This window comes from Mobula hypostoma, chromosome 28 (genome assembly GCF_963921235.1).
Source record: "Mobula hypostoma chromosome 28, sMobHyp1.1, whole genome shotgun sequence".
Lineage (NCBI taxonomy): Eukaryota > Metazoa > Chordata > Chondrichthyes > Myliobatiformes > Myliobatidae > Mobula > Mobula hypostoma.
Window position 1 is genome coordinate 11,687,431 of NC_086124.1, and position 110,037 is coordinate 11,797,467.

Here is a 110,037-nt window from a genome sequence, read left to right on the forward strand (position 1 = left end):
TCTAACCACGGTTTTATAGATCTGTAACATTGCCGGCTGGTGGTGTAGTGGCATCAGCACCGGACTTTGGGGCGAGTGGTCCCTGGTTTGAATCCGGCCGGCTCTTTGTACACCTTCCATCTCTGCTGGGTTGAGTGCCAAGCTAGCTACTTGGCCTCGTAAAAGACAAAATGCTAAAGGTTGCCACCCAATGTGCTACAAGCAATAACAATGTTATTACCTTGCACCTTTTGGATTCTATAAGTTATGATCGTGTCCTTTCTCCTAGCCCCCATTTTACAGTCGGAACATGGCTGAGATGTACAACAACATCCTGCACAAAGCCCTGGTCCTAAAACCCAACGTGTCGAACTCTGCCCAGGATCTCCTCCAAGGTCTGCTGCAAAAGGACAAAGCACAGCGACTGGGGGCCAAGAATGACTTTGTGAGTACTGCCACTAAGGGTGTGTTTTGGAGAGGAGGGTGGGGAAGGGATGGAATCCAGTTGAAATGACAGGCCATTCATTGTATTTGAATAGCAAGTGCTGTTTTGCTAATGATGGAGCTTGGATTTTGTTGGTAAGGCAGCTGTTCATTGATTACTAATGGTTGCTTGTAAGCCTGAGGCCAAAAGAGGTTTGCTTTTCATTCAAAGTTCAAAGTAAATTTAGTATCAAAGTACATATATGTCTCCATATACAACCCTGAGATTCATTTTCTTACAGGCATACTCAATGAATACATTATAGAATAATAACCACAATAGAATCAATGAAAGACCACACCAACTTGGGTGTTCGACTAGTTGCAAATACAGAAACAAAGAAATAATATAAAGGATATTGAGAACATGAGATAAGAGTCCTTGAAAGTTGGTCCATAGGTTGTGGGAACATTTCAATGATGGGGCGAGTGGAGTTATCCCCTTTGGTTCAAGAGCCTGTTCCTGAACTTGGTGGTGTGAGTCCCGATGGTCCTGTACCACCTCCCTGACGGTGGCAGCAAGAAGAAAACGTCCTGGGGTGGTGGGGGTGTCCCTGATGATGGAATCATTCCAAAACAATTAGGATATTGAGTGGATTTTGACTCCAACTGATGGCTTTAAATTCCTTGCTTCCTATTACTGTTCTAACCCCTGTCTCTAGATCAGAGTGTGGACACTAGCACGGTAACATAATCACTAAATTGCCCCATTACTTTCAACTGCTGGGAAAATGCATTAATGTCGCTTTTCACTTTATCTTCAACCACTGAATTTTTAGCCCTGGGTGTGACTGTCCCAGTGTCAGTTATACACTCAGTGGCCATTTTATTAGGTACTGGAGTAAAGCCCAGTGTGGTTTTCTGCTCCTGCAGCCTATCCATTTTGGTCTTTGACATGTGCATTCAGAGATGCTCTTCTGCACACCACTCTTGTAACATGTGGCTGTTTGAGTTACTGTAGCCTTGTTGTTGGCTTGAAACAGTCAAGCCATTCTCCTCTGACTCTCTCTATTTTTTTTGCCCTCAGAGCTGCCATTCTCTGTAAACTCTAGAGCAGGATTCCTAACTTGCACACCCCCCCCCCCCCCGGTTAATGGTAGGGAACCCATGCTCTAGAAACTGAAAATCCCAGGATATCAGCAGTTTCTGAGATGCTCAAAGCACCCCATCTGGCACCAACAATCATTCCATGGTCATAGTCACTTAGATCACATTTCTACCCCGTTCTGATGTTTGGTCTGAACAACAGCTGAATCTCCTGACCATGCCTGCGTGCTTTTGTGCATTGAGTTGCTGCCACCTGATTGGTCAATTAGATATTTGCATTGACGAGCAGGTGTTCCTAATAAAAAGTGGCCACTGAGTGTATGCTCTGGACCTTGTTTCAATTTGCCAATTTCACCCGCTGTTCGAGGGCACTGTTTTTGCTGGAGCATAGTTCTGGTGTCAGAAACGAGCCTACTCCTATCTTGCTGAAGGGACAGTAGACAAGACTGTAATGAAGTTGTTTAACCATGAGGGCATCACAAAACCAGATACTGGAATTCAGTGGTTGCTGAATGGTGAGAAGAAGTTTCACCCCCATCAGTCTGTCTTTGCCTTTCCGAGGTCTGCTGACTAACTTGTGGGCAGCGTGTTAGAATAGCGGTTAGCATAATGCTGTTACAGCGCCAGCAATCCCACTGCTGTCTGCAAGGAGGTTGTGCTGTCTCCCCATCACTGTGTAGGTTTGAGGTTTCCTCCCAGTTCCAAACACTGTGAATTAGTAGGTCAGTTGGTTCCATGGTCAGCATGGACTCGTTGGGCAGAAGGGTCTGTTACTGTGCTGTATCTCTAAATAAAAAGTAAATAAACCTGCCAAGGTCCACTTCATATTTTTTTTCCGTAACTCTCTTAAATCTTCAATTCACAGTTGGAGCTGAAGTTCCATTCGTTCTTCTCAACAATTAACTGGGATGATCTCATGGCCAGGAAAATAACTCCTCCGTTTGTCCCTGCAGTGGTGAGTACTGGACACGTTATTCACTGGAATCTTTCAGAGGCTGGTTGAATAAAGGGATGATTTCTGTAATTGTGTGATTGTGGCTTTAAAGATGCTTCACTCCACTGGTGGTGTAGTTGTGCAGTGTAAGAGAAGCAAGGACCTTGACGGTATGTCAAGCTCCTCTTTATTAAGAGGCACCAAGTAAGTGAGAATTGCAGGATCTTGCTCATCCCACTAAAGATCCAAACGTCAAACAAGTATTTGTAAAGTTTAAAGGCAGACGAGCCTTAAACTTAATTGACCTAATCCATAAGCTGCTTGGTGTCCACATAGAACACTTATTTTTTTAATAAGTTCACTTTGAGTCTCTGTGCTGGCGTAGTGGCATCCGGATCAGAGATGCATTTGAATCTGTCCAGCCCCTTTCACGAGTTCTACTCGTTTTCCTTTCAGTGGCTGTGTGATTCCACATGCTTGTAGCCATGGGGCTGTACACTAATGATAGAGCCTTGGAACTTTCAGAAGAGACTGGAAAGTTCACTGTTATCTCAGTCGCTGCCATGCACTGTAAATTACTTTTTCCTAATGCTGTTCATGTCATAAATACATGTTGGTACTGATGCACATTTTATCGGAGCAGAATTAGGCTTAGGCCATTTGGCTTGAGTCTGCTCTGCCTTTTCATCTTGGCTGATCCGTTTTCCCTCTCAGCCCCAATCTCCTGCCTTCTCCCCATATCCCTTCATGCCCTGATTAATCAAGAATCTACCAACCTCTGCCTTAAATATGCCCAATGACTTGGCTTAGCCAGTGGCAACGAATTCTACCGATTTGCCACTCTCTGGCTGAAGAAATTCTTCCTCATTTCTGTTCTAAAAGGACCCCTGTCTATTCTGAGGCTGTGTCCTCTGGGTCTTAGACGTCCCCCACCACAAGAAACATCCACTCTATTGAGGCCTTTCAGCATTTGATAGGTTTCAATGAGGTCACACCTCATTCTTCAGAATTCCAGTGAGTAGAGGCCCAGATGCCCCTCCTATGTTAAGCCTTTCAATCCCAGAATCATTTTTGTGAACCTCCTTTGAACCCTCTCCAATGTCGGCACATCCTTTCTTGGGTAAGGGGCCCAAAACTGCTCACAATACTCCACAATAGTGAGGCTTCACCATTGCTTTATTAAACCTCACTATCTGTACTTTAATTTATTTTTATATAATTATAATATTTTTACTGTTGCATGTCATGACAGCACAGCAAATTCCTAAAATATGTAAATGTATGACACATAAAATTAACCCTTGGTTGTCGATGAGTCATCCACGGTGCAACCTGCTTTCTCAGAACTGCTTGAAGGCAATCAGTCTCATGGTGTGTAGTTTCCTGATAAGACCTGCTGCGTTATTTTATTCCTGGTATTGGGTGTGGCGTTTCTCAGTTTAACGGCTACCACTAAAGTGATAATCCTTCCAATGCATGTGCACTAAATTGTTATAGTGCTTCAATAGCAGAGACATCTGAGTTGGGGTGGGGGGGGGGGGGAGAAGATTTCCAGTCAGCAATTTCATTTACAATAAAGTTTTGGGCAATTTATGCCCTAGGCCAAGTTGAAAAATTGACGGTAGTTTGTTTTAATTTTCTTTCAGTCCGGACCCACCGACCTGCAACACTTTGACCCTGAATTTACACAGCAGCCAGTTCCGAACTCTGTGGCAAACTCCCCTGAAGATGTTCCGATTACCGCCAGCATGCGAGAGGCTGCCGAGGCGTTTCTTGGTTTCTCCTATGTGCCTCCTGTAGATACCTATCTATAATGCCAAGAAGTTTGGCACTTTAAGAAAATATGACGAGTGGCTGAGGTTCAAACCTGCACACTGTGCACCTTATTCTTCATGCACAAGTTGCCCCCCCCCCCCACCTGCCCCCTCATCTCTCTTCTAGGGACACATTCCTCTGGATGTTGTGTGAAGCACCTAACAGTCAAGATCAATGCCAAATGTCAATTTTTAATTTTCCTTCAGCTTTTTTGCTTTGCAGTAAAGTCTTGAGACAGACTTTCCAATCGTTAGGCAACCAAAATGCCTTCAGAGCCAGCCCTTGAGACAGGGAGCCGTCTTGGGCACTCCTCGCAATCTGTACCACTACCACGACTCCAGTTTCTAATGAGAAAGCCAGCTCATATACAAGTGGCTGAGGGGAAATGTTGTGATCTATGGCATGCAAAGCGACTGACGCTGCTACTTGTTGGGAGCGGCTGCAAGATATCAACTCTTCCATTACCTGAAATTGCCAAGATGCCACATTCCACGAAGGATCTGAACTATGATCTTAATGGTCGTGCAGTTGGGACCATTGGGAACATTAACCTCTTAACAGCAGAAGTAATGCTTTTGTGAACATTGAGCTGCTTTAGCAGAGTATGGACTGAAGATATTTTGTTTCTGTTCTAACTTGAGCTTTTCCCCACTAATCTTTCAATGTGAACCCTTAGCCCATGACTAGTTGTCGTCTCTACTTCAAAATGAAATGTACCAGTCCTTCAGCTAAGAGAATTGTTATTTATGAATCATTTAATGTTTGTATTTGATATTTGGATCCCAGTCTGATCAGGGGTATCAACAGCATGGCTGGAGGAAAAATACTTGATCAGATCAGAGTTGCTGGGTGAGTAGATTATTTATAAAAGCCATTTGGCTTTTAGGAGGAAGAAAAGACTTGTGGTTGCACATTTTTACCACAGCCAAAGCTTCTAAGTGGAACAGTGTTACATTTGGGTGAGGTAGGAAACCCTCCACATGGTACTGATTTTAAAAAGTAGGGGGAGAGAGAAGGAATGAAGTGGTTCCATCACAATCCATTAAAAAATGAGATTGCTGGAGATGAAGTTGAGGATCTGAGGAGTTACTTTTCCTCAGTGGAAGTGAACCAATTCCAGGCTATCTTCAGATATGCCAACTACTGTTTAAGCTATGAGATATTCAGTGCACAATGTTAATAACTGGATTGATATTTCTTTCACATTTGGAAGATATTTCTGTATCTACAAACATTTTAGATGTTTAAGGGGCATGGTACATATCTTAGATTTTTGAGAATTTATTTTTTTTAAGATCTCAGTTGTACTGAATTTGACAATGTACTGTATTTGCCACCTGCTGCTTCAGTAATGTTGCTAGTGTTAAAAACTGGAAGATGGATTTGGAATTATCGCTAGAATTTCACTAGTGTGCAGCTACGTTTGTGGCTGCCTGAATGATGTCAAGAGTCATCAGGAAAGGGGATTTTCACCTACTTAACATTAAACCTCAGTTAGAAATGTAGTCAGAGGATTAAATGTTTTAAGTAAGCCAGCAACCCTCCCTGCAATCTCCACATTAACTGTAGCATCCAACAGAAGCCTGTTGTCTGGTACTGGAGTGCCAACCAACTGTGTAGAAACCGTAAACCTATTCATGCATCAAAGTTCTTGTTCTAAATCAGAAATCAAACTTGAAGCCCATTTAGATTCGGTTTTCATGCATGGATTTGTGAAGACTTGCCTGACCTTGTGTTTAGAAAAAAATACTTAATACAAAAATGAATTGAGTTGTACTAATAAAATAAATCTGTAGTTATGTTGTGTATACATTTGCAGTGCAAGATCAGACCATCTGTTGGTGTTATTGACATAACTGCATCCTATTTCTAAATCAAGAAAATGTTGAATAAATAAAAATGCATATTTCCACAGTGAGTTTTTGATATAAGGTATCTTTCTTGTGAGCATCATTTTAAACTTGTGGACAATGTTTCTACATGTATGTTTGCCTCAAACAGCGAAGCATTGTAAATTTGAAGGAAAAGGCTGAGTGAATAGACAAATGGAATCCAATCCAAATAAGGTTGAGTACTGGGGCTGGGCAAATGAGGCAAGAGAATATTAGATAAGGTACTGAAGAGATCAGAGGAATCCTGGAGTGTTCTAGTAAGAAGTCAGCAAAGCAACTTGATAAAATGGCTGTTAGCAGATTAGGTCTAGAGGCACCTACATCTATGCAATGCACTGCCCATCAGCCTGTTACTTACGTTTCCAGAAGGATTGAGGCCACAGCCTTCATAAGCATACAAAAGCGTACAGCTAAAGACCAACAGGACAGCTTGATGGCTTTGCTGGCCAGTAGAAAAGAAATATTTTCAGTGCTATAATGAAGGAGCAGGCACACAGAACTATTCTGATGGTTCCTTTAGGATGTCGGTAATAAACGCGCAGACATTGACGAATTTTAGGGAAAAAAATATCATAGTGCACTGAGTGATCCCTCAGCACTATATCACAGCAAACATTCAACTGATCACAGACTTAAAATTCAATTGGTTTCATGATCTTGTGAATTCAATAGTGCATTTACATCTACAGCTGTATGCGTAGTTGGGCAGCTGTGCACAGCTCTCGGGGTGGGATCACTGGGGCTCATGTTCATTTTGCAATACCTTCCACATCTGTTCCTCAGTAAAGTGTGCCCAGGCACAGCAACCTGGTGGTCAACGCTATGCTTTACAGTACAGGGTTTAATTCTTGACATGTTCAAAGTTTATAGAAAGTTATTGCTGTTTCTGGACATGCCCCCTGCTTTATTAGCACCAGACTGGCTCATAAGAGAAATTGGCAAAAAAAAAGTAGGCGTGGTTGTGTTGCAGTTAACGTGATACTATTGTAGCTTGGGGTGTCAGAGTTCGGATTTTAATTCTAGAATGCTCTGTAAGCATGTTTGTACATTCCTTCCCGTGAACCGCATGGGGTTCCTTTCACAATCCAAGGGCCGTACCGGTTAGTAGGTTAATTGGTAGGTTAGTAGGTAAGTTGTCCTATGATCAGGCTAGAGTTCATTGCTGACGGCGCTGCTCAGTCAGTGGGCTGTAAGGGCCTGTTCCGAATAAAAATGCCTTGTTCCCATTGTTACCATCAGGAAGGAGGTACAGAAGCCTGAAGGCACACACTCAACGATTCAGGAACAGCTGTTTTCCCTCTGCCATCAGATTTCCGAATGGACATTGAACCTGTGAACACCAGCCTACTACATTTTTGTACTACTTAATTTAACTTTATATTTACAGTGATTCACTTTTTTAAATTGTATATTACACTGTGCCGTTGCCACATAACAAATTTCACAACACATACCAGTGATATTAAACCCGATTATCCATTCTAGTCATTTGCTTTATTTAGAATTATAATTAACTATTTGGCCACTTGGTGGTGCTGTTGTCACACCTGAAGAAGTAGTACTTAGAAAGTTCGGCACTTTAATGCAGCAACTTCCGTCAATGATTTTGGACAAAAATTATTGAAACGTTTTCAAACAAATTTCAAAAGATTGTGCTGCAGATTATCAGAAGCTTCAATGACTAAAATTGAAAATACAAATCTTGCTGGTGTTTTGACTATTTCTTCCCAGTGCGCCTTTTTTTTTACATATTTTTCCAATAAGAATGAAATTTGTTGGATTAGCATCATCCTTCCTCCTTGGATGGCCCTTGCATTGAAGAATAATTCACTTTCATTCCCATTCCACAGATAGGTGTCTAATGAAGCCAATTCAGGATGAATGGACCCTTCAGCCAGTGTGGCATAAGACATAGGAGCAGAATTGGGCCATTCAGCACATCGAGTCTGCTGAGTTATTATCCCCCTTGACTTTGATGCCTTGACTAATCAAGAACCTACCAACCTCCACTTTCAATATACCCAATGACGTGGCCTCCACAGCTGCTTGTGGCAATGATTTCCACAGACTCACTACCCTCTTGCTGAAGAAATTCATACTCAGGTTAAAGAAACTCCTTTTACCAGTCCTGAAGGAGGGTCTCAGCCCGAAATGTTAACTGTTTATTCATCTCCATAGATGCTGCCAGACCTGCTGAGTTCCTGTGTGTTGCTTTGGATTTCCAGCATCTGCAGATCTTCTAGTGTCTGCGCCCTCCTAATCTCTGTTCTAGAGGGACAACCTTGTATTCTGCAACTGTGCCCTGTGGCCCTAGACTCCCTCACTTTAGGAAACATCCTCTCCACATCGCTTTTATCAATATTCAATAGGTTTCAATGATATTCTACCTCCATTCTTTTAAATTTCAGCCAGTATAGGCCCAGAGAGCCAAAAAAAAGGGCTCATGTATTAACCCTTTCATTCCCAGACCCTTTCCAATGCCAGCATATCCTTTCTTGGATAAACAGTTCACAACAGTGCAGTCTGATGAATGCCTTACAAAGCCTCAGCATATCATCCTTTAATATTCTTGACCTCTTGAAATGAGTCTGTTGAACAGCTGGTGGCTTTGCTGACCAATAGAAAATGGAACCCTTTATGGAAGTGAAGGCAGAAGATTCATTTGATAGCTCTCTCAGGAAATGGGCATTGACAGGGCAGATGGCCTCCTATACTAGATGATTTTTTTTTTGGGTTCCTCAAAATACTTTAGGAATAGTCACTGTTTTTTCTGTGGATGAGGGGGTCAGGGATTGTTATTATCAATGTCTTTTCCTGCAGCAGGGGCGGGGGGGGGGAGACAGGGTCTGTGAGTTTTGTTTCTTTTTTGGGCTGTGGGGGAGGGAGTTGATGTCTTTTCTTTCATCAACTCCCATGGACTTTCTGTATTTCATGGCTATTTGGAGAAGACAAATATCAGAGTTGTATTGTATGTGCACACTTTGACAATAAAATGAAACCTCTGACCTTTGAAAATGAGGCTAAAGCAGAAATCCTTCTGCACGCTAAATCGCAGCAACCTTCTAACTGATCACACGCCTGACATGAAAGGTCATGTGAAATTAATGATGCACTTACATCAATAACTGACAATACTTTTCAGCTGTTCATGAGAATTACATTCTTACTTGCTCTACCAAACATCCCCCTCATGTACAAGTATTTGGCTGCTGTGCTCAGGGGGTGGGATCACTGTGGGGGATCACCTTGCAACACCTTTCTGCATCTGCTCAGTGAAGTGTGCCCAGGTCAAACACAAACACGTGATAAAAACTGGACCTATAGAGCTTATACAAGGTTATCATCCTGCTTCTGGACACATTCTCCTGCTTTCTTAGCACCCGAGCAGCCTCTAATAGGGGAAAGTGGCACCAAATACATATTCTTCAGCCAACTCATGAGAAAATGTTAAGACCAAAAATCTTCCCCAAACAGGAAATAACTGGAATGGGTAATAAACCGTTTAACTATTAAGCCCCTCCCGGCACTCATCCCTGCAAGTGGCCTAAGGACTACATCTGTCCTTTCGCCTCCTCCCTCACCTCCATTCAGGGCCCCAGGTAGTGCGTCCAGGTGAGGCAACATTTCACCTGCGAATCTGCTGGGATTGTCTATTGTGTCCGGAGCCCCAGATGCGGCCTCCTCTACATTGGCGAGACACGTCAAAAACTGGGGGACTGCTTCGTCACGCATCTCTGCTCTGTCCGCCACGAGTGGAACATCCCGGTAACAAAACGTTTTAATCGCGGTTCCTACTCCCGTTCCGACATGTCAGGCCATGCCCTCCTCCTGCGCCAGGAAGAGGCCACCCTCAAGGTGGAGGAACAACACCTAAGATTCTGCCTGGGAAGCCTCTAACCTGATGGCATGAATATCAATTTCCTTCCAGCAAAAAAATTCTACCCCCTACTCTATTCCCAACTCTGACCTTTTACCTCTTCTCACCTGGCTATCACTCCCCCAGGATCCCCTCCGCCTTCTCTTTGTCCTGTGGTCCACTCTCCTCTCTTATCAGATTCCTTCTTCTCCAGCCCTTTCCCACCCACCTATCACCTTCCAGCTATCCTGCTTCCACTGCCCCCAACTTCTTGTTCTTCCTCCTTCCTTCTTGGTCCTGATGAAGTGTCTCAGCCCAAAACATCGACTATCAATTTATTTCCATAGATGCTGCCTGACCTGTTGAGTTCCTCCAGCATTTTGTGTGTGTTTCTTTAAGATTGCCAGCATCTGCAGACTTTCTTGTGTTTATGATAAACTATTTGGCCAGTTGGTGGGGCTGTTGTCACACCTTATAAACGCTTCCACGTATCAGCTTGAAAACCGAATAAAGTGATTCTCCACTGTGATTTAGAGCGTGATCATTTGAAACTATTTAAGAAATAAAACATAAAAGATGCTGCTTTAGGATATCAGAATCAGGTTTATTATCACTGGCGTGTGACGTGAAATTTGTTAATTTAGCAACAGCAGTTCAATGCAATACATAATCTAGCAGAAAGAGAAAAAAATAAACAAAACATAATTATAAACAAGTAAATCAATTACATATATTGAATAGACTATTAAAAAATGTGCAAAAACAGAAGTACTGTATATTAAAAAAAGTGAGGTAGTGTCCAAAGCTTCAAAGTTCATTTAGGAATCAGATGGCAGAGGGGAAGAAGCTGTTCCTGAATCGCTGTGTGTGTGCCTTCAGGCTTCTGTAGTTGCTACCTGATGGTAACAGTGAGAAAAGGGCATGCCCTGGGTGCTGGAGGCCTTTAATAATGGACGCTGCCTTTCTGAGACACTGCTCCCTGAAGATGTCCTGGGTATTTTGTAGGCTAGTGCCCAAGATGGAGCTGACTAGATTTACAACCTTCTGTAGCTTCCTTTAATCCTGTGCAGTAGCCCCTCCATACCAGACAGTGATGCAGCCTGTCAGAATGCTCTCCACGGTACAACTATAGAAATTTTTGAGTGTACTTGTTGACGTGCCAAATCGCTTCAAACTCCTAATAAAGTATAGCCGCTGTCTTGCCTTCTTTATGACTACGTCAATATGCTGGGACCAGGTTAGATCCTCAGAGACTGATCGACTAAAATTGAAGACACGAGCCATTGCGGCTGATATGACTTGATAAATCGCACGGCTCTGCTTCGTTAGGAGTTTGGAATTTGCTGTGTCGCTAACGACCACAGCAAATTACTACTAGATGTGTTGTGGAGAATGTTCTGACTGTTTACATTGCTGTCTAGCATAGTGATGCCAATGCACAGGATGATCAGAGGTTTCGTGGTGTCATAGATTCAGCCAATTCCATCTTGACAACAAGCCTCCCCACCATTTCCAAATGGCAGTGCCTGAAGAAGGCAGCATCCATCATGAAAGATCCACACGCCATCTGGAACTTGCCCCCTTCACATTACTACCTGCATGAGGATTTCCAGCAGCTGTAGGATTGACACTCAAACGGTTTGGAAACATTTTCATCCTGTTTGCCAAGCGATTCCAAATAGTCCATGAGCTCATGGACACTAGCTCACGGTTCCTCTTTTGCACTAGTGACCGAATGTGTTACTAATTTACACTGCAAGTTATGTTGTTCCGCATGTACTGTTCTGGTGGCACAAAGCAACATATTTCATGACCTATGTCAGTGATAATGAAACCTGATTCTGAACTACAGCATTTGTTCCTCTGTAAAATGTGTCCAGGTCAAATACAAACATATAAGAAAAACACAGTCGAGCACCTCCCACTCCACCCATCAAAAGCAAATCTTCCAGGTGGCCAAATTTAAATTCCGATTCCCATTCTGACATGTCGGTCCACAGGACGGAGGAGCAACACTTTATATTCTTTCTGGTTAAAAAAAATCCCTCCCCCCTCCTCTTCTTCTATTCCTCACTCTGGCCTCTTACCTCTGTACACCTGCCTATCACCTCCCGCTGGTGCTCCTCCTATGGTCCACTCTCCTCTCCTATCATTCCTCTCTCTCCAGCCCTTGACCTTCCACAACCACCTGGTTTCACCTGTTACCTTTGTCACGTACCCCGTGACAGGGGTTAAGAAACCAGCAGAGATGGAAAACACTTTGGAGTCTCGTATTGCTAACAATAATATTTATTAATAACTACGCAATACAGTAATATAAATGTAGATAAATCAAACAGGTTAGCAATGATTGTATATAAAAGTAAGTTTGGAATATATATGTATGAAAAAAACCAAGCTTCTTTAAGTCTAGGGGTAAAAAGATACAGTGTTATGATGTTGAGTAAAGTTCAGTTCGTGGTATTTAGTTGAGTAGTGATGGAGATGGAGAGAGAGAGAGAGAGAGAGAGTGTGTGAGTGTGTGTGTGTATGTGTGAGTGAGTGAGTGAGTGAGTGAGTTGAGTCGAGTCTTCAGGTGAGCTGATACCGTCGATCTTCTCGTCGTCCTCCGAAATCCTTCACAAGTCACCGACTGTGACTTTAACAAGGGGGACCGGTTTTCCTGTGGTGGAGCTATCACCCCGGCAAGGGTGGACACATAGACAACTCCCCACCAGTCAACCCCTTCTTCACCGAAGGAATAGCAATTTGGATCGATCTGCCTGATTGATCCTCCAAAACCCACTTTTTCTGCGGGCACAACAATGCTCATTCAGTGTCCAGATCATGTGTCCTGAGGTCTGTATCATCTGACCTCCCATTTATTTCACCAGGCTGAGCATCACCTGCCATTCAAAGAGTCCCTCCTTCCTTTGTCTGTAAAGAAGTGCACAAGCAGGCAACCTGTCCTTGAAGAAATATCAACAACCTGCTGAAAATCCCATCATCGAGTGTCCATTAAATAACACCGCCTTCGGTCACCATAGCAACTTACGAGCTGCTCGGTGCTGTCTCCAACTTTAAACTCAGTAAAAATCCAAGGTTACTTCCAATGCCTTAAGGTGACAGTCCAACCATTAATCTTCGTCTCTCTCTCTCTTCCAAAAGCAACACATTGGTGGTAAATAACTCTGTCTCTCTCTCCTTTCCAAACAAACCATCAATGATAAATGTCTCTCTCCAAACAGTTAATAGGGGCACTCCTGGATCCCCTCACACCTTCTAGCTAGCCTCCTTCCCCTCCCCCTGCCTTCTCATTCCAACATTCCCCCCCCCCACCACCACCTTCCTTTCCAGTCCTGAAGACGGGTCTCGGTCCAAAGCGTCGACTGTTTATTCATTTCCATTGACACTGCCGCACTTGCCTCCAGCATTTTGTATGTATATATTTATTTATTGAGATATAGTATGGAATAGGCCACGCCATCCAGTAATCCCCCAATTTTTAATCCTAGCCTAATCACAGAACAAGTTACAATGACCAATTAACCTACCAACTGGTAGGACTTTAGACTGTGGGAGGAAACTCACACGGCCACGGGGAGAACATACAAACTCATTACTCCAACTATTTAAAACACTTTCAGACAGAAACCTAAGGATTCTGCTTCAGGATGTCAGAAGGTTGATTGACACAAATCTTGACGCTGTTTTAACCATTTTCCTCCTGCGTGCCTCCTATAAATTGGCTGCTTTCCCCAATAGCAGCAGCTACATAATTTATGGCCAAAAATCAACACCAGCTTGGCAGAGACTTCGGTTGAGTGAATGTCAAATTTAATTTTCTCCAATAGTTTTCCAAGATTCTAATGTGGATTTAGGGATCAGGTTCCAAACACTGAACTTTGAACATGAAAACATACCAAAGTAAATTTTATTATCAAAGCACATTCATGTTACCATATACAACCCCGAGATTCACTTTCTTGTGGGCATACTCAAAAAAATCTACAGAATAATAACTATAAAAGAATCAATGAAAGACCGTCCAACTTGGGCTTTCAACCAGAGCGCAGAAGACAACAAACTGTGCAAATACAAAAAGAAGAAATAATAGTAAATAAATAAATAAGAAATAAATATTAGGAACATGAGGTGAAGAGTCCTCGAAAGTGAGCCCATAGGATGTGGGAACATTTCAATGATGGTGCGAGTGAAGTTCAGTGAAGTTATCCCTTTTGGTTCAAGAACTTGATGGTTGAGGGGTAATAACTGTTCCTGAAACTGGTGGTGTGAGTCCTGAGGCTCCTGCTCCTTCTTCCTGATGGTAGAAACAAGAGAGCATGTCCTGGATAGTGGGGGTCCCTGATGATGGATGCTGCTTTCCTGCGACAGCTTTATCCATGATGGAGTGGGCCGTTATCCACTATTTTTTGTAGGACTTTCCGTTCAAGGGCATTACTGTTTCCATACCAAGCTGTGATGTACCAAGGATGTGAAAGGTGACATACAAATTAAATTGGATTAACATAATTCTTTCTACTTCTTAGTCAGTTCTTATGATCCAGGGTAATTCATTTCGATTGTGGTTCTACAGGTCCCTAGGAATCGGGGGATAATGACATACAAGCAAATTCTTCCGCAGATGCAGCATGTGGTGGATAACGGGACAGACGGTGGCTGTTTGCAAGGTGTCCCACTCCTTCTGCCACTAACACACTATCAATCACAATAAGTCGGTGATCACAACATCCAAGAAGTGTACACAGCCATCCAACAACTTGGATACAAGGCAACATGTAAGCAATGAAATTATAAATCTGTTTCTCACAGATTGATCAGGATGTAATGTCAGTTGCAGACAAAAGTTTCTCTTTCAGTGCACAAGATCATGAAACAGAAATTGGAATTGTTCTATTGTTGTCACATGTGCTGAGATACAGTGATAAGCTCACAAACGAGAAATTCTGCAGATGCTGGAAATTGGAAATCAAAGTAATACACACAGACAAAATCCTGGAGGAACTCAGCAGGCCAGGCAGTATCTATGGAAAAGAGTAAATAGTTGATATTTTGGGCCGAGACCCTGATCAGAGTCAGAATCAGGTTTAATATCACCGGCATATATTGTGAAATCTGTTAACTTAGTGGTAGCAGTACAATGCAATACATGGTAATAGAAAATGAATAAATACGTCAATTACAGTAAGTATAGATTTGCATATTAAATAATTAAATTAAAAATAGTGCAAAAACAGAAATGATAAAACAGTAGTGAGGTCTTTTTCATGGGTTCAATGTCCTTTTAGAAATTAGATGGTAGAGGGGAAGAAGCTGTTCCTGAATCACTGAGTGTGTGCCTTAAGGTTCTTGTACTTCCTTCCTGATGGTAACAATAAAAGGGCATTTCCTGGGTAATGGGAGGACCTTAATAATGGACGTCACCTTTCTGAGGCACCACTCTTTGAAGGTGTCTTGGATACTACTGAGGCGACTTACTACCGAAGATGGAGCTGACTAGTTTCACAACTTTCTGTTGCTTCCTGAAGGGTCTTGATCCGAAATTTCGACTGTTTACTCTTTTCCATAGGTGCTGCCTGGCCTGCTGAGTTCCTCCAGCCTTATATATGTGTGTGTGTGTGTGTGTGTGTGTGTATATGTGTTACAGTGAAAAGATGTCTTGCATTCTATCCTAACAGATCAACTCATTACACAGTGCATTTAACAAGCTAACACAAAACCAATGCAAATAAAGCATTAGTTACAGAAGAAAAAGCAGTGCCAGTAATTGACAAGACACAAGCTCATAATGAGGTAAATTGTAACATGAAGAGTCTAAGAAACCATACAAATAGTCTTATAACAGTGGGCAGAAGCTGTCTATGAGCCTGGTGGTATGTGCTTTCAGGATTTTGTATCTTTTCTGCTTGAGCACAAAAACAGAATACATCTGGTTTGATTATGCTGGCTGCTTTACTGAGGCGGCAAACAGTATTGACCAGTATTGATCCATAGAGGGGAGGCTGGTTCCCATGGTGTGCTGAGCTGTGTCCACAACTCTGTGACGACCAATTTAAAAGCAGCTTCATATTAGTGGCTCTGTGGACACCTCAACTTTGAACATTTCCACTACAATGGACCTTTAAACAGGAGAAATTCTGCTGGAAATCCAAAACCACACACACACAAAATGGAGGAACTCAGCAGGTCGAACAGTACCTATGAAAATGAATCATCAGTTGATGTTTCAGGCCGAGACCTTTTTTCAGGACTGGAAAGGAAGGGGGCAAATGCCAGAATAAAAAGGTGGGGAGGGGGGAAGGAAGGTAGTTGGAAGATGATAGGTGAAGCCAGGTGAATGTGAAAGGTCAAGGGGTAGAGAAGAAGGAATCTGATAGAAGAGGAGAGTGAACCATGGGAGAAGGGGACCCAACAGGTGAGAAGAGGTAAGAGGCCAAGAGTGGGAAGTGAAGAGGGGAGGGGGAAGGATTTTTTTTAAACCAGAGGGAGAAATCGATATTCATGCCATCAAGTTGGGGGCTACTTTATTGTTCGTTCTAATTCTGTTCTTTCTTCTAAAAATATGTATAATTTATGCTCTTCAGGGGAAATGCTCTTATCTGATGTTTTGTGCCTGTGATGCATCTGCAAGTATGTTTTTCATTGCATGTGAGCATACTGTGGAAGTATATTTGAAACTTTTGAGATTTTTTATGTATTTAATTTTGTAATGTGACAAAATGGAACCCTGTATAATCCAGAGTGCATTGTTATAAGCTAAGTGTGCACATGGCAAAAGGTATGTAATGTCCTGATCATTGTTCATTGCGTAACTACGGGGAGATTCATCTATTGCATGGCCTTAAGTACTGCAAGGAGCAGCTGACTCCCAGAACAGAAAACAGCCACAGAATAGCCTGAAAACTTATAAAAAACAAACTTTGTAAGCTATGTTACGTACCCCGTAACTGGGTTGCCAAACCAGCAGAAATGGATCACTCAGTTGGAGTCTGGATTACTAGAACTAAGAAAGTTTTATTAAAGAAACAAGCAACACAGTAATCGAAAGGATAATAAATGCAACAGTTCAGCAATGATAAACACACATGTGCACAGAATTAAGATAACAGCATCAATCAAGCTCTATCGTTGTCTAGGGGTAAATGACCAATTTCAAAGTGACACAAAGTTCAGTCCAATTTAGTTCAGTTCGCAGTAATCGTTGCCATGGCGATGGACAATGTGGGGGGAGGGAGAGAGAGAATGAGAACGACTGATCGCTCAGAACGGCTTCCACTCACAGACCGGCGATATTGCTCACAAGCAGCTTTCGGGCGGGTCCTTTGTGATGTCACCTGAGGTCACCGACTGTGACCCCCTCCTCCAGATGCGGTCAATCCTCTGCAGTGAACCCGGCACCCAAGCGAGGGTGGACACACACCGGGTTCCCGCTGATCGTACCTTTCCACCCTGTGCGTTTATGGCCCGGTACTTTCCACCGGCTTGTGAGAGGCGCACCGCTTCCAGGGTCTCGTTACCTCGGGTGTCGTGTGTGTCCTGCCTTAGCGAACCTGTCCCTTTTTATACCCCTGCTGGGGTATCGCCTGTCCATCACTTCAAACAGTTCAGGGTTCAAAGGGGGAGCCGCTCCAGACAGCTCTCTCTCCCGTCCCTTCATTACACATCTCCAGATCGCTTGTCCATCACTTCAAACAGTTCAGGGTTCAAAGGGGGAGCCGCTCTAGACAATACCCAGACCGATGGCTCCTTCATTAACATCTCCAAATGCTGCTTCATTGTGTGCCTTATCTCTCCCTCCCCTGAGGACAGGTGGCAGACCAACTGCTGATGCCACTGACGCTAGCCCAGGCCAGCAAACATCTTAATTTATGTGTATTCTCGTCACAGCTATAAATCAGAAGCAGCCTGCCATCCATGGAAATGTTTCTCCTTGCAAGTACTAAGCATGCCTTTGAACAGGTCTACACTGTTTTTTTGTTCTTTGTTATAAGACCTAGGGAAAGGTGCATGACAATACAAGTCTCTATCACAATACTCAATTTTGATAAACTTGACTGTGACTTGATTTTGATTTTTGACTTTGCAGGAGGGCTTCCTGCACTGGACAACTTTTAGGATTTTTTGCATATATATTTTACTCATGAGACCGACAGAGTCTACAGAACTAAGGCACTGACATCATGGACCACATCCGAATTACAGAAGAGGAAGTGCTTGCTGTCTTGAGGAAAACTATGGTAGAGTCGAGTCCCCAGCGCCTCACAAGCTGTACCCTCAGACCTTATGGGAGGCGAGTCAAAAATTTCTAATCAAGATGGCGTTAAGCTTGGGTCTCAATCGAGATGGTGGCCCAGATTTAGTGGTTTATAATAAGTTCATAAGATGGTGTTGAGGAAAGAAAAGGGAATTAGGGGTCAGGCTTAGGGACAAGGATGTGGAGGCATTAGAAGGCATACTCAGCATTCGAAGTTCAGCGACGTGGATGGGTGACAAAGGACATCAAGAGCCTAGGCATCTGTTCTGCGCTCAAAGTCCAGCGATGTGGACATGGGATGAAGGACACAGAGTCTAGCCCTCCACCGCACATTCGAAGGCCAGCGGAGTGAACGTGCGATGAAGGATATCTGTGGATGTTGTGCGGTTCCAGGTTGGTGGGCCCCGGTATCAGATGTCCATCTGAGCAGGCAAGAGAGCCGGACAGTCAACAAACCTCAAGTCTAGGCTCTCACCATGGGCTAGTTCTGGGGTCAACACCAAAAATTGATTGGAAGTCCAGAAATCAAAGCCCGATGTCCAAATCTTGGAGACCTGTGATGCAGTTGGAGGACTATCCATGCGACAGGTAGGAGGGAGGGAAGGGGCTTCACAAACAAAAGAAAATCTGCAGAGGCTGGAAATCCAAGCAATAAACACAAAAAGCTGGAGGAACTCAACAGGCCAGGCAGCATCTATGGAAAAGAGTACAGTCGATGTTTCGGGCCAAGACGCTTCATCAGGACTCCAGAAAAAAAAAAAATCAGAGTTAGAAGGTGGGGAGAGGGGAGGAAGAAACACAAGGTGATAGGTGAAATCGGGGTGGGGGTTGAAATAAAGAGCTGGGAAATTGATTGATGAAAGAGATACAGGACTGGAGAATGGGGAATCTGATGGAAGAGGGCAGAAAGGCCATGGAAGAAAAAAGGGGGAGGAACACTAGGGGGAGATGATGGGCAGTTAGGAAAAGAAGGTCAGTGAGGGAAATGGGAATGGGGAATGGAAAAAGTGGGGGGGAGGGGCGCTTTACCAGAGGTTCGAGAATCAGTTTGTTTGGCTGCTGTTATCTTCTGTGTTGTTCTACTGAGCATTGTGGTCATGCTATATTGGCACTGGAATGTGTAGCGACACTGGTGGGCTTCCACCAGCACATCCTGTGTTGATTGTTAATGTAATTGACGCATTTCACAGTACGTTTCCATGTATATGTGATAAATAAATCTGAAACTGAACCGGCCTCTGTTCCACTGACTGCCTGCCTTTCCCACTGCCTCACTCAAACAGCCAAGTAAGCAAAGATACCTCATGGCCTGGTCATTCTCTTTTCTTGGGAGATAAAAAAAAAAGTTGAGAATCTGTACCAGCAGCTCATCTTACTGGTGTAAGCTTCTATCCTACTGGTGTAAAACTTGAACAGACCTCTTCCAGTGGTTACTTGAAAAACAAACCAGAACCGCTAAGAGACTGAGTGAGGGAGTTAACACTGTGTGACTTGCTTCCAAAAAATCTGAGTTCCAAGTTCAAGTATTTTTGATCCTTTATTACAAAACCAGCAAAGATAGAAACATAGAAACAGAAAATCTACAGCACAATACAGGCCCTTCGGCCCACAATGCTGTGCTGAACATGTACTTACTTTAAAAATTACCTATGTTACCCACAGCCCTCTAAGCTCCATGTACCTGTCCAGGAGTCTCTTAAAAGATCCTATCGTATCCACCTCCACCACCGTTGCTGGCAGCCCATTCCACGCACTCACCACTCTCTGCGTAAAAAACTTACCTCTGTACCTACTTCCAAGCATCTTAAAACTGTGCCCTCTCGTGTTAGCCATTTCAGCCCCAGGAAAAAGCCTCTGACTCTCCACATGATCAATGCCTCTCATCATCTTATACACCTCTATCAGGTCACCTCTCATCCTCCATCGCTCCAAGGAGAAAAAGCCAAGTTCACTCAACCTATTCTCATAAGGCATGCTCCCCAATCCAGGCAACATTCTTGTAAATCTCCTCCGTACCCTTTCGATAGTTTCCACATCCTTCCTGTAGTGAGGTGATCAGAACTGAGCACAGTACTCCATGTGGGGTCTGACCAGGGTCCTATATAGCTCTAACAATACCTCTCAGCTCTTGAACTCAATCCCACAGTTGATGAAGGACAATACACCAGATGCCTTCTTAACCACAGAGTCAACCTGCGCAGCAGCTTTGAGTGTCCTATGGACTCGGACCCCAAGATTCCCCTGATCCTCCACACTGCCAACAGTCTTACCATTAATACTATATTCTGCCATCATATTTGACCACTTTTCTAGAATCTGTCTTCCTATCTGCTACTCGATGTCCCTGTTACTATTGGGTGGTCTATAAAAAACACCTAGTAGAGTTATTGATCCCTTCCTGTTTCTAACTTCCACCCAAAGATTCAGCAGACAATCCCATGAATTCCTCCTTTTCTGCAGCCATGACACTATCTCTGATCAGCGGTGCCATGCCCCCACCTCTTTTGCCTCCCTCCCTGTCCTTTCTGAAACATCTAAAGTGTGGCACTGTAAGTAACCATTCCTGCCCCTGAGCCATCCAAGTCTCTGTAATGGCCACATCATAGCTCCAAGTACTGATCCACACTCTAAGCTCATCTACTTTGTTCATGATGCTTCTTACATTAAAATAGACACATCTCAAACCATCGGTCTGAGCGTGTCCCTTCTCTATCACCTGCCTATTCTCCCTCTCGCACTGTCTCCAAGCTTTCTCCATATGTGAGCCAACCGCCCCTTCCTCCTTCTCTTCAGTTCCCACCCCACAACAATCTTAGTTTAAACTCTTCCCCAATAGCCTTAGCAAACCTCCCTGCCAGGATATCGGTCCCCCTCGGATTCAAGTGCAACCCATCCTTTTTGTACAGGTCACGCCTGCTGCAAAAGAGGTCCCAATGATCCAGAAATCTGAATCCCTGCCCCCTGCTCCAATCCCTTAGCCACACATTTATCCTCCACTCTCTCTCCTCCTATACTCAATGTTGCATGGCACAGGCAGTAATCCCAAAATTACTACCTTTGTGGTCCTGCTTCTCAACTTCCTTCCTAACTCCCTGTAGTCTATTTTCAGGACCTCCTCCCTAATATGTACCACAACCTCTGGCTGTTCGCCTTCCCACTTCAGGATATCGTGGATGCAATCAAGCACATCCCAGACCCTGGCACGTGGGAGGCAAAATCTGCGTTTCTTCCCTGCATCCACAGAATTGCCTGTCTGACCTCCTAACTAGAGAGTCCCCTACTACTGCTGCCTTCTTCCTTTCCCTCACCTTCTGAGCCACAGGGCCAGACACTGTGCCAGAGGCGCGGCCACTGTTGCTTCCCCCGGGTAGGCTGTTCCTCCCCCCCTCCCCCCCGCAGTACTCAAACAGGAGTACTTATTGTTAAGGAGGACAGCCACGGGATACTCTCTAGTACCTGACTCCTGCCCTTCACTGTTACCCACTTATCTGTCTCCCGAGGTCCCGGTGTGACTACTTGCCTACAGCTCTGTCTATCACCTCCTCACTTTCCCTGACTAGACGAAGGTCGTCGAGCTGCATCTCCAGTTCCCTAACCTGGTCTCTAAGGAGCCTCAGCTCAGCGTACTTGGTGCAGATGTGGTCATCCAGGAGGCTGGGAGTCTTCTGGACTTCCCACATCGGACACCCAGTACAGAACACCCACCTCACAGACTTACTTCCTGTTTCTATTCCTCACAGGTAACTTACCTCGCGTCGACATGTAATCGCTGAAGCCCTACCACTCTGCCTCAGATCACTCCAGCGTCTCCCTTTTATGCCTGAACCTTCCCTGCTATTTAACTCACGATTGGTGCTCTGGTTATAGCCGCTGATAGGCCATGTACAATGGACTTAACGCTCTCAAAGCTCCCTTTTTAAATAACCGCCACCAACCTGCGAGAAATTCCTCTTGGTAAAGCTCTATTGACACCGCTTTTAGGCCATGTACAACGGATTAACGCTCTCGAAGTGTTATCTATACGCGATAATCTAGTATAGGGATAAAAAAAATTAACAAAACTAACATAGCTAAAGTGAGATAAGTGAAACAAGCGAAGTTAACATAACCAAATTAGCAGTCCACAAAAAAAAATCCATTCCCTGGCTGTCTCTCTCTCTCTCTAAAACTAATGGTACAAAGGGTTAATACGTGACTATACTTATTTGCTTCTACCACATCCCAACCCATGTGACAGATTACTGTAACCCACAATAAAAACACACAATACAGAAAATAGGTACATGGCTCCTAAACCTCTCATAGAATAAAAAAATAAACTTGCTATTTTATTCTACCTCAACATGTGTCTTGGCACTTCTGACAACAATAAGCCAATTGCCAGCTACCAATATTTGTCAGTAGTTATTTCGGCTGTACATCAGTTATTTATTTTTAGTGTCCATGGTTTTATCGTGCACTCTATTAAATTTGTTTGAATGTTTACCCACTCTTGCTGACACATCTCCTCAAATCCTTTCCTGAGCCTTTTAATTCACTTAAGGGATCTCAATGTCACAGTAGTTAGTGCACATCAGTAATCTTTCCTTTAACTGGGTGACCCTGCTGAGGTACGTTGTCTCATTAGTATTGAGGACGTTGGAGCTGCATTTTGGGGCAGCACGGTAGTGTGGTGGTTAGCACAATGCTTCACAGTACCAGATACCCAGGTTCAATTCCCGCTGCTCTCTGTAAGGTGTTCGTTCTTCTCTTGACCATGTGGGTTTCCTCCGGGTGCTCTGGTTTCCTCCCAGTCCAAAAAAGTACCAGTTGGTAGGTTAATTGGTCATTGTAGATTGTCCTGCGATTAGGCTAGGATTAAATCAGGGAATTACTGGTTTGAAGGGCCAGGACCTATTCTGTGCTGTATTTCAATAAATAAAATTTGCTTTCCAATTGCATCTGGCCCGATGGGTGTCCGTGGCCGTGTCCTTAGATCAGCTGATGGCGGTGTTTACAGATGTTATCCTCTCTCTGTTTCACTGAGGTTCCTATCCGCTTCAAGAGGACCACTATCAACCTGATAGATAGCACACCTTAATGACGACTGCCCAGTGGTTCTGACATCTACCATCATTAAGATGCTGGTCATGACTTACATTAACTCCAGGCTCCCAGATAACCTCAACCTACTGCAATTTCCCTGCTGTGGAAACAGATCTATGGTGGATAGCATCTCCCTGGCCCCTACACTCATCTCTTGAGTATGTGGACAGTAAAGACACCCGTGTTAGATTATTGTTTATTGACTACAGCTCTGCCTTCAATACTACAACTCCAAGCAAACTCATCATCTCTGAGACCTAGGAGTCAACACATCACTCTGTAGCTCAATCTTCAACATTCAACAGACTACAATCAGTAAGGATAAGCACGCCTTACTTCAATTACTCTAAACACTGGTGCATCACAAGATTGTATCTTCAGCCCCCTACTCTATTCCCTTTACATTCTTGATTGAGTGACTAGATTCCACTCTAACTCCAAAATGTGGGGTCCACAGACCAGTCAGTTAATGGTCCATGATATTAAAAAAAAGGTTGGATACCTCTGACCTACAAATTTGCAGGTGATATCACACAGTGGGCTGTATCTCAAATAACAATGAGTCAAGAATACGAGACAGAGAGACAGAAAGACAGAGAGAGAGAGAGAGAGACAGAGACAGAGACAAGATGACAACAACATCAGCAAAACAAAATGAGGTGGTTACTGACTTCAGGAAGGGGAACAGAGCAGAGGTCAAGCGTTTCAATCACCAATAGCCTGTCCTGATCCAAACATGTAGATGCCATGGCCAGGAAAGCCTCTACTTCCAACACCTACTCTACTCACAATGCCTCTACCTCCTCAGGAAGCTAAAGAAAATCTGGCACGTCACCGTCAACCCTCAGCAATGCAGAACAAAGTATCATGGCTTGGCTTGGCATGGCAATTACTCTGCCTGTGACTGCAAGTAATTAGAGTTGTGGACATTAGTGCATCATAGAAACCAGCCTCTCCTCCGTGAACTCCGTCTATATTTCTTGCTGCCTATGTAATGCAGCCAGCATAATCAAAGACCCCTCCCCGGATATTCTCTCTTCTCCATCTCCCATCCGACAGAAGATAAAAATATCTGAAAGCATGTTCTACCAGGCTCAAGGACAGCTCCTACTCCACTGTTGCAAGAATATTGAATGGTTCCTTTGTATAATAAGATGGACTGTTGACTTCACAATCTAACTTGTTATGACCTTGCACCTTATTGTTTAATCTGCACTGCATTTTCTCTGTAGCTGTTACACTTTAATCTGCATTCTCAAGGCTCATTTATTATCAAAGGATACAACTCTGAAATTATTCTTCTTCAGATAGCCACAAAACCAAAACAAGAGCAGCAGCATGATCATCAGCCCCCAAATTCCTCCTCCCCATAGAAAAAAAATGAAACAGGCATGTCAACCCCCAAATCCTCCTCTCCCACACACACAAAAGAATGAGAAAGATTGAGCGAAAAAGACAGAATATTAAAAAAATCCATAAGACTGAAAAAAGTCTTTAGTCCAAGTCCATATCCAAAATGCAGAAAACACAGGTAACATTTTCAGGGCACAGCTGCAGGCCCTTCCCTCACTGGCAGCAGAGCGATCCCACCAGTGATCAAAAAGTAGACAGCCAGTGCTCACCTCCCACATTCACCCCGGTGTTTCAATCTCCCTCGTTGCTTTAATTGGCAAACAATGGAAGCTTTAATTCTATTATTGTTTTATCTTGTACTACCTCAATGCAGTGTGCAATACCATTATATTTCAGAAACTGGTGGGGAAACTGTCCTTGCTCGGTCTCAACACCTCCCTCTGTAACTGGATCCTGGACTTCTTAATAGAAAGGCTACAATCAGTCCATGTGGGCAGCAATCTCTCTAGCTCCATAACACTGAGCACCGGCTGTGTGTTCAGCCTGTTGCTGTTCATACTATTAACGTATGACTGTGTCGCAGGATTTAGCTCAAACAATATCAAGTTTGTAGATGGCACAACCGTGGTTGGCCTCATCAATGATGATGAATCAGAGTCCAGAGAGGAAGTGGAGTGGCTGGTGGACCTTTGTGAGAACAACCACCCAAGTCTGAACATGGAGAAGACCAAGGAAATCATTGTTGACTTTAGGCAGGTGCAGATGAACAATCCACCTCTAAGAATACAATCCTCCCCCGTAGAAAGAGTTAAATGCACCAAGTTCCTGGGCATTCACGTCATGGATGACCTTGCCTGGTCCCCTAATATCACCTCCCTGAACAAGAAGGCACAACGCCTCCACTTCCTCAGGAGATTAAGGAGAGCGAGGCTCCTTCCCACACCCCCCAACACCCCTATTTTAATTGCATTTTATAGGAGCACCATTGATAGTGTCCTGACAAGCTGGATCTCACCTGGTACGGAAGCAGCAGAGCACTGGACCAGAAGTCCCTACAAAGGACCCTGAGAACAGCCAAGAGGATCATAGGGGTCTCCCTACTATCCATTGAGGACACTTATCAGAGCACTGCGTGCACAGGGCCCTTAGCATTACTAAGGATCCCACCCATCCACCCAGCGTCCTCTTCGACTTTCTCCCATCAGGCAGGAGACTCCGATGTATAACAACAAAGAAAGGCCAAGATGGCTTCTGAACTCCCTGCCACATCACATTCAGAGTGTCACTGGATAATTTGTACTGTTCCCTACAATACTTAATTTATGCACTGTACTTATTTATCTATTGTATTTCATTTGTAGATACAATTCTTACTTTCCTAAGTTATTGTGTGTTATATGTACTACTATGCTTTACATCCTGGTCTGGAGAAAAATCTCATTTGACAGTGTACATGTATATAGTCAAATGACAATAAACTTGACTCATGAATTGATCTGTATTAACAGTATGCAAGACAAGCCTTTCACTCGTGACGATATTAATCAGTTCTAAATTCCAATTGTTAAAAATTAAGCAGAAATTAAAAGATTTAATCCTTGCCTACAGCAGGCTAATGATTTACTTATACTATAAAAATTTAATGCAACCGAGATTTCAAATGCAATGATGGTTTTAAAAATGACACACAGCTGGTCCAGAAGGACCAAGTTTAGCCAAGGTCCTCTAATCTCAAAATCTGACTGTCTCTGCTTCCACAGTAAGTCCTGCCCCAATTTCTCAATCTCAGCTCTTCACTGAAGCTGACCAGAGCCCTCAAGCACAAGATCTGCCTTGCCTGCGTCCCAATAGTTCTGAGTTACAGCACCCACTTCCTTCTTGAGCAAAAACACATACAGTTGCAAGAAAAAGTTTGCAAAGCCTTTGAAATTACCTGGTTTTCTGCATTAATTACTCATAAAATGTGGTCTGATCTTCATCTAAGTCACAATAATAGGCAAACACAATCTGCCTAGACTAATAACATACAAACAATTGTACTTCTTCTTGTCAATACTGAGTACACTATTTAAACAATCACAGTCTAGGTTCAAAAAAGTATGAGAACCTCTGGGGTAATGTTACTCCTCTGGAGTAATGCCTTCTACAAAAGCTATTTGGAGTTGGGTGTTCTAATCAATGAGATGAGATTGGAGGTATGGGTTGTAGAGGTGCCCTGCTCTATAAAAAAGACATACAAAGTCAGAGCCTGCTGTTCTCAAGAAAAATCTGTTTATGTGCACCATGCCACGATCAAAACAACTTTCAGAGGACTTTAAAAGAATTGTAGAGATGCATGAAGTTGGAAAAGGCTAAAAAAGCATTTTTAAAGACCTGAGTGTTCATCAGTCCACAGTAAGAAAATTGTCTGCAAATGGAGGAAACTTAGTACTGTTGCTACTCTGCCTAGGAGTGGGCATCCTGCAAAGATCACACCAAGAGCACAATGGGCAATGCTGAAGGAGATGAAAATGAACCCAAGGGTAACAGCAAAAGAACTGCAGAAATCTGTAGAATTTGCTAAAATCTCTGCTATGTCCACTATATAAAAAAAACTAAACAAGAATGGTGTTCATGGAAGAACAGCAGCGACGAGACCATTAGCATCCCAAAAAAACACTGCTATACGCCTCAAGTTTGCAGAAGTCCACCTGGATGTTCCACAACACTTCTGGGACAACGTCTGTGGACAGGTGAGACAAAAGTTGAACTTTTGGCAGGAACGAACACTGTTATCTTTGGAAAAAAAAGGGCACTGCACACCAACATCGAAACCTCATCCCAAATGTGCAGCATGGTGGAAGGAGCATCATGGTTTGGGGCTGCTTTGCTACCTCACGGCCTGGACAGCTTGCAATCGTCGAGGGAACAATGAATTCAAAATTGTATCAGGACATTTTAAAGGAGAATGTCAGGATAGCAGTCTGTCACCTGAAGCTTAATAGAAGCTGGATGATGCAACGAGACAATGATAAGAAACACAAGAGTAAATCAACAAATAAATAAAATAAATAAAGGCATCCGTTAGCCTTGCGAGACCATGGATCTGCGCCTGGAAAGTCTTCACTCTCCAGGGCGCAGGCCTGGGCAAGGTTGTATGGAAGACCAGCAGTTGCCCATGCTGCAAGTCTCCCCTCTCCACGACACCAATGTTGTCCAAGGGAAGGGCTAGGGCCGATACAGCTTGGCACCAGTGTCGTTGCAGGGCAATGTGTGATTAAGTGCTTTGCTCATGGACACAACATGCTCCCTCGGCTGGGGCTCGAACTCACGACCTTCAGGTAGCTAGTCCAATGCCTTAACCATTTGGCCACGTGCCACAAATAACAACAGAATGGTTTAAAAAGAAGAAAATTGGAGTTTTGGAACGGTCAAGTCAGAGTCCAGACCTTAACCCAATTGAGATGCCGTGGCATGACCTGAAAAGGGCTGTTCATGCAAGGTATCCCAGAAATACTAATGAACTGAAACGTTTTTTTTCTAAAATGGGGAAATGGTCTAAAATTCCTCCTCACCATTGTGCAAGTCCGATCAGCAGCTACAGGAACCATTTGGTGGGGCTTACTGCTGGTAAAGAAGTTTCTACCGGATATTAAATACAAGGGTTCACATACATTTTCCAGCCTGGACTGTGAATGATTAAACAATGTGTTCAGTAAAGACATGAAAAGTACAATTTGTTTGTCAATTTGTTATTAGTTTGTCTATAATTGTGACTTAGAAGATGATCAGACCACATTTTATGAATAATTGATGCAGAAAATCAGGTAACTGCAAAGGGTTCACAAACTTTTTCCTGCAAATGTACAAACCCCATTTCCAGAAAAGTGGGGATATTTTCCAAAATGCAATAAAAACAAAAATCTGTGATATGTTAATTCACGTGAACTTTTATTTAACTGACAAAAATACAAAGAAAAGATTTTCAATAGTTTTACTGAACAACTTATTTGTGTAAATATACACAAATTTAGAATTTGATGGCTGCAACACACTCAACAAAAGTTGGGACAGAGTTAAAATCAGATTGAAAAGTGCACTGAAAAGTCATGCTACTGTGACAATTATAGCCACCTGGGCTCGGGTGTACTTCGGAAAACCATTGTCACTCAACACAGTCCGTCGCTGCATCCAGAAATGCAACTTGAAACTGTATTACGCAAGGAGGAAGCTATACATCAACTCTATGCAGAAACACCGGAGAGTTCTCTGGGCCCGAGCTCATCTCAGATGGACCGAAAGACTGTGGTCAGATGAGTCCACATTTCAGCTAGTTTTCGGAAAAAACGGGCGTCGAGTTCTCCATGCCAAAGATGAAAACAACCATCCAGATTGTTATCAGTGAAAGATGCAAAAGCCAGCACCTGTTATGGTATGGGGGTGCATCAGTGCCCACGGCATGGGTGAGTTGCATGTATGTGAAGGTACCATTGACTCTGAGGTGTATATTAGGATTTTAGAGAGACATATGTTGCCATCAAGGCGACGCCTCTTCCCGCGACGTCCATGCTTATTTCAGCAGGACAATGCCAGACCACATTCTGCATGGGCTACAACAGCGTGGCTTTGTAGACACAGAGTGCATGTGCTTGACTGGCCTGTTGCCAGTCCAGATCTATCTCCTATTGAAAATGTATGGCGCATCATGAAGAGGAGAATCAGACAACAGAGACAACAAACTGTTGAGCAGCTGAAGTCTTATATCAAGCAAGAATGGACAAAATTTCCAATTGCAAATCTACTACAATTAGTATCCTCAGTTCCAAAATGATTAAAAAGTGTTATTAAAAGGAAAGGTGATGTAACACAATGGTAAACATGCCTCTGTCCCAACTTTTGTTGACTGTGTTGCAGCCATCAAATTCTAAATTTGTGTATGTTTACAAAATACAATTAAGTTGGTCAGTAAAACTATTGAAAATCTTTCCTTTGTACTTTTGTCAGTTAAATAAAGGTTCACGTGAATTAACATATCATAGATTTTTGTTTTTATCGCATTTTGGAAAATATCCAAACTTTTCTGGAAATGGGGTTTGTACATTTTAAATAGAGAGATAACTCTATCTCATCAACCTGATATCAGTGGTAAATAATATTCAAGATTCTGTATATTGGTAGTCACACTAGTCACAGAATCTTAATCAAATTTTCACGACATATGCCAGTGATCTTAAACCTGATTCTGACGAGAACATCCCCTATTGATTCATTATCTATGCTTTTGATTCACACCCTACATCCTTTTAATTATTATGTTTAATGGCTTATCGCTTATGAATCCTCTGCATCTTTTAAAATCCCGATTGTTAAAAAAATGCATTTTCTCTGCAAAAAAAGGTGACATTTATTAAGGAAAATATTCAAAAGTACAAATGCAATAAAAATATTTAAGCAGGGCAACTCAGGGAAAGACGATCTTGGCATAAAATTGTTCTACAATATTTGTGAAACGTTGGTTTTGCTTTTCCTTCTCCTGACAGATGTATTATCAGCTGCAAAACTTGCTGTGAGCTATTGCAACAAACACAAAATGCTTGAGGAACTCAGCAGGCCAGGCATCATCTGTGGAAATGAAAGTTTTGGGCTGAGATCCTTCATTAGGACCAGTCACCAGTCCTGTTTACACTTTTCTATAGATGCTGCCTGGCCTGCTGAGTTCCTGCAGCATCTTGTGTGTGTGTGTGTGTGTGTGTGATTTCTATTGCTGTGGACTACCAGACTCCGCAGATTTTCTCGCTGCCGTGATCTATTGGTTTTTGCCGCTCTCCAAGAGTTTTTAATCAATGTAGCTGCCAGCCTCAAATCATAAGCCATCAACCAAAAAGTTCTCCCACCAGGTTCTCCCACTGATGCTGCCTGCTGAATTCCGCTTTTACTTCAGATTTCTATCCGCTGAAACTTCGTTTTCCCCTTCAAGTACTAAAATAGCTTACCTGGTTGTTTGTAGGCGTGTTGCTATGTGCAATTTGTTTGTTGTGTCTCTAATATTGGAACAATGAACCACGGTGCGAAGGAAGGTTTTAGTTGGAGGGGGGGGAGGAAAATAGCTTGGGCATTGTGGAAAAGGGGCTTTTAAGGATGCAGTGGTCTAGCTGCAGCTGAGTTTTTCCTTGGCGGGAAGGCATTCGGTTTGAACAGCGAGCCTCCCCTTCCCCTCATGCGAGGACCGACCGGAAATCCCGGCTTGCAGCGCAACGCTACCATGGCGGCCAGCGACGTTCAATCACTGAGGCAAACGGCGGGATGAGGTTGGAATCGAGGGCAGATTGTCTGTGTGTTCGCCTTCTCGGACTCCAGTCCTTCGCGCGGCCCGGCACTCCCCGCCTCCCCTCCTTCCGTGCGATTGCTGAGGCGCTGAGCGCGGCTGGAGAGCGTTTCTGCGTCCGCCTGTGCGACCAGGCTCGATGGGGCAGTAAGGACACGGGCCGCGAGTGTGCCCCTGCCAAATAGTGAGTCTCCACGGCCGCCTAGGCCAGGACGGGGTGTCACGCCTGCGCACTAGCTGACAAGCGGCACTTCCTGCTAAATCGTGAACCACTCTACAGTGACTGAGAATAAAGCTGTCTTCTCCTGCCGCCCATCAACATTTCTATAATTAAGAAAACTTTAGCTAATGAGTTCCCCGCTCTCGTTTGCTCTTAATGTGAATACTGGTACGTCGAATTTCTCATTTCTAAACTTTTTAATGAAAATAAGGCATTGATTTATTTTCAATTGTTAAAGAACTTTTATACGTACCTGTCTGCTATTGTTGATAAATTGTTCTGTTGATTTTATTGCACTTTATGGATTGAGAAAATTAAAATGTTGGGATAAAAACATAGATTTTCCCCCTTGGATTTCAACCTTGCTGGCTTAAGATCCAATATTAATTATTGGTACAGCTTCCTGTTTACCAGCCTTATCATTCCTTAAAATATTGATATATTTTTGTGAATTTCCAGAATTTTTATTCTTATCTCTGTATTTCATAAATCCCTATTCCTATAACAATTTCCCAGTAATTGCATTTTTCCACTAATTTAAGAATTTTTAAATTTATGTTTATCTTTCTACTAACAGACCCATTAATATTTGTACTTATATAGTATAGAAATGGGCCTCTTTTACTGGCAGTGCATTCCAGATATCAACAATATAGTGTAGTGAAAAATTAACCCCAAAATTTCCCCTTTAAAATTCCTTTCTCTCACCTGAAGACTATAACACAGAACACAGCACAAGGTGTTCAGCTCACAAAGTTTATTTTATTTTTTTATTTATTGAGATACAGTGTGGAATTGGCCCTTCAAGCCACACTGACCAGCAATTCCCTGATTTAAGCTAAGCCTAGGGGAAGTGAGAGGCAGGTGAGAAGAGATACGAGGTCAGAGTGGGGAACAGAAGAAGAGTGAAGGGGGAGGGAATTTTTTTTACCGGCAGGAGAAATCTATATTCATGCCATCAGGTTGGCGGGCTACCAAGATGGAATATAAGATGTTGTACCTCCATCCTGAAGGTGGCCTCATTGTGGCAAAAGAGGAGGCCATGGTCTGATATGTCAGAATGGGAATGGGGATAGGAATTAAAATGGTTGGGCACTGGGAAGTTCCGCTTTTAGCGGATTGAGCGGAGGTGCTTGATAAAGCGGTCCCCCGATTTATGTCGGGTCTCACCAATGTAGAGGAGGCCATATCGGGAGCAACGGATACAACAGACAACCCCAGCAGATTTGTAGGTGAAGTGGAGGAGGTTAAGGTGTGTTTGGTGGTAGGAGCACCTTGAAGATGGCTGCAGTTGCAGAGAATGATGTATTGAATGTGGAGGGTCATGGGGTGGTAGGGGAGAACAAGAGGAACTCTAGCGGGACAGCGGGAAGATGGAGTGAGTGCGGATGTCCGGGAAATGGGGGTGATGTGGGTGAGGGCAACATCAGCGGTGGAGGAAGGGAAACCCCATTCTTTGAAGAAGGGGGACATTTCTCCCAGAGAGGAAAGCCTCATCCTGGGAACAGGTGCGGCAGAGTTGAAGGAACAGAAAAAAGCAAATAGTATTTCTACAGGAGACGAGGTGGGAAGAGGTATAGTCAAGACAACTGTGGTAATCAGGAGGTTTATGAAAGATGTTGATGGTTTTTTTTGCTCCAGAGATGAAGACAGAGAAATTGAGAAAGGGGAGAGAGGTGTCAGAAACGGACAGAGTGAATTTAAGAGCAGACTGAAAGTTGGAAGCAAGTTTGTTGAAATTGACCAGCTCAGCATGGGTGCTTTGAAGCAGCATGCATCAGGTCATCAATGTAGTGCAGGAAGAGTTGGGAAGCATTACCAGGGAAGGTGTAGGATAGCTTATATGCATGGATTGATTGTGTGAACCATAAAGTGACACTAGGCACAGGAATGTCTGTACGTAAGGTGACTGAGAGGAAGTGATAAAGTGGCAGTGGTTGTGGAGGGGTGAATTAGTGGGTGGAGGTTTTGATCATCCTTACTGCTGGGGAAAATAAATGTTTTTGAGTCTGGTGGTCCTGGCATCCAGCTTGTACAGCTAGAGATGCTCTCTACTGCGCATCTGTAGAATGAGCTGAGTATAGATGTACGTAGTCCAGCTCACTTCAGCCTCCTCACAAAGCAGGGGTGTAGGTGAGCTTTTTGGATCGTGTATAATGTCTTCTGGGACCATGAGGGACTGTGCGAGACGTGCACTCCCAGAGGTTTCCACTGCTGTGCTACCAATGTAAAGAGGGCTGTGAGTGGTGCAAGTTCTCCTGAAGTCGATAACCACCTCCTTTGTCTTGTTAACATTGAGGAAAAGGTTATTTGCATGCCACCAGGTCCTGAGCTCTTCCAGCTCCTCTGTGAGGGCTGTCTCATTATTGTTGGTGATGATCCTCAGCGCCATCGTGTCATCGGCAAACTTGACACTGTGATTACTTACAAGAGTAAATCTGCAGATGCTGGAAATCCAAGCGACACACACACAATGCTGGAGAAACTCAGCAGGCCAGGCAGCATCTATAGAAAAAAGTACAGTCGATGTTTTGGGCTGAACCTTTTGGCAGGACCAGAGAAAAGAAGATGAGTAGATTTAAAAGGCGAGGGAGGGGAGAGAGACACACACAAGATGAGAGGTGAAACTGGGAGGTGGGGGGTGAAGTAAAGAGCTGGGAAGTTAAATGGTGAAAGTGATACTGGTCTGGAGAATAGGGAATCTGATAGAAGGGGACAGAAGGCCATGGAAGAAAGAAAAACGGGGAGGAGCACCAGAGGGAGGCAATGGGCAGGCAAAGAGAAATGATGAGAGAGGGATGGGAATGTGATTACTTGGCTATTTATAATTGGTCTCCTATAATGGCCATTTTTAATCTACTTTGAAAGAATAGTTCACTCCAGCTTCTTAAGTTCTGTGCTGTAATTTTCAAAAGGAACATTGTGACTGTACATTTTCCTCATACTTCCCTAAAATTGGACGCATATCAGTCGAAATCAGAATCAGGTTTAATGTCACTGTTGTGAAATTTGTCGTTGAAGGATAAATTAAAGGAATGAACACATGCATTGCAAGTTTGCAAAAAACTATATCCAGAAAAACTTAAGCCATGAGTATACAGCGTAGGAAAAGGACCTTTGACCCCAACTTTTCCATGGCAACCGAAGCGTCTAGCTGAGCTGGGCCCATTTGCATTTGTTTGGCCCATATCTCTCCAAGCTTTTCCTATCCATATTACCTGTTCAGATGTCTTTCAAACATTGCAATTGTACGTGTCTCTAACAGTTTTTCTGGCAGTTCATACTGTCCATCCTCGGTGTAGGAAAAAAAATTGCCCTCCACCCCGTTCCTTTTTAAGTCTTTCCCTTTGAACCGTAAATCTATGCACTTTACTTCTAGGTTCCCCTGCTAGAGGGGGAGTAAAGACGGTGGCCATAAACACGAGATTCTGCAGATGCTGGCAGACCAGAGCAGCACGCACAAAATGCTGGAGGAACTCAGCAGGTCATTTGTAGACAAGATTAAACGGTCAACGTTTCAGGCTGAGACCCTTGTGAAGTCCCATCAGGATCCTGATGAAAAGTCTCAGCCGAAACACCGACTGTTTATTCATTTTCATAAAGGAGGTGACCATTCACTTTATCTATGCACCTTAATGCTTCCATAATGTCACATTCCAGTGAAAACATCCAGAGACAATCCTGTCTCTACTTATAACTTAGTCAAGTCTCAGCAACGTCCTTTTGAATCTTTTCTGCACCCACTCTAGCTTAATGACATCCTTCTACCAGGATGTACACAGTGTGTCAAATGCTGTCTTCCCAACATGGTGTTCAAGCTGTCTTACTCGGTTCGCTCACCAATGAAGGAAAGTGTTGTCAAATGCTGCCTCCACCACACTGTCCATTTGCTTTGCCATTTTTAGGGAACCGTGTACTGAAACCTTACGGTTTCTCTGCTCTACAATACTCTTTATGGCCCTGCCATTTATTATGCAAGCCCTGCCCTGGTTTATCTTCCCATTTGCTATGCTAGTGTTTTCAGTCTGGTGGAAATAACTCGGAAAATGTGTAGCTCATGTGTTTGATGGCTGGGTTGAGCTGTTCTCCGATCTTGGCAATCCACTTGTAAGCATTTCATCGCCATACGAGAAGGCAGTGCACCTTTCAATTGTGGGTCCCTCCATATGTTTGGCTTTTATGTACTTATCAGTTGATTGGTCATCAACAATCGTGACATAGGGAGGGGGCTTGTCACTGGGTGCATGGCCAACTCTGGAATTTTGCCCACATTGGGGTCTAAGTGGGATCAAGGTCTACATATCTGTTTATAGAGTTGTTTGTGGGAAACCACGCTTCTAGGAATTCTCTTGCGTACCACATGTTCACTTGCACCAGCACTTTCACTGATGCCCAGTCAATTTGGGCCCCTCTTGATCTTCATGGGGTTGGTCATGGCCCTTTACAGCCAGTTGATGTCCATGGAGCCTCGTAGATAGTTCTCTTCCAGTTTGGCCAATCTAACATTTGCTGTAGTCCGCGAATTGGATTTTGTGGACCACCTTGGTCTTGTCCAATAGCTTGGTTCGTTCTTTTGGTCTGCAGAATACTCTTCCCTAACATAGCTGTCGGTTGATGTGTGACTGAAATTCTACGTTCTTGGAGCAGTCGGGCTGTCATTTCCAAGATATTTCGAATGTATGGAAGGACAACCTGTCTTGTTGGTGCGTTGTCGACCTCATAGGCATCTTCGCATGAAGTTATGTGGGTATCCATTTTGTGCGAATACTTAGAAGAGATATTTCTCCTCTGTATGCTTTAGCTCCGCCATGCTAGAGGATAAGACCATTGGACAAGACCAATGCATGGACTGCAGCAAATATTACGTCAACCAAACAGAGAGAAAACTATCCACACGGATCCATGAACAGGTTGAAAGGCCGAGACAGAGTAGATGTGGAAGGGATGTTTCTCATGGTGGGGGAGTCTAGGACAAGAAGGCACTGCCTCGGGATAGAGGGGCGTCCATTCAAAACTGAGATGCGGAGAAATTTCTTTAGCCAGATGGTGGTGAATTTGTGGAATTTGTTACCACGGGCATCTGTGGAGGCCAGGTAGTTGGGTGTAAAGTCAAGGCACAAGCAGATACACAGTTTGCACGATAATTCCTCGAGGCGTGGTTTTCCGCAAGCAATTCTATAAGCAGGCTAGTGGACCTCAATCCCATTTATAAACCAATCTGGGCAAAATTCCAGACAGCGCACAGAGTTTGCCACGCAACCAATCAGTGACGAGACCCCCTCCCTACATCATAATCGGGTTTCTGTAACGACAACCAATCAGCTGATTGATAAGTATATAAAGGCCAAGCACTTGGAGGACACACAAGTAAATGGCGCACTGATGATGTCTCTTTGTATAGTGATGAAACGTTTGCAAATGGATTACCAAGATCAGAGAAAGACTCAACCCAACCATTTTCAGTCTGTCCTTTTAAAATGAGTGGGATACAGCGCGGAATTGATTGGAAATAATTTGGAAGATGTATAGCTTGGGTGGTTGATGGTTGGGTTGAATTGTTCTCTGATCGTGGCAATTTACTTGCAAACATTTCATCACCATGTGAGGAGACACCATTGTGCTGTTGATAGTGGTGTGTCCTCCGAACGCATGGCCTTTATATACTTTTCAATCAGCATTGGATGTCATTTCAGAAACTCAATTGTGATGTGGGGAGCAAATCTCGTCACTGACTGGCTGTTTGGCGAACTTTGTGTGTCGTGGTCTGGAATTTCAGCCACATTAGCTCATAAATAGGATCGAAGTCTACGTGTTTGTTACAGAATTGTTTGCGGAGAACCCTGCTTCTAGGAATTCTCCTGTATGCTGCATGCTTGCTTGCACCATAACTTACACTGATGCCAGTCAAATTTGTGCCCCTCTCGATCCTCATGGGTAGAGACAAGGGCATGCAAGAGAATCAATCAGCTATTGAAAAGTATTTAAAGGCCAAGCATTTGGAGGATACACTGCAGTTAACAGTGTACTGATGACGTCTTTTCGCATGGTGATGAAATGTTTGCAAGTAAATTAAAGAGACTTGTGTCAGTAAAAATACTGCTCGGGAGGAGTTGGGGCTTGTTTGAGTCGAAGATGATTAAATGCCCCAAAAACAATGCTGGGCCTGTCAGTAACAAAACCAGCATTAAAATGTCACCACCACAAGTATTGCATGTTTTGACATACAGTTCGTAGATTTTTACTCCCCCACATTGAATAACTAGGTCCGGTTCCGTCCACCTAAACCAGGTGCACGGTTGGATTCATCCAAGGACCAGTCCGATTTGGGAACGTCGAGTACGGGCCGGAACAGGCCCAGAGCGAAACTCTGCGGCAGGACCCGGGTCCTCGTGCAGGGAGCAACCCGGTGCTTGGACAATTTAAACACCGGGCCAGGTGGACTGAAAAGGCAGGGTGTTGGGACCAGAGGAGAGGGTTGAGCCAGTCCTGCTCCGGAACATTTTACTCTGCTCTCCTCGCTGCTGAGGCTGTGTCGTTCCCTGGCTGCTCTGGGCTTCGTGTCCATGAGCTTTGCAGCGGTTTGCCCTACTGTGTGATGAACTGAGATTGAGGCTATGGGCCTACTCCGGGCTTCGGGTTTATGGACTCGCTTTTGTTCTGAATGCTGGTGCTTGCTGTATTGTTTGCATGATTTGTTTTTTTTTTCCCCTCTCTCTGAGTATTGGGTGTTGATCTTATTTCAATTGGGTTCCTTCAGGTTTCTTGCTTTGTGGCTGCCTGTAAGCAGATGAATCTCAAAGTTGTATAATTTATACATACTTTGATAATAAATGCACTTTGAACTTTAGTTCCTAGTGAACATTGCCTGCTGTAGTAGAGCTTGGGTTTTAAATGAAATATGGTGGCATCCGTTAGTCTGCGAGACAGTGGATTTCTAGGGCGCAGGCCTGGGCAAGGTTGTATGGAAGACCAGCAGTTGCCCATGCTGCAAGTTTCCCCTCTCCACGACACCAATGTTGTCCAAGGGAAGGGCAAGGGCCGATACAGCTTGGCACTAGAGTCGTCGCAGGAGTTGCCAGAACACGGCTGAAGGCAACTCGGACTGCTTTAGGGACTCCAGTTCCGGATTTGTCCTCAGGGTTTACTCCCGAAGCCTTTCCCATGAGTGGGTATGGCCACAAGGCAGCGGAGGTCTGAAATCAGAGTTCTCCCTCTCTTAGATGGACTGCCTTCGCAGGCTGACGAGCTCCATCTACTCTGAGCACTGGTTTTAAGGCCCCAGGACCCGCCTTCGCCCCTTCTCCTGTCAGTAGAAACAGTTCCGCTGGGCTTAGAAGCTAAGCCACACGAGAAGGCCAGGAGTTGGACTTGGTTGTCAGAGGCTATTTGAGGTGCATGCCATGAGGAGCACTTTTATGTAGTGGGAGCTTGTCCCCACTACCACTCCTCGGCTTGACAACCTTGGAACCCAAGTGAATAACAAGATTAATTTAAATAAGGATCTACATTGCCTAGAAGAGGGCTGGCATACTGTTCATGAAATCTTTGTGCTTATTTGTAAGAAAGTAGAAGACCAACAGTGGAAAGGTCAAAATAGAATGTTGGTGTGAGGTAGGAGTGAAAGAGGAGTTATTACCGTGAGATGAAGGCCAAATTCACGCACTTATTTTTATTCATTAGGCTGTTGTAAGATGTGACCTTTTTGAAAATCGGTGTTCATTGTGAATCCAGTGTTCATAAATGTTGCAGAGATCCTGTTCACACAGTAATCATATAAATTTAACTGTAGCCTCTGCTTATTAAGGGTGTGGTGTAACTTAGCAGCTGATCATAAACAGGAGAAAAAGTCTAGAGATGCTGGAAATTCAGAGCAACACACACAAAATGCTGGAAGAACTCAGCAGGTCAGGCAACATCTATGGAAATGAATTGGTAGCTTCAGTACTTGGCCAGGTACACCATCTGGGCCAGATGCTTTCTGTGGATTCACCTCCCTGAAGGATGCTCCCGTGTCACACTCAGACTGCGATCCTAGGTTCATTGGTGACAGTCAGGGTTCGTGAATGTGCTTCTATGTTTTGTCGGTCAAAGTGGGCATAAAAGGCATTGAAACCTCAAACAAGAGGAATTTTGCAGATGCTGGAAATTCAAGCAACACACATCAAAGTTGCTGGTGAACGCAGCAGGCCAGGCAGCATCTCTAGGAAGAGGTACAGTCGACGTTTCAGGCCGAGACCCTTCGTCAGGACTAACTGAAGGCTCTTACTAACTCTTCCTTCAGTTAGTCCAGACGAAGGGCCGCGGCCTGAAACATCGACCATACCTCTTCCTAGAGATGCTGCCTGGCCTGCTGCATTCACCAGCAACTTTGCTGTGTGTTGCTGGGAGTAAAACCTCATTGTTATTGTATGTTGCTTGGTTTTGCTTTGTAGGAGGCAATGGCATTGAAGCCCAGGTCTTGTTCTTTGTGTTAGTAATTGGGATTGAAAGATATTGAAAAAATGCAGGCATCCTGTCACGTTTCTCACCAATGGTGCTGAAAAGATTGTGTATAGAATGGACCTTATCTATAACATGATTCAAGGAGTACAAAGAATCACTGGTTCATAACACTTGTAGCCTTTCCATTAAGTATGCATTAAGACCTAATCATTGGATGTTCTATTATTCTGTCTGGCACCCTACAGAAATATGGTATTTGCCAAATAATGATTTTAAAAGCTACACACCTGATCAATGCATTTTGGCGGAATAGGATAGGTTACTGTGAGATGATGGTATTTTTTCAGAATCAGGTTCAATATTACTGGCATGTGTTGTGAAATTTGTTGTCTTTGCGGCAGCAGTACAATGCAATGCATAATATTAGAGAAAAAACGGTAATTACTGAAAATATATACATATATATTAAATAGGTAAATTCAATAAGTAGTGCAAAAATAGAAATTAAAAAGTAATGAAATAGTGCTCATGGCTTCAATGTCCGTTCAGAAATTGGGTGGCAGAGGAGGAAGATGCTGTTCCTGAATCGTTGAGTGTGTGTCTTCAGGCTTCTGTACCTCCTTCCTGATGGTAACAATGAGAACAAGGCATTACCTGGGTGGTGGGGGGTCTTTAATGATGGATTCAGTGACATTCTGCAGGCTGAAGCCAATACTTCCAGCTATCCAATCACAACCAAGAGAAAATCTACAGATACTGGAAATCCAAGCAACATACAAAATGCTAGAGGAACTCAGCAGGCCAGGCAGATATACCTCTTTCGAATTACTCTTGTTGCAATCTGCAGCATGTAATTTCCCTTTAAGCCCAGGTTGTTGTCTTTTGCACACTGGTCGAACGCCCAAGTTGGTGTGGTCTTTCATTGATTCTGTTATGGTTATTATCCTATGTATTTATTGAGTATATCCGCAAGACAATGAATTTCAGTGTTGTATTTGGTGACATATACGTACTTTGAATTTTGAACAAAGGAATTAATGTATCTGTAAAAGCTAGCAATAATATTGTCATCCTACAAAGCAAGAAATGGAATTGGAGCTAAGATCAAAATTCATGCTGGGGAGCGGTGATGGAATTTTGGGGAAGCTGTTAGTGGCAATGAATTTGTAATGGTAGAATAATATGCGCTAATGATTGAAGTAGTATAAAAAAGCTCTTTTTGTTTCGCACACCAAGTGCATTGTTTTCATGCTGGTGATATCATTAGAAAAGTGACTGCATGCAGTGAATTTGTTCACTGCCTAGGTTCGTCAGTATCTAAACACTTGTGGTAGGCTTTATTTTAAAATTAAATTAAAAGGTCCTATTTCAGGATAGAAAGCAAAAGGATTCCTAAGGAATGGATTTATCTGATTGAAAAATACAAAATTATACACACTGAAATTTCAGTTCTCATAAATAGTGATCGTATGATTTAGGGGATAGGTTGCTTCAGGGTAATGCAATTGTTTCTCTGCTCCAGACACCTTGGTTTAATTCTGATCTTCAGTGTTGTCTGTGCGGGGTTTGCCGATATTTTTTTTCTCTCCTGTGGGTGTGTGAATTTTCCTTGGATACTCCAGTTCATTCCCATGTTCCCAAGATGTGCAGGTGGAATAAGTAAGTGTTGTAAGTTACCCTTATTGTAAGTGTCTAGTCACGCAGGGGTTCCCAACCTTTTTTATGCCATGGACTAATACAAGGAGTCCATGGATCCCAGGCTGGGAGAAATCCAGGCAGATGTTATAGAATTATAGAGTCATATGGCATGGAATAATCCCTTCAACCAAGAAACATATCTACCTGAGCTGGACCTATTTGACTGCTTTGGCCCATATCCCTCTAAGCCTTTCCTGTCTATGTACTTGTCCAAATGTCTTTTAAACATTTTAATTGTACTTTCTACCACCTCAATTCAAAGTTCAAAGTAAATCTATTATCAGAGAACATGTACAGAATCCTGAGATTCATTTTCTGCAGGCATTCACAGTAAATACAAAAATACAAATAATATTAATAAATAAGCGATAAATATCGAGATCATGAAATGAAGAGTCCTTGAAAGTGAGTCCATAGGTTGTGGTAACAGCTCATTACTGGGGTGAGTGTGAAGTTATCTCCTCACGCTCAAGAGTCTGATGGTTGAGGGGCAATAATTGTTCCTGAACTTGGTGGTGTGGTTCCTGGGGCTCCTGTACCTCCTTCTTGATGGCAGCAGTGACAAGAGAGCATGGCCTGTGTGGTGAGGGCTCTTAATAATGGATGCTGCTTTCCTGTGACAATGCTCCATGCAGATGGGCTCAGTGGTAGGGAGGGCTTTACCTGTGACAGACTGGGCTGTGTCCACATTGGTGCTTCGATACCAGGTCATGTGAAACAACCAGTCAATATACTCTCCACTGTACACCTATAGAAGTTTGTGAAACTTAGATGATGGCTGCAAACTTCTAAGAAAGTAGAGGTTCTGCCGTGCTCTCTTTGCAATGGCGCCTAGGTGCTGGATCCGGGGCAGATCCTCTGAAATGATAACACCGAGGAATTTAAAGATGCTGACCCCCTTCACCTCTGATCCCCGATGAAGACTGGCTCACAATCCTCTGGTTTCCTCCTTCTGTAGATAATAGTCAGCTCCTTGGACTTGCTGATGTTGAGTGAGAGATTGTTGTTGTGGCATCACCCAACTGGATTTTCAGTCTCCCTCATATATGCTGATTGGTCACCACCTTGGATTCGGCCAATATAAAGTGAGTAGAGTAAGAGGCTAAGCACACAGCCTTGTGGTGCACCTGTGTCGATGGAGACTGTGGAGGAGATGCTGTTGCCAATCCGAACTGACTGAGGTCTGCAAGTGAGGAAATCGAGGATCCAATTGTACAAAGAAAAGTCTTAGTTTTAGTTTTGAGGGGATAGTGGTATTGAATGCTGAGCTCTAGTTAATAAAGAACATCGGAACATATGCCCTCAACCTTATCCAGATATTCCAGGGTTGAGTGGAAACCCAATGAAATGGCATCTGTTGTTGACCTGTTCCAACAATAGGCAAATTGGAGTGGATCCAAGTTGCTCCTCATCACCAACCTCTCAAAACACTTCGTCACAGTGGGTTTAAATGCTACTGGACAATACTGACTGAGGCACTGGTATAATTGAAGTCTTGAAGCAGGATAGTACCTGGGGTTTCCAAAGTAAGAGGTTAAAAATTTCAATGACCACTCCAGCCAGTTGATCAGCTCAGATCTTTAGTACCTTGTCTGGGCCAGATGCTTTCTGTGGGTACACCCTCCTAAAGGATACTCCCATGTCAGCCTTAGAGACTGAAATCACAGGGTCGTCAGAGGCCTTGGGAAATTTGTGACGATCCCTCCATATTTTGACCGTCAAAGTGAACATAGAAAGCATTGAGCTCATCTGGGAGTGTAACCTCGTCACCTGTGCCCCTTAGTCTCACCCTGTAGGAGGTGACTCTATGATCATCTGAGAAATATTTTTGCCTCACAATTTTTTTAAAAAAGGGTTATTTTTAGCTTTTTTTAAATAAGTTTTTTTTACAGATTGGAACTTGGATTGACCAAAATTTGAGAACATGGAGACAGACAATTTTTCAATGGCGTTATATTCTTAAAAGTATACAGGCCTTTCCCAAGTTCTAAACACCTGACTTATAGACAGTTGTGCTTTACAAACAAGGGCTGATAAGTGTTAAATTCAAATGAGAATCAGTCTTAGAAAATTTGTTTATATCTAACCTCCCCGTAGCAATTGGGCTCATTGTCTCTTAAACATGGGCTTCTCATCTCACAGCGGGAGCCACTTAAAAGATGGTTTGCAAGCTGACTTGTGCAATGAAACTTTGTTAAGCTATGTAGCTCTGCTGAACATTGATTTCAAGCCCATTGAAAACCAGCCTTTGAGTTTGGGACATCTGAGGGGAAAAAATTGAAATTAACAACCTTCTTGGCTTGTCTGCTCCATTTTACGATTTCAAGTCTGTTTATTAACAAAATCTCTTTGGTAGAAAAGGTGTCAAGATAAATTTTAATTGAGTGTATTTTTTAATGATGGTTAAGGCTATAAATCAAAATTTGAGTTTGGCTAACCTCTCCTTATAACTCAGGCCCTCAAGTCCTGGCAGTATCTTTATAAATCTTCTCCACGCTCTTTCCAACTTAATGATGCCTTGCCTATAAAAGAGCAACCAAAACTTTACACGGTATTCCAGGCGTAGTCTCACCAACAGCTTGTACAACTGCGACATAATATCAAGTCGTTTATTGTCATTTATCTATATACATGTATATAACCATATAATGTATATAGAAACTTGATGTTTCTTCGAACCAGGGTATAAAGCACAGTAATACACATAACACCACAATAACTTATCAAGGTGAGGATAAAATCTACAGAATGATCACACATAAGTAACAAACTAAAGTGCATTAATATTAAATATTGTACAGTAGAAAACAGATCAGCCAGTGACACTTTGAGTGCGATGGAGCAGGGAGTTCAGAAGCCTAATAGCCCCAGGGAAGAAACTGTTCCCCATACTGGCCGTTCCTTATGCATCGGAGTCTCCTGCCTGATGGTAGAAAGTCAAAGAGGAGGCTGGATGGATGGGTGGGATCCGTGATAATACTAAGGGCCCTACATACATAGCGCTCCTGATAAATGACCCCAGTGGTGATCCTCTCAGCTGTTCTCACAGTCCTTTGTAGGGATTTCTGGTACAGTGCTCAACTGCTGCCATACCAGATAGAGATGCAACTTGTCAAGATGCTGTCAATGGTGCTCCTGTAAAATTCATTTAAGATGGGAGTGGGGGCCTCGATTGCCTGCATCTCCTTAGGAAGTGGAGGTGCTGCTGTGCCTTCTAAACTCAGTGCCCTGACTGATGAAGGCCAGTGTGTCTGATCCCTTCTTCACAACTCTCTCTACCTGGGTTGACTTTTAGGGAACAATGTACTTGCTTCCCTGGGTCCTTCTGTTCAATCACATTACACGGGCCTGATAGAGTAAAACTATGATAAACCACTATCCAAACATTCAGGTTGGAGGAACAACACCTTATATTCCATCTGGGTAGCCTCCAACCTGATGGCATGAACGTTGACTTCTCTAACTTCCGCTAATGCCCCACCTCCCCCTCGTACCCCATCCGTTATTTATTTATATACACACATTCTCTCTCTCTCTCTCTCTCTCCTTTTTCTCCCTCTGTCCCTCGGACTATACCCCTTGCCCATCCTCTAGGTTCACCCCCCGTCCGCCTTTCTCCCCAGACCTCCTGTCCCATGATCCTCTCATATCCCCTTTTGCCAATCACCTGTCCAGCTCTCGGCTCCATCCCTCCCCCTCCTGTCTTCTCCTATCATTTCAGATCTCCCCCTCCCCCTCCCACTTTCAAATCTCTTACTAGCCCTTCTTTCAGTTAGTCCTGATGAAGGGTCTCGGCCCGATATGTCGACTGTACCTCTTCCTAGAGATGCTGCCTGGCCTGCTGCATGCACCAGCAACTTTGATGTATGTTGCTTGAATTTCCAGCATCTGCAGAATTCCTCGTGTTTGTGTATCCAAGCATTCTGATGGTTTGACTGTGAATTTAAAGCGTGTCTGAGTATTAATATACATTTGTAATAAAATCTAATAATCTGCAGCACTTCACATGTGAATCCATCAGGGTTGCTCACTGTATCCCATGCCTCTGTTGTGACCTCCTCTACCTCAGTGAGACCTGACACATATTGGGGGATCGCTTTGTCAAGCACCTTCGCTCTGTCCACCATAACAGCCAGGATCTCCCGAGGGCAGCCATTTTAATTGCTCTTCATGCTCCCTTATTCTTCCCATTCCCATGTGCCTGTCCATGGCTGCCTCTACAATCACACTGAGGACAGATGCAGATTGGAGGAACAACACATCATATTCCATCATGGCGTCAGCATCGATTTTTCTAACTCCTGGTAACCATTTTCCTCTGCTCCCCCTCCACTTTTGCTTTCCCTTTCCCCTCTTACCCCATTTACCCCTTCTCGTTTTCCTCCCCTTCCCTCATGAGGCCTGCCAATCACTTCACACTTCTCTGGTTTCCAACCTCCTCCTTTAACTCTTTGACTCTTCACCTATCTCCTCCCAGCATCTCACATCATTCCCTCCCCCCCCCCCAACTTTCTACCTCCCACACCTCACCTGGATTTACCTCGTGCTCCTCCCCTTCCTCACTCTTTGATCCTGGCTTCTGTCCTCTTTCTTGGCCTGAAATGTTGGTTGTTCACTTCCTTCGTTGTTGCTGCTTAGACTTCCTGAGTTCCTCTAGAGTGTGTGTACTGGTATTGCTCCAGATTTCCAGGATCTTTTACCTACCTCTCCTGAATCCAATAATCTGTAAAGTCTGTTGCAGAGTAACATAGTTTTGATGTAGCTGGCAAAATCTAGGCAAATCAACGACTGAGGAAAAATGAAGTTAATTATTTAAAGAAGAAGAGGGAGTTGTATGACATGTATAGGAAACAGGGAGTAAATAAGGTGCTTGAGGAGTATAAGGAGTGCAAGAAAAGAAATCAGGAGGGCTAAAAGAAGACATGAGGTTGCCTTGGCAATCAAAGTGAAGGATAATCCAAAGAGCTTTTACAGGTATATTAAGAGCAAAAGGATTGTAAGGGATAAAATTGGTCCTCTTGAAGATCAGAGTGGTCGGCTATGTGCGGAACCAAAGGAAATGGGGAAGATCTTAAATAGGTTTTTTGCGTCTATATTTACTAAGGAAACTGGCATGAAGTCTATGGTGTTAAGGGAAATAAGTAGTGAGATCATGGAATATGTACAGATTGAAAAAGAGGAGGTGCTTGCTGTCTTGAGGAAAATTAAAGTGGATAAATCCCCGGGACCTGACAGGGTGTTCTCTCGGACCTTGAAGGAGACTAGTGTTGAAATTGCAGGGGCACTGGCAGAAATATTTAAAATGTCGCTGTCTACAGGTGAGGTGCCGCAGGATTGGAGAGTGGCTTATGTTGTTCCATTGTTTAAAAAATGATCGAAAAGTAACCCGGGAAATTATAGGCTGGTAAGTTTAACGTCGGTAGTAGGTAAGTTATTAGAGGGAGTACTAAGAGACAGAATCTACAAGCATTTGGATAGACAGGGACTTATTAGGGAGAGTCAACATGGCTTTGTGCGTGGTAGGTCATGTTTGACCAATCTATTGGAGTTTTTTGACGAGGTTACCAGGAAAGTGGATGAAGGGAAGGCAGTGGATATTGTCTACATGGACTTCAGTAAGGCCTTTGACAAGGTCCCGCATGGGAGGTTAGTTAGGAAAATTCAGTCGCTAGGTATACATGGAGAGGTGGTAAATTGGATTAGACATTGGCTCAATGGTAGAAGCCAAAGAGTGGTGGTAGAGAATTGCTCCTCCGAGTGGAGGCCTGTGACTAGTGGTGTGCCACAGGGATCAGTGCTGGGTCCATTGTTATTTGTCATCTATATCAATGATCTGGATGATAATGTGGTAAATTGGATCAGCAAATTTGCTGATGATACAAAGATTGGAGGTGTAGTAGACAGTGAGGAAGGTTTCCAGAGCCTGCAGAGGGTCTTGGACCAGCTGGAAAAATGGGCTGAAAAGTGGCAGATGGAGTTTAATACAGATAAGTGTGAGGTATTGCACGTTGGAAGGACAAACCAAGGTAGAACATACAGGGTTAATGGTAAGGCACTGAGGAGTGCAGTAGAACAGAAGGATCTGGAAATACAGATACAAAATTCCCTAAAAGTGGCGTCACAGGTAGATAGGGTTGTAAAGAGAGCTTTTGGTACATTGGCCTTTATTAATCAAAGTACTGAGTTTAAGAGCTGGAATGTTATGATGAGGTTGTATAAGGCATTGATGAGGCCGCATCTGGAGTATTGTGTTCAGTTTTGGTCACCAAATTACAGGAAGGATATAAATAAGGTTGAAAGAGTGCAGAGAAGGTTTACAAGGATGTTGCCGGGACTTGAGAAACTCAGTTACAGAGAAAGGTTGAATAGGTTAGGACTTTATTCCCTGCGTAGAAGAATGAGGGGAGATTTGATAGAGGTATATAAAATTATGATGGGTATAGATAGAGTGAATGCAAGAAGGCTTTTTCCACTGAGGCAAGGGGAGAAAAAAACCAGAGGACATGGGTTAAGGGTGAGGGGGGAAAAGTTTAAAGGGAACATTGGGGGGGGGGCTTCTTCACACAGAGAGTGGTGGGAGTATGGAATGAGCTGCCAGACGTGGTGGTAAATGTGGGTTCTTTTTTAACATTTAAGAATAAATTGGACAGATACATGGATGGGAGGTGTATGGAGGGATATGGTCCGTGTGCAGGTCAGTGGGACTAGGCAGAAAATGGTTCGGCACAGCCAAGAAGGGCCAGAAGGCCTGTTTCTGTGCTGTAGTTTTTCTATGGTTTCTATTTAAGTACAGTCGTAGAGTCATTTCTCTGTACATCACAGAAACAGGCCCTCTGGAATTGAAGTTGAACTTGCATGCACCACTTGCACTGGCAGCTCGTTCTTCACTCAGAGGGTCATGAGAGTTGCCGCTCAGGTTCCCGTTAACTTTTCACCTTTCACCCTTTACCCATGATCTTTGGTTGTAGTTGCGGCCAGCCTCAGTGGAAAAAGCCTGCTTGTATTTACCCTTCTGTTTTATTGGTTTAAAGCAAAGCTAAATCATGAACATTCTCTTTTCATTTGTTTTCAAAATGGTTAAGAAACATCTGTATAAAAATGGGAGTTATCATAGGATGTTGTGTACATCAGAAATGTTTTCTATTCACAGTTGCTATGTACAATGCAAGCTAAAAAAAATCTCAATGTAATGTACAGGTTTATATTGATTAAACTTAATAAACACGTTGAAATAGAGAATGGGCAGAGAGGAGTTCTAAAATATCTCAGGATTTTATTTGAGACAGCTTCTGTTTTCTTGACCAGTAAGTATATTTAATCCCACATCTTTACAGGAAGAATTAAGGTTTCAGCTTTCAGCTAGAATGGGTAAAAGAGTGGCAGCGGGAGTGCAGCAAGGGTACGTGTAATTGAAAGAGCAAGAAAGAGATGTAAAACAAAGGAAAAAAAAATGTGAGTAGGAAAGAGACAGCACCGGCTTCAGGAAGAAAGAAAAGGCTTTGAGATGCAGGAGTAGTGGTTTAAGGAGGGCAAGTTACCTCTGTTTATTTCCGTCCCTGTCTGCAGCCTGCAATTTAGCTGGCTACTCCTGCAGTGTTGATCAGTGTCAAAAAAAAGCCAAAGTAAATCCACTGCGATTCAGTGTTGTAAAAGAATAAAACATGAAAACTTCCAAGGGGTGGGGGGGGGTGAATACTTCTTATAGGCACTGTACATTTCTACAAGGGGGAGCATTCACCGTGGCATCAAGAACTTCAAAGTCACATATTAGGAGCACCCAAATGCTCTGTGTAAGCATCAGAAAGAGCTCACCCACAAGCTGGTACAACCCTGCTGTGTCAGACACCATCTGGAATATTTGTGGGTCCCCATATTAGTGTCATTTGCCACCTTGGAATTGGCCTTTTTGTTAAAACTGGTACGTAACTGAAACGCTTTGAATTTTTCCTTTTATTTTTCTCTGTCGTTAAATATGCTTTTAGTTAATTTTTAATTTAGCTTCATTGTGGTAGTTCTTAAAAAACACAGCTAAGACTAAGTTAAAACCTGTTGAAAGAGCATAAAAACGCATAAATAAGAAACGTTGCCTGCATGTATTTCAACACTTTCTGGTTTTATTCTTGCCTGGACGTTCCTGGACGTTGATTATTGTAATGATCCAGTACTGGCAACATCGTCATGAATCTCCTTTGCACATCCTTGTGTTGTAGTATTCTTTCTGTAGCACAGAGACCAGAAATGCATGCAGTAGCTCACCTCCTCCCCCACCCCATCCCACTTTCCGCAGGGATCACTCCCTCCACTATTCCCTTGTCCGTTCGTCCTTCCCAGTAATCTCCTGTCGAGGCACTTATTCCTGCAAGCAGTCTAAATGCTATACTTGCTCGTTTACCTCCTCCCTCACCTCCATTTAGGGCCCAAAGCAGTCCTTCCAGGTGAGGCAACACTTCACTTGCGAATCTGCTCGGGACATCTATTGTATCCAGTGCTCCTGATGTGGCCTCATATACCGTTGGTGAAACCCATTGTAAATTGGGGGGGATTACTTCCTCGAGCACCCCCACACCACCCATAGGTGGGACTTGTTGGTGGCCAAACACTTTAATTCCCATTTCCATTCCTGTTCCACCGTGTTGGTCCATGGCTGCCTCTTGTGCCAGGATGAGGCCACCCTCAGGGTGGAGGAGCAAAACCTTGTATTCCGTCTGGGTAGCCTCCAACCTGATGGCATGAATATCGAATTCTCCTTCCAGTAAACAACTCCCCTCCGCCCCCCCCCCGACTTTCTCTATTCCCATTCTGATCTTTTTACTTCTCAACTGCCTATTACCACCTCCTGGGTCCTTTCCTCCTTCTCTTTCTTCTGTGGTCCACTCTCCTGTCCTACCAGATTCCTTCTTCTCCAGCCCTTACTCACCCACCTGACTTCACCTAATACTCTTCCAGCTAGCTTCTAACCCTCCCCCAACCCTGCACTTTTTATTCTGGCATCTTCCCCCTTCCTTCTCAGTTCTGAAGAGGGGTCTTGGCCCAAAACGTTGGCAGTGTATTCTTTTCCATAAATGCTGCCTGACCTGCTGAGTTCCTCCAGCATTTATTGTGTGTTGCTGCACTACTTAAGTTATGGCTCGACCACTGTTTAATATAGATCTTCATAACCTTGAACACTAGAGGGAATTTGCTAATATACCTTCTCAGCCACCTTTTCTAACTCTCTTGGGAGTTTGGAATGACACTTCAAAAAGTTCCTTTATACTACTTTTTCACCATCCATCATATACTCCCTTGCTTTGGTTTTCCCTCTGCCATATATGACCATAAGATCATAAAACATAGGAGCAGAATAAGGCCTTTCAGCCCATCGAGTCTGCTCTGCTATTTCATCCATGGTTGATCCATTTCCCTCTCAGCCCCAACCTCCTGCCTTCTCCCTGTATCCTTTCATGCCTCGACTAATCAAGAATCTATCAACCTTTCCCTTAGATATACCCAATGACTTGGCTTCCACAGTCGCCTGTGGCAACGAATTCCACAGATTCACCACCCTCTGGTTAAAGAAGTTCGTCCTCACCTCCGTTCTGAAAGGACACCCCTCTAATCTGAGGCTGTGTCCTCTGGTCTTAGACTCCCCCACTGTAGGAAACATCCTCTCCACATCCACTCTTTCGAGGTGTCATTTTCCTTTCATCAACTCAGCCAGTTTTGGTACCTTAGGAGTAATTGATAAACCACGCAGCCACTGAACCTTTTGTTATTCCATTTGGTTGCCATTGTTTTATATGAGACTTGTCAAGTGGCTTCTGAAAGTTTCAAAAAATAGTACCAACTTCCTACTTTCATGTGACTCTCTTACATATTAAAAGAGGAGAGGGGGAGAAGATACTCTGGATATATGTGATTATTTGGTGGGGATTCTTTCCACAAAAAATTGAAGATAACTATCTGTACTTCAGTTTTTTTTTGCCTTGTCTCACAGAGAATGTTTTATTAATGTAGATTCATTTGAATTCACAGGAGTTTCCAGCTGACATGTATTCAGTGAATTAGCTATTATGGCCCTGTGATTAACTTGATATCGGATGAGGCAAATTGTGTATCTTGACCTTGATTCTGGGGAAATGTTTAGAATTGGACTTGCACATGGCAGTTGACCTTGTTATTTCAGTTCTTGCAGTTTGTTTATAGAATGTGTAATGCTTTGTAATTGGTTAAATGATCTTTCCAGGCTTAACCTTAAAGCAGACTCCATTTTTTCATTCTGTGCATTAATATTGGCTTCTCCCATGTAATTTGATAATGAACTAAATCTGTAGTTTGCTCCTTCTGTTACAGATAATCTGTGATGACAATACATAAGGCTCGTGATTTTCTGACAAACCTCATCTTTGAAGAAAAAGTCGTGTCACTGTCTTGAGCTGTGAAGGGGAGGAAAACACAGGTGCTCAACTTTAATGGAAGGTCCACGGGGCTCGCAGGAACAGCCTGTAAGTGTCTACATAAGCAATTACTTGACAGACGTTTCAATATGTGTTTTGTTAAACTGAGGATCGCTCAGGGACCCAGTTTATAGTTCATTTATTGGATACTACTGTTTCAGCAGACACTCACACAACTTCAAAGGAAACAGACTGCAGATGCTGGAATCCGAAGCAATGAACAAGCTGTGGAAGAACTCAGTGGGTCAAGCAGCATCTGTGGGAGGAAAGAAATTATCGACATTTTGTGTCAGAGCCCCGCATGAGGCCTGTTGCAGAGTTTCAACCCAAAACGTTAAGAATTCCTATCCTCCAATAGGTGGTGCTTGACCTGCTGAGCTCTTCGACAGATTGCTTGTTGCACATAATTTCGAAGTCTCTTTTAGCTGTCGATACAATAATGTAAGATAACGGATACGCTCGTTCTTATCTCCTCTGCCTCTCTTTGATCTCCTTCCCCTTTTTCCCATTTTGGGTGAGTGTGTGATTAATTAACAAAGTTAAAATTTACTATGTAGAAGACAGTGAAATCTTTATTGGCAATCCATCAATATAATGCCAGGGACAGAAAACAGTGGCTCTGAAGAATGAACCAGAGCTATCGTGATTATTGACCTAAACAAAGGCTATTGAAAGTACAGGAAATGCAAACAGCCAGTTACTCCATGATCCTCGAAATCTATTAGAATAAAAAAAAAATCACAGGTCATTCAACCCATGCTTGGACTGATGCTCCACTTAAGCCTCTCTCATTCTGCCTTTTTTAACAGTCAGCAAGGGCGGAGACCAACAGCTCACTGTTTCAGTGCCACATCTTATAGTTGAGAGATCAGATCCTCATCACTCTGGTTAAAAAGTTTGTTCTGAAATTTGTTCAATTCTTAAAGTGATTGTATTATATTCATGACATTGGTTTATAACACATTAGCGGCTAGATGGTGAGCAGTAGGAGGGTGAGAGGAGTTGGAGCAGATGAGATTAAGTTGCTGCTTGTGTGTGAGAGGGGCAAGTGGTGGCTTTGGGGTTTAATGTTTTCTGTCATTCATTCTCTGGGTTTTTTTCTCTCTGTTTCGTGGATGTCTGTGAAGAGTAAGAATTTCAGGCTGTATATTGTATACATTCTCTGATTAGTAAATTGAACCAATGATTGCAGATGACTCAAAGCAGGATGGCAGTGTGAAATGTGAGGAGGATGTTATGAGAATGCAGGGTGACTTGGACAGGTTGGGTGAGTGGGCAGATGCATGGCAGATGCAGTTTAATGTTGATAAATGTGAGGTTATCCACTTTGGTGGCAAGAACAGGAAGGCAGATTACTATCTGAATGGTGTCAAGTTAGGAAAAGGGGAAGTACAACGAGATCTAGGTGACCTTGTTCATCAGTCACTGAAAGTAAGCATGCAGGTACTGCAGGCAGTGAAGAAAGCTAATGGCATGTTGGCCTTCGTAACAAGGGGAGTTTAGTATAGGAGCAAAGAGGTCCTTCTGCAGTTGTACAGGGCCCTGGTGAGACCACACCTGGAGTATTGTGTACAGTTTTGGTCTCCAAATTTGAGGAAGGACATTTTAGCTATTGAGGGAGTGCAGCGTAGGTTCACAAGGTTAATTCCTGTGATGGTGGGACTGTCATATTTTGAAAGATTGGAGTGACTGGGCTTGTATACGCTGGAATTTAGAAGGATGAGAGGGGATCTGATTGAAACATATAAGATTATTAAGGGATTGGACACGCTGGAGGCAGGAAGCATGTTCCCGCTGAGGGGTGAGTCCAGAACCAGAGGCCATAGTGTATGAATAAGGGGTAGGCCATTTAGACTGGAGTTGAGGAAAAACTTTTTCACCCGGAGAGTGGTGGATATGTGGAATGCTCTGCCCCAGAAGGCAGTGGAGGCCAAGTCTCTGGATGTTTTCAAGAAAGAGATGGATAGAGCTCTTAAAGATAGCGGAATCAAAGGTTATGGGGATAAGGCAGGAACTAGATACTGATTGTGGATGATCAGCCATGATCACAGTGAATGGCGGTGCTGGCTCGAAGGGCCGAATAACCTACTCCTGCACCTATTACTGAGGATGTTCTACGAGTCTGTGGTGGCCAGTGCGATCATGTTTGCTGTTGTGTGCTGGGGCAGCAGACTGAGGGTAGCAGACACCAACAGAATCAACAAAATCATTTGTAAGGCCAGTGATGTTGTGGGGATGGAACTGGACTCTCTGACGGTGGTGACTGAAAAGAGGATGCTGTCCAAGTTGGATGCCATCTTGGACAATGTCTCCCATCCACTACATAATGTACTGGTTGGGCACAGGAGTACATTCAGCCAGAGACTCATTCCACCGAGACGCAACACAGAGCGTCATAGGAAGTCATTCCTGCCTGTGGCCATCAAACTTTACAACTCCTCCCTTGGAGGGTCAGACACCCTGAGCCAATAGACTGGTCCTGGACTTATTTTATAATTTACTGGCATAATTTACATATTGCTATTTAATTGTTTATGGTTTTATCACTATTTAATTATTTAAGGTGCAACTGAAATGAAAACCAATTTCCCTCGGGATCAATAAAGTATGACTATGACTATTGTTTATTGTCTATTAAAAAGGCTGGAAACATGGAATGCAAACATCCTTTTCACTGTATCTTGGTACGGTTGACAATAAGCTAATTACAAGTGATGGGGAATATAATCTGTGACTTTTAGCACATGTAAATTTTGATGACCACTATTTATTGTGTTCACTTTTCATTTTTTGAAGGTAAAAAAAATACGCCATGATTTGGACACAACGGATGAGCAAAGATTAAGGTTGGTGTGTATGTAAAGTAAATGATTTAATTCATGTATGTTGGTTAGCACGACGCTTTACAGTACAGGCGACCGGGGCTGAATTCCCGCCGCTGCCTGTAAGGAGTTTGTACGTTCTCGCGGCGACCACGTGGGTTTCCTCCGGGTGCTCCGGTTTCCTCCCACTGTCCAAGGAGATACCAGTTAGTAGGGTAACTGGTCATTGTAAATTCTCCTGTGATTAGACTAGGATTAAATTGAGGGATTGCTGGGCAGCGCGGCTCAAAGGGTCAGAAGGGCCTGTTCCACACTGTATATCAATAAATGAATAAATAAATAAATACTGCAGAACAAGTGAGTGAAGCTGGTTAGCTTGCCTTCACCCAGTTAATTGGCCAATTGTAAATATTTTGTTTCTTAGTGAATCAGCAAGTGTGGTCTCTATTCTGCTATATGTGGAAGACCAAGTTTTAAGTAACCCAATTTGATGCAAGATGGTGTTCCCACTTCAGAATCAAAAGGCTTTGATCCTAGTAAGCAAGTTTAGAATTGCATTTGTTGAACTAATAAAAGACATTGTTACAGGAACTGCCTAGACTGTGTGAAAGAAGTGGGTTGCATTGCCTGCTGTTAAAAATGAAGAGGGGTTTAGTGAAAATACTCATAACTTTTTAATTATCCAAAACCAAAAGGATCAAGATGTTATTACTAAGTGATGTAGATTCTATGAGGTGCTGGTTCCAATGTATGAAACTACGTATATGTATATATATGTCTGGGAGAGGGATGGTCATTCACAAACAGTCCTTTTACCATTAGGGTTATATCTTTATTTATTCCAAATCTGTAGCATACTATGCCTTGGCATGTCAAGTGCTTATCCAGATGCTGCTTAAACAATGCGAGAATACCTGCCTCCACCACTTTCTCAGGCAGTGTGTTCCAGATTTCAGCCTCTCGAGCATGGGGGGAAAATAACCTTCTTTGGTGCCCACTAAATATCTTATTACTTGAATTCAACTTCTGCCTTCTGGTTTTAGACAACGTTGTCATGAGGCAAAGTTTAGAGTCATAGTCATATGTTTAAAAAAGACGGTACAGCACAGAAACAGGCCCTTCGGCCCATCTATCCATGCTGAACTATTTAAACTGACTCATCCCATGGATCTGCACCGGAACCATAGCTCTTCAGACCCCTACCATCCATGTACCTAACCAAGCTTCTCTTAGATGTTGAAATTGAGCTCGCATGCACCATTTACGCAGGCAGCTCATTTCACCCTCTCACGACCCTCTGAGTGAAGTTTCCCCTTATGTTCCCCTTAAACTTTTCACCTTTCACCCTTAACCCATGACCTCTGGTTTTACTCTCATCCAATCTCAGTGGAAAAAAGCCTGCTTGCATTTGCTCTATCTATACCGCTCATAATTTTGTATACCTCTATCAAATCTCCCCTCAATCTTCTATGTTCCAAGGAATAAAGTCCCAACCTACTCAATCTTTCCTTATAACTCAGGTCCTCCAGTCCCGGCAACATCCTTGTAAATTTTCTCTCTACTCCTTCAACCTTATTTACATATTTCCTGTCGGCAAGATATTTTCTTAGTATCTACCCTATGCCCCTCATAATTCTGTATACCCCCAACTTGTTGCCCCCACCCCCAACTTCATCTGTTCCAAGTAAAACAGTCCTAATCTATCTGACTCTCCACCTAGCTGAACATTCTGTCCCAGGCAATGCCTTGGTGAATCCTCTCTAAGCTCTGTCCATTAAAATAATGCCCTTTACATAGTGTGCACATAAATTTCCAGCTGTGCCCTACCAAAGCATTTATAAAGTTGTGCCAAGGTCTACCTGTTCTTATATTTTATGCCTTGGTTAATGAAGTTAAGCACCTTGTATATGTTCATCACCAACCTGTTCACATGTTACCACCTTCAGGAATCTTTAGGCTTGTACACCAAGGTCCCTTTGATCTCTCAGTCCTCCCTGCTGTTCATAGTACATGGTCTAAGTCCTTATTAGTGCAACCCCCACCCCAAAATATATCACCTCACTTTATTTATCATTTCTTTTTCAATAAGCCTGCTAAGTAGCTTGTTTGTCTTCAAATTCAAGTTTATGGTCATTCAAACATACATGAATACAGCCAAGCAAAACAGCATTACTTCAGGGCCAAGGTGCAAAACACAGTACCAACAGTCATTCACAGCACAAGGCACATATGGCACATATAAGTTAGCAAGCACATATTAAGATATCAGTAAAATACATGCACACTAAAAATATAATCCAAGACCCCAAGTCCATGAATGTTACAGCAGTCTGCAGTTGAACACAATATAGCTTGTCTTCTGCCAAGCAAACATTGGGGGGCAGCTCTGACTCGAGCTTGGATGCCACGCCACACCGCCTCTGGTGGAGCGCATCAACTCCGCCTCTCTCCTGGGTGGCCACAGACAGGTGAAACACGGCTTGAGTCCCAGTCCTAGCTACAACTCAGGCCACCCAGCTCCCCTGCTGTCCGCCCCTGCCATTCGCCAATAAATTGGTGAATATGACTTGCAACATTCTGCATTAACAATGTGAAACAGGGTCTTGCAATCACAAGAAAAGTGACTAAAACGACCACTCACTGTTAGACTGACCACTGCATTGTGCACCACTCCCCCGACAACTCTTAACACAGGCACCAAGTCCAGCTCCTTCAGTTTCTTCACCAATGCGCAACTCGCTGATGGGGTAGACTTGCAGTACTTATAAGTTTTCAGTGTTCTGCAGTGTCTTGCGATCGTAAAAAATATGTTTAAAAAAGATGGTAACACCTTTGGATGACCCTGCGGAAGCAGCTGCAATTGAATGGCTGCCATCTTATATATTGAAGTTCTGTAGACTGATGTATTGAATATATGTACTTACAGCTATAACTGGCATTAACTTACAAACAACATTTAAATAAACATTTTGTTTATGTAAGTATTTGACACAAAATTTATAGTGAGAATTGGTATAGGTTACGTTAATTGCTGACTAAATTAGAAAATGCAGGAAATGGTCAGCAGGTGTAACAGATCTGTGGAAGGAGAAAAAGGTTACATTTCAGGTCAATGACTTACTGAGTATTTCCAGTATTTTCTGCTTTAATCTCAGGTTGCCAGGACCCACTCTTTCAGCATATTGATTGCTCGAGATCTAATTAATATTGTTACTAAATTGTTCCTTAGCAGAGGAAGAGATCAGACAGAATTTTCACAATTGTTCTTTGTTAAAAGAAAATAGTTGTTAAAGAGGTGGTTCTTAATTATATCCCAGAGTTAGAACGGTAAAGATGAAGAAAAAGGAAAGTTCCCAAGGATAAAAATTTTTCTTGTTTTTCTTCAGATCTAGGGAGCTGCAGAACTTTATGGGTCTGCCAAGTCAAACCAATAGAAACGATAAGCAAAAGTTTGAGGATGGTAGTCAAGCTGTTAATTTAACCGTGCTGAATGAAGCAGAAGGTGAGTTGAACTCCTGCCTACCAAGAGTTTTGGATGACTACCTGTTTAATTTTTGTGAAGGCCTGTATCTCTCTGTTCATTTTCAGCAGGGATCCTGATAACTACCCTGTTTTTCTCTCGCACTGCATCCTTCAAAACAAAGACCAAATATTTGCAAAGTATAGAAATGGGCCCTTCACTATGTCATCTGCACTAATTCCATTAATGCCCATCTACACTGATTCCATTATTACTTTTCACTGCACCTTGCAGATAGCAACCATACTGTGTGTTTACTGTGCCTATGAAAAGTATTCAGTCCCCCCCCCCCATTGGGAGTTTTCATGTTTTATTGTTTTACAACATTGAATCACAGTGCATTTAATTTGGCTTTTTTGACACTGATCAACAGAAAAAGACTCTCGTGTCAAAGTGAAAACCGATCTCTACGAAGTGATCTAAATTAATTACAAATATAAAACACCAAAATAATTGATTGCATTAAGTATTCACCCCCATATATGACACACCAAATCATCATTGGTGTAGCCAATTGGTTTTAGAAGTCACATAATTAGTTAAATGTGTGCAGTCAAGGTGTTTCAATTGACTGTAGTAAAAATGCACCTGGATCTGGAAGGTCCAACTGCTGGTGAGTCAGTATCCTGGCAAAAACTACACCATGAAGACAAAAGAACACTCCAAGCAACTCCATGAAAAGGTTTTTGGAAGCACAAATCAGGAGATGGATACAAAAAATTTCCAAGTCACTGAATATCCCTTGGTGTACAGTTGTCAATCATCAAAAAATGGGAAACAATATGACACAGCTGTAAATCTGCCTAGAGTAAGGTGTCCTCGAAAACGGAATGACTATGCAAGAAGAGGACTAGTGTGGGAGGCCACCAAGAGACCTATGACAACTCTGGAGGAGCTAGAAGCTTCAGTGGCTGAGCTAGGAGTGATTGTGCATATAACAACTGTTGACCGGGTGCTTTACCAGTTGCAGCTTTATGGGAGAGTGGCAAAGAGAAAGCCACTGTTGGGGGGGTGGGGGGGGGGGAAATCACATGCCTATGACCTGGAAACCAAAGTGGAGATTTTTGACCATCAGACTAAATGCTATACAAGAGAAAATCAGCAGATGCTGGAAATCCGAGCAACACACCCAACGTGCTGGAGGAACTCAGCAGGCCAGGCAGCATCTATGGAAAAGAGTACAGTTGACATTTCGGGCTGAAATCCTTTGGCAGGACTGGAGGAAAAAAGTTGAGTAGATTTAGTAAGAGTAGGAGTAGAAAAGCCTCCTCCCCCCCTTTTCTTTCTTCCATGGCCTTCTGTCTCTTTCACCAATCAACCTCTCAGCTCTTTATTTCATCCCTCCCCCTCCAGGTTTCACCTATCACCTTGTGTTTCTCTCTTCCCTCCCTCCACCTTTTAAATCTACTCCTCAGCTTTTATCCTCCAGTCTTGCCGACCTTTTTCCATAGATGCTGCCTGGCAGACTAAACGCTATGTTTGGTGTAAGCCAAACGCCGCACATCATCAAAAACACACCATCCCTACTGTGAAGCATGGTGGTGGCTGCATCGTGCTGTGGGGATGCTTCACTGCAGCAGGCTCTGGGAGGCTTGTGCAAGTAGAGGGTAAAATGAATGCATCAGAATACAGGGAAATCCTGGAGGAAAACCTAATGCAGTCTGTAAGAGAACTGCGACTTGGGAGAAGATTTGTTTTCCAGCAGTACAATCACCCCAAGCATAAAGCCAAAGTTACACAGGAATGGCTTACAAACAATAAAGTTAATGCCCTGGAGTGGCCAAGTCAGAGTCCAGACCTCAATCCAATTGAGAATTTGTGGCTGGACTTGAAAAGGGCTGTTCGCTCATTATCCCCATGAAATCTGACAGAGTTTGAATAGCTTTGTAAAGAAGAATGGGTGAAAATTGCAGTGTCCAGATGTGCAAAGCTGATAAAGACCTATCCACACAGACTCAAGGCTGTGCATCTACTAAATACTAACTTGAAGGTGGTGATAAATTATGCAATCAATTATTTTGTGTTTAATATCTACTAAATTTACACCAATTTGTAGAAATTTGTTTTCACTTTGTCACGAAAGAGTCTTTTCTGTTGTTCAGTGTCAAAAAAGCCAAATTAAATCCACTGTAATTCAATGTTGTAAAGCAATAAAACACGAAAACTTCCAAGGGTGATGAATACTTTTTATAGGCATTGCATATTTTAAAAATTTCTCCTCAGATCTTCTTTAAAATTGCTTTCTCCCAACCTTTGCCCTCTTATTTCTGGCTGTCTACATTATCAATTCATCTTGCCTATCTCTGTCAAGACCCCTCATCCAAAGTAAGTAAGCCCAGTCTACCCCCTTATGTCCTGAAGAAGGTATAGGCGCCTCAGGACTTACACCACCAGGTTCAGGAACAGTTATTACCCCTCAAGCATCATAACTTCACTCAGCTTCACTTCAGAATCAGAATTAGGTTTAATATCACCAGCATGTGTTGTGAAATTTGTTAACTTTGCAGCAGTAGTACAATATAATACATAATAATATAGAAAGAAAAAAAAATATATAATATGTAAATGTAAGATCTCTGAAGACCTAACCTGGTCCCAACATATCGAGCAACACACATCAAAGTTGCTGGTGAACACAGCAGGCCAGGCAGCATCTCTAGGAAGAGATGCAATCGATGTTTCAGGCGGAGACCCTTCGTCAGGACTAACTGAAGGAAGAGTTAGTAAGAGATTTCGACATATCGATGCAGTTATAAAGAAGGCAAGACAGCGAGTATACTTCATTAGGAGTTTGAAGAGATTTGGTATGTCAACAGATACACTTAAAAACGTCTATAGATGTACCATGGAGAGCATTCTGACAGGCTGCATCACCATCTGGTATGGGGGGTAGGGGGTGGTGGTCTACTGCACAGGACCAAAAGAAGCTGCAGAAGGTTGTAAATTAAATTTAGTCAGCTCCATCTTGGGTACTAGCCTGCAAAGTACCCAGGACATCTTCAAGGAGCAGTGTCTCAGAAAGGCAGCGTCATAAAGGACCTCCAGCACCCAGGACATGCCCTTTTCTCACTGTTACCATCAGGTAGGAGGTATAGAAGCCTGAAGGCACACACTCAGCGATTCAGGAACAGCTTCTTCCCCTCTGCCATCCGATTCCTAAATGGACATTGAACCTTTGAATACTACCTCACTTTTTAAATATATTATTTCTGTTTTTTGCACGATTTTTAATCTGTTCAATATACGTATACTGTAATTGATTTACTTATTTTTTTTTCTTCTTCTATATAATGTATTGAACTGCGCTGCTAAGTTAACTAATTTTATGACACATGCCAGTGATAATAAACCTGATTCTGATTCTAATTCTGAATCAACTACAGTAAGTGTGTGTGTGTGTGTGTGTGTGTGTGTGTGTGTGTGTGTGTATGTATATATGTGTGTATATATATATGTGTGTGTGTATATATATATATAAAATACACACACACACAATTACTGCAGTTGATTCAGAATTACTATATTTATCTGCAGTGTCCTACCACTTCCTGTGTATGCCCTTTCTCATATGATGTCCTAAATGCAAATCAATGAAATAGCAGTGACTCAAACAAATGGACAGTACATATCAGTAATTAAACATGACAGTCCTGATGAAGGGTTCCGGCCCGAAACGTCAACCGATCTTTTCCACGGATGCTGCCCGACCTGTTGAGTTCCTCCAGCGTGTTGTGAGTGTTGATTAAACATGTAAATATTCTCCCCGTATGAATATTTCTGCATCTTGAGCTACAGTGCTTTTTTTTTGTTCACATGATGTAGGTTTCCCTCTCAAGGCTGACGCAAAGTGTCCATTTCAATTTAGTTTTAAATTGAAGAGATAGTTTAATATGAACTTTATTGTTGGGTCTGGAGTGACAAATAGATCAGACTCAGAGATGGCAACTTCTTTCCCTTGGTTAGCATTCCCAAGCCAGATGAATACCGAAACCATCTGCGAATGTCAAAGTGACAATTACTGATGCGAGTTTTTCCAAAGATTCAAAGTACATTTATTATCAAATAATGTGTGCAGTATACAACCCTGAGATTCATCTTCCCATGGACAGCCACGAAACATAGAAAACCATGGAACCCATTCAAAGCAAGACATCAAACCCACCAGCCCGCAACATGCAAAAAAAACAACTGCACAAACAGCAAAAAAAAAACAAGCAAACACCACAGAATATTAAACGCAAAACCTTAGAGTCCAGGGATATTCATTTGAGCTCAGCTTTATTATTTGAATTTAAACAAGACCTTCAATTTTCCCTATTATAGCTTCACCCACTATTGACTTAAGAGAATCCAGTTTTTGTCTACCCTCTAGTTTTACGTATTTTTAATCATCTTCCGCTTAGTTTTGTTCACCCCTACAAGCTTGATTTGTACACTTATCCTTTTGTTTTCCAACTCTTTCTGCCCAATGGATTAAAACTTCTTGCATTCATGTTAAACATCACATTTCCCATCACATTCTACACTGACCATTGCCATCCATTGATGCTTTCCCATTTTTATGGAGTATTTCTTTATGTGAGAACTGATATTATATGTCAGAATGAAAAACTTCCATTTCTCTGAACCAGAGATTATTTTGAATAATTTGTGTTTTCCATGTAGTTAAAAGTGAAGTGGTTCAAGGCAGTGAATCTGAGGCTGCAACAGAAGACAGATCTGCTGATGCATATCCGGGCTCAGGTAGGATCTTTGTATTTACGTTGTCTAAAATTGTTGTTTTATGAAAGAAAATAAAACTATTGTTGAAGATCAGTTTTAAAAAAGTGAGAAGCACTTGCGGTCAAGTTTGTTTCCTTGAAATTTAGACTTGCTACAGTACTGTACAAAAGTCTTAAGCACCATGGCTATATATAAAACTTTTTTTTTATATTTGTCAATATGGAGTGGGGAGCGGGTTTGTAAATCTGGCGGGAGCAAAGGATGTTGAGAATGGTGAGGGTGGAGCGCCACGGGAGGGGTGTGGGACGGGGAGAAGGAATGTTGGGGCAGGGGAGTTGGCACACTCAGCCCTGAGACACCGGGCAGGGTCATTTGATTCCAAACAATTGGTTTATTGATCGTTACAAAATGTCTCTCTGGTGCTTCCCGCTCCCTCCCCATTTAGCCAGTCAAGATTCCCATCTCCCAAGTGCAGAGAAGTAGCAACGAGTAAATCTGTGCAAGTGAACACAGGCAATATTAGTTACATTAGAAGACCTGAAAGGGGAAAAAATTGGTATAGTTTGACAGAGACATTTTGGTAAATGCTTGATGGGTAAGTTTTGGCAACATCTTTTAAAAGATGTAGCCAAGACTTGGTCCTCGCTAAAGCATTTAAAACCTGGGATGATCACGTGAAGTTGAGAGGCACAACTGTTATGTGATGGGAGTTGCCACTGGACTGGCCAAGCGCCACCAAGCTTTGCCATCCTGTTCTCTAGTTTTGTCCCAATGGAGCTAGTTCAGAACTGAAACAGGAAAGGTATTTTCTGGAGGAGGTTTGCAGTAGAGTTTGTACAGTAATTTAAGTTTGCCTGGTTAGCATTGATCATGCACGATGATAAAGAATGAGTTTTGTAGAATGAACTTTACGAATAATCCCACTGGGAGCAGCCAGGGTAGTAACAGGGCTTGGTTTGAGAGAATGTAACCGTTGCTGGAAGCTGAAACACTTGTTTCACTTCCATTCTTAAAGCCTTGAAAAGCAGAATGCCATGCATTTGATATTGGCAATGTCTGTCAATTTATATTGCCTGTATTCATTATAGCTTTTATTTACTGTCTTTCGCATGATAAAGAATCCCCAAATATCCACGATATAAAACAAAATTTGATTTGAATCTTATGCTGTTAGGACAGTTGACTAAAACCTTGACCGAAGAGGCTGATGTTTCAAAAATGTCCGAGAGGAAAACAAGGTTAAGGGATTTCAGAAAAGAATTATAAAAATTAGTAATTCTAATCAGCTGAGTACATGGTGCCAGTGGTAGAGCATATGAGGCCAGAAATACAGGAACAATAGTGTTTTTTAAATGACTGTCTTACTGCCCATTATGCTGTTGGCAGTTAGGGCAGCAATGAAGGTCCTCCGTCTCTGACAGTGTTCAGGGCTTCCTTCATCATGTTCAGTAGCTTCCTCTCGGCTTTCACTTCTGTCAGTCATGAAGTCCAGGTGGAGACTTGGGAATACCATCGCACTCAGATGTAGAAGGATTCATCTTTGCTGTTTCCTTAACAATTTTGTTTTACCAGTCAGGGTTATTAACCCTGAGCTGAACCACAGAACCTGGGGGACCTGTGGACCACTCTTAGTCTGGCCTCTACCCTTTGACCTGTTTGGCATGGGTGACCCTACCAAGAGCCCAAGCCTAAAGCCCTGACTCCCAGCCAGTATAGCTCTCCAGGTCATTGAGGCACACAAAGGCCGTAGCTCCACTATCAGCTGAATAAGTCTGAAAAACAATTACAAGATCATCAAATTTTTTTTGTAGCAGCTTTAACCACAAAAGATGCAGCACTTGTCCTTGTCTGAGGGGGAAAAATAGCTGGAGTGGAACTTAAATGCTGCCGTTGATCAGTGTGGTCCGTTTCTCCAGCGCGCTGAGCTCCACTGTGCTCTTATCAAATGTCGAAAATCCATTTCATAGTGAGATTGCTTTCCTTTGCATTTCTTAGCTCTTCGTTCATAGGAAAGATGTTGTAATTTTCTTTATTGATAACGGCAATGAATGGTGATACAGCAAAACTAATAATCTCCCGCCCTTGGAACTTTGATAGTGTTGGACAATAGAGTTACCAGACTATGTTACTCCCATTAACTCGCAAACCCACTTGTTATCTTATTTCACAGATTATGCAGTAGTATAATAAATTTTCCAATAAACCCAGTGTACTTAAATGGAGTAGGAAATACACAATTAACTGGTGGGCTGAATGGTCCTGTTTCTATGCGGTATGATTCTATGACACAGTCTGAACCTTGGCTCCAGCCACAAACCTACCCATGCCCTAGTGTTCTAACCCCGTCTATTGTTTGCACCCCCTTTCCCCCTCCACAGCTGAAAGCTATTTTTCAGTTAAATCCTCTTCAGATGTTTTTATTTTTTAAAACTTGACATTTTCGAGATAAAATACATTGTTAAATTGATTTAGTGTTGTGTATCCGGGCTGCGGTGTGCTGGTCGTTAACATGGATTTGTCTTGTACTGTCGTATAAGCAAGTCCTGGGCTTGTAAACACTGGCTTTAAACTTGGGTTATGCTGAATCACTGTTGGCAATGCCAAGGAATTCGCCTCTCCGATCCTGACCATGGGTCGGAGACGCCTTTTGTTTTATTGGGAATTAGAATTCAGGACATTGAACAGTACAGGCCCTTCGGCCCACAATGGTATGCTGACCTTTTAACGTGCTCCAAGATCAATCTTTCCAGATAGCCCTCCATTCTTCTTTCATCCATGTGTTTGTGAGAGTTTCTTAAATGGTTCTAATGTAACGGCGGTGGAGCCGGATACAATAGGGTCTTTTAAGAGATTCCTGGATAGGTATGTGGGGCTTAGGAAAATAGAGGGCTATGGGTAAACAGTGGTAATTTCTAAAGTAAGTACATGTTCGACAGAGAACTGTGGGCCGAAGGGTCTGTGTTGTGCTGTAGGTTTTCTATGTATGTATCTGCCGCTACCGCCACCCCAGCAATGTGTTTCATGCACTTAGCACTCGCTGTATGAAAAAAGCACTATCTCTGACATCTTCCCTATATTTTCCTCCATTCACCTGAAAACTATGTCCCCTCGTATTAACACTCTGGGGGAAAAAGGCATTGAGTGTCCACTCTATCTATGACTGTTATCATCTTATACACCTCTATCAAGTCACTTCTCATCCTCCGTCACCCTAAAGAGCTCACTCTGCCTTTCCTCATGAGACGTGCTCTGAAATCCAGGCAGCTTCCTGGTGCATCTTCACATCCACGTCCTTCCTACAGTGAGGCGAACAGAAATTGAACACAATACTCTTAACTGTTGTCTAATCAGAGTTTTATAGAGCTGCAACATTGTCTCACGGCTGTTGAACTCAATCCCTGACCAACGAAAGCCAACATGTTCTTGACCAGATTGTGATAAGGAGCGTTACAATTTTTGTTCTACTTACTTTAACCTTAATTTTCTTGGTAGTTTGTATTTCTGGTTAATTTTATTTTTATAAGCTTTGTTTTGTAAGAATATATATTGCAGTTGTATTAATTTTTAAATTAGACATTTTAAAAAAATATTTTAATACAGTTCTCATAGATGTTGACAGGAGATGAAGATTATCCCCCATTTTGTCTCCTGCCTCCAGCGGTGAGAAGAATTTTGGTAGTGAATTGCCTCACACCTCACCACACTCTGCTGGGCTCCTTCCAGATATGGAAGGTCAGCTCGGTTTGTTTCTCTGTAAGCCATGCAGATTATACAGTGAACTAGAACCAAGACGATTGGACCCTCAGAAGGTTTGACAAGTGGTTTTGAGTTTCAAAAGCATTTACCTTTCATTTAGCAATATAGTAATGTGGTTCCATATTTCTAGCACTGACTCCAGATAACTAAAATGAATAACTTCTGCTTTTTACAGTTATAACTTGCACGGGTTATAATCCACGGGTACCAAATCAAGACAGTGCCGTGTTATTTCCTACGAAGTAAGTTTCAGCTTAAGTTGCAGTGTTAACTTGAAATTACTAAGGATTTTCATTATTCAAAAATTTCAAATGATGGCCAGCTACAACATATATAATATTTTCTAGAAAAAAATGGAAGACCAATCAACTTAAGTCTCCTTTCCATGCCCCTTCCTCCTGGTTGCTCTTAAATAACTTTATTCTATTGTAATTCACTCCATAAGATTTTATTTTTTTTTATTATTTTTCACTAGATATAACCCTGAGTGCAAAATTTCTGAAGTTGATAAAATTAAACATTTCTGCTGCTCTGTCTAGAATAATATTTACAAAAGCTTATTGAAAATTATGTTACTTGTTTTTGCAAACACGAAGAAATCTGCAGATGCTGGAATTTCAAGCAACACACATAAAAGTTGCTGGTGAACACAGCAGGTCAGGCAGCATCTGTAGGAAGAGGTACAGTCGACGTTTTGGGCCGAGACCCTTCGTCAGGAGTAACTGAAAGAAGAGCTAGTAAGAGATTTCAAAGGGGGAGGGGGAGATCCGAAGTGATAGGAGAAGACAGGAGGGGGAGGGATGGAGCCAAGAGCTGGGCAGGTGATTGGCAAAAGGGATATGAGAGGATCATGGGACAGGAGGCCCAGGGAAAAAGAAAAGGGGGAGGGTCCTCTCATATCCCTTTTGCCAATCACCTGCCCAGCTCTTGGCTCCATCCCTCCCCCTCCTGTCTTCTCCTATCACTTCGGATCTCCCCTTCCCCCTCTCAAATCTCTTACTAGCTCTTCTTTCAGTTAGTCCTGACGAAGGGTCTCGACCTGAAATGTCGACTGTACCTCTTCCTAGACATGCTGCCTGGCCTGCTGCGTTCACCAGCAACTTTTATGTGTATTTATTTGTTTTTGTTTCAATTTTCCTCCTTTCTACTCCGCTGTCACTATATAATGTGAAAGGGAAATGATGGAAGAGCGCAGTGTAGCTTTATTCGTTCAGCAGGCACTCTAGGTACTAAGTGTTGCCATCAGCAAACAAGAAACAGCCTCCCCTAACTCCTTTCAAATCATTGTCGGGGACATTCAATCAGGCTTGTTTGAAGAAATCTCTACTTATCATCAACATATAACCTGCCTCACCAGGGGTGCCAACGCACTCGACCACTGCTCTACTACAATCTGGAATGCCTCGATCACATTTCAGGAAATCTGATCACTTCATTGTCCTCTTCCTACCTGCATACCAGCAGATTCTAAAGAACAAAGCTCCAGAAATGAGGACGACAAAGAGGCGGTTGCAGGAGGGAGAGGAGCAGCTGCAGGATTGCTTTGAATTGGTGGGCATCGACTCATCAGCAGATCTGAACGAATACACCACGGTTGTCACGGACTTCACAAAAACCGGCATAAACAAGTGTGTCCCCACAAAATCAGTCAGAGTTTTCCCCACCCAGAAGTCCTGAATGAACCATGAGATCCGCATCTGCTGAGGGCCAGATCAGTTGCATTCAGGTCTGGCGACCGAGTAGAGTACAACAGGTCCAAGTACAATCTCCAGAAAGCTTCTCACATGCAAGGTGGCAATTCTGGACTGAGCTTGAATCTCTGAATGATGCTCGTTAGCTGTGGCAGAGGTTGAATTATTATCATGTCCAGTGACAACAAGGCTTCACTCCCAGATGAGCTTGACGCTTTTCATGCTTGCTTTGACCATCGAATCATGAACAAGCTCCTACAGCCCCCGATATCCCCATGATTTCCGTCACTGTGGCTGACGTGAGAGCATCCTTCAAGAGAGTTAGCCCACAGAAAGCACCTGGCCCAGACTGGGTACCTGTCCAAGGACTAAAGGCCTGTGCTGATCAACTGGCTGGAGTGTTCACCGCTATCTTTAACCTCTCACTTTGGCAATCTTAGGTACCGACCTGCTTCAAGCAACCTTCAGTTATATTGGTGCCTCAATGACTATCGTCCAGAAACACTTGGATCCACTGTGATGAAGTGTCTTGAGAGGCTGGTGATGAAGCATATCAACTCCTGTCTGAGAAGCGACTGGGATCCACTCCATTTTGCCTGCCATCACAATAGGTCCACAGCAGATGCCATCTCACTGGCTCTTCACTCAGCCCTGGAACACCTGGATAGTGAAGATGCATACATCAGGATGCTCTTCATTAACTACAGCTTGGCATTCAATACTATCATCCCCTCAAAACTAGTCAATAATTTTAAAAACCTTGGCGTCAATACCTCTTTGTCCAACTGGATGTCCTCACTTGTAGACCCTAGTCAGCACAGACTGGCAATAAAGTCTATTCCACAATCTTCATCAGCACAGGTGCACCACAATACTGTGTGCTTATCCCCTGTTTTACTCACTTTATACTTATGACTGTGTAGCTAAGCACAGTTCCAATGCTATATTTAAAACTGATGACGACACCACTGTTGTTGGCCGAATCAAAGGAATTGTCAAATCAGCTTATGGGAGGGAAATTGGAAATCTTGCTGAGTGTTGCCAGCAAAAACTTCTTACTCAATGTCAGCAAGTCCAAGGAGATGATTAGTGAGTTCAGGAGGAGGAAACTGAAGGTCCATGAGCCAGTCAATATTGGGGGGGGTTCAAAAGTGGAGAGGGTCAGTGACTTTAAATTTCTTCATGTTACCGTTTCAGAGGATCTTTCCACGATCCAGCACACAAATACCATTACAAAGAAAGCACAGCTGCGCCTTTATGTTCTTAGAAGTTTGCGAAGATTCGGCATGCAATCTAAGACTTTGACAATCTTCTCTAGGTGTGTGGTGGCCAGTATATTGATTGGTTGCATCATGGCCTGGTATGGAAACACCAATGCCCTTAAATGGAAAATCCTATAAAAAGTAGTGGATACGACCCAGTCCCTGATCGGTAAAGCCCTCCCCACCATTGAGCGCATCTACACGGTGCGCTGTCGCAGGAAAGCAGCATCCATCATCAAGGACTTCCACCACCCAGGACATGCTCTCTTCTCGCTGCTGCCATCAGGAAGAAGATACAGGAGCCTCAGGACTCACACCACCAGGTTCAAGAACAGTTATTACCCCTCAACCATCAGGCTCTTGAACCAGAGGGGATAACTTGACTCAACTTCTCACCTCATCACTGAATTGTTCCCACAGTCTACAGTCTCACTTTCAAGGAATCTTCATCTCATGTTCTTGATATTTATTATTATTTTATTATTATTCATGTTTCTTTTAGTACTTGCCCAGTTTGTTGTCGTTTGGTTGGTGACAGTCATTCTTTGATCCTGTTATCTTTCGTGTATTTACTGTGAATGCCTGCAAGAAAATGAATCTCAGGGTTGTATATGGTGACATTTATGTGCTTTGATAATAAATTTGCTTTAAACTTTGTACTTTATTCTTTTGTATTTTCTGCATGAACTTTCCCAATTACTTGGGTTATAATATTTCTGAATGTTTTTGGATTGTGTACTCGGTTTACAAAGTGCACACAGTTACTTGGCTGTGCAAATGCCACTGCATCTTGCTAGCTGACGACCTTACCACCAACACGTAATGGGCAGCAGGTGAATGGAATGCCACTTCTTGCAGGTTCTCCTGCTGCAAACCACCCTGACTTGGAAATATATTACCATTCCTATATTTCCACTGGGTCTAAGTCTAGGAACACCTTTCCCAACAACAATGTGGAAATTGCCTTCATCAAAGAACTGCTCACATACTTAAGCCGATCTGAGATATAGGCTGCTGACAGGAGCTCACCAAAGTCCTTGGTCCTTGGCCAGTCCCTCAAACTGTCCCCCGGTGTAGCTCATCCTCGAAGATCTCTTCTCTCCCAAGGATGAGATCTCAGGATCTTCCTTTGGTGTTTCTGTGGCACTGGGTTTTACAGGATGGGGTTGCTGGCCCCTTGCCCATCCCTCCTTTCACAGCTGGGTCTGGGATTGTCCATGGCGGAGTTAACAGAAACTACAATGGTTCAAAACAGTGGCTCACCACCATTTTCACAAAGACATTTAGTTATGGCCAGCAATGCCTGCATCCCGAACAAAGAATAAATATCATTTTCCATCTAAATGGGATTGTAGAGGTAGTGCTTGTTCATAATGTCTTTGGAAATTATTTGAACCCCCAAAGAGAGCATTTTAATATTTAGTGTTTGTTGAAATAGTTTCTGTAATGGCTTTTAGTATTTTGTAGGCATGTACAATCTTAACTTTATATGCTTTTACATCATTGGCAAGAAATAAATTCATTCTTAGTTCAGTTCCTCAGCAAATATTTCAAAAGGATTAATAATTTTCTAGTACTCGTTATGCTGTTTATTCTGCAATTATTGCTTATGAATTTGCCAAACTATTGACACATAGAGTTTTAATTAAAGGCAGTTCTAAGTCTCTTTAATCTTACTTAAAACAAATATGCAGAGAGTTAAAGGTTATTGGTATTTCATCAATCTCTCATCTTTTTAGGCCATATCCACACCTTTTCTCTCCACCAATAGTGCAAGCTTCTTACATAGGAGAGGCTCGGTACTCAGCAGTGCAGCAGTCAGCATCTTACCCTGCGTATTCCCAGTCAAGTCAGCCTTACGGACTACCTCCATTTGGTAAGGGGACTCTCCACCCTTTTCATGTCTGGAAAATAAATTAAAATATTCTCTAATATGCTTCCTTTATTTGCTTAAATTAAATATTTCCAAACAAATCTAGAAAGCTGTTCATAAATGTTTCATTCTACAACATACATCTTAGCAATGATATAATCTATTTGAATTAAAGCCTGAACAAAATATTTTGAAGTATTGGGACAGGTGAATAAAGCAGCTTAAAATGGGGGGAGGGATATCGGGCTTCGTATGTAGTGTTGTCGACTTCTGAACCTGCAAGCACATTTGCTCCCCACTGGAATATAAAACCCAGTTCCAGGCACCATTGATAGGTGGTTGTGGTTAGCATAACGTTTAACGGTACCAGCGACCCAGGTTCAATTCCCGCCACTGCCTGTAAGGAGTTTGTACGTTCTCCCCGTGACTGCATGGGTTTCCTCCAGGTGCTCCGGTTTCCTCCCACAGTCCAAAGACGCATCGATTGATAGGTTAAGACCATAAGACATAATAACAGAATTAGGCCATTTGGCCCATCGAGTCTACTCCGCCATTCAATCATGGCTGATCCTTTATTTCCCTTCTCAGCTCCGCAATTGGTTGTTGTAAATTGTCCTGTGATTAGGCTGAAACAGGGGTAGGCAACCTTAAGCACAAATGATTTTCTAGCATGCTTTATTCATTAATTTGAGGCAAAACATAACTAGATGTATTTAAACGGATAATTCCCATATATCAAGTTTTTTATGGCATTTATCTGGCTCACTGTCCACTCATTAATACGCGATCCGGCCCACAGAGCCAAAGGGGTTGCAGACCCCTGGGCTAGAATTAAATCGGGGGTTGCTGGGTGGCATGGTTCGAAGGGCCAGAAGGGCCTATTCGGCACTCCCTATGTCAATAAAATTTTTTAAAATATATTTGGAAGGATGTGAAAGCCATTTGAAGGGAATTGAGGAGATTGAATCAGAAGTAGATCGTTCAGCTTCTTGTATTTTTCCACCTTTCAAAATATATTCATGGATGATCTACTAACTCAGTGGCATTTTTCATGCACTGAGCTTGTATCTCCTGAGTCCCAGGTTATCACAAATAAAACTGTGGTAAATCTGGTAGGCTGGACGATATTTGGTAATTGAATTTCCGCAGTTTTCTTGTGTAGTGAGTTTCAAAGGTTTACTATCCTCTGGGTGGAACAGGTTTGTCATCCACTCATTCTTCTTTGCTCTAAATGGGTTCATTCTATTACACCTCTGACTGCATTGCAGGAGTCAATCTGGTAGGCTGGTTTATTGAGTATTGATAATGGCTGGGGTCACCTGTCTTGTAAAATAACTGCCCAGAAGAAGGCGATGGCAAACCACTTCTGTAGGAGAAATTTGCCAAGAGCAATCATGGTCATGGAAAGACCAAGATCGCCCGAATCGTACAACAAGGCACATAACGATGATGAAACTGTTTTAAGACAAAGGACAAGCCGTCTACACAGTATTATGGGTGCAACTTCACCAAGACTGTATGTAATGACAAGCAAGGCATCTGTATTCTGCCATTCAAGTCAGCTTACAACAAGGGCTTCTTGTTTTGTCTTCGTGTTAATTTTATAATTCGAGCACACAATCACAAAGGCCCCTCTGAACACCAACACGTTTTGGCGGCTTGCCATTTAAAAAATACTATACCTTTCAATTTTCCTGTCAAAGTGACTTTTTTCCTGCACTGTATTCTATCTACCACCATATCCTAAGTCTGTAGCTCCCTGAAGTATCAACAGCCCAATTGCCATCTCCTTCGGTATCACTGACAAATTTGGATCTGTTATACTAAGTTTCTTTCATCCACGTTATTGATAAGGGTTCGCTCTGGGGCCCCAGCTGCTCATAACCCCAGAGGCACCATTTTGGTCATAGCCTCCCAACCTGAAAATGAGGTGTGTTTTATTGTTGACTGATCTTTGATCTAGGCCGGTATACTACCCCCATTATTGCACATTGTGATTTTATTTGATAAACTCTTATACGGCTGCTTAACAAAGAGCTTCTGAAAGTCCAACCACACTAACACACAAAATGCTGGGGGAACTCAACAGTTCAGGCAGCCTCTATGGAGGGAAATGGGCAGTTGATGTTTTGGGTTGATAGCCTTTATCTGGACTGTTTGGTAAGCCCTAGTAACAGTTTCGAGCTGGAAAATCATTAACTTCAGATTGAATTGTGTTTTAAGTAGATCAGAATCAGTTTTAGTATCACCGTCATACGTCGTGAGATTTGTTAACTTTGCGGCAGCAGTACAATGCAGAGCGTAATAATAGAAAAAAACTGAATTACAGTAAGTGTGTGTGTGTGTGTGTACACACACGCACAGGAAAAATAGAAATAAAAAACAGTGAGGTAATGTTCATGGGTTCATTATCCATTCGGAAATTGGATGGCAGAATGGAAGAAGCTGTACCTGAATTGTTGACTTCAGGTCTCTGAACCTCCTTCCTGATGGTAGCAATGAGCAGAGGCCACGTCCTGGGTAATGGAGGTTCTTAATGAAGGACGCTGTCTTTTTGAGGCATTATTCCTTGAAGATGTCCTGGATGCTATGGAGGTTAGCACCCATGGTAGAGCTGATTAAGTTTACAACTCTCTGCAGCTTTTTTCGATCCTGTGCAGTATCCCCCGCCGCCACCATACTGGACTCTGGTGCAACCAGTTAGAGTGATCTCCACAGTACAGCGAGTGTTTTTGGTGCCATACCAAATCTCCTCAAACTCCTGATGAAATATAGCCACTGTCATGCCTTTTTTGCAAACACTTCGATATGTTTGGTTTAGGTACAGACTATGATTTTTTGATATACTGTAGTAGGAATGGTGTGCAATCAAGAAGGCTGAAATTCTCTCATTAATGTTATAAAGCCTCCATAATTTAGCTTAGGCCTTGAATATTTATACCAACATCTCTTCAATTTGTCTTTTATTTTGTGAAGTGGTTAAGTGTGTAATGCATATTTGTGTTAATTATTTTAATCTTAGATGCATTGTGGCCTGGTGTGAAGACAGAAGATGGATCACACAGTCACCCTGGATACCTCAGTTACAGTACAGGATTTAGCTCAGACCAAACCAGTCCAGCATACTATACATACCCTGTTCAAGGTAGAAGTACAAAGCTTACCTTGTTATTAATTATGTCTTTCCACATCTCTCTGCTGTAACGACGCATTTGGTAGACTCTTCAATAGCATTTAACGTGTGATTCTATACTTCCCCAATCCACTGCCAACTTGCACCATGAATGTTCTGACTCTGCATTAACAATGGTATTATGCCTAAAGTCTCTGCATAAAAGGATTATGTACAGTAAATGTGTATGCTACCATGTTTCACAATTTAGGCATTTTTACTGTGTAAAAGGTTCTAAATGTTAGTAATATTTCTGATTAATTACAGTAAAATTGATCATCACACTTTGATGGAAACAGACATAAGTATTTTCCAGGCTATTTGATGTTACTCTTAATGATACTACAAAAGAATTCACATATTGTACAATAATGTAATGAATTTTCTCGTGAACCAGTGAGATGAAATCTAGTAGAAAACACAGTCCTGTATGCTTCTGCTTGCCTGTTTTCAGTTTGTCAGCTGAAACAGGCAAGCACTCCAGGGTATCGTTTCCAGCTTCAAACCTGCCATGTTTCTAATCCAGGTGTCCCCAGCTGCAACCCTGAATCCATCCAGACCCATAAGTGAGCCAGATGCTAAACCATCAGGATTTCTGAAAAAAATCAGTATACTGAGCTATCAGAGTTTTATTGTAATAGTCTTTAAATCTATAAGATACCGTGCACAGTAAAGACCTACTAATCTGGCATGCTCATGATATTGGCTGTGCTGGGTTGCAGATGTTCCAGACTATTAGATATTATAACTGGCTGGTGGTGTAGAGGCATCAGCACCAGACTTTGAGGCAAATGGCCCAGGGTTCGAATCCAGACGGCTCCTTGCATGCTTTCCATCCGTGCTAGGTTGAATGTTAAGCTAGCAACTTGGCCTCGTAAAAACAGACAAATGCTAAGGAAAATCACAAGGTGCCACTCGATGCACTACAAGGCGCGGAAAGCGGAAAAGAACTAATTAGATATCAACGCTCCTTGAATCTGCTATTTTTAAATCAATTGGCTAAGTTGAAAGGCAGACAACAGGAATTCTGCAGATGCTGGAAATTCAAGCAACACACATAAAAGTTGCTAGTGAACACAGCAGGCCAGGCAGCATCTCTAGGAAGAGGTACAGTCGACGTTTCAGGCCGAGACCCTGACGAAGGGTCTCGGCCTGAAACGTCCACTGTACCTCTTCCTAGAGATGCTGCCTGGCCTGCTGCGTTCACCAGCAACTTGGAAGTTGAAAGGCAGTGTGGGAATGGGCTCTGTTGAGTGAAAAGGAGCACAGGACACATCACTTGCTGAGCGAATACCTTCTGAATTTCTGAATAACAGATAGCCGATTATCAGTTTTACTGTAGCACGTCTGTGTTTGAAGTTGCTTTAATTTTCCTTTCCATCAGGTGCAGGATTCCCAAGAACTAGTATTTATTCTGGTGGCACTGTTGTTGCCAATGTAGCAACTCCCAGCAGTTCTAATCAGGTACACCATGTCTTCTTGTTCCAGTTTTAGTTTCGGAATTTTATCTTGAGCTACGCTAAAAACAAAACAAAAAATTGCCTCTCTTTGTTTTCATTTACCTAGGAGTATCATTCCTACACATCGCTTGGGCAAAACCAATATGTGCCATATTTTCAGAGTTCAAATTATGCGTCGACCGTGACTTCAAACCCTCAACCTGCCAGCACCACAACTGTCACCTACCAACTGCAAAAAACAGAAGCAGCCGTTTCTAATTCCAAAGATGAGAATTTTCAATCGGGTAATATCATAATATCATTCTTTTCAAAAAGATTAATGTCTACAGTACTAATCTGCAGCTATATTCCTTTACATTTAATGTGCCCTCTGCGTAAAATTCCTTGGCAAACTTAACTTTCAACATTTCAAGGTCTGGGGAGGTAGGATGTTCAACCTTGGACTAACTTCAAATTAACTAAGATTTTAAAAAAACAGCCTTTATTCCTCCCAAAAAAACTTAAAGGTTGCAGTTAAGGAGATTGGGGTTGAGAGGGAAAATGGATCAGCCACGATGAAATGCCAGAGCAGACTCGATGGGCCAAACAGCGTAATTCTGCTCCTATATAAGATGCATAAAAAATAGCAATTTTCATTACATTTAGCAATCTTCTTCCTACTGAAGCCTATGAGTACATGGAAGCATCTTTGAAGTTAGTCCTTACTGAAGTTTTGCCTAGTCCGAACTGAAGTTTGAACAGTTTTAAGACCATAAGACATACGAATAGAATTGGGCCATTCAGCCCATTGAGTCTGCTCCGCCATTCAATCATGGCTGATTTATTATCCCTCTCAACCCCATTCTCCGGTCTTCTCTCCATAACTTTTGATGCCCTTACTAAATAAACACCCATCAACCTCCACTTTAAATATACCCAATCACTTGGCCTCCACAGCCATATGTATGTTGAAGTGAATTCCACAGATTCACCAATTCACCACCCTATGGCTAAAAAATTCCTTGTCATCTCTGTTCTAAAGGGATGTGAGGAATTCTGTGGTTGTACTCTCTGGTCCCAGACTCTCCCACTAATGGAAACTTCCTCTCCGCTGTCAGCTTTATCTAGACCTTTCAATATTTGGTAAGTTTCAACGAGGATCCCCCCCCCCCGCCCCCCGTTCTTCTAAACTCCAGTGAGTACAGGCCCAGAGTCATCAAACGTTCCTCATAGAAACATAGAAAATAGGTGCAGGAGTAGGCCATTCGGCCCTTCGAGCCTGCACCGCCATTTATTATGATCGTGGCTGATCCTCCAACTCAGAACCCCGCCCCAGCCTTCCCTCCATACCCCCTGACCCCCGTAGCCACAAGGGCCATATCTAACTCCCTCTTAAATATAGCCAATGAACTGGCCTCAACTGTTTCCTGTGGCAGAGAATTCCACAGATTCACCACTCTCTGTGTGAAGAAGTTTTTCCTAATCTCGGTCCTAAAAGGCTTCCCCTCTATCCTCAAACTGTGGCCCCTCGTTCTGGACTTCCCCAACATCGGGAACAATCTTCCTGCATCTAGCCTGTCCAATCCCTTTAGGATCTATACGTTTCAATCAGATCCCCCCTCAATCTTCTAAATTCCAACGAGTACAAGCCCAATTCATCCAGTCTTTCTTCATATGAAAGTCCTGCCATCCCAGGAATCAATCTGGTGAACCTTCTTTGTACTCCCTCTATGGCAAGGATGTCTTTCCTCAGATTAGGGGACCAAAACTGCACACAATACTCTAGGTGTGGTCTCACCAAGGCCTTGTACAACTGCAGTAGTACCTCCCTGCTCCTGTACTCGAATCGTCTCGCTATAAATGCCAGCATACCGTTCGCCTTTTTCACCGCCTGCTGTACCTGCATGCCCACTTTCAATGACTGGTGTATAATGACACCCAGGTCTCGTCGCACCTCCCCTTTTCCTAATCGGCCACTATTCAGATAATAATCTGTTTTCCTATTTTTGCCACCAAAGTGGATAACTTCACATTTATCCACATTAAATTGCATCTGCCATGAATTTGCCCACTCACCCAACCTATCCAAGTCACCCTGCATCCTCTTAGCATCCTCCTCACTGCTAACACTGCCACCCAGCTTCGTGTCATCCGCAAACTTGGAGATGCTGCATTTAATTCCCTCATCCAAGTCATTAATATATATTGTAAACAACTGGGGTCCCAGCACTGAGCCTTGCGGTACCCCACTAGTCACCGCCTGCCATTCTGAAAAGGTCCCGTTTATTCCCACTCTTTGCTTCCTGTCTGCTAACCAATTCTCCACCCACACCATACCTTACCCCCAATACCGTGTGCTTTAAGTTTGCACACTAATCTCCTGTGTGGGACCTTGTCAAAAGCCTTTTGAAAATCCAAATATACCACATCCACTGGTTCTCCCCTATCCACTCTACTAGTTACATCCTCAAAAAATTCTATGAGATTCGTCAGACATGATTTTCCTTTCACAAATCCATGCTGACTTTGTCCGATCATTTCACCGCTTTCCAAATGTGCTGTTATCACATCCTCGATAACTGACTCCAGCAGTTTCCCCACCACCGACGTTAGGCTAACCGGTCTATAATTCCCCGGTTTCTCTCTCCCTCCTTTTTTAAAAAGTGGAGTTACATTAGCCACCCTCCAATCCTCAGGAACTAGTCCAGAATCTAACGAGTTTTGAAAAATTATCACTAATGCATCCACTATTTCTTGGGCTACTTCCTTAAGCACTCTAGGATGCAGACCATCTGGCCCTGGGGATTTATCTGCCTTCAATCCCTTCAATTTACCTAACACCACTTCCCTACTAACATGTATTTCACTCAGTTCCTCCATCCCACTGGACCCTCTGTCCCCTACTATTACTGGAAGATTATTTATGTCCTCCTTAGTGAAGACAGAACCAAAGTAATTATTCAATTGGTCTGCCATGTCCTTGCTCCCCATAATCAATTCACCTGTTTCTGTCTGCAGTGGACCTACATTTGTCTTTACCAGTCTTTTCCTTTTTACATATCTATAAAAGCTTTTACAGTCCGTTTTTATGTTCCCTGCCAGTTTTCTCTCATAATCTTTTTTCCCCTTCCTAATTAAGCCCTTTGTCCTCCTCTGCTGAACTCTGAATTTCTCCCAGTCTTCAGGTGAGCCACTTTCTCTGGCTAATTTGTATGCTACTTCTTTGGAATTGATACTATCCCTAATTTCTCTTGTCAGCCACGGGTGCACTACCTTCCTTGATTTATTCTTTTGCCAAACTGGGATGAACAATTGTTGTAGTTCATCTATGCAACCTTTAAATGCTTGCCATTGCATATCCACCGTCAATCCTTTAAGTGTCATTTGCCAGTCTATCTTAGCTAATTCACGTCTCATACCTTCAAAGTTACCTTTAAGTTCAGAACCTTTGTTTCCCAACGTATGGGTTGTCTCATACGTTAACCCTTTCATTCTCAGGATCATTCTCATAAACCTCTTCTGGGCCCTTATCCTTTCAGCACATCCTTTCTTAGATATGAGTTCTAAAACCACTCACAATACTCCAAATGTGATCTGACCAATGCCTTATAAAGCCTCAGCACGAAAGAAACAAAAATCACCTTCACTATTTGGATTCTTCCGGGTACCAATATCAGTTTTATTTTTGTGAGGGCTTTTAAGCTTTTTGACTTGTAGAAAGTGGTAGTTTTTCCATATTTGGAGTCAGTCAGCATGGAAACAGGCCCTTCAGAGTCCTTGGCAACCATTATGCACTAATCCCATTTTATTCTGCCCATGTTCGTATCAACTCTTGATGGCAAATGCAATGTTGGCTTTTATTTCAAGGAGAATAGAATATAAAAGCAAGGAGCTAATACTGAAGCTTTATAAGACACTGGTCAGACCACACTTGGCATATTGTCAACAGTTTTGGGCCCCTTCTCCATCCTGATCAAAAAGGTGTAACAGCGCCTTTAATTCCTGCGGAGCATCAAGAAAGCTCACCTCTGTCCCAGGATACTGACGGAATTTTACTGCTGTACCATTGAGAGCATACTCACCAACTGCATCTCAGTGTGGTATGGCAATTGTCCCGTATCGGACCACAGAGCACTCCAGCGAGTGGTGAAAACTGCCCAGCAGATTATTGGCACCCAATTGCCCACCATTGAGAACATCTACCATAAACACTGCCTGGGCAGGGTGAAAAGCATTATCAGGGATGCATCTCACCCTAACCATGGACTTTTTAACTCTCCTTCCATCCAGTAGGCACTACAAGAGCCTCTGCTCCCGCACCAGCAGGCACAGGAAGAGCTTCTTCCCTGAGGCTGTGACCCTGCTGAACCTCACATCACTGCGCTAAGCAGTATTGCATCCATATTGTACTGTCTCAGTACTTTTATATTTGTGTGCTGTAGCACTTACTTTTTATTCACAGTACTATTCTTTGCATTTCTGGTCAGATGCTAACTGCATTTCATTGGCTTTGTATCTGTACTTGGCACAATGACAATAAAGTTGAATCTAATCTTATCAGAAAGAGCTCCTCATTGGAGAGGAGGTTCACAAGGATGATTCTGGGAATGAAGGGGTTAACATATGAGGAGAGTTTGGCAACTTTGGGCCTGTCCTCACTGGAATTTAGAAGAATGCAGGGGATCTCATTGAAACCTACCAAATGTTGAAAGGACTGGATAAGGTGGATGAGGAGAGGATGTTTCCTCTGGTGGGGTATCCAGAACTAGAGGGCACAGCCTCAAAATCAAGGGATGACCTTTTAGAATAGAAGTAAGGAGGGATTTTTTTTAGCCAAAGAGTGGTGAATCTGTGGAATGCTCTGCCGCAGACTGCAGTGGAGACCAAGTTTGTGTGTATATTTAAAGCAGAAGTTGGTAGATTCCTGATTGGTCAGGGAATCAAGGGATATGGTGAGAAGGCAGGTGTATGGGGTTGGATGGGATCTGAGATCAGCCATGATGAAATGACAGAGCAGACTCAATGGGCTGAATGGCCTAATTCTGCTCCTGAGTCTTATGATCTTACAGTCTCTTTTCATATTCCACCCGGGAAAAATCCAAATAGTGAAGATGATCTTGGTTTCTTTCATGCTGAGGCTTTGAAAGGCATGCTATTTTCATGGTTAAAATTTACAGTTCCAAGGTAATCAAACCTGAGAGAATGTATTTCCATGCAAGTATCTATTTTTCACAGGATTAATGTCATTAAACTTTTATATTGAACAGTTTGACTATTTTGTCATGACGGATAGGGCTTATAGTAAAAATAGAATTCCATAATCCTTTTTGCTGGATCAAGAACATTACAATTATTTTTGCAGATGTGAATGCAATGAGATTTATCAGACCATTGACTAGTAACTTCCTCAAAACAGTCTCCAGGTTTACAGCATTGTATTAATATGTATAAAATCTCCCCTATAAATAAGCCAAATGTAATCTTGCATGATTACAGTCAAGGTTTCTCTGTCATGCTGCAGGAGAGTTTTCTATGTTTCAGTGAGATTACAAATTAATGTTGCACATTTGTTGTGATAAGAAACTCCTCGAAGGGCACATGGATGATAGCAAAATGAAGGTTTATGTAAGAGGGAAGGGTTAGATTGAACTTGGAGTAGGTTAGAGGGTCGGCACAACATTGTGGGCTGAAGGGTCTGGACTCTGCTGTAATGTTCTATGTTCTATTAAATGATTTGTTGTTGTTTTGCGGATGGTATGGCATTTTTTACTGGGGTAAAATATAAAAGCAAAAATGTAGTGTTGAGACTTTATAAAGCACTGGTGAGGCCTCATGGAGTATTGTGAGCAGGTTTGGGACCCTTATCGTAGAAAGGATGTACTGAAACTGGAGAGGGTTCTAAGGAGGTTCACAAAAATGCTTCCAGAATCGAATGGCTTATCATATAAAGAGTGTCTGATGGCTCTGGGGCTGTATTCTCTGGAATTCAGAAGAATGAGGAGTGAACTCATTGAAACCTATCGAATGGTGAAAGGCAAACACGAGGAAATCTGCAGATGCTGGAATTTCAAGCAACACACATAAAAGTTGCTGGTGAACGCAGCAGTCCAGGCACCCTTCCTTGATAGGGTGGATGTGGAGAGAATTAATTGCCACAGGCAGCTGTAGATGCCAAGTCTTTAAGTATATTTAAGGCAGAGGTCAATAGATTCTTGATTAGTCAGGGCATGAAGGGATACCAGGGGGGTGGGTGAGGCAGGAGATTGGGACTAAGAGGAAAATTGGATCAGCCATGACAAAATGGTGGACCAGACTAGAAGGGCCAAACGGCCTACTTCTGCTCCTGTATCTTATGGTCTTCTACATTTATGGAAAACCAATCCAATTATTTTTTACAAATGCTTAGCTTTGAACAGGACTGAGTAAAGCTGGTATTAAAAAAAAATGCAGGAGAGCTTTGAAAGCCAACAACCAGGATTTTACACTAGTATAAAATTAAAATTGGCAGACTTGAAGGACTTGTATTTGTTTAAAGATATTGTCATTTAACATTGATTATTCTTCAGGAGTTTCTGCTGCAGAGCAAACTCTGTCAACCACAGTAATAAAGGAGCTTAAGGAACAATCCCAAAAAAATCCAAGCGGAAAGTCCCGGGGGAAAGGAAAGAAAAGTTGTTCATCCCCACCACCTGATAATAAACTGGAGGTAAGTCCAGCTTTTCACTAACCTTTTGAAGAGAAAGGGAGCTGGAGATGCTAATAGTGGCAAGCCAACTATTTTTGGGGAACTAAAATAATTTCATAAGAAGCAAAACTCTTAGAGGAAAGATAAGCAGTTGTTTCCTGATGAGCTTGCTTCAGTAAGCAGATTTACCAGTTTGGGAGCTGAGAGGCCGAGAGAAAGTTGTATTGCAACATTGGGTACAGTTTAGCATAAGGTCACCCACAAGTGGCAGGGGCTGGATGAAATTCAAAGTTCAAAGTAAATTTTATCATCAAAGTACATGTATGTCACCACGTACAACCCTAAGATTCACTTTCCTGTGGGCATACTCATCAAATCTGTAGAATAGTAACTATAAACAGGATCAATGAAGGAGCAAGAGCATAGAAGACAACAAACTGAGCAATAAATTATGAGCACATGAAATAACAGGATAAAGAGTCCTTAAAGTGCACAGAGAAAATGCTGGAGGAACCTATAGCATGTATGGAAAATAGTACTGTCAACTTTTCGAGCCAAGGCCCTTCAGTAGGACTGCAGAAAAAAAGATGAGGAGTAGATTTAAAAGGTGGGAGAGGGGAGGGAGGAAGGAAACACAAGGTGATGGGTGAAACCAGAAGAGGGGGAGGGGGTGAAGTAAAGAGCTGGGAAGTTGATTGGTGAAAGAGATACAGGGCTGGAGAAAGGGGAGTCCGATAGGAGAGGACAGAAGGCCACGAAAGAAAGGAAAGGGTGGAAGGAGCACCAGAGGGATGCAATGGACAGGCAAGGAGACAAGGAAATGGGTAATGGTGACGGGGGGAGCATTACTAGAAGTTCAAGAGATCGATGTTCATAAAGCGCGATTATTGCTTATGGAAACATGTCAATAGATAGGCAAGGGAGTGTAGTTATCTATCCCCTTTTGTTAAAGAGCCTGATGGTTGAGGGGTGGTAACTGTTCTTGAACCTGGTGGTGCAAGTCCTGAGGGTCTTGTCTCTTCTTCCTGATGGCAGCAGCGATAAGAGAGCATGGCCTGGGTGGTGTGTATCTCTGACGGATGCTGCTTTCCTGCGACAGCATTTCATGTAGATGTGCTCAGCTGAAACATGCTACTTCCATTTTAACACAATCCCAACTACTGGGTCTTCTACATAGATGTTTGGATCTGTCTCTATGTTGAAGCTGAAGTGGAGGAGTTGTCCCAGTGTAGCTTTTCCTTGCAGTGCATTGTGCTGCAAGAGTCACATTCTAAAGTAAGACATAAACCAGAATTTGTAAACTTGATCAGAAATTGTTTCCATTTCTAACATTGAATAATGGTGATCAAGAGTAATGGTAAGGAGTGTTAACAAAATTGCTGTCTTCAGAATAATAGATATTTCACACAGACAGCTTTAGAAACTGTAGTATGGCAGCTTATCTCAGATGCACATAGGAAAATATATAATTATTTATGTACTCTTTTGCAGCGTGTATTTGTTTGGGATTTGGATGAAACCATTATCGTCTTTCATTCGTTGCTAACTGGGTCGTACGCACAAAGATTTGGAAAGGTAGGAAACGACTAAGCTGTGTGGTGTGAAGCTGGTTCAGCAGTTAATTACAGTCACATCAGCACTTAAAACAAAATGGAGGAACTCAGCAGGCTAGGCTGCATCTGTGGAAGGGAGTAAACAGTCGACATTTCAGGCCAACACCTTTCATCAGGACTGGAAAGGAAGGGGACATGTCAGAAGGTAGGGGGAGGGGAGGCATTTACTTCCAGTAATTGCTTTCCCCTTCAACATTTCCCATTCTTGTCTGCTGCTCCTCCCACTTCCCTTTCTTCCATGGTCTTCTGTCCTCTCCTATCAGATTCCTCCTTCTCCAGCCCTTTATCTCTCTCTCTCCAATCAACTTCCCAGCTCCCTACTTCAGCCCTTCTCCCTTCCCCAGTTTCACCTATCATCTACCACTTTGTACTTCTTCCTCCCCTCCCCCCACCTCCCTACTCTGATTTCTCCCCTTCCTTTCCAGTCCCGATGAAGGATCTCGGCCCGAAACGTCAAATGTTTACTCTTTTCCGTAGATGCTCCCTGGCCTGAGTCCCTCCAGCTTTTTATGTGCGTTGCTTTGGATTTCTAGCCTATGCAGACTTTCCCGTGTTTGTGATTTTGGCATAATATCCTGGGCCGAAAGACCTGCTCCAGTGCTATGCTGTTCTGTTGATGCTGCAACCTTGTGGAATACATCTCATTAATACCTCCTGTTTTCCAGTTATGCTTTACCTACAGTCCCAATAAGACATTGTAATTTCCCATATGTAAATTTTTCTGTGTTTTTGATCCCTAGCTTTGTGGCCGAGAGCACTCTTGTCCTTGTTTGATACCATATGAATCTTGCAGCGACGATAACTGGAGACTGATCAAAAACAAAGTTTAATTTTTCTTTCCTGACTCATTTCAGAATCTCCTTCCAGAACTAGAGGAGCTAACATTACTATTATTAAAACGTAATCCCAGTTTATATTATTGGTTAATTTACAGGATCCTGCGTCAGCTTTGACCTTAGGGTTGCGGATGGAGGAAATGATCTTCAATCTTGCTGACACTCACTTATTCTTCAATGATTTAGAGGTAATGGATATTGGATAACCGCATAATATTAATGTGTCGGAAATACTTGTGTTGCAGTCTCTTTGTTTTTTGCTTTGAGATTGAATATGCCTTGATCTTCTATTCTCTTTGCAATTGGAATTGGTTAATGATAGATTCCAATTAATGTTCTAAAGGTCAAAGGTTCATTTATTATCAAAGTATGTATACAACTCTGAGATTCATCTTCTCCAGGTAGCCATGAAACGAAGAAAACCATAGAAGTCATTCAAAGAGAAACAGCAAACCCACCCACCCCACTGACACCAAAAAAAAGAACGGCAATTATTCAGAACGATCATTGACCCCCAACCACCCTCCCCCACTTAGTTTGTGTTTGTTTCTACACTCCTGTTCAGTGTTTTGAAGTCAGATATGGATTGCTTTTATACTGGCATCAAAACAGAATTTGGGGGAAGGATATTGTATTCAAGAAAAGTCTTAATTAGTGATCAATTCAGGTCAAATTTCGTCGGTTTGTTAGGCTTTTAGTAAATTGTGAAAATTAGACACCTTAGTTTGATACATTCACTCTTTATCTTGCTTATTCAATAGGAGTGTGACCAAGTTCATGTGGAGGACGTTGCAGCTGATGACAACGGACAAGATTTAACGTAATACATTTAAACTTTTTTTTGCATTTTAGTTCAAAGTGTTTTGTTTGCTTATTTATGACTACACAAGATTAATTTCTACACAGGATTAATAACTGAGTTAGATTTTGAACATTTTCCACTACTTAATTTTTTTTTAAATTCTGAACTACATTACTTCACATGCAAAAGGTAAAAAGTCCAGCCTCTCCTGTAAATGCTGTTGAGGCTGGGATCAAAATGCAAATTTAAAAACTTGAAATAGGTTTCTATTAACGCAAGGCTGTCCAGTGTTACTCAGATTCGTGAAAGGACTTAAAGTACAGATCAGATGTGAGCTAAATGATTGCTGGACCAGATTTGAAGAACTAAATGGCTGATTCCTCTACTATTGTACAGATGTGCAGATGTAGCTATGATGTACTTTTACACTTGTAATTGTTAAATTTCTAGCCCAAGAATTAAATTTTATTTAGGCTGTCTGAGGAAGGTACAAAGTTATCTGCTAAGAATTTTTCATTTCAGAGGGAAAGAAAGATTTACTCTCATTTCTTTGGATATACTTGGCTGATGGCTTGCATTTGTACATACATTATCTTCATTAAGAAGTGACTGTGTGTAGCCACCAGAAAAGAATAGGTAGGAATGTATGTGGTGGGCCAAAAGCAGTTTCTTTACTTACAACCCTTGATTCTATAGAGACCGAAAGAAAACCATAAAGCAACGTGTAGATAATTTGAATGTTTCAATACCTATCTGAATGCAATTACCATTGGTTTCTGATGGATAACAAAAAAACACGGATATCTCAAATACTTTCCATCATAAAAAAAATTAAATTGAATTGCCACCACCTATGACTATATCACAGAAAGTTTTAAACCTTGTGAAATCTTAGTGGTGGTTGTGAAAGGGAGGCGTCATTCTGTGATTCTCTCCATAGCAACTTTCATCCTAATGAGCTCTAAATTAGAACCTCTCAGACTCCACAGATAATCCGTTGTGGGTGACAAGCTACCACTGCTTTTAACTTCTGGAGCTTCGCCATGTTTTATTCTGAAACTAGTGAGTCAGGGAAGATTTTTAGGTGATGCAGCTGCCACTCGAGGTCACCCTGCTCCCAGTTAATGTGACTTCTTCCGTTCTAATTGGAAAGAGGCTGGATACATCGTCTTTCATTTTTCTGGGAAGCCTTACATTGTACTGTCGTAATACATGAACTCCAAAGGTCAGGGGTCTGGAGGACTGTACAATGTTTAGAAACACTGGCTTGCAAGTACATGGATCACAAGGACTGAGTGAACGTAGTCTTGAATTGGGATAGAGTCAAATTCTATACAACTTTACCTATAGAGCAGGGATTCCCAACCTGGGGTCCACAGACCCCTTGCTTACAGGTATTGGTCCATGGCATAAAAAAGATTGGGAACTACTCCTGTAGAAAATAGATAAATTGATTATAAAGGCAGTACTGAACATCTTGTGGAGAATTGGGTTTCTCATTTAATATATTAATTTCTTGTGTTTATAAACAAATCTAATTTTTTGGGCGGTGTTGGAAACAGCTGCTTTTTAAAATAATACTTTTTATAAGATTTGTACTTTTTAACAAACTCATGTACTTTTCACAGTATGTGGTGGTTCGTCCCCACTCACTGGCAGAAAGCGGTATAGCAGCTAAACTAACAGTTTATCACTTTTCTCATTTTGCATTGGCTAAGTATTAGCACCTTACCCACGAGATGTAATTATTTTAATTATGTAGCCTGTTAGTTAGTTAATTCCGATCTAAAGAATTTTCCTTATCTTATAAAACTGATGGATTTTTCAGAGGCACCATCTTCTCTTTGCTTCTTTATTCCTTTTGTCTTCACGTGCGTTCACCTCTCAGCATCATTTCTCAGCTCTTTATTTAGTTTCCTTAGTATTTGTGTGTATGTTTGTATTCTAAAGTAAACTGAAATCTTAGAATTAAGACTACTCGTCATTCCTGACTCCTAGAAGAACCCTAAGGATCAGAAAATAAACAGATCCAACAGTGGCTTCCAATAAGATACTGGCATGAAATCAGTAGGAACTGGAATTGGTTTATTGTTGTCACATGTGCCAAGTAGAGTAAAAATCAGATCGAATTATTGCCCAGTGCATTGAAGTAGTATGAAGGGAAACGAAACAGAATGCGGAATAAAGAAAGTGCAGTACAGATAGACAATAAGATCCAAAATCAGAGCAAGGTAGATTGTGAGGTCAAGGTTGAGTGAACTTGGCATTTTCTCTTTGGAGCGACGGAGGATGAGAGGTGACCTGATAGAGATGTATAAGATGATGAGAGGCTAGTCAGAGGCTTTTTTCCACGGCTGAAGTGGCTAACACGAGAGGGCACAGTTTTAAGGTGCTTGGAAGGAGGTACAGAGGAGATATCGGGGAAAATTTTTTATGCAGAGAGTGGTGAGTGCGTGGAATGGGCTGCTGGTGATGGTGGTGGAGGCGGATACAATAGGGTCTTTTAAGATACTCCTGGACAGGTACATGGAGCTTAGAAAAATAGAGGGCTATGGGTAACCCTAGGTAATTTCTAAAGTAAGTACATGTTTGGCACAACATTATGGGCCAAAGGGCCTGTATTGTGGTGTAGATTTTCTATGTTTCTATGTCTGTCTTATCATACTAGGAACTTAAGAAGAGGTTGCTAAGTATTTTGTCAAGGAAAGAGGAATCTAATGTTACAAGAGAATTGTGGAGTAATGGGCTATTGCTGTAAAAAATGCAAAACATTGTTTGAATAATTGGAAAACTTAAGTTACTTTTACACGGAGGATGCTAAAATTTTGGAATTCTATCCCTGAAAGACAATGGAGAATCAGTTGTGTTCATTCACAGCACAGACACAAGAAAGTCTGCAGAAGCTGGAAATCCAAAGCAACACACACGAAACGCTGGAGGAACTTGGCAGGTCAGGCAGCATGTGTGCAAAAGAGTAAACAGTCAACATTTCAGGCTGAGACCCATTCCCATTACGACATGTCAGTCCATGGCCTCCTCTGCTGCCACGACAAAGGAGCAACACCTTATATTACATCTGGGTAGCCTCCAACCTGATGGTACAGACTTCAATTTCTCCAACTTCTGGTAATTGCCCCCCTCCTTCACCTGTTTCTGCCTCTCACCTTATCTTCTTACCTGCCCATCACCTCCCTCTGGTGCTCCTTTCATCCCCGTTCCCCCTTCCCTTTCTTCCATGGTCTTCTATCCTCTTTCTATCAGATTCCTCTTTCTCCAGCCTTTTATCTCTTTCACCAATCAACTCTCCAGCTCTTTACTTCACCCCCTCTCCCTTTCCTGGTTTCACCCATCACCTATCACTTTGTACTTCTTCCTCCCCTCCCCCATCTGATTTTTCCCCTTCCTGCCCCATCCTGAAGAAGGGTCTAGGCCCGAAATGTTGACTTTCCATAGATGGCTGCCTGGCCTGCTGAGATCTGGGCATTGAGGGACATGGGGACAGTGCTGAAAAAGAGTTGAAGTGCAAGACTAGCCATCATAATGAGCGATGGTGCTGACTGGAAAGACATGCAGTATGTTCCTACAACCATATGTTATGTTATTTTTAACCAAATGCCACTACAAGGCGACAGTGTTTTTGTTATTTGTTTTAGCCCAACCTTTCATCAGTCCTGATGAAGGATCTCAGCCCAAAACATCAACAGTCCATTTCCCTCCACAGAGGCTGCCTGGCCCAGTAGGTGCCTCCAGCATTTTGTGTTGCTCCAGATTACCCGCAGCTGCAGCTTCCCATGTGTCTTGGATTTTCTTGTTGGTATTTAACATTTAATCTGTTGTAACATGTTGGTTTCAGGAACTATGACTTTGCTGCTGATGGTTTCCATGGATCGGTGCCTGGCTCGAGCCACTCCTCAGGAGCTATTGGTCAGGGAGGTGTTGATTGGATGAGAAAGCTGGCCTTTCGATATCGACAAGTGAAGAAAATTTACAACACTTACAGTACAAACGTTGAAGGTAAATTACTTCCTTTAAAAGTTTTTTTTCATTTCCTTTGGCTGCAGGAAATAAATGCTTTATTGTTATTTTTTTTAATTCGCAGAACTCCTCAACCCAGCCAAGAGGGATTCATTACAACAATTAAAAGCAGATGTAGAAGCTTTGACAGACTCCTGGCTAGCAACTGCATTGAAATCATTAACGTTAATTCAATCAAGGTAGCTGATCAAAATATGCTTTTCAGATTAAGTTAAAATGTTTATCATTCTGTTGCTTTCTACATCTAGGTAGCGTTGTGACAATGAAGTAGGGTTAGAGTCATCAAATCACATGTTGGGCTGAGGATATATCCTGGGCCCAACATATCGATGCAGCCACTAAGAGGGCACAACGGCAGTTACATTTCAGGAGTTTGAGGGGTTTGATATGAAACCGAAGGCGTGCATAAATTTCCACAGATGCACCGTGGAGAGCATTCTAACTGGTTATATCACTGTCTGGTGGGGGGGTGAGGGAGGGGGGAACTACTGCACAGAATCAAAATAAGCTGCAGAGAGTTGTAAACTTCGTCAGCTCCATCATGGGCACCAGCCTCCGTAGTATCCAGGACATCTTCAAGGAGCGAATATCTCAAAAAGGCCACATCCATCATTAAGGATTCCCATGATCCAGGACATGCCCTGTTCTCACAAAATACTCTGCAGATGCTGGGGTCAAAGCAACACTCACAATACGCTGGAGGAGCTCAACAGGTAGGGCAGCATCAGTGGAAACGTTGACTGATCATCTCCATGGATGCTGCCCAACCTGCTGAGTTCCTCCAACACGTTGTGAGTGTTGCCATGCCCTGTTCTCATTGCTAGTATCAGGAAGAAGGTACAGGAGCTTGAAGATACCTATCAAAACTTCTCTTAAACTTTGAAATCGAGCTCGCGTGCATCACCTGTGCTAGCAGCTCATTCCACACTCTCAAGACACTTGAGTGAAGAACCTTCCTGTGATGTTCCCCTTTAACTTTTCACCTTTCACCCTTAACCCGTGACCTCTAGTTATAGTCACACCTAACCTCAATGGGAAAATACCTGCTTGCATTTACCCTGTCTATACCCCTCATAATTTTGTATACCTCTATCAAATCTTCCTCTTGATCTTCTATGTTCCAAGGAATAAAGTCCTAACTTATTCATTCTTTCCTTATAACTAAGGTCCTCTAATCCCAGCAACATTCTTGTAAATTTTCTCTGTACTCTTTCTACCTTATTTACATATTTCCTGTAGGTAGGTGACCAAAACTGCACACAGTACTCCAAATTAGGCCTCACCAACACAACTTGCAACATAACATCCCATCTCCTGTACTCAGTACTTTGATCTATGAAAGTCTAAATGTGCCATAAGCTTCCTTTATGGCGTGACACCACTTTCAATGAATTATGGACCCGTATTCCAGATCCTTCTGTTCTACTGCATTCCTCAGTGCCCTGCTGTTCAAGTGTAAGACCTCCCCCGGCTGGTCCCATTGAAGTGCACTTGAGCACAGGGAGAACATGCAAACTCCGCACAGGGAGAACATGCAAACTCCGCACAGGGAGAACATGCAAACTCCGCACAGGGAGAACATGCAAACTCCGCACAGGGAGAACATGCAAACTCCGCACAGGGAGAACATGCAAACTCCGCACAGGGAGAACATGCAAACTCCACACAGGCAGCTTCCAAAATCAGGACTTAACCCAGAGCTGGAGCTGTGAGGCGGCAGCTCTACTAGCTGTGCCACTGTGCCACCTGATTATTGCACATATCGGACCTTTACACGTACCTGGTCAAAACCTAGTGCTTTATTTGATGGTGAACACCCAGCAGACCCATCATGGAAGCGTGTTTAAGGAGTAAAGGTTAGGCCTTACCTGAATTCTGAGCCCAGGAGCGTAGCTAAGTAGCAGGGCCTGGATTTGAGAATGAGGAACTACCCAGGATTTAGAAGATTTAAGCGTTGAGCATGATTGGAAAGGTCAGGGCCGGCGGGTGAGGGATGAGCCAGCTCAGCTCGCTGCTCCGTGGGGTTTACTCGTAACGGGCTGTTGGTTCGGCTGCAGTGACGACTGGCTTCGCTGCTGCGGCCTCACTTCCATGAACTTCTGTTGTTTGCTTGCTTCTGTTATTCACATGATTTTTTACTTCGCATTGCGTGTATGACGGTCTTCATTGGGTCTCTTTCCTTTGCAAGGAGGTGAATCTCAAGGTTGTACTTTGATAGTGTACTTTGACCTTTTGAACTTTGCAGATTCTACAAAATAAGATCTCAACTGCATTGCGCAGGATTATCCCGACCATTTCCACTCCAGGATTTCTAAGCCAGAAGCTCTCCAGGGCTCTTGACCACTCCAGTGGTCGTATCTAGCTCCCAATTTCAACCAGTAAGATAACGATCCTGTAAAAATAAAACCCCGAACCAACCCAGTCAGATCCCCAGATTGCAGGAGATTTGGACGTATGTATGTTGTTGAACACCGTTATTAAAAATAATTGCTGGGACCTGCTGGTTGTAGTGAAAATCATTTCAGTCCGGTTTCCTGAAGCAATTATACATTATCAAGTACAAACACAAACAATTATATAGCTTGAAGAGCATTGAAGGGTTGCAGGCCTCAGAAGTGGAGAAATTTCAGTTTGTACGGTGTTAGCCAGAGAGGGTGAATCTGTGGAATTCTTTGCCACAGCCAGTTGTGAAGGCCACGCCTTTATGTGTATTTAAGACAGAAGTTGATAGATTCTTGATTGGTCAGGGTGTGAAGGGATATTGGGAGAAGGCGGGATATTGGGAGAAGGCAGGAGATTGGGGCTGAGAGGTAAATTGGATCAGCCATGATGAAATGGTGGAGCAGACTCGATGGGCCAAGTGGCCTAATTCTGCTCCTATATCTTGTGGTCTTATGCATTCTGGGCACCTGCTTTGGACCGTAGATTAATGTGTTTTGATGAAAGTTTAATGTTTGACCTAATTGCTTGAATTTGACAGTAGACAACAGCAACGGGTTCAGGACAAATAATTAGAGATGCAGTGGGGAATAGGCCCAGCAACCCCTGACAGCCCCGATTTAACCCGAGCCTAATCACCGGACAATTTACAATGACCAGTCAACCTACCCGGTATGCCTTTGGACTTGCGGGAAGAAACCAGAGGACCGAGAGAAAGCCCACGCATTCCACAGGAAGGACATACAGAGGATTGAACTCCTAACTCCGACACCCCGAACTGTAATAGCGTCGCGCTAACCACTACACTACCGTGGGTGTACTACCCTACAACCATGAAGCTCCCAAACCAGCGTGAGCAATTTAACTCCCTGCCACTCTGAACTGATTCTACAACCTACAGGTTCACTTTGAAGGACTCTTTACAACCCTTGTTTCTTTTTGTTTGCACAGCTTGTATTCTTTTGCACGTTGGTCATTTGTCTGTCTTTGGTTATGTATAGCTTTTCATTAATTCTATTGTATTGTTTCATAGAGTCCAATAAAGGAACTACATTAGCTTTATAAAGATCTTTATATTTTTTGTAATGATAATGCCCAAATATTTAAAAGAATTCACAATTCTAAATGGAATATCCTTATATATAAAAACAGGAACATTTAAAGGGAACAATTCCCTTTTATTTAAATTAAGTTTATATCCTGAAAATTTTCCAAAATCATTTAATAATTCCAAAAGAGTAGGAATAGATTCTTCAGGATTCGAGATATAAACCAAAAGATCATCTGCATAAAGAGAAATCTTATGTATGGTCCCATTTATAGAAATACCATGAATATTTTTAGCTTTGCGAATTGTTATAGCCAGACGCCCCAATGCGAGATTAAATAACAAAGGACTTAATGGACACCCTTGTCGAGTACCTCATGAGTGTAAAAAAAAGGGAGACCTAAGATTATTAGTAATAACGGTAGCGATAGGGTTCTTATAGATCATTTGAATCCACTTATTAAAATTATTACCAAAGCCCAATCTTTCTAATACATTAAACAAATAAGTCCATTCAACTCTATCAAATGCCTTTTCTGCATCCAGAGAAATAACACATTGGGGTGTTTTGGATAATGGTGAATATATAATATTCATCAATCTCTGAACATTAGAAAAAAAATTTTTGAACTTTGGATGACCCAATGAGAGAGTGACCTTTTTCGATAATAATGGCTTAATTAATCTGGCTTTTCCTCCCATGTTGGACCCTTACCGGTCTGCATATCACCCAATTCAGTCCACCGACGATGCCATAGTCTCCATCCCATACTCAGACCTGTCCCACCTGGACAATGTCAGAATGCTTTTCATTGACTTCAATCCTGCTTTCAGTACAATCACTCCCCAGAAACTGGTGGGAAAACTGTCCATGTTGGGTCTCAACACCTCCCCCTGTAACTGAATGTTGGACTTCCTGATGAAGAGACGGCCGTCCATCCATATAGGCAACATCTCTGGCTCCATCACACTGAGCTCTAGTGCTCTCCCCCACCCCGAGCTTGTGCGCTCAGCCCACTATCTTTTACACTGCTAATGCATGCCAAATCCAGTTCTAATCACATCATTAAGTTTACTGACTATACAACAGTGGTTGGCTCAGCGGTAACAATGATGAAACAGCATACTGGGAGGAGGTAGAGCAGCTTGTGGACTGGTGTAAACACAACATACTGAGTCCCAACATGGACAAAGACTAATGAGATGATCGTGGACTTCAGGAAGGTGCAGGCTGTTCACTCCCTCCTGCACATCACCAGGGAGAGTCAGGAGCACCAAGTTTCTTGACGTGCACATCACTGAGGATCTCGCCTGCTCCCTCAGCAGCACCTCTTTCGGCAAGAGAGCACAGCAGTGCTTCCAATTCCTGAGGTGACCGAGGCAAGCAAGGCTCCTCCACACCTTCCCCACCCACCACCAATGAGAGTCTCCTGACCAGCTGCATCACTGTCCGAGATGGGAATTGCAGTGCGTCGGATCGCAAGACCCTGCAATGGATAGTGAGGACAGCTGAAAGCATCATCAGGGTCTCTTCACCCCCGCATTCAGTACACGTATCAGAAGCACTACATACGCGGGACATCCAGTATTGTCAAAGACTCCTCCCACCCTTTCCACGAACTCTCTGACCTCCTGCCAGGCATAAGGTATCGCAGCATAAGAATCAGAATTGTCAGGCTGGATAACAGCTTCTACCCCCCACCCCCCACCATATCAGACTGCAACACCCTACTGCCAACCAGCACAAATGTACGCCCTATCTGACTGTCCTAATCCCCCCCCCCCCCGCCCCCGCAACTCACAGACACACTCTCATCCTGCACTGGTCACTTTTCATCTTTTATTGCTGCTGTTCCACATAGTTATTCGACCTCTTGTTTTACTATAATGCCAGTAACTTTAAACACTTAACTCACACTTTATGTCAGGCTTCAGGCTATTCTGGAATGTGTGCAAATATCTTGTGAGTGTATGTGCTGGATCATAATTACATGTGCTGTGCGTGACTATATGTACTGTGTTTTGCACCCTGGCCACAGAGCAGTGTTTTGTTCAGCTTGACTTGAACTTGAACTTACTTTGTTAACCAAAGGACGAACACAAGAGAATGAATATTTAAAACAATAAGTAGACCAGTTTGATTTTTTTTCCTTTCCATTTCAGAAGAAATTGCATTAATATCCTGGTCACCACAACGCAACTGATTCCAGCTCTGGCTAAAGTGTTGCTGTATGGATTAGGTGAGATCTTCCCTATTGAAAACATCTACAGCGCCACGAAAATAGGTAAGGAAATTATCTTTGTTATTTCCTGTTACCAGGGTTTCCCAATCCATTGTCTATGGTCCCCGCCGTTAATGGAAGACTCTGTGACATAAAAAAAGGTTAGGAACCCCTGTGTTAGACACTTACATGTAATACTGCTAACTGGAAAATTTTGAGACCACGCTTGGTGTCACAATGTAAAGAATTATTGATGTTCCAGTGTAACACTGTTGGGTTTTGGTGAGGTACGCGTGCCATTATGAAGGTGTGGGTTTTAAAAATCAGACAGCAGGCCACGACAGCACATTCAGTGCAAAGGCATTTATTATGCCAGAGGTGGAAAACGTTTAGAAAAAGGTCAAAAATATTTACAGTGCAGTGCAAAAAAATGGCAAAGTGACAAAAGAGAAAATGCAGATATATACCAGCTGACCTTTAGGACTGCAATTCCAAAAATTTAGACTGAAGAGATACACCTCACCATACCACACCCTCTCTCCCTCCCCACTTATATCAAAATGACCCTTTAAATAAGGGTCATTGTACTCTAGGAGATCCATTTCTTTAGAATGCGGGGGAGTTAATACCATGAGCCTGCAAGTACACAAAAACCAAAACACAGGATTTCACATCCTCCTTCACAAATGTCCACCAATACGTTCGTCACAGTAAGATTATAATAATCCTACGGAGCCAAGCAAGGTGGGGAGAGGAGAAAGGGTAGGCACAGAGGCTCATGGTGGTAGATGGAACCAGATAAGTATTCCCTTGTTGTCCCTTGTACCAAGTTGCAGTGAAAAGCTTTCATTTGCATGCCAGTCATGCAGGTCAGATTTATACATTCAGATATTACAAAAGAAATGGAATCCAGAATATAGTGTTAGAGGAAAAAGTGCAGAGAAGTTCAAGGTCCACCCGAGGTGGATTGGAAATTCAAGAGTTCATCTCAGTTGATGGGTAGGTGAAAGTGGGTGAGAGAGGAGATCGGAAAGGTGGACCAACTGAGAAGGAATCCAGGTATGTGGGTGATGGACAGCTGGGATCAAATGGAGAGGGTGATGAGTCTCGGTAATGAGAGGTAGAGGGCTGGAAAGGTGAACAAGGGGAGAGAGACTCTGGGTGGTCTGGTGGGAGTTTGAGAGGAACAAATGGCAGGAGGTACTAGAGACTGGGAAGTTGATCCTGTGGGCTGTAAACAAGAGGAATACAAGGCTGCTCTTCTACTTTGCATTTGCAGCATTGCAGCAGATAAATCTGAGGACACACGTGTTAATGGGAACGGGAGTTAAAGTAACTTTCAACCAGGAGTTCGGAATGGGTGCTGCAGGCAGAGTGCAGGTGCTTTGCAAAGCAATCACCTCAACTATCCTTCCTCCCCGCCCGTCTCCTGTAAGGACACCATTCCCTTCTCCCAGTTTCTCTGTCTCTGTTGCATCTGTTCTTAAGATGATGCTTTCCATTTTTAAGACATCTGAAATCTTCTCCTCCTTCAGGAAACTCTGTCTTAGATGATGGAGCTCCCCTGTGCATTTTCTCCATTTTAACACACGCCTTTCATTTCCCCCTCCACCTCCCAGACAGAAGAGATGCAGAGTTGCCCTAAGTCCTCTGCTTTCGCCCCACTAAACTGCTGCATCCAGTATTTCACCTTTTGCCAGTTTTGCCAGCTCCAGCCGGCTCTCACCACCAGCCGCAGCTTCCCCTCTTTCACCACACAACTCCTCCCCCTCCTCTCCGCCTTCTGCAGGGACCATGACTCCATGGTCCACTGATTGCTTCCCAGTTACTTTTCCCCATCTCTAGGTATGTCACTGGAGCATCCCAAAACCAAACGGTATGAACACTAAATTTCTGGTAACCCAGTCCAACTGCAGCACCCCCCTACCCTACACATATCTGGCTCCATCTGTCTTTTTTTGTACTTGCTGTGTTTCTTTGCAAGTGATGGGAGTCTCTGTTTCAGCCTTCCTCCTCCTTACTCACCTGGTTCCACCTCCACCAATAACCTACCCATCCTACTCTCTCACCTCTTTGTACTGGCACTGTCCATCTACACCCTCAGCCCTGAAGTAGGGTCTTGGCCCAAAGCGTTGACTATTACTCTGTCTCCACAGAAGCCACTTGACCCAGAGTTCTTCCAGCAGTTTTTCTTTTGCTCCAGATTCCGGTATCTGCAAGCTCTTCTGGCATTGTGGATTCTAGAGTTACTTCATAAACCTGGTATAAGTGATTGGTAGGGCACTGAGGAGTGTAGTAGAACCAAGGGATCTGGGAGTACAGGTACATAATTCATTGAAAGCGGCATCACAGGTAGATAGGGTTGTAAAGAAAGCTTTTGGCACGTTGCTTTCATGAATCAATGGGATGTTGAAGTTGTATAAGGTGTTGGTGAGGCCTAGTTTAGAGAATTGTGTGCAGTTTTTGGTTACCTACAGGAAAGATGTAAACAAGGTTGAAAGAGTGCAGAGGAAATTTACAAGGATGTTGCCGGGTCTGGAGGACCTGAGTATATCAGGAAAGATTGAATATGTTAGGACTGTATACAACGTGGAAGATTGAAAGGAGATTTGTTAGAGGTAATCAAAATAATGAGGGGTCTTGGTAGAATAAATGCAAGCAGGCTTTTTCCACTGAGGTTGTATGGGATACAACCAGAGGTCATGGGTTAAGGATGAAAAGTGTGAAGTTTAAGGGGAACATGAACAGGAACTTCTTCACTCAGAGGGTGGTGAGTGTGGAACGAGCTGCCAGTGCAAATGATGCATGCGAGCTCAATTTCAACGTTTGTTTAAGAGAAGTTTGGATTGGTATATGAATCGTAGGGATATAGAGGGCTATGGTCCTGGTGCAGGCTGATGGGAGTAGACAGTTTAAGTGGTTTTGGTAATGTCTAGATTGGCCAAAGGGCCAGTTTCAGTGCTGTACTTCTCTATGACTAAGTCTCTAGTGTAAACTTCCCAATTCTAATATCTCCTTCCAGTTGAATCAGCATGAGCAAGCCAGTTTAAAGTCTGTGCCACGTAAATCAGGATCTTGTGTTGTTCATAGCTAAGTGAATGACATTCTAAGTGTCTGAATGACATTATACATTGAGGATGTATAGCAGATTCCCCAGGCTGTTACCAGGGATAGAACATTTCAGTAATGAGAATCAGGTTTATTATCACTGAAATATGTTGTGACATTTGTTGATTTTTGTGGCTGCTGTACAGTGCAAGGCATAAAAAATGTTACTCTAAGTTACAATAAATAAAATAATTAGTGCAAAAGAGGAATAGTGAGGAAGAGTCTCGGCCCGAAACGTCGACTGTACCTCTTCCTAGAGATGCTGCCTGGCCTGCTGCGTTCACCGGCAATTTTTATGTGTGTTGCTTGAAATTCCAGCATCTGCAGATTTCCTCGTGATCATGAGGAAGAAGCTGTTACTTGAATGAGAAAAGACTAGAGTCAGAGGTTAGTTGGGGGATAATGCAGCTATTCAAGATTATCTATTCCCCTCTATCATTATGTATTGCATTGTACTGCTGCTGCAAAGACAACAAGTTTCACCACATAATGCCGGTGGTATTCAACCTGATTCTGATCCTGAGATCACCTCAGTAGATGGAAGTTCAGCACAAAGATAAAGTCGGCTGTGTGGGAAAGGGCGGGGATTTAGCAAAGTGAATGAAACAGCATTTCGTGTTTATTCTCACTTTGGAGAAGCTGACTGCAAATTCCTATTCTGACACATTTATTTATTTATTGAGATACAGTTCAGAGCAGACCCTTCTGGCCCTTCCAGCCATGCTGCCCAGCAACCCCTGATTTAACCCCAGCCTAACACAGGGCAATTTACAATGACCAGTTAACTACCAATCGATACGTCTTCTTGGACTGCGGGAGGAAACCGGAGCACCTGGAGAAAACCCACGTGGTCACTGGGAGAACGTACAAACTCCTTGCAAGCAGCAGCGGGAATTGAACCCGGGTCGCCTGTACCGTAAAGCGTTGTGTTAACCGCTATGCCAGGGGTCCCCAACCTTTTTTGCACCGCAGACCGGTTTAATATTGACAATATTCTTGTGGACCGGCCAACGGGGGAGGTGGGGGGGAATGTTCAAGTAGGATTGCCAACTTTCTCACTCCCAAATAAGGGACAAAAGTAGCAGTCAAATACGGGACACTTGTGTTTGCTCCGAGAAAGACTACCATGACCATAAAGCCTTGTGCGGGCACCTGTGTGCGCATGCGTGTACGTGCCGATTTTTTTTCTACAAATTGGTTTTGGCTTGATCTTCCCGATTCTGTTAAGTGAAACTACATTATTTCTACTTTATATAGGCTGTGTATTTATCATATCATTCCTGCTTTTACTATATGTTAGTGTTATTTTAGGTTTTATGTGTTATTTGGTATGATTTGGTAGGTTATTTCAAGTTCAACAGTGCGTGACAAGGAATGAGGAAAGGTGCAGCTGACTCCTATCGCCAAATCATATTGTTTCCTCGCGGCCCGGTAGCGCATGACTTGCGCCCCGGTACCGGTCCGCGGCCCGGTGGTTGGGGACCGCTGCGCTGTGCTACCATGCCCCTCTTTGAAGGTATCTATCTTATACATTTTCAAAACGTGTAAGATGGGTTTCTTCAAAGCTTATGAATTTATCACATTGAAGAATATCATGCGGTTCATTTCAGCTCATTCTGTTACATAATGAATCGGAATCCTGGAGTGTGCCATTCGATCGTCTGGTTTTGGCTTCAAATAATCCTTCCTGCCTAATTTTTGCATAGTTGGGGGATTAAGGGTTATGAGGAAAAGGCAGGTAGGTGGAGATGAGTCCAAGGTCAGGTCAGCCACGATCTTATTGAATGACAAAGCAGGCTCGGCAGGTCAGATGGCCAACTCCTGCTCCTATTTCTTATAATCTAATACTATTAACCCTTTATTCCCCTACAGCACAGCAATCTATATATCAGACAGTGTTTCAATGTATGTGGTTTGATCTGTGTCTGTGTTGCACACTGAGGTAAAGAGCTTTAGAATGAGATTTACTCTTCTTCCCAGTTTAAACCAAAACAGAAGCTCCTTCCCCTCTTCCATACGATTTCTGAATGGACATTGAATCTCATTACTTTTGTTTCTAATTTTGCAGTATTTATTTAAAGTAACTAATATAGTCATAGTCATACTTTATTGATCCGGGGGGAAATTGGTTTTTGTTACAGTTGCACCATAAATAATATAGTAATAAAACCATAAATAGTTAAATAGTAATGTGTAAATTATGCCAGGAAATAAGTCCAGGACCAGCCTATTGGCTCAGGGTGTCTGACCCTCCAAGGGAGGAGTTGTAAAGTTTGATGGCCACAGGCAGGAATGACTTCCTATGACGCTCTGTGTTGCATCTCGGTGGAATGAGTCTCTGGCTGAATGTACTCCTGTGCCCAACCAGTACATTATGTAGTGGATGGGAGACATTGTCCAAGATGGCATGCAACTTGGACAGCATCCTCTTTTCAGACACCACCGTCAGAGAGTCCAGTTCCATCCCCACAACATCACTGGCCTTACGAATGAGTTTGTTGATTCTGTTGGTGTCTGCTACCCTCAGCCTGCTGCCCCAGCACACAACATATATGTTGCGTGACTATACATAGACACACACACATGAGTGTATTATTGTGCCTTAGCTGAAGATTAGATCATTTTTATTTCTTTATATATATATATATTTACTTAATGCACTCAGTTTTTTTCTCTATATTTATCATGTATTGCATTGTCCTGCTTCAGCAAAGTTAACAGATTTCACAACATATGCCAGTGATATTAAATCTGATTCTGATTCTAAAAAGGTTAAATAACTTTTAAGTGCTTGATTTTCATGGAATGCGTTAATTGTAGTGGGTAAATGAGATAGTTTTTCATTGCACCAATGGTCCGCGTACAGTGAGGCGAAGCACTGATGATAGACCTGTGTTTAGCAGTAGTTTGGAGAGAAATGTGAATAAAGGCACTGAAATTTTTTCCCTTGATAATCTGGAAGGAGAACCTCTAACCCCCATGTGACAAGGTAGGTATTCCATGCTTTGTATGTTGGAGAATATTTCCCTATTTTGCACTTTGTCCTACTAAGCAATAGCAGTTGCATTACTGAGGCCACCCTTTATGTTGTAAAGTTGTGCAATGCTGGTAGAGAAAAATTCCATACTTTTAGCAAACAGACTCATTCTATTCAATGGCTTTGTGTTTTGAGGTAAAGAAAGCTGTTTTGAACGTATTGTGTCCAGATTTGGAAAGAAAGTTACATACGTCGTCATTGGAGATGGTCGGGATGAGGAGTACGCAGCAAAACAGGTAAGTTTAACTTGGAACATTTTTCAGAAAAAGTAACGGTGCTCATGTGGCACAGAAAAGGAATAAGTGTCATAAGTAGCATTAACTGATCTCTTACGTTTGATAGAACATTGGCTTTGATCACTTGGAAAGTTTAATCGTTTTTTTGGGAGGGTGTGTTCGATTTGTTGCAATCCCTAAACACAAATTTTTGTAAATGCGAAGTTTTTTGTTAGTATGAGCACAGGCTTCCCGTGGATATCAAAAACAGATGTGGCACAGTAGCGTAGTGGTTTACGCCTGTACCGTAGCTTTACGGTACAGGCAATTGGGGTTCAATTCCCATCACTGCCTGTAAGGAGATTGTACGTTCTCCCCGTGACCGCGTGGGTTTCCTCCGGGCGCTCCGGTTTCCTCCCACAGTCCGAAGACGTCCTGGTTGGTAGGTTAATTGGTCATTGTACCATGATTAGTTTAGGATTAAATCAGGCGATTGCTGGACGGCGTGTCTCAATGGGCCAAACGAAGGGCCTATTCCGCACTATATCTCAATAAAATCAAAAAAAAACACCACTCAGGTTTCTGACTCCAGCAATCACCTCTTTTGTGGATGCAACAACTTGTGGACATAGGACTGATGCAAGGCCTCGCCCAAAACATGGACTTATACCTTTTGCTCCATAGATACTGACCGTCTCCAGGGTTCTCTTTGCATTCAAGATTCTAGCATTTGCAGTCTCTCCTCTCTACAAGTTCAGTGTTCAGTTTTACATGTCCTTATTGCCAAACATGAGCCTGAATTAGAGGAAGCAGTAAAACAGTGAAATTCATCAAAGATATAATAATTTGTCCCAGTAAAAAATGATGTTTGTCTTGCAACATTTGTTTAGAATTTGCCTGTTAGATTCCTTACTATGTGCCCTTCAATTCTAGCACAACATGCCATTTTGGAGAATTTTGAATCATGGTGACCTGATGTCATTGCATCAAGCTCTGGAACTGGACTATCTGTGAACAACTGGAAAGGAACACAAATCTGAACTACTGCTACAAATGGCTTGCATCTTGCTTCAGTGTGGACCACTAACTTTGGTGATAACGTGTCTTGTCAACCCTGGACGAAACGTTGAGGACATTGAGCAGCCCAGCTTCCTGAGTGATCTGCTTATTAATGTTGGACATTGACTTAAGAATAGACATGCACAGGTTGCAAGAGCTTTATAGAGTGAAATTACCACCTTTGTTTTTTTTTTAAATCTTAAATCTATCCAAATCTTTTGAATTGGACCTTTAAAATAAGACCATAATCTTGCGTTGAATTTTAGTCAAGCCAGTGTCTGTTCCTTTTTAAATGCACTGAAATCTTTGCTGTTATTAATAAGGAGAGTTTGTGCAAGACATTCTTTGGAAATCTTGCTGTGTAAATGTTCCTGAACGTCTTTTCTTCAGCATTATCCGATCCAGCAGTGTTATTATAGGGAAACTGGCTGCAGAAATGCATTGGAGATTTTTTTTTTGTGTGGAAAATTTGAATGAGCAGGGCTATCTACATTTAAAAAAAACCTTCATTTTAGTTGGTGTCTTTTTAATTCTATTAGAGTTTTTAATAAATACCTTATTTCTGAATGCTCCCATGCTGATGCAGGGCACAGCATGAAACAGTACCTCGAACTCAGCGGCCAATCTTCCTTTTTTAACACTGCTCGGTGATCTAGAGGACGGAGACGAGAGCCTCGGCTGAAACCATAGAAAGGAGGAAATGATTCAGGTTGAGGACCTTTTATCAAAACTGGAAAACGGAACTGACTTGAAGCAGGAAATGTTTGGGTGGGGGGGGTGTGGTAGTGTTGGGGAAGAAGGTGTGTTGCGAAGATGTGGAGGAATAACGGAGGTGTGTGTTACGAATGGAATAGGAGGTGACATGACAAAGGGGAGTAATGGTACGAGAAATATGCTGATTAATGATGCCTGTTCTTCTCCCGTTTCCCTCACAGCTTCATTCTGTCCTCTTTAGTGTCAACAGAATCACTATATTAGTGATTTATTTTTGCTGTTAGCAGCTCCGGTCAGATTGTTCAGGCATATTTTTATGATATTACAAGCAGACTTTGCTACTTTCCCTTTTTTTTTAGTCAAATGTCACCTAGAAAATACCTGACTTGAACAACGATGCTGATAATAAAGTGTATTAGTCCATCCCTGAATAAATAAAGCAACACAAAAAAATATAGTTGGCTGGTCCCAATGCTGTTTATTTAAAGTTTTTATTAACTTTCGAATGAAAATGGAATGCTAAATCAGTTTTCATTCTCTTTGATCAGTGTTTGCCTTGCATTTCGAAGTTTGCACGGTTCAAATTACATTTATTATCAAAGAACGTATAGATTATTCAGCCTTGAGATTCGTCTGTGTACAGGCTGCCATGAAGCAAGAAACCGGAAAAAGCCCAATTTTAAAAAAAAGACCAACACTCAATACACAGAGGAAGGGGGGAATAAAACACGAATTATGCAAACAATAAAAGCAAGCAACAGCCTTCCGAACCAAATTGACTCCGTAGACACGGAGCCTGGAGTAGACCTACAGCTTCGGTGAAAATTCATCACACAGTGGGGCAAATCGCTGCAAAGTTTGCAGACAAGAAGCACGTAGCAGCCAGAGTAGTCTCACCGTGGAGAGTGGAGTAAACGTCGCAGGAGAGCGGGTGGAATTGGCCCGACCCTCCCCTCCGGTCCCGACACGCTGCCTTTTCAGTCTATGTGGACCGCACTGCGACACGGGTTCCGTCGCAGTGACACGCTCTGGGTCCGTATCCTGCCGCCCAGCCCCAGGCTGTTCTCAACCCTTCCAAATCGACTCCGCGCTTAGATTGGTTGTTTCATTTAAAATTAAATCCCTTCAAGTTCAGGAATAAGTACCATAAGACCATAAGACAAAGGAGCAGAAGTAGGCCATTCGGCCCATCGAGTCTGCTCTGCCATTTTATCATGAGCTGATCCATCTTATCCTATTTAGTCCCACTGCCCCGCCTTCTCACCATAACCTTTGATGCCCTGGCTGCTCAGATACCTATCAATCTCTGCCTTAAATACACCCAATGACTTGGCCTCCACTGCTGCCCGTGGCAACAAATTCCATAGATTCACCACCCTCTGACTAAAAAAATTTCTTCGCATTTCCGTTCTGAAAGGGCGCCCTTCAATCCTGAAGTCATGCCCTCTCGTACTAGACTCCCCCATCATGGGAAACAACTTTGCCACATCCACTCTGTCCATGCCTTTTAACATTCGAAATATTTCTATCAGGTCTCCCCTCATTCTTCTAAACTCCAAGGAATACAGTCCAAGAGTGGACAAATGTTCCTCATATGTTAACCCTCTCATTCCCGGAATCATTCTAGTGAATCTTCTCTGTACCCTCTCCAACGTCAGCACATCCTTTCTTAAATAAGGAGACCAAAACTGCCCACAGTACTCCAAGTGAGGTCTCACCAGCACCTTATAGAGCCTCAACATCACATCCCTGCGCCTATACTCTATTCCTCTAGAAATGAAAGCCAACATTGCATTCGCCTTCTTCACTACTGACTCAACCTGGAGGTTAACTTTAAGGGAATCCTGTACGAGGACTCCCAAGTCCCGTTGCATCTCAGAACTTTGAATTCTTTCCCCATTTAAATAATAGTCTGCCCGTTTATTTTTTCTGCCAAAGTGCATAACCATACACTTTCCAACATTGTACTTCATTTGCCACTTCTCTGCCCATTCTTCCAATCTATCCAAGTCTCTCTGCAGACTCTCAGTTTCCTCAGCACTACCGGCCCCTCCACCTATCTTCGTATCGTCAGCAAACTTAGCCACAAAGCCATCTATTCCATAATCCAAATCGTTGATGTACAATGTAAAAAGAAGTGGCCCCAACATTGATCCCTGTAGAACACCACTGGTAACCGGCAGCCAACCAGAATAGGATCCCTTTATTCCCACTCTCTGTTTCCTGCCAATCAGCCAATGCTCTATCCACATATGTAACTTTCCTGTAATTTCATGGGCTCTTATTAAGTAGCCTCATGTGTGGCACCTTGTCAAAGGCCTTCTGAAAATCCAAATATACAACATCCACTGCATCTCCCTTGTCTAGCCTACTGGTAATTTCCTCAAAAAATTGCAATAGGTTTGTCAGGCAGGATCTTCCTTTAAGGAATCCTTGCTGAGTTCTGCCTATCTTGTCATATGCCTCCAGGTACTCTGTAACCTCATCCTTGACAATCGACTCCAACAACTTCCCAACCACCGACGTCAAGCTAACTGGTCTATAATTTCCTTTTTGCTTCCTTGCCCCCTTCTTAAATAGCGGAGTGACATTTGCAATCTTCCAGTCTTCCGGAACCATGCCAGAATCTATCGACTTTTGAAAGATCATCGCTAATCCTCCGCAATCTCCACAGCTACTTCCTTCAGAACACGAGGGTGCATTCCATCTGGTCCAGGAGATTTATCGACCTTTAGCCTATTCAGCTTCCTGAGTACTTGCTCTGTCGTAATTGCGACTGCGCACACTTCCCTTCCCTGCCACCCTTGAGTGTCCGGTATACTGCTCATGTCTTCCTCAGTGAAGACTGATGCAAAATACTTGTTCAGTTCCTCTGCCATCTCCTCATCTCCCATTACAATTTCTCCAGCATCATTTTCTATCGGTCCTATCTCTACTCTCACCTGTCTTTTACTCTTTATATACTTGAAAAAGCTTTTAGTATCTTCTTTGATATTATTTGCTAGTTTCCTTTCACAGTTAATCTTTTCTCTCTTAATGACCTTCCCAATCCTCTGTCTTCCCACTAATTTTTGCTTCCTTGTATGCCCTCTCCTTTGCTTTAACTTTGGCTTTGACTTCTCTTGTCAACCACGGTTGCATCCTTTCTCCACTCGAAAATTTCTTCTTTTTTGGAATATACCTGTCTTGCACATTCCTCATTTCTCGCATAAACTCCAGCCACTGCTGCTCTGCCGTCTTTCCCGCCAGTGTCTCTTTCCAGTCAACTTTGGCCAGTTCCTCTCTCATGCCACTGTAATTTCCTTTACCCCACTGAAACACCGACACATCAGATTTCAGCTTCTCTTTTTCTAATTTTACAGTGAACTCAATTATGTTATGATCACTGCCTCCTAAGTACCAGAAATACTACAAACGAAGCTCAATTATGATGCTTCACAAAGATGGTGCATTTAAAATATCTGCGTCTTGCCCGATATGAATGTTTTATATTCAAACAAATTAAGTTTATGTACAACTTACTGACTGCCCGTTACATCGCTGGTGTTTAGGGCAGCAATGAAGGTCCTTCATCTCTGTCTGTGTTCTGGGCTTCCTTCATCGTGTCTGTAGCTTCCTCTCAGTTTTCACTACTGTCGGCCATACAAGTTTCAGTTGGAGACTCAGGAATACCATCAAACTCAGATGTAGAAGGATTCTTCATCGCTACTTCCGTCAGGGTTGTTAGCCCTGAGCTGAACCTCCAAACCTGGAGAACCTGTGGACTACTCTTTAGTCTGGCCTCTACCCTTTGACCCAACCAATGGCCAAAGCATGAAGCCCTGACCCCAGCCAACGAAGCTGTCCAGGTCATCAAGGCACGCAAACCAAACTATGACAAGGTTGTGGTCCTCTTGCAAGTTTATGTACAACACTAAGGCCAAGTTGGTAAACTTGACAGGAGCTAAACACAAACTATCCTAACTAAAGACCATTTTTCCTTTTCTTCCTGTCTCCCAGAACTTAAAATAATAATTCTGAGTGTGATACAAACACTTAGTATCATGATATCTTGGCTAATGCCATTACCAATGCACTGACATAATTCTCTTAAGCTTTCTATGATACCATTGTGATTTGTAAGCTAATATAATGTGTGCTTTTTTCTGCTTCATCTCCTTGATGCCTGTTGTGTTCGTACCATGAGTACAAACTATGGCATTGGTACTTGGCTCCCATACATACTTCCCCATAACTCTACTGTTGTGTGAATTATTGTGTGTCAACATGCATTGAGTCGTAGTGGTCCGATCGAGTTCATTTCAAGTCGAGTGCTTGGCTTAAATATTTCATAAATTCAGGTAGCTACCGTATGTAGCAACATTATGAAATACAATTATGTAACAACTGTCCAATTTGTACTGCTAAAGATGGTAATAAATATTTAATACCAGTCAAATCAGGAATGCAAATTAGTCAGCTGATTGAAGTTTTGATTGAAGCTACTTTCCTTTTAGATTGACAGGTTTTTTTTGTCATCTCTCAGTGGAAGCTTATTATTCCCTCCCCATATGGAAATTACTTAATTAGACATCAAAGGTTCAAAGGTGCAATTTAACGTCAAAGAAATGTACACAATATACATCCTGAAATTCTTTTTCTTCGCAAAACATCCACGAAAACGGAGAAGTGCCCCAAAGAATGAACGAGTTAAACATGAGAACCCCCAAAGATTCCCCCCCCCCACTGCGCGTAAATAGCAGCAAGGCAATGATACCCACTACCAAGCACAAGCGTGAGCTAGGCGATAGCAAAGACACGGACCTTGCAGTTACCCCAAAGACTAGCGCATTTCTTCTGGCATTCGATAAACCGCAGGTTCTCTCTCTCCCTAATAAGGGAGAGGGAGGTGTTCCCCCATTTCCATTGCATGACCACCCTGCAATATACAGTTTTATCAGATGACCCCTCGACCTCCAGCCAAGTAGTAATCCTGAAGAAGGGTCTCGGCCCGAAACATCAAACTGTATCACCTATTACTTTCTAGCTATCCTCCTTCCCCTCCTCCCACTTTTTTTTATTCTGGCATCTTCCCCCTTCCATTCTAGTTATGAAGAAGGGTCTCGGCCCGAAACGTCAAACTGTCTATTAATTTCCATAGACGCTGCCTAGGCTGGCTGGTGGTGGTGTGGCATCATCACAGGCCTTCAAGCCAAATGGTCACGGGTTCGAATCTGGCCAGCTCCTTGCACACTTTCCATCTGTGCTGGCTTGAACGTCGAGCTAGCAACTCGGCCTCATAAAAAATAGTCAAATACTACGGAAACGGCAAAAATACTGACTGATGCGCCACAAGGAACAACGTAGTGGATGCTGCCTGACCTGCTGAGTTTCTCCATGTGTGGGTTGCCTCTAAGTAACTCTGTTCAACTGTCACCCCTCTGCAATATGGCCTACATTGATGTCTATTTTACCAAAACCTCTCAAATTATTATAGGTATGTTCAAGTACTTTCAGAGCTCTGCTCATCCCTGTCTTGCCACCCCTGAGAACAGTACCCCACTTCCTTTGTTCCACCACCTCAGCCTGTGATCTCTCCCTTCATAAACCACTCCCAAATCATCTGCCTTTAGTTGACTCATATCTGATCAATTGCCTTAGACAAATTTAATCTGTTTGCTCTCCTGTGAATTACTGGTTAACAGCATTAAAACATTATATAAATGCTCAATGACGTTCTGTGTCATACATTTCGACACCTCTAGCCATTGGCTACATAGCCACTCGATCCGTCTATAACACAATCCATGTTTCTCTCATACGTAGTTACACCATCTCCAGCAACGGCCACTGTACCTTCCTTTACTGGGATTTTCTTGTTCCACTGCATGATGTCAGCCTTGCCAAAATCAGGTGTAGTTCAAACCCTACTCCAGATTTCAAAGCACATTTTAATCTGATAACAAATGGTTGTCCCATCCCATGTAAAAGGAGGCACTACTTTTTGAATGCTAAATTAGGGCCGACCTGGAATTTTAATAAACAATTTACGTTTCAGGGAGCAGCACAATGGAAAATTGACACTCCAGGTGAGGCCCTTCATCTGGAGTGCAAGTGAAAGGTCTCAACTCAAAATATCAACCATCTTTATTTCTCTCTGACCCATTGAGTCCCTCCAGAGCCTATGTGT

The 110,037-nt window shown here is 42.8% G+C and overlaps 2 protein-coding genes across 3 annotated transcripts in view; both read left to right on the forward strand.

The window, feature by feature from the left end:
* si:ch211-195b13.1 (STKc_SGK domain-containing protein) overlaps positions 1-6,194 on the forward strand; it is a 15,859-nt gene extending 9,665 nt beyond the window's left edge. Inside the window, exons 11-13 of the mRNA XM_063035128.1 lie at positions 269-424; positions 2,375-2,464; positions 4,090-6,194. Coding sequence (XP_062891198.1) covers positions 269-424; positions 2,375-2,464; positions 4,090-4,257 — 414 coding nt within the window. The 3' untranslated portion in view covers positions 4,258-6,194. The remainder of the gene's footprint in view (positions 1-268; positions 425-2,374; positions 2,465-4,089) is intronic.
* A 24,730-nt stretch (positions 6,195-30,924) lies between these two features.
* LOC134338925 (eyes absent homolog 3-like) lies at positions 30,925-104,747 on the forward strand. 2 transcript variants are annotated; one of them, XM_063035127.1, is made up of 19 exons: positions 30,925-31,390; positions 51,695-51,846; positions 54,595-54,644; positions 58,007-58,122; positions 62,806-62,883; positions 66,794-66,860; positions 71,311-71,447; positions 74,467-74,589; positions 76,001-76,080; positions 76,183-76,360; positions 82,622-82,761; positions 84,232-84,315; positions 85,288-85,377; positions 85,951-86,009; positions 89,845-90,005; positions 90,091-90,205; positions 95,680-95,798; positions 102,016-102,116; positions 103,029-104,747. In XM_063035127.1, exons 2-19 carry the CDS (start codon positions 51,814-51,816, stop codon positions 103,107-103,109), a joined length of 1,812 nt encoding a protein of 603 aa, XP_062891197.1. In that variant the 5' UTR covers positions 30,925-31,390; positions 51,695-51,813; the 3' UTR covers positions 103,110-104,747. The 2 variants fall into 2 exon arrangements, with proteins under 2 accessions (XP_062891197.1, XP_062891195.1); XM_063035125.1 differs by having other exon boundaries at positions 30,926-31,390; positions 95,677-95,798; positions 103,029-104,745.
* The last annotated feature ends 5,290 nt before the right edge of the window (positions 104,748-110,037 follow it).

What these genes read in the sequence shown, in the direction of transcription:
- LOC134338925 (XM_063035125.1), top strand. Translation starts at nt 51,814, where the DNA reads ATGGAAGGTCCACGGGGCTCGCAGGAACAGCCT. An exon ending in TTACGGACTACCTCCATTTG is followed by an intron (nt 71,448 to 74,466) that starts GTAAGGGGACTC and finishes TTTTAATCTTAG; the next exon opens with ATGCATTGTGGCCTGGTGTG. An exon ending in AGGAGTACGCAGCAAAACAG is followed by an intron (nt 102,117 to 103,028) that starts GTAAGTTTAACT and finishes CTTCAATTCTAG; the next exon opens with CACAACATGCCATTTTGGAG.